Genomic DNA, 126861 nt, shown 5'->3' on the forward strand with positions numbered 1-126861 from the left:
GTCATCTTGCTTTCACTTTAGTCTCCTATGGTTTTCAACAATGGTTTTATCCTCTTGTTCTTCTGGATAGTCTTCCATGAGCACGTACACCACTTTCGCAATTGTGAAAAATATGGGTACCTTGTGTTGCCATCATTTGAAATTGGTGTCATCAAACTGAGACAACTTAAGTAGCTCTAGGTTTTCAACCTTTACAATCATCATTTTGTAGAATTATCGCTTAAAAGTTGTTGGAAAAAATTACTTAACTTAGTGGGTCAGTCAACTGCGCTTAAACCAGGTACACTCGAATGCACGCTTATACATGCACTAATTTTCAACTTATAGTTGTCTCATTTAGGATCAAGTCCTTGATGCAATGGGTACTCGTATAACTATGCTCCTAGGATACAATCGAGCTTTCTTCTACTTGCAAAAATTCGATTCACGCCCTATAATATCGTATATTTTTTACACTTAGTTAAATTTGAGATTTTGCAAAATTTGGCTAAGTATAGAAGAAAAATCGTTTGATTCTCGATTTTAGGCTGATGCTTTAGAATTTGAGCTTGGCCCAGGTCTCATTGTCAAGGCCTAAACGAGCCAATCGAAATGTGAGAAAAAGATTTATTTTTTACCTTTAAATTCAAGCAAAATTTGGGTTGTTTTCTGGTGAATTTTGGAAGCAAAATTCAAGTTATATAGCGTTGGATGAGTCTCAAATTTTTGAGCATAATGATATTTTATTTTTCTTGGTTTGGGCTATGGTGGGCCCAAAATTCATATTTTTTTAAAAAATGAGCAGTTTGTCGGTTCGGGTCTGGATCTGAATCATACCGAATCTGATGGATTTGATCCAAATTAATATGGATTTACACTCTATCCAAGACCCATATTAATCTGGATTTGATACAGCTCAAGACCCATTTGGATTTTTTAGATGGATTTGGATCTTGTATTCAGATTTAGATCCAAATCCATACCCAAAGGTTTTTCCAACTTTAAATTCATTAGAAACCTTTAAATTGGAGTTAATTAAGGTTAAAAAGTCTCCCTAGTTAATTTGGCTATTTTTGGAAACTTTTAAATAATTCTAATTATTTAATACTAAATAATTAATTAATTTTAGTTTATTCTGAACTTTTTGGGGGGTTGATAAGGGATTCTTAAAAGAGTCCTTGTGCTTGCCTAAGAAGGCTAAAATAGGTTTTAGAAAGACTTTTTAAATAATTAGAAACTTTGAAAAGTCAACTTTAGAGTTTTAAAATTTTAGGAAAGTGAGAGTCCCATAAGGGGAGAGCTCTCTCTCTAGCCCATTTAGAAGGGGTTGGAGGAATAAGACCCTTTTTCTTTATAAATAGCCTCAAAAGTGAGAGAGAGAGAGAGTGTGTGAGAGAGAGAAGGAAAAAGGGAGAAAGAAAGAGAGAGAAAAAGAGGGAAGAAGAAGAACATTTTCTCCAATCATCCGACGTTTCCACCATTGATTTCTAGTTCTCTTTCAATTTACGGTTAAGGTATGAGTCTTTCTCTTGTTTCAAATGAGAAAAAGGGCATGTATATGATTTTCATGCGAGATTTTAGTAAAAAACTATGAGAAAAGAGTAAATCTGGATATTTACTCTAATATGAGTTTTATGTTTCTCTTTTCGGGGTTTATGTTGGAAAAATACATATATTGATGCTTGTATTTGTGGAACACTGATTCAGAACAGATTTTGCCATGTTTGCAACATGCTCAAATCTGGTTCAGTGTTAGTATAGGTTAAATCTTGAAACAGGATGCAAAAAAATAAGTATATGCATGTATCCATAAGAGTGAATTTGTTCTTATATGCATTCCTAATTGAAAATCTACATAAACATCATGATTGGTTTATGAATCTATGCAAATCTGAATATGCTTATATTATTGAGTGTGAATATGCATATGAATGCATACTTGAAATATGAAACTATACATGCATGTATAACTGAATGAAAATATGCATATTCATGCATACGTGAGATGTGAAAATTTGCTTATACATGGAGCTTGAAAATGAGTATGCATATGCATGCATATTTGGAAACAAATGTGTATGTTTTCGTATGTTTAGAAGTTTTTTTTATTGTGTGTTGGCTCGGTTGGCAGCCCAGTCGAGTGGGGCTCGACTGGGCAACAACCAGCCTTGCCAGGTTTAGCCAAACGGTTGGGCAAGTGCTAGTCTGGCAGCCCTTGACAGGTGTTGACTAACCCTACCTGGCCCAGCCAATCAGCAAGTGCTCTTTCTTTAAAAAAAATATGTTGTTCTTTTGGGTTGCGGTTTGGTTGGTAGACCAGCCAAACTCGGCTCACCAGACCTGGCAGCACCATAACAGGCCTGCCAAGCCCAGTTGAACCAGTTTAGCTGGCCTGTTGAGCCGCAGGGGCCCAACCAAGTGGGCTCGGCTAGGAAAGTGTTTAAAAAGATTTTTTTTATAGAGTGTGAAGAGAGAGGGGAGGGTTGGCTGTCAGACTAGCCGAACCCTGTTCGGTTGGCCTGACCAGCAAGGCCCTGTCAGGCCATCGAGCTCAGCCCAGCAGTCGACTGGGCAAACACTCCAAAAAAAAAGTTTTAAAAGAAGAGAGGGTTTTTTTATGCATGCTATGACTTATATGAAAAATATCTAGATTTCTTATGTGATTTGCATGTTCAGTTGATGCTCACGTGATATGCTTATTTGAATCTGAAGAAAAAATCATATTCAGTTTGGCAGGAAAATTTATAGATTTGTGCTTATGAAATAGACTTGGTTGTACGTGTGCAAAAGAATAATTTTCTTCACATTCTTGGACTTGTTAAGTTATGCATAATCAAAGTATTATGGCAAAGTTGTTCTATGTGCATGTGCATACTTGAATTGATGTGTTGCATGTAAGTAATTGCATGGGTGTTTGCACGTTCTAAGTGAAGTGATTCATGAATGGAAGCATGCATTAGTCATGAATACATGAATTGAATAAAAGTATGCATTTGGCATGAGTGTTTTAATGTGTTAATTGGATTACACTTAGTTTTATGCATGCAAGTGAATGACATTGCACACATGTCTAGGTTGTTTATGACATGCATGTTCATGGTATTAATGCATAGTTATTTCTTATGCGTGTAAAGACCTGAAATTATCATGTCTTGCATGTAATGAGTGTTCACATGTTTAATCGTACGATTCATGAATAAAAGCATGTATTGGTTCACATGTCTAATTGAATTGGTTCATGAATGGAAGCGTGCATTGTAATAATGAATACATGTATATGAATATTATTATTTTATGCACATCTCTAAATTGGCATTCATGATTGTGCATCAAAAGGCATGTGATATGAACAAAATGTATTGACATGTTAAGATTTTTGCATATGAATGCATAGATGATCAAGATGGATCATCATGGGTTGTGGGATTCCTTGAGCTGGTGTGCTCCTTGCTTTACTTGTTTATGTATTGCAAAAGTTATATTTGATATTGTGGTTTTAATTGCAATGTTCTATTGTTGATATGGGTGGTAAACCGTAAAGAGTTGCGCATGCTGATTTGTGAGCTTATGTTTGCATGTTGATTTGCAAATTTATAGAATTGATATTAACAACAAGATAAGAAAGATAACAATGTAATTAACATTCTCTTGACATTCCTTCTACGAAAAGATAATCTTGGGCTTAGCGGTTTAGGAACTGTGAGGATACTAAAACTCTATGTGTGTTGTTGTTGCCCTTAAACTCGATATTGAGGTTCTTCTCCTGGCCACAGTTTTAGGGAGAGTTTGTCACTTTGCCTAGGGGTGGTGTGTAGACACAACTGTTGTTTTGGTATACCAAAGAAAGTGGCGCCAGTGGATGCTGATTTCTACGGTGTCCTCGACATTGGATGTTAATTTTCATAGTGTCTCCGACATTAGATGCTGATTTCTAATGTTTCAATGGATGATGTTAATTCCTGATATTGGTCAAGGGCTAAGTTTAGAACCTAGTAATAAAATCCAAATTGTGTTCTAAGCTACCCGAGGAACCTAACTTAACCTCAGAAATTTTACCCATTTAGAGTATCTGCGGGCAACTGTAATTAAAAAGATGAACTTAAATTATGTGCATTTAATAGGAACATGTATATGAAAAGAAAACTCTGATAAAAAATAATAATTTATTCATGCATTGCACTTAAATCATGCATATTCCTGATATACATTAGATCATGCATATTTACTTGTTTTTTTAATTTTGATATATTAGTGAATGCATGATGTTTGTTTCCTAATACATATAACATGTCTTTATTGCTTAAATTATGATCCTTGATTTTTATTAAATTGTCCCTTATGCTTAATAATTGTGCCCTATTGCATGAATAATTAATTGAGTTATAAATTTTTCATAATTGCATCCCTCTAAAATATTGCATGAATCGTATTTATGTTCTTTTTACTTGTTTATTTCATTAGAGAGATTCATGCACAAAATTCTTTGGATTCTGACACCCTACTTTTTGTATTTTTCACAGCCTCAGATACCTAGTGGGGTAACTTGTCTCTAAGAGGAGCTACGAGGGGACTACACGACTGCCTGACAGATTCTTTTGGACAGTGTGACTCTTCTTTTTGCTTTATTTATATTTTATTTGCTTATGCTTCAGACTCTATACATTTGAATGAATAATGATTGGTTTGGTTTGGTATAAAAAAACGAGTATAAGATCTCTTGTGGTGGTGGTTGTATTTAACTATAAGGCCCCGGGTCTTTGGGAATGTTTCCACGCTTGTTTAAAAAAAAATTTGCCACTTTTTTCACGGGTATGAGTTGGGGTCGTTACACGCCCGATACTAGGTGAGACTGATAACTTTGACACAAACCACCTTGAATAAACTCTTATGTTGAATAGGATAATTTAAACTCGAGTTGGATATGAATCGTGGGTTCAGATATAGGTATGGATTCAAACTATAAGCAAATCTGGATCTAAACAACTAGATATGGGTCTATTCAACAATCAAATCTAGATCCGAGAGAGGAATTCAAAGAATATTTGGATCTGAATCTTGGTTAGAGATTCAAACTGCAATTTGATTTGAATCATGAATAGCAACTAGATATAGATTTGAACTACTATCGAATATGGATCTAAAAAAGGATTCAAAATTAAAACTCTAAAACAAAAGGGAAGTGAGAGCAGAGCTCGTGTGAGAGGAGAACTTGAGAGAGATAGGAGAAGAAAGAGCTAAGAATGGGACAAGAGAAATGGGAGAGGGTTGGACTTTATATAGGCCCCAGTCTCAGACCACCCATTAAGACCATAATAGGTCTTTAAGAAGCCCAAATGCTTATAAGAGCACCAAATATGGTCCAAAATGACCCTAGCTAGGTCAAGACCAACCTTGACAGTTAATCAAAACAAGGATAAGGGTGACTGCGAGACTATTTTGAATCTTAATTGCCCATGCAAAATCGTTGGGCATGTTCAAACTGACCCTAATAAGAAATAGAAAGATCTCCATAGGATTCAATGCTAAGTCAAGGTCCATAAATATATACTTGGGGATTAAATTTGTCCCAAGTACTAAAATAAAAGTCCAAGATAGACCAAATCAGTCCAAGTCTAAAGTCAAGATAAAGATCTAAGGTACAAGAATAAAGTGATGCACAAGCCCATGATCTAATGCCCTTGAGGGCCTTGCCATTTAAGGCACCATACCTCTATATAAGGACAAAAGGTTTTTCAAAATCCTTCAATGTGAGACTAAACTTTTGTAGAGAACCCTATACCCAGAAACTTAGGAAAATAAAAAAGATAAAGAAAAACTTAGGGATAGTTTTGAGCCAAAATTCAATAGAAAATGTTAGATATCAACTATGGTGGCTAGACCTAAGCAAGCAAATAGTTCACCACTATATGACATCATAATTCAAAGTCGTAGTAGACTCTCTCTTTGTTGACACACATATGGTCTTAAATTTTTATGTTTCTTAACTAATTTTCATTGGAATGGATAAATTTCTGATCCTTTTTTAACCAATATATAATTTCTTCCAACTCATGTTCATGTTTTTCTTTTTTCAGTTTGCCTATGTTGTTTTTCACAATTTGTTCTATTAAATTTTTTTTTGACTCTTTATATGATATTGATTTTCTTTTTGCTTGAGAGCCAATGACAGTAATCTAGGTTATTGAAAATATGTTAAATAATACTCTCACCTTCTTGATGTTGTTGTTCCATTGGATATTCATTTGTATTGTGTTTTATTATAGAAAAATATTTTAAATTTGTTTACAGATGCTATGGCCATCTTTAAAAAGGCAAACGAATGTTAATTTAAGTGGGTAGAAATCAATCAAATTATTAAGAAAATGTTAGCAATTGTTCTTCTTTTCTTGTTTGGAAATTGTTATTGAATGTATTTGCATATGTTGAAAAGTAGATACAGAGTTTTTGTTGGCAAAATATCAACTCAGGTAAATAGATTAAACAATAAAAATTATAAGAATAAAAGAGGCCATTTTTTATGCACTATTATTGTAGCTTCATTACTATCGACCATTCATCTCAACATTTCTCAATGAACACCACATGTGCCCACCATGCAATGATGCTGCATTTAATGAGAAGTCACTACATGGATGAGGGTCAATAGTGGCGATTGTTGTCACCGCTATTGCTCTCTTTGTCATTGTTATAGACCTATAATGGTGACAAAAAGTGACCCCCTAGTTTTGACCATTGTTAAATAATAATAACGACAATTATAGGTTGTCGTTAAAGGATATATCCTAATAGCGACAACTTAGCCTATAATGGTGATGACTGTATATTGGTAACTAGCCCATAATAGCAACTTCACAGTCGTTGTTATAGGAGATAATGATGAGAATAAGGTCACTGTTATACCCTATAACAGTAACGTTGAAGCCACCATTATAGGCTTTAACGAGTTTAAGACCTATAACGGCAACACAGTAATGTCTTCGTTATAGGCCTTAAACCTGCAAAAATAGAATTTTATATTAGTTTTAATTTTTTTTTCTTACAAAATTTATATATGAAACATACATTCAAAATTATATTCAACAAAATTCAATAACAATAAAAATAGAACCACTCAAACAATAGCAATCACACAGTCAAATAAAAGTATATGATAGCTTATAATATTCATTAATAAAAACAGAAGTTCAAGTTGCCTAATCATTGACATGATTGGTTGAAATCTCTCTCATCACTAGCCCAATGGAATCACTCAATAGTGAATTAATCAAACAATCAGCTTCATGTGCCAACGAACTTATCTTACTCTCTGCTTCCCTGCCATAAAAAAATAAAACAAGTTAGTACCTATGACAACTATTAATAACATAATGCTCAAAATCATAAATATTCAAGTAAATGTGAGGCTTCGATGTTTTACCATCTCAAAGATGAAATTTTGTGGTACTAAAGAAAAAGAAAAGGATACCAAAATATTATCCACTTGCTATACATTAATAAGAATTTAAGATATATCAACAAAACACTTGATAGAGGCTTACCTTGTAGTTGAAGTTGAACATGCCTTGAGAGAAATGTGGCCACAAAAAATAAATAAGTAAATAAGAGTATTTAAAAAACTAGTTTTATTCTTAAACTAGTTAACATTATTTCACACTTAATTATTTCTCGAGAAGACAAGCAACTTAACATGATGGTAAATATAAATATGAAAGCATATATGATTTAGCATATTTTATTTATCACGAATCCATTACTATATATATATATAATTGTAGATTTTAGACCTTCCTTTGCTTGAAAGGTCACCCTTCCATGTATATAGAAAGAGAGAGATGATGAGGGTCATCCTCACCACCATTAGAGATGGTCATCTCTCTTAACGAGGAAGTGGTGGGTTCATATATTTTTCGAGAAGACAAGCAACTTAACATGATGGTAAATACAAATATAAAAGCACACTTGATTTAGCATATTTTATTTAGCACAGAAGCATTACTATATATATAGTTGTAGATTTTGGACCTTCTTTTGCTTGAAAGGTCTCTCTTCTCTATATATGTATATATATAGAGAGAGATGATGAAGAAATGGGACATACCGAAACCGTGCAGAGATCTAGGATGAGGGTTCGGTCTGAGCGACACCACTATATTCAGACTATTTTCCTAAGTATGTGGGTATAAGGTTCCCTACAAAAGTTTAGTCTCATATTGAAAGTTGTAGGAACTTTCTTTGTCCTTATATAGGAGGGTAGTGCCCTAGAGGGCATGACCCTCAAATGCATTAGATTTTGGTCTTGAACAAACTTTGGATCTTGGATCACAATTAATATAAATATTTATATTTATATTTGGATTGGGATTTGGTTTTTCAGATTCGAATTTGGACCCGCTCAGTTTGGTCTGGTCTTTGACTTTCTTTTTAATACTTGGGATGATTTTAATCCTCAAGTATATTTTTTGACCTTTAACCAACCATTAAATGGACTTTGACTTCGCCTTAAAACCTTTTTGGATTTTTTTTAATCTTATCCAGATCCATTTTGGACCTTGCTCAACATTTTTGCATGAGCATTAAGAGTCCAAACGATCCATAGCGGCCCAGCCATATTGACCACTAACTTCTGATCCTATCTTAGATGGTCTTGTACTTGATAGGGTCATTTCAGACCTTGTTCCTATCTTTTTGGTTCATTTTGGGTGATCCTCCTTGGCTAGTCATTTGGACCTTTATGGATGGCCATTTGTCCAGCCCAAGCTCATTATGGCTAGCCATTTGAGTTACCTTAATGGCCATTATGATGGTTGGTGGGTTGGGGACTATATAAACCCAACACCCCTCCTCATTTCTCATCCCTCACTGCTCTCTCCTCTCTATCTCAAGCTCTGCTCTCCTTTCTCTCTTGAGTTGAGAAGCTTTCTCTCTCTCCTTGTTTGGATCTAGAATCGGTTTCAAATCCAATCTTAAGATCCATATTTTGTTATAGTTTAGATCCCTATCTAGGATCCAGATTTGATTATAGTTTGAATCCATATTCATTATAGTTTGGATCCCTATCTAGGATTCATATTCGTTTATTGACTAGACCCACATCTATTTATAGTTTGGATTCCTATCTAGGATCAAGATTCATTTGTTGATCAAACCCATATCCAATTATAGTTTGAATCTAGACTGAGTTACTGTTAGAATCTAGATCCAAACCCAATATTCATATCCAATTTAACCCTAGTCACGAAGTTGTTCATGGTGGTATCTGTCGAGGTTGTTGGGCTCACCCAATGTAGGTCATGGTCTGATCATTCGACAGAAGGCAAAAGCTTGGTTGTATTCTGGGAGCGTAGTTGCATGAATACCCATTGCACTAAGGACTTAATCCTAAGTAGAGCAACAATTGCTTGAAAGACAACGTGTTTACGCGTGCCTCCGAGCTCACTGGTTCAATCTAATTTGCCTGACCCACTAAGTAAGGTAAATTTTTTCAATAATTTTTAAGCAATAGTTCTACAAATGGCAACTCTAAAGGTTAAAAACCAGGACCTGCCCAAGTTGTCCTAGTTCGATGGCACCAATTTCAAATGATGGCAACACAATGTGCTCATCTTTTTCATGATTGCAAAAGTAGTGTATGTGCTCACGGAGGACTATCGAGAAGAACGAGAGGATAAAACCACAGCTGAAAATCGATGGAGACTAAAGTAGAAACGTGATACATTTGTGTGTCATGAACATATATTGAATGCACTCTCCGACGCCCTGTTCGACTTCTACTCAAAAATCAGCACTGCAAAGAAGTTGTGGGAAGCTCTTAAAAGCAAGTATAAAATGGAGTATGCAAAATATCATAAGTTTTTTGTTATTAAGCGTATAAATTTCAAATTCTTCGATGATAAGCCATTGCTACCTCAAGTCCATGAGATACAGATCTTGGCTAATCAAATCAAGTATGAGGGTATGAACCTTGATGAATAATTTCAGGTGGCTGCAATCATTGAAAGATTGCCCCCATCTTGGAAAGATTATCAAAATAGATTAAAAAATAAGAATAAGGAGTTTACCTTAAAAGAACTTCTTCAACATCTTAAAATCAAAGAGAAAGCTCGACCTCAAGATAAGAAAGATAATATAAAAAAGTTTGAGCTAAGGTAAATATGGTTGAACATAAACCAAGGTTCAAACTCGGACTTAAGAACAAGAACAAAAAATCTAAATTCGATGCTAAAAAGAGAAAGATTATTTTCTGCTATACTTGTGAAAAAATGTCACTATGCGAGAGAATGCCGACACAAGAAGAAATTTCATGACAATAAAGCTAGTAAACCTGATGATGACCTAATGTTTGTACTTAGTGAGATATTTATTATTAATTCGGATAAAGGGTAATATGTGAATTCTGGATCAACGATTCATTCATGCAATGATAGAAGTATATTCAAAACATATGAAACCGTGGGGGAAGACCATATTATATATATGGGAGATAAACATGAAGCTAATGTTCATGAAAAAAGGAGTGTAGAACTTCACTTCACCTCCAAAAAATGTCTAACCTTTCAAAATGTGTATCATATACCTACCGTCACAATAAATCTTGTATTTGTCTATCTGCTTACAACTCATAGTTTCAAAGTTGTAATAGAATCCAACATTATTATACTATCGAAAAACTATAAATTTATAACCTGTGAAGGTGATTCATTGCTTAGTTCATGTCATATCTTAAATAGAGTTTCATATTCTAAGTCAAACACTACACCTTATGAACTTTGAAAATAAAGAAAACCAAATTTAAATTATTTAAAAGTTTATGGTTATATTGCTTATGTAAAACTTAATCAAAATTGACCAAACTAGATAAAAAAACAAGAACATATGTCTTCATTGGATATTCTCAAAATAGTAAGGCATATAGATTTATGGATATTAAAACCAAAGTAATTTTAAAATCTAATCAAGATGAATTTAGAGAATATTTAACTTTAAAATCATTTGAAGCTTCAAAAGTTATTAAAAATAATACAAGGAAAAAAATTAATGAGCCTAAAAGTTTTGAAATTCAAAAAAGTAAAAGATCAAGAAAACCAAAAGACTTTAGTCCTTATTTTTATCTCTACATGATAGACAGAAACCCAATTTCTTTTTTGGAAGCTATGATATCTCCTAATGCTTCTTCTTGAAAGGAAGCTATAGAGAGTGAATTATATTATATCATGGAAAATAAAACTTAGATTTTGATTGATTTACCCCTTGTTTTTAAACCTTTGGGATGCAAATAAATTTTTAAAAGAAAACTTCAAACTGATAGCTTTATTAAAAAAATTAAAGCTAGACTAGTAGTTTAAGGTTTAAAAAAAAAAGCTGGACTTGATTATTTTGACACCTATGCTCATGTAAGTATGATTGCATCTATTAAAACTATGGTTGCTTTGGCATCAATTTATATTTTTTAAATTCATCAAATATATGTCAAAACTGCTTTTTTGAATGGTGTTTTAAATTTTTTTTATATAAAACAACCTAAAGGTTATATCACACCAAGTCAAGAAAATGAAAGTTTGCAAATTGTTAAGGTCATTGTATGATTTAAAACAATCATCAAAACAATGGTATGAGAAATTTGATGAAGTAATCATTTCATATGATTTTAGAATTCATGACTTTGATAAATACATATATAGTAAAGTAGAAGATAGTAATGTTATAATTATTTGTCTCTATGTGGATGATATACTGATCATGAGTAATAATGTATAATGCATAAATAATATCAAAAGTTTTCTTTCATCTAAATTTAACATGAAAGACATGCGATTAACTGATGTTATACTTGGTATTAAACTGATTAGACATGAAAGTGGTTATGCATTAACTCAATCCCACTATATTGAAAAATATAATCATTATGATTGTAAGCTCATTGCTACTATAATTGATCCTAGTGTTAAGCTATCAATTGATACTAAAAGAAGCATATCTTAATTGGAGTATGCAAGTATTATTGGCAGTATCATATATGTTATGAATATAACTAAACACGACATAACTTTCAACATGAGCAAGTTGAGTTGATATACGAGTAATCCATGACAAGAGTATTGGGATGCAATATATCGAGTCCTAAAGTACTTGAGAGAAACTCTAAAATATAAAATATTTTATAAAAGCGAAGCTATTGTATGTGAAGGGTACAATGTTGCAAATTGAAATCCTGATTTCAATAAATTATTATCCACAGGTGGATGGATATTTGCCCTTGGATCTAGAGCAATTGCTTAAGGATTCAACAACAAATTGTGATAACACATTCTACAATGGAAGCAAAGTTGATAGCACTAGCACCGACTAGTATAGAAGGTGAGTGACTAAATAATCTCTTAATTAATATACCATTATAAGATAAGCTAGTACCTTGGATAGCTATATGCTGCGATAGTCAAGCATCTATATACAAAGAGAAAAATAATATTTATACTTAAAAATATAGACATATCGGTCTAAAGAACAATTATCTGAATAGTTTACTCAAGCAAGGAGTAATCTCAATTGAATATGTAAAATCTTGTCAAAACGTAGCGGATCTGTTGACAAAGAGACTTTCTCGAGATATCATATTTAAGACATCGAGGAAAATGTTGTTAAAGTCTATAAAAGTAATCATCATTGATGGAAACCCAACCACATGATAATGGGTTAAACCATGTCAAGTGGTTCAATGAGAAGAAAAAATCTCTGAGTGATTGGATCAAACACTTAATAATTTTTTGATTCTTGATGTTAGGTGCTTGAAACCTGTGTACGGAGATTAAGTTTGAATTAAACTCTTAATATGATCCATAGGCCTTATGGTTGGGGTGCTTCAAACAGGTTTACATACACCCTTTATGGACTTACCTATCTGAGTGTGAAGGTGGGGGTCACATTCTATGAGATTTGAACTATGTCTCTTGAGCACTCGTGAAACTCAGATGTACTACAAGACCCTTAATGTGAAGCGTCTATATATTGGTAGACACACTATTACCACCTAAAGTGAAAGTGTGTGTTACAGTGTTTGGAAGGCCAATTAGGATTCTTAATTCAAAGCTAACACTATTGAGGTTTCAAATTGACTAAGACTAAATAGCATTAACGTGGAGATTCAAACCCAAAATGTGCCTTCACCTATACACTGAATCTTTGCTAACAACCTCTTGAGTCCTCTTCTTATAATTTTGATCCACGTAGAGGATTGTTGGATTTTTGGCACAAAACTGCCTAAGTATAACCTCCATCTTTTCATTTTTTTGTAAGTATGTAGGTATAGGGTTCCCTACAAAAGTTCAATCCCATATTGAAAGTTTTGAGAAATTTTTTTGTCCTTATATAGGAGGGTAGTGCCTTAGAGGGCATAACCCTTAACAACATTATATTTTGGGCTTGAACAAACATTGGATCTTGGATCACAAACAATATTTATATTTGAATTTGGGTTTGTGGTTTCAGATAAAACTCATACTCGAACCGAGACCCGGTTTGGTTTGGTCTTGTCTTTGACTTTAATACTTGGGACAATTTTAATCCTCAAGTATATGTTTTGACCTTTGACCAACCATTAAATGGACTTTGAATTTGCTTTCAAACCTTCTTGGATTTTTTTTATCTTATTTAGATCTGTTTTGGATATTGCTCAAGGTTTTTGCATGAGCATTAAGAGTCCAAATGGTCCATAACCGCCTAGCCATGTCGACCGTTGACTTCTAATCCTATCTTGGATGGTCTTGTACCTAATAGGTTCATTTTAAACCCTGTTTCTGTCTTTTTGGTCCATTTTGGGTGCCCCTCCCTTGTTAGCTATTTGGGTCTTTTTAGCTAGCCGTTTGGCCAACCCAAACCCATTATGACTAGCCGTTTAGGCTCCCTTATTGGCCATTATGATGGTTGGTGGGCTGAGGCCTATATAAACTGAGTTCTCCCTTCTAATTTCTCACCCCTCATTGCTCTCTCCTCTCTATATCGAGTTGATAAAATTTCTCTTTCTCTCTCTAATTTTGGTGCCTCTCTCTCTCTCCTAGGTTAGACCCAAATTCAGGCAGAGATCCATATCTGGTTTAGCTCAGATCTAGCCTCAGTTCAAATGTAGATCTAGTTGTGGTTCAGCTCTAGAATTGGTTTCAGATCCAATCCTAAGATCCATATCTAATTATAGTTTGGATCCCTATTAAGGATCAAGATTCTATTATAGTTTGGATCCCTATTTAGGATCTAGATTCGTTATAGTTTGGATCTCTATTCAGGATCTAGATCTGTTATAATTTAGATCCCTATGTAGGATCTAGATTTGTTTGTTGACCAAACCCATATCTAGTTGTAATTTGGATCCTAACACAGTTACTTTTAGAATCCAATCCAAACTCAAGATCCATATCTGATTCAACCCTAGTCAAAAGGTTGTTCAAGGTGGTCTGTGTCGAGGTTATTGGGCTCACCTAGTGCAGGGCATGGTCCAATCATTTACGAGAAGACGAAAGCTCAGTTGTATCCTAAAAGCATAGTTGTATGAATATCTATTACATCAAGGACTTGATCTTAAGTGGGGCTACAATCGCTTGAAAGACAACACGTTTATGCATGCCTCCGAGTTCACTGGTTCAATCTCAGGTGCCTAACCCACTAAGGTAAAATTTTTCAACAGGTTTTTGAGCATACTTAGATAAATTGTAGCATTGCTTCGATACGTAACCATGCTTTTCACAAAACTAACTGACTACACGACCTCTGCCACTTTCAGACGATTTCTCCTTGAACATTGGTGGCAGTGGTTTTGATCCATCCACAAAACCCATCATATCAAATAAAACTAATACGAGAATGAATTATGGTTCCCATAATAAATAATTATTTGAACACAACTTGACAAGGAGAAGATGATGAATATTACCTATTGAGGGAGACATAGGCAATGAATCCGAGCTTTGCATGTTGGATGATGAACGGGAAGACGACATAGTTGATGACAACAAATCCAATTATGGCTGAGAAGATGCAAAACACATAGAGCACACACAATTTACATGGTTTGGTTCACAAAGAACCTACACCCACAAGAAACCTATGTATAGATATAGATGAATTGATCACGAGAGAAGTAATGCCCAAAGAGATTACACTTTCATATGTGAATTACAATTGCCTTGTTTAGTAATATTTTCATCAATCCTCATCTTACTAAAATCATGTCCTCGAGCTGGTCGACCTCTTTGCTTAAGACCCAAGTTTACCAATTTCTTTCCTTTGAGAATGATCCCCAATGACGTTGCCTTACTTACATAGCTTCCTTGAGTTGGTTAAATTCCTTGCCAATATCCCTTTCCTTGAAAGCTATGACCATGGATTTATCATCTTGATTAGGAGACTAGGGTGGACTAACACCATTAGGAAACTGAACAACTGTTGGGCGCACAAGATCATGGGAGCTCTAACATTCACATTACATGCAACATAAGCGTGCATTGACTCGTTTTGGTAATTCTTGAGATGTGTGCAGTGTCTTATCTGGAGAAATGCCAAGATAGACGGCCAGCAGTAGGAGAGCTGCACCACATAAGAAATGACCTCAGATCATAAAAGTATGTAAAATATATAAAATGTTATATATATAAAATGTTATATATATATATATATATAACCTGAACACGCTCGTAAAATCTCAATCATTTGAGGACCAAATTACGTTATTTTCAAAATATACTGACCGTTTGAAATGACAAACAATCCCGCTATTTGCCGTATTTGGTGATTAATTGCTACACACATGCTCCCGGCGCTAAACTGGGAAGACCAATCATTAGCACTCGGAACGCGTCCAAACAAACACACACACACACACGTACAGAGAAGCATCTGTGCTCCAACTATTCTATCAGCATTTGTGGGCGTGCTGGCCCGCACGTGACTCCCGCCCAACTGCTTTTGCTATTTATCCACCGCGGATAATTTACTCCCATTTTTTTTTTCATAAGCTGCATCTCCGTATGAAAAGACAAGAACTTTATTCTATGACAAAAATAAAAAATATTTTAGAACATTTAAAACGGCGCGTTGGCTCCTCTGGAATCGATTTTCGTTTTCCTCTCTTTGTTCTCGCTGAATCCGTCCCTTTTGAGACTTCCTCTCTTTCTCTCTGTGGAAATTTTTCCGTCATGCCGACGGCTTCTAGGGCAGGTCGGCCGGAGGGAGGATCGGGGGGGAAGGCCCTCCGGCAGCGGCGCCGCCGCTCTCCGGCGGCCTCCTCCCCCTACCGCCGCCCCGATCCGCACGCTTCCACCCCGGAGCCGCGGAACCCTAACTGGTTCTTCGCGCTGCTCGCTCCGGCGTCGAGGCTCATCGCTAGCAGCGCCGGGAGGTTGATCTCTTCGGTGCTCGGGAGGGGGGATTCTCCGTCATCTTCGTCGTCGTCGGCGTCGGGTGGAGATAGTGAACCGGAACTTGGTTAGTTGTGCTCTTCCCTTTTAATTTTTCTGATTTTTTTGGGTGGTTTGTGTGTAGTTGGACTCAATATTGGGTTTCGGTGTTTTTGTTTGGGCTTTGTGGATGAGTGTCTTGTGTTTGTTTAAAAAATAGTCTGGTTTTGATTGTGGAACGATGATTTGGGGATTCTAGCTGTAGTTTTTAGGGTTTTTTATAGTTTGGTGTAGTCAGTTATTTTTTTTCTCTGTCTGCTAGACCAATGAGATGCGAACTCAAACCATAGACGTCCGTTTTTCTTCGTTACGCTTATTTGGGCTGGCGTCGGCAGGAATTTTAGTTTGTATCGTAAATTAGTTGTTGCTCGCTTCCTTCGCATTTTTGGCGTACTGATCTCTTTTAGTACCTGTAGTGACCATTCGGGTTTTGGTTTTCTTTTGCCCACGATGCTTACTATCTGATTATTGAAGACCTTGCTGAACGACGCAATTCAACTTTTGCTTATTCAGTGTAATGCTTATAAGAGAGCAGTATTGGAAATGAGAAGATCATGGTGTATAGTGAGGAACATCTAGGGCCATTGATGGAAGTGGATATTGTAGGTTATTCTCTTGGAACGGGAAACCAACGCCATTGCTTTACCCTTTCCTGCTGACATTTTCTTGCAAAAATCCATGAGGTCAAAACATTGGGAAGAGAATTATTTTCACCTGTTGTATGCTCTACTTGGAAGTGAGAAGGTGTATAGAATTGCTTGGTTACTAGAACAAATTTGCTCCTGAGCAAGAATTTTCTTTCTCTATCGTTTTTCTTTTAATTTATTTATTTGTTTTTTTGCAAAACGTATTTGGCATCTTTGAATTCTACTGTTAGTCTGTTAAGGAAAAAGTCTTCTCAAGTACTTCTCTGTAAAATTTTGATATTACTTATATAATTGCAAATGTTTTTCGGGCATTGTTCCACAATTTTGATGTAAAATTTACTGGTTATATTTGTTTTGAAGTAGTTTTCTTTCGGTTTTTGTTTCAAGGTTCCTCCGTATCTATAATCAGTGGCATCAATTTCTACAATCTTAAAAGCATCTTGATCTACAATATTAAGGCAAGTTTAAGTTTTAACCTTTTTCTTTGTTCTCATCACTGCTTTGTTATGCTCGTTAGACCAAGGGTTCCCAAATTAGCAATAAATTAAAAAATTCCTAACTTCATTCTAAAACATATCAATATCTTAACTGAAGTTTAATCAGAAGAATTCAAAGATCAAAATTATATTAAAAAATGTGATATTATGTCCAGATTTTCGCAAATTCAAATAAAAGATGATAGGCACAAGACTGTGTTTACTAACTCCTTTTGGAATTCATGAATGGAAAGTAATGTCATTCCGGCTAAAGAACCTCTCTATGAATTTCAAAAAGTTATGAATGATATATTGCTTTCATGAACTGTAACTATATTAAACAAACTTTTTCTAGTTAACTACTTTTCTCTTAGCTTGATATCCAGAACAAAACAATTAAAATTAGGCTTGGTCAACCATAACATGTAGTATCCATATAAGAGATGTTCCAATTTAGAGGATCTATCGACCTGTGTATGGTGTTTAAGAATCACAGTCAATACCTCAGTGTGGACCACAATAATCCTTTGTTCAGAGCCTTGAGGCTATTTGCAATCTGTCTTCTCACCAATAGAGATGGTTCTAGCCCATTGGTTAGTGAGTTTAGTGCATGGATCACAGACTAATGGACCAAGTCGGGCATCAGACTACTTTGATTGGAATTATCCATTTGGTTAGTTTGATTGATTCTATATACCCAACTTTGATGGCAGCTATATCTTGATTTATTTTGAGAAACCAATGACGACTGAACAATAGGAAATTCAATGTTTTACTATGTGGCTCCCACATTTCCTAGGCATGCTCACTGAACCTAGAATGAATGGTTCATGGTAGGTTAAGATCCATAATTTCTCTCCAAGTCTTCCTTTATGTCCAGATGTGCCAAATCACTCATGCTATGACCTTCTGCATCCCAAGTCTCCCCATTCTGCCATATGGCTCATGTTCTTCATGTAGCTAAGTGACTATGAAATCACATTGATACTTTCACTCCACATATTACGCATAGCATAGGCAACATCTCTATTTTTCCCTCGAGGAATCTTTAAGGTCTATTTGTTTCACACTAAGGATCAATGCCCTTTCCCTTTCATGGGGCCCACATTGTTGCCAGTGTGGAGGTGGGATGAGAATGAGTTTTAACACGAGGGGAGGCGTGATCCAAATGTTGGCAAAAGGAGGCAGTGAGAAATGGTGGGACCCGCATTGAAGGTTGTAAAATATGTATAGTAACTCATATTAAAAATGTTAAAAATAAGTATTGCACATCATAAAAATTGTAAAGATTTTTAAAAACTAAAAAAAGTATAAATAATTTAAAATAATAAGAAAAATTCTAAAAAATTCACTTGTATCGTCGTGTGGGTGATTCCTGACTAAGTCTGAACTGATCGTGGTTCAACCAGGATTGGGGTTGGTCTAGCAAGGAGGCAAGCTGAGACTCATGATTGGGGTGGATCGATGGCCTACTAAGAAGGCGAGTTGAGTCAATTTGTTCGATGCCCAAGTCGACTCGCTGGGTTTGTATTTGGACTTTATGCCCACTCCCCTCTTCAAATTAAAACCCCCAAAAAGGGCATATATACCTTTGCCACCTAGGTGAGTGCTGACTAAACATTGGATGGTCGGCCTAGTCGGTGCACCTAGTCTGGACCAATGACTAGGTGCATGGGACTATGCAGGCCCTGCCCCTACGTTGCTTAGGTGCCTAGTTGGTTAGCAATGAGCATCTTAAATAACCAAGGTACAAAATAATGATGCAAATTTGAGATGGCAATGTTTAAGTTTCATGATACGATGTAGCACACCAAGAAATAATATGTAATTGCTGTATAATATTGCATGCATGCCTATGAGATGGAGGAGTTGCAAGTTGCAGGTGTACTATTAAAATTGGCTATTTTTGGAATTACTTCAGGTAGCCTTGAAATAATTATGTGTATAATATTTTTACACAAGGTTGTAAGTATTGTATCGTAACCGGTATCAGTCGGGCCCAAAATAAGATATGTATCATATCGTATCGTAAAAAATTGTAAATTTAAAAAAAAAATAAAAATTCTAAAAAAATCAGAAAAAGCACACAAAAAATGATGAAATGCACAAAAGATGATATAAGAAATTATAATTAGTTGGGTTTTGTATACATAAAAAAATATTAAATAAACACATAAATATGACAAATAAACTTTAACGCACATGAGGTCATTGAGCCCTTTGTGCTTCAATCTATTTCTTCGTTTTGTATGTATTTGCTCAAAGACTCTCTAATTTATTTTGCATCCACTTGCACTACATGTTTGACTTAGAACATGAGTGACAAAAGCTCTCAAGTTTGGAACATCACTTCCAAACCTGGTGCACCACATGTCTGAAAAAAATAAGAAATAAATAACACAACAATTGATATGATACAAAATATCACAACTAAATAATAATATAAAATTAAAATTGAAATAAATAAAATAAATTACTTGGACGCATCGTGGTACAGTTTTACACTGCTGCAGGTCTCCCCATATCATACAATGCGTTGTCATAAATTTTCATTTCCTTATGAATCCGATCTTAAATGCTATAATCAAGGTTCAACCTTTCAATGCAATCCAAAAGACCCTTGTTGACTTCCCTATCCATTTTAAATATAAGGAAATATCTAAATGCATGATTTAAATAATATGTTACAATATGAAGAAGTTGATGAAGTTGGCAAGTCAACTATGATCAATGATGTTGCATATAGGCAAGTACAATTTTTTTCCCATTCAAATTATCTCTAATAACCTCTTTTGCCTTATCCATGGCCTCATAGATATAACCTATAGTTGGTATGTCTTCGCTGTCAACAAATCAAAACACCTTCATCAAAGGTATAATTATTCTCAATAATTTAATGCATGAATCCTAGAATTCACTTCCAAATACAATATCTATAATTTCTCTTGTCTTTCTTTTTTCCGAATAAAGATATGCATTCCATTCATCTGATAAAAACATTTTTTTAGTGGACTTCTATTATTTACTAGACTTTACAATGTCAAAAAACTAGTAGCAAATCTAGTAATTGCACTACGAATCAACTCAACACCATTATGATACTTTCTCATGAGGCTCAAAACCCTTGCATGATTATAAATAAATTTAATAATTTCTTGGCAGTATTCAATTGTATGTTGTATCTTATCCATACTGCCGATGTCCTCAAGCATGAGGTCTATGCAATGGGCAACACATGAGGTCCCAAAGAATAACCTATAATTTTCTGTCAATTCTTTACATGCTACCCTATAATTTGATGCATTATCAGTAATGAATTGAACAATGTTTTGAGGTTGAACCTCTTCCACAACTTGATAAAAGCAATATAACTATTATATTGGGCGTATCAGAGAGATCAATTGACTTCAAAAACATAGTTCTTTTGGGGCAATAGATAAAGAAATTAATTAAGGTCCTTGACTTTCTATCTGTTCGCCTATCTGCCATGATGCTACACTTAGTTTCTCTCTATGATTGTCTCATCTCATTACAATATGCCTTAACTTCATTCATATTAGTATCTAAATTTTTTCCTCTCAAAACATTATATGAAGGCATTTTATATCTAGGCCCAATACTGGTTATGCAATTTGCCATGACTTGAAAATGAAAAGAATTTACTGCATTAAGAGGAATGCAAACACCAAAAACCCATCTTCCAATCGTGACATTCGCCTGCACGACCAAATGTTGAGGAATCATAGCAGTACGAATGTTAGGTTGCACCCAACGGTAGTTCTAGGAGGGAAAAAGCTCATAATAGAGCCTCTGGCTTTATCTCCTCTCAAAGAATTCTCTCTTACTCTTTTTTTTGTGCCTGCAATACTACTACTACTAGTGCCAGACACACCTTTCTCCTTCTCAGCAGACCTTCTTATTTTTGATGCTATGCTAGGATTTGTAGGATCAGAAGTAGGGAGCTTATATTCGCCCTCCCAGGGCTCCGCATACCTTATTTATGCCTCATATTTTTTTCTTGTCTTTTTTCTCTCAAACTAGTTAGTAATTGTTGACATTGCCATTTCACGACATCCGACAAATTCCTTCACATGCAGGGGGCAACATTCTGACGTGTCCCGGCTAAATAATGCTTCAACCGAGAGATACCACCTGAAAAAACATTATGACAATAGTCGCACTCTAATTTTAATAAGTTTTTACTCATTACTCGAGTGCCTCATTGCCATCCAGGATCATCTGATGTCATCTTCTCCAAAAATAAAAACTCAATAAAAATAAAAAAATAGATTTTTTTTATCTTAACCCACTTTTTGAGTGAAAAAATAGTGGAAATGTAATCTTGATGAAATCGCAAAAGCCCTCTCTCTTGCCCACAGATCGACTCTCATGTTTCCTAGGATGCGTCGATACCTCTCTAATGTCCTCTACACAAAGGAGTCAGCACTCAAGAGGTCTAAAACCCAAAACCGTGAAATTACTTTTTGGCTCTTTTTAAAATGCGCCGACGCTGTATCGTACAACACACCCTATATCGTACGATACTGCACTATACATGCCTGTATTGTACAGATACAATACACTTGTATCGCAATACGAGTCTGTATCATATCGGTTTTCTAAGAAGTAACGATATGTATCATAACGTATTTTTGTGTACTTAAATGGTAACTTTTCTTATCTTTATACTAAAGATTGAACCATCTAACACTTTGCAATGTTTTTTCAGAAGATGATGAGGATATTATTGCAACAGTGCCTCAAGAATCCAAGCAGGTAACATGAATATCCCCATGGATTTTCGGACTCGTATATTCCTTATTGTTCAATTGAACTAGTAGTGAAAGATGTGAAAAATGTGTATGGTGTTGTCACATGGTGGTTTCAGATTGGTTGTTCATTTCTAGTGACACTTGGAGAAAGCTCCTGTATTGTGAAATTACAATAATTGTACCTCGCAATTAATTTCTCTATTTCTGAAAAAATGTGATTAACATATCAGTAGGCATCCAAATTTCAAATACTAGAATTACATCCAAATTAGTTGATCATGTGTGCACATGGTGGGGACACTTTCTAATGTGTGAAATGGAATTCAGAACAACTTTGTAGTTATTGACTCTACCATTTAAAAAGTTACAGAATCCAGCGATGTCAGAAATAAATGAGAATCCTGGAACAATATTGGAGCCAGTTAAACAAAAGAGTGAAGCAAAACTTGCTATTGAGAAGTTACTTCGGCAAGAAACTTTTTCCAGGTAACTTCATCATATAAATCATATGTTTACGTTGTTTTTATGTTTGTGTCATTTGCCATATTTGAATCTCCAAGTCTGATATGCATCCTCATTCAGGATTTTTCCATGTCTCTTAATTATCAACTTCCTTTGAGTTCGCTTGCTATGTTCTTTGCTTGTGACCCTTCTGAATGAAATCTGTTGCTGGAGTTACGTCATGCATCCTTATTGCCTTTTGAGGGGACTGTTTTGTATGTCAGGTTGTTTTGTTAAGGGTTGAGATGACCATGGAACTTTTCAGGCATTTTCTAAAATGCTTAAAGCTAATCATTGTTTTCATTTCCTCCTTTTTAACCATCTTTAAAATTGCAAAGTTCTAGAGATTTGTACTTATATGCTCTCTGCTGAGCAAATTGCTTAGGTTACATTGTGAAGGCTCACAAAACCCACAGTTAAAGTATGAATAGTTGGTCATTTGACTGTGTGAGAAGTGCCTTTCTTTGCTGCAATTCTTAGTTTATTAGTAAAGAAAAGTTTTGGAAAATCATGTGTCAGAATAAAAATGTCATCTTATGATTGAATCATCAATCTGGAATTCTTTTCATGCTTCTTTTGGATAAGTTGAAAATGTTGTTCACACTGTACTTTTAGATGTAACGTGTAATGAAACAACAAGTGCACTACAACAGTGCCTCAAAGAGGCTACAAATGTGCACACACAAATACAAATACCACTTATGGGCCAAATACACCAAAGCCACAAGAGGCCAAATACATAAACCTCTCAAAAGAGAGAAAGAACACCAAGTATAAAAATAAATATTATTTCAAATATGCTTAAGAAAGCATTAGACAAAGAGGAGACTAACAACCCCTTTTATACACGAGGGTTCATTGGTGGTCACAACCGTTGGAGAGCCCCAACAGCTCTATGGTCATATTGACCATAGAACCCCTAGCTATTTGGGGAATTCACAAATATAAAAAAATAAAAAGAAACCCCAAAATTGTCGATCCCTATTATCCCTATTACATGTATAAAATAACCAAAATACCCCGGTCAAATACCCGAATTACAAGACCCAATATATATACATATATATATATATATATATATATATATAGAGAGAGAGAGAGAGAGAGAGAGAGAATACATTTTAACACCCCCCTCAAACTTCTGGTGTGTTCACTGAAAATTTGTCAAGAAGAAAATGAAATCGAGGTGACAAAAGCGCCTTGGTGAATAAGTCACGTTGATACTCAGAAGTGACATATGGTAGGGTGATGGTCTGCCTCAAGAATTCTTCACGCACATAGTGGCAATCTATTTTTATATGTTTGGTTCTTTCATGAAATGTATATTTGCCAACTATGTATATTGCACTTTGATTATCACAACAGAGTCTGGAGGGTGTCTCAAAGATGAACGCTCATGTCATCAAGTAATTTTCGCAACCAAATGATATCTGATGTTGTAGTGGTCATTGCACGGTACTCAACCTCAGTAGATGATAATGATACTTTCTGTTGTTTCTTGCACATCCACGACACCATCAACACTCATGTGAACTGTGGTGGGAGAATGTTGGAATTGACTAGTAGTATGATCTGCATGCACAATATTAGCCGTAGCAATAGTTAAATAAGTCAGGACGCCAATCATTTGACGATACAGAGTAGGATCATCCAGAGGTGTCCCATCATCAATCTTCATCTTGGCATTAATAACTTCAGGTGTGTCCACCATTTTTTCATAAGTAATGCCTGAACTGTCATTGATATCACTAGGAAACTTGGTTTGACATAACAAATATCCCCTGGGAGAGTAAGCAACCTCAATTCCTAGAGAAAATGTAAGAAATCCAAGATCAGTCATTTCAAAATATTTTTTAAGAATACATTTAATATACTTTATGTTCTGTTTGTTTTCACCTGTAATGATCATATCATCAAAATAAAGGAGAAAAATAACAATCTTTACATCATATTTCTTAGTAAACATGGCAGTATCAGCGTAATAAGATTTTAAACCAAGCTTCAATACAACGTAACTGAAGCAGTCATACCAGGTTTTTGGTGCCTATTTCAAACCATAAAGAGCCTTTCTCAATCGAGGCACCTTACCAGAAGGGACTTCATATCCATGAGGTGAATGCATATAAACTTCTACTTTTAACTCTCTATTTAAAAATGCATTTTTTACATCCATTTGGTAGATAGGCCAAATTTTAACAGCCGAAACAACAATAAGGATTTTAATTGAAATCATCGTATCTACTGGTGCGAATGTCTTATCATAGTCTATCTTGTATTCTTGTGCATACCCTTTGGCAATTAACCTGACCTTGTTTCTTTCTACGGTCCCATCAATCTTAATTTTGACTTTATACTAGGGTTACCAGAAGCGCTATAGGACCAAAGGAAGTGTACTTCCTCGAAGCGCATTAAGCGCGGAACATGGCGCTTCCGAAATGTGTTGAGAAGCGCTAAAAAAAATTGGGAAGCACACTTTTCATTTAGGGGAAGCACGCTTTCCCATTAATGGGAAGCATATTTTCTCTTTTTTTTTTCCATCTTGTTTTTTTTCTTTTTTCTCTTTTTCGCTTCTCCCTCGCTTCCTAGGTCGCTACCGGTTCACTTCTCTTCTCGCTTTCGAGACGATTCTTGGTTCACTTCTATCGTCCTGTGCTTCCCGCTTTCTAAAATTGTGGAAGTGCCTTGCTTCCCGCTTTTGCTTCCCGAATTGCTTCGTGCTCTCGCTTCCTCGACTGACAACTTTGCTTTATACACCCATCTACAACCTATAATTTTCATACCTTTACGCAAGTCAGATATTTCCCAAGTCATAGATTTTTTAAGTGCCTATAATTCTTCATTCATAGCTTTTATCCATTCGATATATTCCTTTGCTTGTTTATATATGGCAAGTTCAAAATTGGACAGAATTTTAGCTAGACAAACCCTATATTGTAGTGAAAAAGATTCATATAAAACAAATCTATCAGGAGGTCTAGAAATCCTATATGATCTGTCTCCTTCAGACTGTTAATTTTCTAAGGTGGAGTATCTTTCTAAAGCATTTGGTTGACTACCATTTTCACATCTTCTATATTGAATTTTGCTAGGTCCTTCAGTTTCAACATTTTCACCATCCTGATTTGATTGAGACTCTTCATTTCTATCATTCTCAAGGAGAGAATCATCCCCACTTTTATGTAATAATTCAAGTAAAACAAAATACTTGGTCTTTCTTAGGCACACTTTGAAAAAAACTTTTATTTTCCAGAAAATAAACATTCCTGGATATATATAGTTTGTCCTTCTCAAAATCAAAACATCTAAACCCTTTTTGAGTCTCCCCATATAAAAAAACACATAATATGACTTTAGGAGAGAGTGTCATTTTTGTTAGAGAGAACAAAGCACTTACATCCAAAAGGTCTTAGTCTAAGATAGTCAGGAGAGATTTTAAAAGGTTTCTCATAAGAAGAAATGTTTTGAAGCTTAGATGATGAAAGTTTGATGCGATATATAACCGTCAAATAGGCTTTAGCCTAAAAATGTTTTGGAACATCTCTTAGAATTAGAAGAGTTCTAGTAGTTTCAATTATGTGCCTATGTTTTCTCTCAACTAATCCGTTTTGTTGAGGAGTATATGCACATGATCTTTGGTGAATAATTCTATTATTTTCAAAATAAGTTTTGAAATCATTTGACTTAAATTTTCTAGAGTCAGAGCAGAAGTTAAAAAATTTGGTTTTAAATTGATTTTTGATAAGGTTATGATATTTTTTAAAGTTCTTAAAAGCCTCATTTTTGTGCCTAAGGAAGTATATCCATGAGAATCTTGTATAATCATCAACAAATATCACATAATATGAAAAACTACATTTAGATAAAATGGGAGAAGGTCCCCATACATCCGAGTGCACTAATTCAAATGGTTTAGTAGAGAAGAAGATTCTTTTCGAAAAGAAAAAAACCTTCATTTTGCCAAAAACACAATCCTCACAATAGAATTTTTTATTACAAAATTTGTTCAAATTGAATACATGAGATAATTTTGATAAACTAGGATGTCCCAATCTTTGATGCCATAAAGCTAAGTTTACATTTTGAACATTATAACAAATATTGCTTTTTTGAAGAAGAAGACAATCCATGTAGTAAATGTTTCATTCTTTATGTCCTTCCCCAATCTACTTTCCAGAATGGAGATCCTGCACAAAACACTTTTTGGATGAGAAAGAGATACTACACCCATGGTTGGTAATTTGTGAAACAGAAAAAATATTTAAATTTAGTTTTGGGATAAGTCAACTTTTGAAATAAAGAATTTTGAAGTACTTTAAGAATTTTAAATGCTTTTTATGCTAAGAGCGGATCCATCAGCGGTAAAAACATTACTTTGTGTTGAATTAGTGCAACACTCGAAAAGTAAAGAGGAATGTGGAGTCATATGAAATGAGGCTTCAAAATCCGAAAAAAAAGAAACCTTACCGGGAGGTAGAGACCGCGATACCGGAAAGAGAGGAAGATGAGTTCTTGATTAGTGGATGAATGGCTTCCATGATTTAAGAGAACATAGTTCCAATAGATTTTGAATCTTCATTGGTCCCACTTCTTTCTTGGTGAGACACTCTCACATATGTCACCTTTTTGTCTTCTCTTCCTTTGAATTTGGGACAATACCAGATTCTTCACAATTATGAGAAGTCAATATAGTTTTTTTCTTCTTGTCACTATATCTAGACTTCCCATAGTAAGGTTTTGAAAAATGTGGTGGTTTATAAACATTTGTATTGACACTCGGTCTTGAGACGACCAACACATTATCCTTTATTTCCTTAGAATTAGACATAGATCTTAATATTGTCTCTTCCATACCTACTTGAGACAAGACTTCATGTAAAGGAAGAGGTTTTTTCCTGTAAATAATATTGACCCAAATTTATGTAAAATCCAATCTAAGACCTCTAAAGAATTAAAACAATTGTTCCTCATGTTTGCATTTCTTTCATTCTTGAGCATCATTAGGAGTTTCCCATATAGGCTAAAGTTTTGCTAATAGATCCCAAATCCTTTTGAGGGTACTATAGTATTCCCTCACGGTTTTGTCACCTTGTTTGCAATTATGTATTTTATCCTTGAGATCCCACTTATGAGCCATATCTTTTTTGGGTATATATTTGTTTAACATATTTTCAAGCCTCATCGGCTCTTTCAAATTCAAGTATGTCGGAATATAGTTCCTAAAGCATACTACCCATGAAGGAGAGTACTTTGGCATGACCTACTTCTCACTCTTTATAGGTTTTTTTGTATTGGATCATAGCATTTTTTCTATCAATTCCCTTAAGACTCTTCCTTGGATTCACCATTTTCTCCAATAACTATTTTTATGAGAATGGGTTGTGGTTCTAATGCGGAACCATCAACAAATTGCCGCGTTTCTTTTCCCAAAAGTATTCTCTTATAACCCACATATTGTAGTTTTTTCTATCAAATTTGATGGGAACAACCATTACAATTTCTCTATCGGCTATAGTAGAGAAGAAAAAGAGAAAGTGGTAAGAGTGAGAATGAGATAGATAAGAAGAGGTGGTACTCCATGTAACGCCCCGAAATTTCAAACTTATAAACCTTTCTAAAAAGTTTAAAAGACTGAAAAATTCTTTTCTTATCAGAGTTTTGTTTAGCAAATCAACGAAAACGATTTTTATTTTTTGCAAGATGAAAGACAAGTTGACAACCTTGGGCGCGTTAGCGTAAAAATCCATATTTCCAACACATATAACTTGCAAACATTTTAATAAGCCATTTGTAGAGATAACTTTAAGTTGTACAGAATTAGGATTTCCTGAGGAAAACCCTTGCTAAAAACCAAAAGTCCAGGACGTGAGCTGCTAGCAGATACAGTGGGATTTCGAACCGTCTCGCAATCGTGTCATCGCCTGTATCGCAACCTATTCGTCACTTGTACCATGAAATAGGTCAGTTTCACGAAAAACTAGTAGGTGCATAAATAAGACGATATAGAACAGAATTAAGTGTGCATTTAATTCTATCATGCTTAGTAGCTTATACAAGTAAAAAACTATATAAGCAGTTCATCAACATAAGTAAAATGCTACAATTAGCACAAGCATCAATTAAAAAAAAACAGTACACAACAAACAAGAAGTGAACAAGATAACTTTTGTTTTTATACTTAGCTGGTCTGCAGGTACGTGCAAGACACGAATTGTAGAAACAACTGAGACTAGTTCGGGGGTCTATTATGCCATGTATTTTCAAATACCCCGAATAGCTAGTTGAGTTTGCTTCTAAGGGGACGGTCGGTGATCGAAAGAGGGTTTCCAAAAGGCATACGTAGACAACGAATGCATTCTACTTCTGCAGAAGTCTGTGGGATCTACCACTTAGGATAATCCAGAGTTACCAGTCGGGGAAGCGGGAGCGGGAAGTGAGGCACTTTAAAAAATTTAGGAAGCGGAAAGCGTGGGATGACTTAGAAGAAAATTATGAACCGTCTCGGAAGCGAACCAGAAGCGAAAAAAAAATGAAAAAATGGGGAACTATGTCTCATGGGTGCGGGTGCGACACGGGTGCAACGCGATTTTAAAATTTTTGGACACGGGACTCTGCTATATATATATATATATTTAAAAAAAAATGCAAAGACACAACACTGTCACAGTCTGTGACTGTGCAGCCCCCCCCCCTTCCCCCAAGAATTTTTTTAAATTCTGTAGCCCATAAAATTTGAAAAAAAAAATCCAAAAAATGGACCAAAATGACCCTGGGTGCGTTGACCGACCCAGGGTCGAGTTGACCGAGTCCAAGCCGCACCTGTGTCGGTGCGTGTCGACGCGGGTGCGTCGACCTTGGAGCCGAGTTCGTGTGACATAGATGGGAAAGCGTGGGGAAGCACACTTCCCATTTTTGGGAAGCACGCTTCTCCAAAAAAAGTGTGCTTTTCTGCATGTTTCGGAAGCGCAACGTTTCGCGCTTCCGAAACACACTTCGGGGAAGCACACTTCCCCATGCGCCTAGGCGCTTCCGGTAACTCTGGGATAATCTCTAGTAGTCCCGTCCCCTAACTTCGATAACTAAGGATACCGAGTCATTGCCCGATGGGTGGTTGTTAACAACCCGTCCATCCGAGTTTTTGTACCATCCCATCCTCTCTTTTGACAGGAAACAACTGGTCGAATGAGTGCTTCAGGTTTTATTTAACTGAAGACTCATTCTGCATGCTCTGGTCTTTTCGACCCAACTCGAGCATCTTGCCTGTGAAGGCGAGTTATCAATATTTATGTGATTACAACATTGTGCCATTAGCACGATTCGAGGTCACATGATCGTCTTATCCGATCTTCGTAGTACTGACATGACCTGCATGCATGTCTACGAGTACGCTATGACGAAAGGGGTATAGGTTTCAGAAAAGGAAACCCCAACACTAAATTTCACAAAGATGTAATGTAATGCAAAAACTCCTTTGATATGTTTTATCTTTCGAAACCGAAGTACAACATTTGTGCTATTTGCACGCTATGAGATTGCCACTCATCTCTCATCCGTTTATCATAGTATCCGTATGCAGCGCATGACTCGATACTAGTTTCGATAAACAGGATGCAGGCTTCTCAAAAGAATCCCGCCCAAACACATGTTCGTACCCATAAACCAAGGTTATCCGAGTCGTATCGGATACACAAACAAAGGTAGTAAAAACCTCTCTCCCAAATATGTCAATTCGGGAGACTGGGTTGCAAACTTGCAACAACAAAGACTTTCAAAACCAACACATCAAGACTACGCATTTGGAACACGGATTCGCTCTAGGAATCCCTTTTTTTAAAATCGAAATACATGTGTCATTTTAAAACAAACGCGCGAAATAGATTATGCTCCAGTCTTAAACTTACACATGTGTAAGTTAGCAAGGAAATATGAGCCTGTGCACAAGGCAGTGCGACAACAAGATGCTAACAATCCTTAAAGTGCGAAGACACGCATTGGGTGCGAGAATTCGTAAGCGGTGTGCGAAGTACGAAACCGTACCTCAGCCAAATAAACGGGACAACAGTAAATGCATAAGCAAAGTAAATGCACAAGTAATGCATGAGGTACGAAACCGTACTTCAGCTAAACAAATGCATAAGTGCACTAAAGCGCGACGACGAAAGTAAATGACAGAAAACAATGCTTGATACGTGAAATCGCGTATCAAGCTAAATAAATATGTAAAGGAAATCAACCTGTACACTAAAGCGCGGTGGCGAAAAGTAAATGACAGAAAGTAATAAGGACAAGGATCGTAAAACTGCATCCTTGAGTTTAAAAGCGTACTACTATAATATATATATATATATATATGTTTAATTATTTTAATTTGCATTTTAAGTGTTTTAACTTAGTTCAGTTCGCCTAAAGTTCATTGCACAACTTTCCCTTACCTTGGGGAGTCTCGGGATTGCGCTTGCCTTCGTGTGTAAGTAACGAAGGGCTCGGGCCGCGGGGCGCGAGTGGGATCCATCGTGCGAGCTGCAAAAGAGCAAAGCATGAATATATGAACAAAGCTCGAAGAAAAAATACAAGGGCGAGGGTGGGCTCGACTGTTAAGCCGAGGTCGGTCCTACCTACAATAGCCCAAAGGTGAGGGGTGGGCTCGGCTAATAGGCCAAACCTGACCTCGGGCCCTAACAAGAGCAGGGAGGGGCTCGACCCCTCCCTTTGCGTAAAAGGGAAAACAGGGAGGGGGCAGGGGCTCGTCCCTTGCCTGCCGGTAAATAGCCAGGCGGTAGGGGCAAAGCCCCTGCCGACCTGCCAAAAAGTATGAGGCAAGGGTCAAAGGCTCCTGCCGATTGTTTCGTCACAGGCGGCAGGGAGGGGCTCGCCCCCTCCACTGCAAAAAAGAAGAGGGAGACAACGAGGTGGGGGCATGGGCTTTGTCCTTGCCTGTCGGAAATGCAAGGGTGGCAGGGGTTTTCCCCTTGCCGGCCAAGAATGCAAAGGGCGGCAGGGGCTTTGCCCTTGCTAGCCGTGAAAACCCAGGCAACAGGTGCAGGTAGAAGTAGCAGGTGGCAGGGGCAAAACCCTTGCCGTCCTGTCGAAAAAGAAGAAGACGAAGACGATGAAGTAGAAGAAGAAGAAAATAGAAGAGGATGAAGACAACAAAGGAAAGAGAGGGGAGTCAGGGGTTACTTGAAAAAGGAGTCGCCAGACGGGGGGTTGTCGGCGTCGGCCGTCCCTCCGGTGAACTGAGGAAGACAGAAGGGGACAAGAGAGAGAGAGCGAGTGAGGGAGGGCATGCTAGGGGTCATCGGCGTCGGGTGTCCCTCCGGCGAACTGAGGAGGACAGAAGAAGAGAGAGACCAGGGACTAAGAGGTGGGGTCAATGTCAGGGAGAGAGAGAAGTGTGTGTGTGTGGGGGGGGGGGGGGGTTGTCGAGAGAGACTGTGTCAGGGAGGGAGGGTTTCCTCTTTTGTGAAAGAGGAAACCCTCCTCGTATGTCTATTTAAAGGCATACAGGGGGTGGGGGTGGTGTGACCTGGGTATGGATCCGGGTCGGATCTGGATCCAACCGAGTCCATTTTTTTGATTGATTTTTTTTACATGGGGCTTTACACTCCAAGTTGATGTAGATATGTTGTAGGATTCTTTGCATGTTTCGAGCTTCCAACACCCTCCTTCAATACACCTTTTCTTTGAGTCCACATGCCTTCAAGAACTTTGGGCTTTGATACCATGTAATGAAACAACAAATGCACTACAACAATGCCTAAAGGCGGCTATAAATTTGCATACACAAATACAAATGCCACTTATGGGCCAAATACACCAAAGCCACAAGAGGCCAAATACATAAACCTCTCAAAAGAAAGGAAGAACACCAAGTATAAAAATAAATATTATTTCAAAAACCATTAGACAAAGAGGAGGCCAACAACCCCTTTTATACACAATAGGGTTCATGGGGGAGCTCCCAATATAGACATTGGGAGCCCTCGAACGGTCACATTTGTGACTGTTGGAGAGCCCCAACAACTCTATGGTCATATTGACGTGAATAACAATCACAAGGAAACACCACCAAGGGACTACTGGAGATCACAAACACATAAAGACCACTATTGGGTCAAATACAATCTCACAAACGGAATCACACAAAAACTCAATCTCATAAGAACACAATGAAAAATGAATAATTTCTATAACACCATAATTATGCTTATAAAAAGCATAACCTTACATCCACACATACGATAGAGGAAGGCAGTCAACAATCATTTTGACTAAAATAAAAAAATAGAAAAATAGATAAAAACCAAAAAAAGACTATACAGTTCCTATTGGATTATATTTATTACAAGACATGAAACGACCAAAATGTCCTTGATATTCATATATTATATAAATATACATATATTAGATATATACAAGGTATTTTAACACTCTCTCAAACTTATGGTGAGATCACTGAAAGTTTGTTAAGAAGATACAAAAACGTGGTAGAGAAAGAGCTTTGGTGAAGAAGTCTGCAATATGAAACTCGGGCTCTATGTCACATGGGTGCGGGTTCGACACGGGTGCGGCGCAATTTTAAAAAGTTTGGACACGGGGACTCAGCTATATATATATATTATTTATTTATTTAAAAAAAGTGTGTGACTGTGCACAGCACAACACAGTCACTGTGACTGTGCACAACACAGTCACCGTGCATAGTGCACAACATAATCACCGTGCACAGTGCACAGCACAGTCATCGTGCACAGCACAACAGTGACTGCACAACACAACACAGTCACTGTGACTATGCACAGTCATTGTGACTGTTACTGTGATTGTGCACTGTGCACAATAGTCTCTTTATATATATATATATATATATATATATTTAAAAAAATATATAAAAAATCAAATTTTAAAGTTTTTTCACCCTAAAATAGACAAATATAGACTCGGTCAACATTGACCGAGTCCAAAATGAGGACGGACTCGGCCTCGATTCGTTGACCGAGTCCAGGCCGTGTCCTAAGCCGCACCCGTGTCCGTACCCGTGTTGGGGCGTGTCGACTCGGGTGCGGCACCTCCCTAGCCAAGTCCGTGTGACATAGCTCGGACTTAACATATGGTAAAGTAATCATCTCGACTAAATGGTGCACTCAAGTAAGTGGAAACCGATTAAGAATCAAATGCAACTATTGTCAAAATAGTTTTTTGAGTGGTATCTCTTGGTTGAAGCATCATTTAGTCGGGACACATCATAATGCGCAATAATGCACATCAAGAAAATTGTTAGATGTCGTAAAATGGCAATGCCAACAATTATTTGATGATCTGAGAGGAAAAGGACAAGAAAGAGAGATGAATGAGGCATAAATGAGACATGCATAGCCTTCAGAGGATGTGTATTACGAAGATGATCTTCCTACTTCTGATCCTACAACCCATAGCATATGATCAAAAGTAGGAAGTTCTATAGCGAAGGGAAAAGGTGTGGCTGGTGCCAATAGTAGTGTTGCGAGCACAAAAAGAAGATAAAGAACAGAAAGAATAGGAGGATGAGGGAGTTCATCGAGAGGAGAACCAGGAGGTAGAGCTAAAGGCTCTATTAGGAGCTTTTTCTCTTTTTGGATGTCGAAGAAGGAGAAGAAGAAGAAGAAGAAGAAGATAGTGAAGATGATTATGATTATTAATGTATCATGTTTTATTAAAAAAAACTTGTTCTTATGAGATGTTTTTGTTTATGTAATATGAAAGTATGACTCTTGTGGTATGTAATAGAGATAAATGCTTCATATGTGATTTTATGTATGTAGTTTGTGCAATTCATCATTATTTCCTGTGATATGATTTTTTTTTTTAATTTTTACTAAAATTTTCTGATTTTTCTTTATTTTTTGGGATTTTTTTATTAAAAATTTATGATACGTTTACGATACGGTGTTACTATTGGGTCGACTGATACGGGTAACGATACGCTACTTACAACCTTGGGTACGATACAGCTACGATACACAATCGTATTGGGTTACGAGTGCGTATCATATCAATATTCTTTATAGTAATGATAGTATCATACAATACGTATAATTAAAAAATTAATTATTTAAATATATGCAATTTACTTGCAGTTTTTTTACATAAAACTAATTCTTGGGTAATGGAAACACCTATCAACCAATCTCCTTCTTTGCATCTAATGAAGGGAGAAAAAGCTTTTTTATTTGATCAACTGGATTCAACTTCACAAGCCATGCTCATGCATAGCTTGAGCTCAATGGAGCCAAGTTTGAACTAGTTCAAGCTTAACTCCAGCCCGAGCCCGAGCCGAGCTCGAATAAACCAGACTTGGGCTTTGGGTTGGCTTGACAATCCTAGACATAATTATGACACTCAAACAGACTAAGAACTGTGAGAAGAAAAAAGTGCCATTTCCCACAATGTTATGACAAAAAAACCTTATGTGCAAAATTTACCAAAGCATTGAAAGAAGTTTACAAACATGCAAATCAATTGGCATTTGCATGTCGATCCATAACCTCAGTATTTTAAAGCACACATCACTTGCCTTTTTAAATCAAAGCCCAACTCTCATTTGAAGGGAGGCTGAATTAATGATGGTGACAACTGACAAAGTAATTCAAGAACCTCGCCATAATCCCAAATTATATTTTTCAAACTCTAAAACGAAAACCGGATTAGATATCAGGAATGAGTGTTATGTTAATATATATATAGGGTCTTGTAATTTGGGTATTTGACCAGGGGTATTTTAGTCATGTTGTACATGTAATAGGGATAATAGGGATCGGCAGTTTTGGGGTTTCTTTTTATTTTTTTATATTTATAAACTCCCCAAATAGCTAGGGGCTCTCCAACGGTCACAAATGTGACCGTTGGGGAGCTCCCATCGTCTATATTGGGAGCTCCCCAATGAACCCTCTCGTGTATAAAAGGGGCTGTTGGCCTCCTCTTTGTCTAATGTTGTCTTAAGCATATTTGAAATAATATTTATTTTTATACTTGGTGTGTTAAAATACCTTGTATATATCTGATATACATATATTTATACAATATACATATATTTATGCAATATACATATATCAGGGGTATTTTTGGTCATTTATGTCTTGTAATAAATATAGTCCAATAAGGACTGTATAGTCTTTTTTTTGGTTTTTATCTATTTTTATGTTTTTTTTGTATTTTAGTCAAAGTGACTATTGGGAGGCAGTCCAACTAGTCATTGGACTGCTCCCATTGTATTTGTGGCTCTATAAACATAGCCACACTACCTCGTAAGGTTATGCTTTTTATAAGCATAATTGTGGTGCTATAGAAAATATTCAGTTTCCATTGTATTCTTGTGAGATTTGAGTTCTTGTGCGATTCCGTTTGTGAGATTGTATTTGACCCAATAGTGGTCTTTGTGTGTTTGTGATCTATTGTAGTCCCTTGGTGGTGTTTCATTGTGATTGTTATTCACTTCATTTCGTGGTATTAGAGCCTTTGGTTCTTGTAGTGGTGAAAATCATCTTGAGTGTGCTCTCTTTGTGGTGGTGGTCTTCATGCTTGGTTCTTCAACCTCAAGCTTATCTCATACATGGGTGAAAGAGAATCTGCTTTTGTTATCTCCTACAAGCTCAACGAAAGCAACTACTTGATGTGGGCTACCGCATTGGAAAACCATATCAAGGAAAAAAAGGTTTAGGGTTTTGTTAATTGCAAGATATTTAATATTTTGCATTATTCTTGTGAGATAGTTGATGTTTGATGCTGTCTTATGCAACCCATAGTGACAAATGCTTGATATGTGATTTTCTGGTTGTATTTTATGCAATTTATCATTGTTTCATGTGTTATATTTTTTTAGAATTTTTGCTAGTTTTTTCTGATTTTTCATGTTTTTTTTGGAATTTTTTAAAATTATTTATTAAAAAATTATGATTTTTTATGATACGATACATATCTTATTTTGGGTGCGACCCATATGATACTTCCAACCTTGCTTTAAACAGTTTGTTGAGCTCTTGAAGAGAACATGTGCTGGCTTGTGCTTGACTCATAATTAAATGAGATATCAATCAGTCTGAGCTTGGATTGTTCATTAGCTAAGGTAGTTTTAGCTCTTACGGAGCAGCCTGAGCCTCTTACAGGAGGCTTGGGTTATTTCAACCCTTAATCATGTGTTTGTATGTTTTCTTTATGTATCCGATTCTTAATGTCTTGAATTTATATTTGGAAATTTGTTTTACTCTTGCTAACAAAAAAAGAGAAAAGCTGCTCAATTGGTGCGACATGCTTGTAATATTATTTCTCTGATGATCATTAGTTATGTTCTATTACTCTTAACATGATGTTTGATATTTTCTCACCAGGGATGAGTACATTAATCTGACTCAGATATTGCAATCACGAGTTGTTGATGACCTCCCTCCTAGAGAAAGCAGTGAAGCCTTGGAAAAAGATTCATATGATAAACCTAGCAGTGGAGATGCTGCTGTTGTGGAAGCACGCCAATTGGTTGAATCAAATAAAAAATCTGCAAAAGATTGGGGAAGCAGATTTGGTCTTTCTCCGGGCCTTGATGGTCTTACCACAAGTACACCTGACCTATGCATCACAGCTGTTATGGAAGCAAAGAAGTGGAGAAAGGAGAGGAAGCTGAAATTGAGTTCAAGCCCTCAAATGGACCCTGGACCTTGTACTCTGAACACATTCGTTCTGCCAAATGTTAGCATCTCTGAGCCATTTTCTACCTTTATGATTTGTTGTTTGACATGCTTGATTGAGTGATGTCCTGTTATATACTTATGACATAAATCCAACTAAAACAAACAGAGTATTGGCAGTGTACGATTAGCATCTTGTTAAGCATATTTGATGAAATGACTGCATTTAACTGATCCTAAATAAAGCCACCTTTTCTTGTAAGAGCTATCTGTTAAATTGTACATATACATATGTGTATATAGTATGGTATATATGCATATATGAATATATATATATATATGTGTGTGTATATATATATATTTATATCTATGTCACACAGACTCTTCTAACAGGGCATCACACCCGCACCCAGGCGGGTGGGTGCGACACTTGGACACAACTTCCTTTGTATTAGGTGGTCAACCACACTGAGGTCCATTTCTATCCAAAAGTAGATTTAGTTAACCCTAATTAAGTTCATTTTTATCTATATTATATATATAAATATATAAATGTACACAATATATATTATATATATCCTCCCTGCACACCCGCACCCAAGTTTTTTTAAAGTGCCGCACCCACACCTATGTGACAGATTTATATACATATCATATGTATATATATATATACATATTATATATATATATATATAATATAGTTGGGACCAAGTCAAACTTGTTGACTTGCTTCCAACAGCTAGAATTCTAGCCATAGGGAGGTCTTTCTCTCCCTTTTTGTGCTCTCTCTCTCCTTTAGCCCACTCTTCTCTCCCTATTGTGTATAAATAGAGGTGTTCTCCCTTTTGTAAAGTAGGCTTTTGCACACTTGATTTATGGAATAATATGTATATATATATTATATTGTGTTCATTCTTGTGAGTGTCCCCTTCGTGGGATCTGTGAGTGTGTTCCTTAGAGAACACTTTGTGATTATCCACTCAAGTTAGTGGACTTTTGGTTCATGATTAAAGATTCCTTGCGTCTTTACATGATATCTGAGCTTGGCTCTGTTTTATTCTCATTCAAGTGTTCTTGGTGGAGGCATTGGTGGAGTGTTCGTGAGATCGTGATCGTGCATCATTGGAAGATTCAAGTGCTTGTGTGGTATCAATGGAGTGCTCATGTTCTCTATTTTGTTTTCCCTCTCCTCTCCTCTCCTCTTCTCTTTATTCTTCTCTCTACCTATCTCTTGTAAAATGGATGACAATGAAAATGTCACCATTAAACTCTGAAATTCAATGATTTAACTATGTAACATGGTCTTTTATTATGAAGCACCTTAGTTTGGAAAAAGGGTTGTTGGGACTAGTAGATAAATCCGATCTGAAACCCAAGTTAGTCCTCACCAAGGTAGAAGGCTAGAAAGAGATATCTCTAATGGAGAATGAGAAGACCAAAACTATAACCACTTATGAGAAGTGAAAGAAATGAAGGATGAGACATGCCAAGATTATGTCTTGGCTCATTAGTAGTGTGAATGTTCAAAAGTGTTCTAGCCTTGCTAAATTTGAACATGCTAACACGGCTTGGGATTATCTTAAGAGAATATATTCTCTTAAGGATATTGCACATGTGCAATGTACAAGATAGAGTTCGAAACATGACCCAAGGAGATAGAAGTATTAAAGAATACTATAAAGATCTATCAGTATTAGAGAATACTATAAAGATCTATCCGAACTTTGGAAAGAATTGGCTATTCTTGAGCCAAAATGGCATTATCCCAAAGATATAGAACTCCGCCAAAGACAAATGAATACAACACGTTTTTAACAATTTATAAACGGCCTTAGACCGAAATTTGAATCTACCAAATCAATTCTTCTCCATAGAGGAAAAGTTCTCTCTATTGAAGATACTATATAAGAGTTGAGTATGGAGGAAAATAGATTAAAAAAGCATATACTAAAGGCGAAGACTCAGTCTAGGCTGTCTCTAGACGGAGAAATTACATATGTGCATATAAACCACGTTATTATAGAAGACAAGGAAATGACTATGATAGAAGAAAAACTATTTGCCATTATTGTCATGAACCAATATATTCCTTTTGTAATACCCAATAAGGTTAATTTTGTCTTTTCACTCTCTTTTATGCATATTCATCTTTTTGAATATGTTTGTAATTTATTTTTTCTTTTCGTTTCTTTTTTGCTTTTTCTTTTTTATTTCTTTCTTTTTCATTCTTGAGGGGCCCCACAAATAGATGTTGGGACCCCTCCAATGGTTAGATTCGTAACCGTTGGAGGGGCTCCAACGTCTACTTTAGAGCCCCTCCATTGCTCCTTGTGGATTATATATAGGGGTGAACCCCCTTTGTATTGAATATGCTTTCTAGCAAAGCTCCTATTCACTTCAATAAAGATTCTTCTTATTTTTTATGCCTTTGAGCATTTGTGTTCTCATTTATGCGTTGTGCCTTTGTGCACACTTGTTTCAAATTCTCTTTTTGTCTGTCACACGGACTCGGCTAGGGGGTCGACGCATGCGTGTCGACACGCCCTGACACGGGTGCAACTTCGGACACGGGGCATACACGGTCAACGAAGAGTCGAACTCGGTCAACGCACCGGGGCCGAATCCGTTCATGTTTTGGACTCGGTCAATATTGACAGAGACTATATTTGTCTATTTTTAGGGTGAAAAAACTAAAAAAAAAAGATTTTTTTTTATATATTTTTTTAAAAATATATATAAAGAGACTGTGTTGTGTGCATAGTCACAGTGCAGACTGTGCTGTGTGCACTTTTTAAAATATATATATATATATATATATATATATATATATATATATATATATATATATATATATATATATATATATATATATATATATATATATATATATATATATATATATATATAGCCGAGTCCCCGTGTCCAAAAATTTTGAAATTGCGCCGCACCCCCACCCGCACACATTATATATTGAAGATTTAGTGCCTTTGTGCACATTGTCTCTTTGAAGACATTTTCACATGATCTCAAAGAAGGTTAATGAAAGTATAGCTCGTGTTTCTCCGTATTCCGGTGGTTGCCTCGAAAAGCGTGCACTTTCTCAATCTTTCTTTTTTGGCATGGTGAGCTTTTGCAATCCACTTCTAGCTTAAAAGACCCCTTGTGGTAAGAGCCTCTATTCTTGAAGTTTTCTTTCTCTCTCATATACTTCTCCATGACGGAAAATGATTCTCACTTTTCTCTTGGCTTTAAGCTCAATGAGTCAAACTATCATGTTTGGGTCAGAAATATGGAAGCACACATTAAAGGGCAGGGACTTTGGGATATCTTCAAGGTTCAATACCGGAATCAGAGCCAAAGATTACGATGGTTGAAAAAGGGGAAATAAAAATTCTTGATGGAGAAGAAAGAACAAAAGTACTTGAGGAATATAGCAAAAAACATGAAGAGAGTGGGAGATGAAAAACTACAAAATCCTATCATGGATTTTTTCTTCGGTTGAGACAAGGATCAATGCAAATATTTTAAAATTCAAAAAAGTGTCTCAAGTGTGGGAATATCTCGAGAGGATGTATACTCAAGAGACTTATCCCACAAGTATTATCTTCAAAAGAGAGCTCTGACTCTCCAACAAGGCGAAATGATTATTAGAGAGTATTTCGCCGAATTATCTTTCATTTGGGCTGAACTTGCTATTATCGAACCTAAGTGGAGTGGAGAAGCCATTGAGCTTCGCCATAAACAATTGGAGGAAGATCAATTCTTTAATTTCTTAAATGGGCTTAGGCCCGAATTTGAACAAATAAGGTCTTCTCTCCTATCTTCTTTACTTCTCCTCCTCTTGAAGATGTTCTTACCAAATTAAGTGGAGGAGACTCGTTTGGGAATGAGTAAATCAAACCCAAGTGTTCTTGCCATACCTTCAAACAAAGATGAAAATGAAGGTGCTTATGCCGCCTTTAGACCCGGAAGCAATGTAAAGTCATATAAGCTTTTCCTCTCTTCAAAGATCAAAATCAAAGAGGAGGACAAAGTAAAAGATGGAATCAAGGGAGGGAGTATGGAAAAATCATGTCACTTTTGTAAAGAACCGAGACACATTAAACTGGTTTATCTCAAGTGAAAGAAGAAAGTAGCTATGTCTACTACATTTCAACTACAAAGAAGAGAGAATCCATCTACTTCTAATAATGGGGCATTATACTTAAGTCAAATCATGGAGGCTTTTCAACCCTTACTCAAAGGATCCATCTCTGGTGCTGCTATGTCTTCTCCTCCTGGTAAGATCTCTTGACTCTTAGATTCGGGTGTCTCTTTCCATATGACTCCAAATTTTTGTAAACTTTTCAAATATTTAAAAAATATTTTTCTATTGTTTGTTTCAACCGCTAATGATGCTTCTCTTGAAATTAAAAGAATTAAAAATTTTGAAAAACAAGATTTTTTATTCCAAAAGTTAGATTTATACCAAAATTAAATTTAAACTTGCTTTCGGTTTCTCAACTCTCAGACCATGGATGTGATGTTAAGTTCTCATCAAATAAATGTTGGGTACATGATCGCTGGTCCGAGAAGTTGATTCGAGAAGGCTCTAGAAAAGGAGATCTCTACTATATAGAGTTTCTACAAATTCCAAAACATTCTTTTTATAATATTGCCCAACATAAAGATATAAATGTTTGGCATAAAAGACTTGGACATCCCCATGTCGTCAAGCTTTCTTATTTGCATTTTGTTAAGGATCTCTGTAAAAGTAATTTCACTTGTAATGATAGCATTCTTGAAAAAATGAGAAGCTTGCTTTTTTAACAAAGATCTATGTTTACAAACAAACCCTTTGAACTTGTGTACTCGGATGTACGGGGACCGGCACCCGTGATATCTAAGGGAGGATTCGCTTACTATGTTATTTTTGTTGATGATTATTCAAGATTTTGTTGGATATACTTCCTTAAACATAAGCATGAAGTTTTTGCAACATTTAAGATATATCATATGCTGATTACAAATCAATTTAATGGTAATTTAAAAATCTTTAGAACCGATTCCAGAGGAGAGTATCTTTCAAGTGATTTTAAAAATTATCTTGACAACCATGGAATAGTTCATCAAAGATCTTGTCTAAAAACACTGCAACAAAATGGTCTAGCCGAAAGAAAACATAGACATATTATTGAAACAACTAGAACCTTACTCATTTCTCAAAACATTCCTAAAAGATTTTGGGCCGATGCATTTCTTACATTCATTTATCTTATAAATCGTCTTTCTTAAAAAATCTAAACAAAACATCATCTTTTGAAATTCTATATCAAAAGGAACCCAATTATAATAGATTAAGAATTTTTGGATGAAAATGTTTTATCCTTACTAACAAAAATGACAAACTTTCACCAAAAGTCATTCATTGTGCATTTCTTGGATATTTCGAAACTCAAAAAGGATTTAGATGTTATGATGTTAAGAACGACAAACTATGTCTCTAGGAATGTGACTTTCTTAGAAAATGTTAGTAGTTTTGAGAAAGATTAATCCCATAAAGAGAAAATGGATTATTCTTTCTTGTTTGAATTACTATCTAGCGATGATGAACTCAATGACTTTAGTGAAAAAAGAAATATAGTTGAAAACGACCATCCTTCTTATCAACCTATTGATCCACTTATAGAGGAAAGAACATCTAATGATCCCGTTACTTATACACATAGAGACAAAAATAACTTTAAAAGTGCAATTGAAAAGTAAAGTGAATCTTCCTCATTAAATAACTCTCGTAGAACCGCAAGAATTAGGAAAAATCCTTCTAGATTTATTTTCTATGAATCTTTCTCGCCTAAATATCGATCATGCCTTAGTGTTATTCATTCTTATATAGAACCTAAAAAGTTTGAACAAGCCAATAAAATGATAGGGTGGAGGGAGGCAATGGATAATGAACTTAGAGCCCTTAGGAAAGCCAAAACTTGAGAATTCCAAGATTTGCCTAAGGGAAAGAAAACTATAGGATGTAGGTGGGTTTTCAAAGTTGAAACCAAGAGTGACGGGTCTCTTGAAAGATATAAAGCCCGTCTTGTTGCCAAGGGGTATAGTCAAGAATATGGTATTGACTATAATGAAACCTTTGTCCCGGTTGCATGTATGGTTACTGTTAGGTGCCTAATTACAATTGCATCTATTAAAAAATGAAACATATATCAAATGGATGTTAAAAATGCTTTCTTAAATGGAGATTTACATGAAGAAGTTTATATGAATGCTCCTCTGGATATGAATGTACCTAAAGGTAAGGTTCTTCATCAGCAAAATGCTCTCTATGGTTTGAAGCAAGCTCCCAAGGCTTGGTATGATCGATTTACCAGTGTAATGATAGAAAATGGTTTTATTTTATGCTACACTGACACTGCTCTATTTGTCAATAATTCTAATACATGTATTGTAATTCTGTTATTATATGTTGATGATATATTAATCAAAGGAGATTATGCAATAGAGATCAAAAACAGAGTTACCGGAAACACCTAGGTAAATGGGGAAGCACACTTCTCCAAAGTGCGTTTCGGAAGCGCGAAACATCGCGCTTCCAAAAGGCGCTGGGAAGCATGCTTCCCCCTCTCTTCCCCCATTTTTTTTTCATTTTTTTTGTATTTTTGTTTTTTTTTTCTCTTTTGTCGCTTCCCCCTCACTTCCCAGGTCGCTTCCAGTTCGCTTTCTAGGTCACTTCTGAGACACTTCCTGATTCGCTCCTAAGTCGTCTCATGCTTCTCGCTTCCTAAAATTTTGAAAGTGCCTCGCTTCCCGCTTTCGCTTCTCGTATCGCTTCCTACTTCCGCTTCCTCGACTGACAACCATGATAAAAAACATCAAATCTACTCTAACCAAAAAATTTGAAACGTCAGACTTGGGTTTTCTGACATATTTCTTGGGCATTGAAGTTGCCTATTCTCACAGGGGTATTTTTTGTTTCAAACTAAACTTACTTGTGAGATCATTGACAGGTCAGGCATTTCAGATGACAAAACTTGTGATACTCCTGAAGTAGTAGGAACAAAAATGATGAAGCTCCTATTCACTTCAATAAAGATTCTTGAACAAAAATGATGAAGCTCCTATTCACTACAATAAAAAACAAAAAAATAAAGAAAAAAAAGACCTTACAATCCCTAATGGATTGTACTAAATTACATATTATTAAATAACCAAAATACCCTTGATATACGTATATTATATAAATATACGTATATCAGTTAGGTATAAATATATACACAATATTTTAACAGAATCCACACCAAAGAAGGATGAACAAAGGAAGAGTTTTTTTTTCACTTGGTCAACTATAGAAGACACTTCAACAATTACTCAAATCTTCATCCACATCGCGTGACGTGATTGTCTCATATTCTCCTCTAGTTATGTCTTCTTGGATCCTTGATTCGGGAGCCTCCTTTTATATAACACCTCATGAGAATGGTCTATCTGATTTATACATTAACTCAAAAGCTACCTATGTTTCCACTGTCGATAAAACATCTTTGCAAATTAAAAGTATTGAAACCTAGATTCTTTTCAAAAAATTTGTGTACCAAAAGTTAGGGTTGTTAGACAACTAAATTTAAATTTCTTTTTCGTTTCTAAAATTTTCGATCATGAATGTGAAATCTCTTTTTCATCTAAGGGTTGCTCCGTGCAGGATCTCCGATCCGGGAAGCAGATTGGGCAATGCCATAGGAGGGGAGATCTCTGCTTCATAAATTATCTAAATCTTCTTCCATTTTTTTTGTAATTATGTCCTAGGTAAGGATATTAAAACTTGGCATAAAATACTTGGACATCCAAGCTATTCAAAGATGTATCTTCTTCCTTTTGGAGAAAAATTTTGTAATGAAAAAGATTTAATTTGCAAAAGTTATATCTTTGGAAAGATGAAATCCATCCCTTTTTCTAATAGAACTTTTGTCTCTAAGAGACCTTTGAACTAGTGCATTAGGATGCTTGGAGACCTTCTCCCGTCATATCAAAAGGTGGATATTTACATAATGTTACCTTTATTGATGATTTCACTCGATATGTGTGGATCTATTCCTTAACTTCAAATATGACGCATTCTCTTTCTTTAAAAAATTTTATATGATTGTCAAAAATCAAGTGTTTTGTACTCTTACATAAAAGAGATAAATTATCTTCAAAAGCCATTGAATGTGTATTCATGGGTTATGGAGAAAACCAAAAAAGATATAGATTTTGACTCTAAGAGTAACAAACTTGATGTTTTTAAAGATATAAGCTTTTTGGAAAATGAAAATGGTTTTGAGAGAACCTTAGTTGTCAAAAGTTGCGCCTAGGCTGCCTAGGCGTAGGGCCACCGCCTAGGCTTATGGGTCTGGCGGTAGGGCCCTATTTTTTTACGTAGGTTGTCCATGCCTAAGCCGCAAGGACTTGTTGCCATTTTTTTTTTAATTTTTTTTCTCTTTTCTTTCTTTTTCTTTTTCCTCTAAGCCTCAAGGACATGTTGCCATGTTTTTTAATTTTTTTTTCTCTTTTCTTTATTTTTTCTTTTTCTTTTTCCTCCTGCCCCAAAAGCTTTCTTTTTTTATTCTCTCATTTTCTTCTTTTTGTTTTTTTTTACCTTGTTTTTTTCTTTCTCATCCTTTCACCCCTCCGCTTAGTTGTCAAAGGCAGGGCCTAGGCGCAACCTAGGCGGCCTAACCGAGGTAGTCTCTCGGTCTGATGCGCAGTTGCACACACATATATGTTTTCTATGTAATTGTATATAATTATGTATATTAACATATCATAAACATATATTATAAATTTACAATATTATGTATTTATATTTATATAGAGGTACATATCTATGTACTTAATTCATATATAATCTTTAAGCGTATGAGTTATCTATTTGATTGTTTTTATGTAATATAATTGCTTTATAATGTCTATTACTTAGTGTTGATTGATTTTATGTTGTATACATGTTTGTTATTAATTTTAGTAGTTTGTTTACATATTTTGTATATTTTTTTATTGTTTTTATTTGGGGTACCACCTAGGCCTCACCCAGTCTTTTGAGGGGCTCACCGCCTAGGCTCCGCCTAGCGCATTTGACAAACTAAGGAGAGAACCAAAGAAAACAAATAGATTATGTTTTTCTATTTGACCTCTTGCCACAAGAAGAGTTGACTTCTTGTGATGATTCTTTGAATAATAACGGTAATGATACCTTAAATGGTAATGAAAATGGTGATAATAATGTGCATTCAAATGATAGAATGTGGAATCAACGGTAAGAAATGATGATATTATTGATAAACCCATACAAATATATACCCGTCGGAAGCAAAGGAATCCTCTAAATGCTTTAGAAAAATATTTGCAAAATTCCTCTTTATAAAAAACCCCTCTTAGAAGATCCAATCGTGTCTCCAACCCACCAAGTAGGTTTGTATCTTATGACACATTGACACCAAATTATAGAGCATGTCTAATAGCTTTACATTCCTATCATAAACTATCACATTATAATTAAGCCAAAAATCTTCCACAATGGGTTGACGCAATGAATTTAGAACTTAAAGCCCTTGAAAAGGCTAAAACATGGGAAATGACTTCATTAACTATAGGGAAGAAATCTATAGGATGTAGATGGTTTTTAAGGTTAAAATTAAAAGTGATGGGACTTTAGAAAGATATAAAGCTAGGTTAGTGGCCAAAGGATACTCTCAAGAATATGAAATTGACTATGAAGAAACTTTTGCCCCAGTACCTAGAATGACTAATGTTAGGACACTTGTAGCCGTTGATCTATTAAAAAATGATCAATATACCAACTATATGTTAAAAATTCTTTTCTAAATGGTGAATTAAATAAGGCGGTTTATACGGATCTTTTATCGGGGTTTTGTATTGAAAAAGGTAAAATCCTTAAACTTAAAAAAGCTTTGTATGGTCTAAAACAAGCTCCAAAAGCTTTTGACATGATAAATTTAGCAATGTAATGACTCATCTTTGTTTTTATTTTTGCTATACTGCCACTGCTCTTTTTGTCAAAAGTACAAGTTCTAAAGTTGTTATTCTTCTACTTTATGTAGACAATATGATTATCACCGAAAGTAACAAGAAGGGAATTAGTGATATTAAAAATAAATAAAAATTTTGATGTCTGATTTAGGTTTTTTAAGATATTTCTTAGGTATTGAAGTTGCATACTCTCTCAGAAGGTATATTCTTTCTCAAATGAAATTTGTTGTTGATATTCGTATTAAGTTTGACATTATAGATGATAAGAAGATAGAAACCTCAGAAGTGATTAATGCTAAATTAAGGCCGGAAGATGAGACTCTGCTTGAAGATATTTATCTATCACTCAGCTAGACATGGCTCATGCCATTCACTCGGTCAACCAGTTTCAGATATATATATATATATATATATATTTACATTGTAAGTATATATATTATATATATATATAATATAGTTGAGACCAAGTCAAACTTGTTGACTTGCTCCCAATGGCTAGAATTCTAGCCGTTGGGAGGCCCTCTCTCTTTTCTCTCTCTCTCTCTCTCTTTTAGCTCATTCTTCTCTCCCTATTGTGTATAAATAGGGATGTTCTCCCTTTTATAAAGTAGGCTTTTGCACACTTGATTTATGGAATAGAATATATATATTTTATATTGTGTTCATTCTTGTGAGTGTCCCCTTCGTGGGATTTGTGAGTGTGTTCCTTAGAGAACACTTTTATGATTATCCACTCAAGTTAGTGGACTTTTGGTTCATGATTAAAGATTCCTTGCATCTTTACACTAGCTTGCTTTTATTTTTATATCAAGGTTTCTACTGTGGTAGTTGCTCCACCAAATTTGACTTGCATTCTTTTCTAATTCCTTTGCATTTGGCTAGTGTATTGGATGGGAGGAACATGAAACACAAATTTTCTTTCACAAAATGCTATAGGGATCATGGACAATAGCCAGATACTGCTTCCTGCTTCCTGCATTATTAGATGATTTGACAGTCAGAACTGGAGATATTAGTTAGGTTTGTTTCTGGGAAGAAGCCCAGTTTATCATGTTGAAATTTATTCTTTTCATCATAGCAATACTGAGTGGGAACTTTAGAAACCTTGCATTCTTTCATCCCATACCATGTCAACTTTTCATTGATGCCTCTTGAGCAGTCACTTAAAGGAGCAAACATCAGGTGTAACTTTTGGTTATTGTTTCCCATAAGGGTGTCTTTCCTGTCTGCATTACATTTAGGCAGTGGCTTCTCACCTCCACTAGTTCATGCTTTTCTTTACCAATGGCAACATGTTAGAAAATATTGGGGGTGCATTTGTACTGTTTCAGTTGCTTCAATTTGCTGAAGTTAATTGGAATTTTATTGCAGCAAAGTTTTTTTTTAACTTGATTTGGCGAACAAATAAGATGCCTAATGAGTGGAGGAAGAGTACTTTGGTGCCTTTATATAAGAATAAGGGTGATATACAAGATTGCACAAACTATCGTGGTATAAAACTCATGAGTCATACTATGAAACTTTGGGAGAGGGTGATTGAGTCTAGGTTGAGGAAGGTTGTCATGATATCGGAGAATCAATTTGGTTTTATGCCTGGAAGATCAACTATGGAAGCTATACATCTTCTTAGACAACTTATTGAAAGATATAGAGAGAGGAACAAAGATTTGCATATGGTTTTTTTTTATTTAGAGAAGGCATACGATAGAGTACCTAGGGACGTTCTCTGGTGGACAATGATGAAGAAAGGTGTTTCTCTCAAGTACATTAGTATAATTAAAGATATGTATGAAGGAGTAGTAACCAATGTCCGCACTTGTGGAGGGGTGACAACCAATTTTCCGATAACGGTTGGGTTACATCAAGGATCTGCTTTAAGCCCTTTCCTATTTGCGATAGTGATGGATGAGCTTACGAGATCAATTCAAGAAAATGTACCGTGGTGTATGTTGTTTGCTGATGATATTGTTTTGATTGATGAGTCTAGAGCTGGGGTTAATGCTAAGTTAGAATTATGGAGACAGACATTGGAAGCTAGAGGTTTTAAGTTGAGTAAGAGTAAGACTGAATATATGGAATGTCGGTTTAGTAAGCAACGAAGTAGTGATGGGAGTGTAGTGAAGCTTGGTGAGCAAGATATACCGGTGAATGATTATTTCAAATATTTGGGATCCATCATTCAAAAGTATGGAGAAATTGATGGAGATGTAAATCATAGGATAAAGGTTGGGTGGATGAAATGGAAAAGTGCTACTGGAGTGCTGTGCGATCGTAGAATGCCATTGCGGTTGAAGGGAAAGTTTTATAGGACGACTATTAGACCCGCTTTACTATATGGTACGGAATGTTGGGCTGCCAAGAGACATCATATTCAAAAAATGAGTGTAGCTGAGATGCGGATGCTTAGATGGATGTGTGGAAATACAATAAAAGATAAGATTCGGAACGAAGAGATACGTAAGAAGGTAGGTGTTGCACCCATTGAAAATAAGATGCGAGAGAATCGTTTACGGTGGTTTGGACATATTCGGCGAAGGCCTAATGATGCTCCAGTTAGAAGGTTGGAGAAATGGGAAAATATATTAGTTAAAAGAGGTCGGGGTAGGCCTAGGAAGACTTGGATGGAGATGATAGGAAAGGATATGAATGCTTTGAACCTCACCGAGGACATGGCGTTGGATAGAAATGATTGGAGGAAAAGGATTCATGTGGAAGACCCAAAATGAATTTCTTTTTTGGTTCATATCGCTGACCCCAATTGTTTTGGGATGAAGGCGTAGTTGTTGTTGTTGTTGTTTGTTGTTGTTGTAAAGTTTTTTTTTCCCTGTCTAGTATAGGCAGAAGATGGCGTTTTTTGCTTTATATCTTCTCTGTTTGATCTGCACGCATGTGTGTAGTTTACACATGTATGCATATGCTCAGATTCATATTTGAGAGCATCCACTGTTCAATGTTGGAAACTTGCATATTGACAAGAAATCTGTTGTTTTAATTCCATCTCTGGCTAAATTTTGCTAACCTTCTGTACTCACTGATGTAGGATGCCTTTTAGATCCTTACATTGTTGCGTCTTTGCAGAACTTTGAACAAAGTGATGTTGGATCACCAGTGGACATAGCAAAGTCTTACATGCAGCGCCGACAGACATGGGAATCACCTCTGGTTGGCTATAGCAGCCTTGGCACACCACCATCCATTCGGTCACTTATTTTAAGGGATGCAACCTTCGATGCTGTTGCCAGTCAATCTGCACCCTCTTACAAGGTTCATGTTACATGTTTAATCTTGACTGGTATTTTATTTGAATGGTTGTCTCCTGGTGCTTTGTGTTATTCGTAAATTCTTGAAAGTTTGTTCATAGCATGGACTACTTGTTAACTTGTATGGTCATTACATATGTTTGTATATATAAACAATACATATATATATATATATATATTCTTTTTCTTTTCTTTTTCTCTTTTTGTATTTGTAATGGGTTATGCTTATTAGGGGCATTTTTGTCCTTTTTTTTTTATTGTTATAGGTCCTACCCATTAGGGGCATTTTTGTACTTTTTTTGTATTTTTGCTTTTATTTCTAGCTGTTAGGCTCCCAACTAGTCAAAGTTGTCAAACTAGCCATTGGACTAGCCCTCTTGCTCTTTCTCTTCTCTATAAATATGAGATTCCTCCCATATATTATGCATGCTTTTCTTAAGCATTTCAAGTGAATAAACCTTATATTTTTTATACTTTGTGCTTGCCCATTAGTGGCTATTGTGAGTGTGTTTATTTGCCTATTGTGGCATTGTATTTATACACCTCTTTGTTTTGCACTCTTTTGTATTGTGGTAATACCTATTGTATTTCATTACATGGTATCAAAACCATAGGCTCTTGTGATCCTATTGTACTCAATCAAGGCTCATGATTGCGATTAGAGGAGGAAGTGATCTTCTTCACGTAGATTTGGCTTTCATATTCAAATATGGTCGAAAATGATGATGGTGTTCTCATTCAATTCAACGACTCAAATTATCTTATGTGGGCCACCGCCATATAGTATCACCTTAAAGGGAAGAAGCTTGGAGGGTATGTAAGTGGTACCATTTATGAACCACAACTCGTACTCAAAATATCAAATTAAAACGCTTGATGTCAATGGATGAGAGAAAGCCCTTAAAGAATATCAAATCAAGTTGGAGGATTGAGAAGCCGAAAATGCCCAAATATTACCTTGGTTCTTAAATAGCATGAAACTCAAGATCACCACAAACATCGTCAAATTAAAGAAGGCGTGTCTTGCTTGGGTTTTTCTCAAAAGTATGTTCATGCCAACAATACTATCTTCAATACAAGATTCAAACCACGAAATAGGGAGACAAGAGTGTTGTTAATATATATATATATATATATATATATATATATATATATATATATATATATATATATATATATATATATATATGTCACACGGACTCGGCTCCAAGGTCGACGCACACGCGTCGACACGCACCGACACGGGTGCGGCTCGGACTCGATCAACCCGACCTTGGGGTGCGGTCAATGCACCCAGGGTCATTTTGGTCCATTTTTTTAAAAAAAATTCTGGGCTACAGAATAAAAAAAAATTCTTTGGGGGGGGGGAACTGTGGTTGCATATATATATATATATATATATATATATATATATATATATATATATATATATATATATATATATATATATATATATATATATATATATATATATATATATATATATATATATATATATATATATATATATAGCCGAGTCCCCGTGTCCAAAAATTTTAAAATCGCGCCGCACCCGTGTCGCACCCGCACCCATGTGACATATATATATATATATATTCAGTTTTGTAATAGCTAATGCCCATTAGGGACAATTTGGTCTTTTTATATATGTAATAATAATTGTGATTATAAAACAAATATTTTTGTATTTAATTTTTTTTTCTGTTTTATTGTAAATACAAAGTCTTGGGCTCTATGGTCAATTGGCCATAAAGACGTTAGGGCTCCCCAACACTTACAAATGTGACCGTTGGGAGCTCCCAATGTTTCTATATGGGAGCTCCCAATGGCCTCTCTCTCCTTTTTGGATATGTATAAATAGGGGTGGTTCTCCCTTATTCCTTTAATGCTTTTTGCTAAAGCATTTACTCAATAAAAAAATATATTTTTATCTTCTTGTGTCGCCCTTCGTTGGCTATTGTATTGTCCCGTAGTGGACTTGTGCTTGTAATCTTGTAAGCCCTTAGTGGCATTGGTTTTATATTTTTTGCTATTTCATTACATGGTATCAGAGCCATAGTGCTCTTGGTCTTGTAGAAAGTGGCCATCAAGTGTTTGTGACCGTGCGAAAGCATCTTAAGTGTTTGTGGTGACTCAAGTGGACATATTCTTTCACATTCTTTGTTTTCTCTCTCCCTCTATCTCTTCTGTCACTCAAAATGGACCATGAACAAAAGATTGATCGATCTTTCATTGGTTTTATATTTTCCGCTATTTCATTACATGGTATCAGAGCCATAGTGCTCTTGGTCTTGTGGAAAGTGGCCATCAAGTATTTGTGACCTTGGAAAAGCATAATCAAGTGTTCATGGTGCTTGTGGTGACTCAAGTGAACATATTCTTTGTTCTTTCTCTCCCTCTATTTCTTCTGTCACTCAAAATGGAGTATGAACAAAAGATTGATTTATCCTTCAAGCTAAATGACTCCAACTACATGGTGTGGGCATCTTCAATGAAAAATAACCTCAAAGAAAAAAACTTTGGGGATATGTGATGGGCACTATCCCGAAGCCGCAACTCAAACTTACCAAAAGAGAAAGAGACCAAGACAAATCCTTAGAAGGTGATACACGTATGAAAGCTATTCAAGACCATCAAACTAAGGTAGAGGATTGGAAAAACAATCATGCCAAGATTCTTGCATGGTTTTTTAACAACGTTGAGCTCAAGATATGTGCCAACATTGCTAAATTTCGTAAAGCCAATGAGGCTTGGTTCTTTATGAGGGCATGTATACCCAAAAAGACCTTGGAAGACAATTTTTCTTACAAGAAAAAATACGAACCATCAAAAAAGGTGAAATGAGTGTTCATGATTATTTTTGTTCTCTATCTCCATTATGGGATGAATTGACTCTTCTTGAACCCAAGTAGGTTGCTAGTGAAGATGTGGAGCTAAAAAGAGAGCAAATAGAAAATGAACACTTTGGAAAGATGAATAAAATCCATGTAGTAGAGGTTTCACTTCTTATAACCTTCCCCAATCAACTTCCCTGACTGGCGATCCTTCACCAACATTTTTTTAATAAGAAAACCTCATACCTATAATCCGGGATTTGAGAGACGGATAAAAGATTTAAATTAAGTTTTGGAACTCTAATTTTAGGTACTTGAATTTTTTTAAATGTTTGAAAATGTTCCAATACTTTTGGTTTCAAGATTACTTCCATCGGTCACAGAAACACACGAGTTATAAAAGGATTTTGTGCATTCGGATAAGAGAGGCTCTAAAGGGATCATGTGTAAAGAGGCATCAAAGTAAAAAATTGAAGAAAGCATACCTGGAAGAGAGGAAGTAGATACGGCGGCACCGAAAGTGGATTTGGAGTTCTTAAGGAATTGTTGAAATGCTTATATATACATAGATATTTTAACATAATCACCATCATGTAATGATGATATTATTGATAAACCAATATAAGTGTAAACCCGACTTGAGCAAAAAAATCTTCTAAGTGCTTTAAAAAAATGTACACATGATTCATCTATAGAAGAAACCCCACTTAGGTGATTCAATCGTGTCTCTATCCCACCTAGTAGGTTTGTATCATATGATACCTTGACACCGAATTATAGAGCATGTTTAATAGCCTTATATTTCTACTATGAACCGTCATACTATGATGAAGCTAAAAATCTTCCATATTGGGTTGAAGCAATGAATGTAGAATTAGATGCTCTAAAAAAAGCTAAAATTTGGGAAGTAACTTCATTACCCTTAGGAAAGAAAGTTATAGGATGTAGATGGATTTTTAAGGTTAAATCAAGAGTGATGGGACCCTAAAAAAATATAAAGCTAGGTTAGTCGCCAAAGGATATTCTCAGGAATATGAAATTGACTATGAGAAAACCTTTGCACCAGTAGCTAGGATGACTAATGTTAGAAACCTCATAGTAGTTGCATCCATTAAAAAATAACCCATATATCAACTTGATGTTAAAAATGTTTTTCTTAATGAAGAATTAAACGAGGAGGTCTATATGGACCCTCTGTTGGGATTTATCATTGAAAATGATAAAATTCTCAGACTTAGGAAGGCCTTGTATGGTCTTAAACATGCTCCAAAGGCCTGGTATGATAGATTTAGTAGTGTTATGTCTCTTTTGGGTTTTGATTTCTGCTATACTGACTCTCTTTTTGCTAAAAGTACAGGTTCTAAAGTAGTCATACTTTCACTTTATATATATATATATGTGTGTGTGTGTGTGTGTGTGTGTGTGATAATCACCGAGAGTGACACGCACGGAATTAGTGATATTAAAAATGTTTTAAAAGAAAATTTTAACATGTCTAACCTAGGTTTTTTGATATATTTCTTAGGCATTGAAGTTGCTTACTATCGCATAGAGTATATTTTGTTTCAAATGAAGCTTGTTGCTGATATTTGCACTAAGCCTGATATCTCAAATGACAAGAGAGTAGAAACCCCTAAAGTGATCAATGTTAAGTTAGGACTTGAAGATGAGACTCTACTTGAAGATCCTACACCTTATCGTCAACTGATCTGGTCACTCACTTGTCAATCAGTAGACCTGATATAGCGCATGTAATTCACGCTTTCAGTCAGTTTAAGCATGCACATGAGTGTTGTGTTAAGAATTATCAAATATATCAAAAACACCATAACAAAGGGAGTTTTTTTATCCTTATCTTTTTCTCTAGATTTGCTTGCTTATATTGATGTTGATTGGGGAGGAAATCCCAATGATAGAATCTCAACCAAGTTTTTGTGTTTTTTTTTTGGAGATTTTCTAATATCGTGGAGGCGCATGAAGCAACAAAAAGTATCATTATCTTCAGTTGAAGCTGAATATCGTGTAGTGGTTACAACAACAAAGGAGCTTGTGTGGCTAAAAAATCTTCTAAGAGATATGGGTGTAATCATCTCCAAACCTTTGAAGATGTGTTGCGACAATAAGAGTGCAATCTATATTACAAGCAACCACACCTTCTATGAGCGAACAAAACACATTGAGATGGATTGTCTTTATATGTGTGGTGAGTACCTGAGAGGAACTATTATGTTGCCATATATCACATCCGAGTATCAACTTGCAGATTTCTTCACCAAAGTTCTTCCTGCACCTCAATTTATTTTTCTCCTTAACAAACTTTTGGTTATTTCACTGTAAGTTTGAGGAGGGGTATATATATATATATTCAGTTTTGTAACAACTAATGCTCATTAAGAGCATTTTGGTTTTTTCATATATATAATGATAATTGTTTTTATAAAACAATTATTTTTGTATTTAATTTATTTTTTCTATTTTATTGTAAATACAAAAGCCATTTGGGGGCTCTATGGTCAATTGACCATAAAGACGTTGGGGCTCCCCAACAGTCACAACCGTTGGGAGCTCCTCTACGTGGGAGCTCCCAATGGCCTCTGTGTCCTTTTTGGATATGTATAGATAGGGTTGGTTCCCCTCTATTCCTTTAATGCTTTTTGCTAAAGCATTTACTCAATAAAATATATATTTGTATCTTCTTGTGTTGCCCTTTGTTGGATATTGTATCGTCCTATTAGTGGACTTGTGCTTGTGCACTTTGTGATTGTAATCTTGTAAGCCCTTAGTGGCATTGGTTTTATATTTTTCGCTACTTCATTAAAAGTGTGAGGGATTATTATGGAGCTCTCTCTCCTTTATGGGCTGAGTTAGCATTACTTGAACCTAAGTGGGAAGGTCCGACCATTGAAATAAGGCAAAAGCAATTAGAAAAAGAACATCTATTCACCTTGCTTTTTGGGTTGAGACTCGAGTTTGAACAAGTGAGGTGCTCAATATTGTATATGATCATTTCTACTTCTCTTTATGAAGCTCTAGTCGAGGTGTACTTAGCGGAAACTTAGTTTGGAATGTCCAAAGGAGGAAAGGAAGTTCTTGTTGTGTCGAGACCTGACAAAAATATTAGAACTTACGAACTTCCTCACTTTGGAAGAATGGTGGAGGGAGAAGAATTATGTGCCACTTTTACAATGAATCGAGGCGTATCAAATCAGAATGTCCCAAGCTAAAAAAGAAGGCAGCTATCATTGAAGATTCATCCAAAAAGGGAGATGAGAACACAAAAAAGGGAGAACTTAAGGATATGTCCATCAACCAACTTGCGGAGGATATTCAACGATTCTTCAGGTCGTCTTCAATATCTACTTTCCAAACCATGGTATCCACATCTTCTCTCCTCGATATGTACTCTTGGATACTTGTTTCTAATGCTTCCTTTCATATGACTTCCATGGAGTCTCTTTTATCCGAATGCACTAAAAACCCTTATAACTCTTGTGTTTTTACTGCGGATGGTACTACTTTGGAAATTAAAAGCCTAGGGACTTTTAAAAATGTTTCAAAAGGATTTCAAGTTCCAAAAGTTAGAGTTGTTCCAAAACTCAACCTAAACTTGTTTTCCGTTTCTCAAATTTCCAATCATGGGTATGAGGTCTCTTTCTCATCTAAAAATTATTGGGTGCAAGATCGCCAGTCAGGGAAGTTGATTGGAGGTCATAGGAGGGGGGTCTCTACTACATGATTTTTTTTCGCATTCCCAAAGAATCTTTTTTTAATTTTGTAAAGGAAAAAGGTATGGATTTATTGCACAAAATATTAGGTCATCCAAATATATCTAAATTGTCTTTTTTTTTCTTTTTGAAAGATTCCTGTATTGACAAAGAATTTGTTTGTGATGATTGTATTCTTGAGAAAGTGAAATCCATTCCTTTTGGTTCTAGAACCTTTGTCTCCCATAAACCTTTTGAACTTGTACATTCGGATGTATGGAGACTCCCTTCCGTTATATTAAAAGAATACTTTTCTTATTATGTAATATTTATTAATGACTATACTTGGTATACTTGGAGCTACTTCCTTAGGCTTAAATCCGAAATGTTTACTTGTTTTAAAGAATTTCATAAGCATGTGAAAAATCAATTTGAAACCAACATTGTTATTTTTCGATCGGACTCGGGAGGAGAATATTTATCCAATGATTTTAAATTTTATTTGAAAGAAAATGGAATCACCCATCAAAAATCTTGTTTAAAAACTCTATAACAAAATGGTTTGGCCGAAAGAAAGCATCAACATATCATTGAAACCACAAGAACTTATTTTTAAATGTTTCAAAGAAATTTTCAGCCAAAAGTGCACTTACCGTAGTTATCTTATAACTAGGATGCCCTCATCTTCTTTGTGAATCATTTCTCTAATTGAAAAACTTTATAAAATCACTCATGATTTAAGTAGATTAAAAGTTTTTATATGCAAATGTTTTGTTCTTGAAGGAAAGGATAAGCTCTCTACTAAGGCCATTGAATGTGTGTTTCTTGGATACATAGAAAATAAAAAGGATATCGATGCTATGATTTAAAAAATGATAAATTATATGTTTCGAGAAATGCGACTTTCCTTGAAGGTGAAAACGGTTTTAATATGGATAAGCATAAGGATGACACCAGGAATTCTTTCTTTGTTTGATTTATTGCCCAAAAATGATAAAATATCATATTGATTATGACTTAGAGATTGAGCATATTGATAACTCTAGTGATTCCTTGAATAATGATGTGCCTATTCAACAATATTCTCGAAAGATGATTGAAAATCCTTCATGTACACTTGATAGATTTACTTAAAACCAAACTCTAGAAGAACCGAATGTTAGGAGATCTAATCAGATTTCTAGGTCTCTCAATAGATTTGTCTCATATATGAGTCCTTTGCACCAAAGTATAGAGCTTGTCTTATTTTCATTCATTCATTCTTTCTATGAACCTTCATCTTACAATGAAGCCAAAGACCTTCCCAAATGGGTAGATGCCACGAACCTAGAACTAAGGGTACTAGGAAAGGCCAAAACTTGGGAGATTCAATCATTACCTATAGGAAAACAGACTATACGATGTAGATGGGGTTTTAAGGTTAAGACTAAAGGAGATGAATCTTTAGAAAGATATAAGACTAGATTAGTAGCTAAAGATTACTCTCAAGAGTTTGGTATTGACTATGATATTGATATTGTTATTCTTTTGTTGTATGTAGATGATATGATCATTATTGAAAATGACAAAAAGGTAGTAGAAGAAATAAAAATTATTTTTAAAAATCATTTTGATATGTTTGACTTTGGTTATTTGAGGTATTTTTAGGTATAAAAGTAACTTACTTACCCAAAGACTTTATCCTATATCAAATGAAGCTTGCTGCAGATATTATTGCTAAATAAGGGATTTTAGATGAAAAGAAAGTTGATATGATGGAAGTTGTCAATGCAAAATTGAGGCTAGAAGATAGAGTTTTTCTTGAAGATCCAATGCCATATCGACAATTGAGCGGGTCTCTAACATACTTGTCCATTACAAGGCCGGACATAGAGCATGTTCATTCAGCAAGCCAGTTTTAACATGCACAAACAACAATGTATATGAGTGTAGTTTTAAGGATAATCAGATATATCAAAAATTTTGTAACTAAAGTGATTTTCTTATTATTCTCTTTTTCTTTGGAATTAATTTCTTATACTGATGTAGACTGGGGAAGAAATCCTAATGATAGAGTCTCAACAACTGGATTTTATGTGTTTTAGGAGATTCTAATTTCTTGGAGGTGCAAGAAGCAACAAAAGGCTTTGTTATCTTCTACGGAAGCTGAACATTGTGTCATGACAACAAACAATTATGAAAATTATTTGGTTAAGAAGCCTTTTCTAAGATATGAGAGTCGTCACCTCCAATCCTTCGAAGATTTGTTGTGACAACAAAAGTGTTATATGCATTGCCAACAACCATACCTTCCATGAACAAACAAAGCATATAGAGATGGACTACCACTATATTAAAGAAGATTTGAGAGGAACAATTGAGTTGCCATTATGTGACTTCCAAGTGTCACTTGGCATATTTTTTCACTAAGGCCTTACCTTCACCTTGTTTTATTTCTCTTTTTAACAAACTTTCGGTTATTACACCATAGGTTTGAGGGAAAGTATTAACTTATATGGTCATTACATATGATTGTATATATATACAACAACAACAACAACTACGCCTTCATCCCAAAACAATTGGGGTCGGCGATATGAACCAAAAAAGAAAATCATTCTGGGTCTTCCACATGAATCCTTCTCCTCCAATCATTTCTATCCAATGCCATGTCCTCGGTGAGGTTCAAAGCATTCATATCCTTTCCTATCATCTCCATCCATGTCTTCCTAGGCATACCCCGACCTCTTTTAACTAATATATTTTCTCGTTTCTCCATCCTTCTAACTGGAGCATCATTAGGCCTTCGCCGAATATGTCCAAACCACCGTAAACGATTCTCTCTCATCTTATTTTTCATGGGTGCAACGCCTACCTTCTTACGTATCTCCTTGTTCTGAATCTTATCTTTTATTGTATTTCCACACATCCATCTCAACATACGCATCTCAGCTACACTCATTTTTTGAATATGATGTCTCTTGGCAGCCCAACATTCTGTACCATATAGTAAAGCGGGCCTAATAGTTGCCCTATAAAACTTTCCCTTCAACCGCAATGGCATTCTACGATCGCACAACACTCCAGTTGCACTTTTCCATTTCATCCACCCAACCTTTATCTTATGATTTACATCTCTATCAATTTCTCCATACTTTTGAATGATAGATCCCAAATATTTGAAACAACCATCCACCGGTATTGCTTGCTCACCAAGCTTCACTACACTCTCATCACTACTTCGTTGCTTATTAAACCGACATTCCATATATTTGTCTTACTCTTACTCAACTTAAAACCTCTTGCTTTCAATGTATGTCTCCATAATTCTAACTTAGCATTAACCCAAAACAATATCATCAGCAAACAACATACACCACGACACATTTTCTTGAATTGATCTCGTAAGCTCATCCATCACTATAGCAAATAGGAAAGGGCTTAAAGCATATCCTTGATGTAACCCAACCGTTGTAGGAAAATTGGTTGTCACCCCTCCACAAGTGCGGACATTGGTTACTACTCCTTCATACAGATCTTTAATTATACTAATGTACTTGAGAGAAACACCTTTCTTCATCATGATTGTATATATATTCTATTTTTTTCTTTTTTCTTTTTTCTTTTTTGTATTTGTAATAGGTTATGCCCATTAGGGGATTTTTTTTACTTTTTTTGTATTTTTTTCTTTTCGTTCTAGCTGTTGGGACTAGCCCTCTTGCTCTTTCTCTTCTCTGTAAATATGAGATTCTCCCATATATTATGTATGCTTTTCTTAAACATTTCAAGCGAATAAAACTTATATTTTTTATACTTTGTGCTTGCCCATTAGTGGCTATTGTAATTGTGTTCTTGTGCTCTTTGTATTTTCCCTTTTGTGGCTATTGTATCTGTGTACATCTTTCTTTGTTTTGCACTCTTTTGTGTTGTGCACATACCTATTATATTTCATTACACTACTAACTTCTTTCCTTTCATTACATGTCTTGTTATTTGTTGTGATCTGGCATTTCTCTTTCAGTCTTCTAGTTTCTGGCTATCCATTTCTGCATATCATATTTCTTTTTATTTTTATTTTTCAAAAAAGTATGCTGAGGTTAGGCAGACCCCTACCTGTATCTTTATCAAAAGAAGCTATACAAAATGTAAGGTGCCAATGTGGTGTCTTATCCTTCCACTGGCATTCCTTTACAATCAAAGCAAGGTGAGCTAATTGGCATGCCAATTCATTGCCGAATTTCAGCACCCTGAGCACTATACAACAGGAGAATCTATACAAAATACACAGAACAGAATCTGGGACACGGCCTCTGCTTCTTTTTATTTAGTTGATTGCATGTGCATTAGAGTTCAGGCTGTGACCATATTTCTCATAGGATCCATTTCTGTGGACCATGTTTCTTTTTCTTTAGTAGTTAGCGTGTGCATTAGATTTCATCCTGTGATGTACTTGTCTCACAAGCTGTAGGGAGAATACTTTTGTTGCTTTGTTCCAATGTCAGTTTTTCTTATATTGGTCTTGTGGAGGTCTCTTAGACTGTGACTGTCAAGAAGATTGTTACTCAGTTTAGGAAAAAATTTATGTACTGACCTATTGTATCCTACTTCTCACAGAATTTATATTATCAGAAGGAAATATCATTGGTATACTGTATACGGAAACCTTTACTAAAGCATATGCTTTGAAATTAGGTATCTGCCGACAGTGACTTGTCAGTCATCCAAGGAAGGTTCTCTCGGCTTTTTCTTAGCTGTTTAAGATTTAAACCAATATTGTCAAAATCAGTCTGATTCGGCTGATTCAGATCGAATAAGGCAAAGGACGATTCACAAGGGGCCAATTCAAGGTCTATTCAGTTCATTTTTTAATTATTTTTTAAGATGGTTAAATTGTTTTTAACATTTTTAATGATGTGTCATCTGATGGTAAAAAAGTGCCAATTCGTTCGATTTGATTCAATTTAATTCATTTTTTTAAGAAACCAATTCACCTAGTGAATCGATTTTAACAACATTGCTTTAAACTGTCTCTCCCTCGGGATCTTTGGAAATAACATTTGGGGCCCAACTATGGTGGTTAATGCTGTTTAGTAACTAGCTACTATTAAAGTTAAGGTCTTTCTTTTGGCTTAGAATATAAGAAGCATTCTCATATTATATTTTATGTGGTGTTTTTTTGTGGCTTAGAAATAAGCATGTTATTTAGTCACCAATACTAGTGATATTTTGAGAATATCATATTTGTTAAAGGTCTATGTAACATAGGTGGTGGTGGTGTGGGGGGGGGGGGGTGTACAGGTTGTAGTTCAGATATGAAAAATAGTATGACATGGGGACTTTTAAAAGTATGGAAACAGGCATGCAGATATATATATATATATATATATATATATATATATATATATATATATATATATATATATATAGAGAGAGAGAGAGAGAGAGAGAGAGAGAGAGAGAGTTTTCAGAAGGATGTGCATGTCCTGAGTGCACTTTTGAAAGATGCTATTTTCTGGCAATCTGAACTGTACAGATGTGTCTGGCATGGTCCATTTTCTAGTCATCAACCCTTGCTTCGGATTTTTTCGATGAAAAATACAATCTCTTAAGGTTTTGAACTAAAAAAATGCTGGATTGATTTTTCAACCCTGCTTACTCGTCAAAATCAGATGATCCAAAAGCTGATGTTGATTCAAGCTTGCCAGACTAGGAAGCGAAAGCGGGAAACAATCCAGGAAGCGGAAGCGAGAAGCGAGAAGCGATGCATTTTAAAATGTATAAGAAACTGGAAGCGAGGAATAAAACAAGGAATATAAGAATTGAATGAGAATCGAAATGGAATGCAAATAAAAACTAAAATAAAAGTGATTATTCTTAAATTTTATGATTTTTTAATATAAGAATTAAATTTTTAACACAATCTAAAAATGATGACTGCCAATTTAGAGAAAGTATATGGAAGTGAGTGAGAATCATGAGAGGAAACACAAAAAACATGAAAAGTAGAGTGAGAGAACATTTAAGAAGGATATATGAAGCATGTGGAAAACATAGGAGAAGCGTGGGAGAATTGAGATTCTCATCAAGTTTCAAAAGCGAGGAGTATCTTGCTTCCGAAGCAAGTTTCCGGGAAGCAGGCTTCCCACTTACTTAAGAAGCTTCCGATAACTCTGTGTTGATTCAATCGTGTAGAACACATCTGCATGGTCAAAATTTGAAAAAAATGAAAAAAGTGGTAAAAATGGGTGTGCAGCACACTGAAGTTGGATAAATATGTGTTCACCTACCCCTTTCTATATGTATGTATGTATGTATTTTCGGTACTAATGAAGGTAAAGATCTATTAAGTAGAAATCACCTTCTTTTCATATTTTTTAGATTTTTTTTTGTAGATCGAACCCCATGGATTTGATGTACAAGGTTTGTTTAGTAGAAATGGGTTTTGAATCATGTGATTGTGACATGCAAGCAGGTTTTTCAAGGGCTTAAAAAATTAATGGCCCACAATGTACCAAAAATTTATGACTCAAGTAATCATATTTTATATTGAAAAAATATGATCCAAGATTGGATCTGTAGCAGATAAACCATGTTGAACACATCTACGTGATCATATTGAATCAATACAACATGCACTTATGATTTCCAACTGAATAGTGTGTGTTGTTAAAATAGCATGTATATATATGGTCATATATAAGTCTATAATTTATTTTGAGAGTCGGGAGCATTTTGGTCTTTCTCCGTGTAATAGGCACTGCTCATTAGGAACAACTTTTTTCATTTTTTTTATTTTAGCTTTTTATTATTTTTTGTCCTTTTTTATTTGAGCATGGGCTCTATTGTCATTTGATCATAGAATTGTTGGGGGCTTCTCAACAATCATAAATGTGATCGTATTTATGACCGTTGGGAGCTCCCAACGATTTTATTGGGAGCTCCCCAATGGCCTTGTATTATAAATAGGGGTGTTTGTCCCCTTTCATTGTAATGCTTGTGCTTAAGCATTTTAGCAATAAAGATATTATTTTCTATATTTTTGTGCTCTTGTTTGTTGTTATTGTTGGCCTTTGTATTGTCCCTTAGTGGACTTGTGCACGTGCAATTTGTGTTTATAATCTTGTAAGCCTTTAGAGGCTCTACATATTTCATTACATGGTATAAGAGCCGAAGGACCTTGAAGCAAGTTGTTCATGGTAATCAAGTGACTGTGTGCTCAACAAGCTTGTGGTGGACGTGTGTTTGTCACCCTCTTTTTTATCTATCTATTTCACTCCCTCTCTCTCGTTTCACATCTTCATTATGGAAAAAGACCGACCTTTCCTTCAAGCTAAGTGGTTCTAACTATATGATGTAGGTCACTGCCATGAAAAATAACCTCAAGGGAAACAAACTCTGGGGTTATGTAATGGAAACGATTCTCGAACCGCAATTAAAGCTTACCAAGCTTACAAAAGATTTAGAAAAAACTCTTGAATGAGATGATCTTACCAAAGTCATTCTTGATTATCAAAACAAGGTAGAAGATTGAGAAAGTAACCATGCAAAATTTTTTGCATGGTTTATGAATAATGTTGACATTAAAATATATGCCATCATTGCAAAATTCCGTAAAGCTAATGAGTATTGGTTCTTTATGAAAGATATGTATATACAAAAAGAACTTGCAAGACAATATTTCTTACAAGAAAATATTAGAACTACCAAGCAAGGGGACATGAGTTTTTGAGATTTTTTTAGTGCCCTATCCCCTCTATGGGATGAGTTGTCACTTTTGGAGCCTAAGTGGCTTGCCATCAAAGATGTGGAACTTAAGCGTAAACAAATAGAAAAAGAGCAATTTTTTCAATTTTTGTATAATCTTCGCCCCGAATATAAACAAGTTAGATCTTTCCTTCTCCATAGATCTGTACCTATTTCCCTAGAAGATGCGGTTGCCAAAATATGCCAAAGAAAAAACTCGTCTTGGTATGATTAAAGGGGGAGATAAAGTATTGGCGGCATCTAGGCCCAGCAAAAACGTGAGAACTTACAAGCCTCCACACTTTGAGAGGCATGGTTCATGGAACAACAACTATGGAGGATAAAGGAAGATCATTTGTCACTTTTGCAATGAGCCGGGTCATATTAAACCGTTATGTCCAATGCTTAAAAACAAAATGGTTTCTGTTGAAGCTTTTGAATGCTCCTTTTTAAAAGAGAGAATGCATTTAAGAAAGAGAGATAAAGAAAAACTATTAATAGTAATTGTATTTAATGCATTTATAATGGAAAACTTGCTTTCCCATACAACATGCTTAAAGGCTAAGACACTTACATGGAAGATATATCAAAGTGGAACAAAGAGTGGAACACCTCTATTGCTTATAAAAAGGGAGGGGTGTCTCATATGAGACGTTTCATCGTGGTTTGGTTTTGGGCTCAGGTTGGTGTTTGAGCCCGATCCATTGTGCCCAACATGTTTTATAATATATATATATATATATATATATATTATGTATTATAAAAATAAATATTATAATATATAAATATTCTTTTAATTAAAATATCATAGGTATAAAAGCCCAACTCTGGCTGACCTTCGTGCCCAAGCCCGACCCAATAACTTATTAGGTCGGGTTCAGCTAGACTTTTATCGGACAGGATTTCCCAACAGCCCGCAGGCTACCCGGCCTGGTTTCCACCCCTAAGTTTGGTTTCGAGTGTGAGTTGGGTCCAACTTGATCCATCCCAAACTTCACCCAAAAAGTACCCATACCCATGTTGACAGGGACGAAATGGGTACTTGAGGTACATGAGCGTAAGACCAAAACAATTGGAAAGGTAATGGTATTTTTTGAAATATTGCTATATTGAAAATATTGTGTACCTTGTGATTTTTTTTTAATTTTTAATCTTTTATTATTATTTATTTTAAAAAAAGTATCTGATCTTTTCCTCCCAAGAAAAATCGCTTGTTTTTCAATTATCCTGTAAATAACCTTGCCAAGATATTTCTGAGTCCGATATTGGTGACTATGATATGCTATGATTTTACCTATTCATTGTTTCAGATCTATCTTATTATCTGGACTGATTTATCTTATATGCATCTTAAGTATTCCTTACTTTACAATAAACTGCTTTGTTCAACATTTGAAAACATGTTAGCTTGTAAGTTCCTTGAAACAAAATGTTTCCTCAGCTTTTAGTGGTCTATTTATGCCTTGATGAGATGAAGGCATGGACAGAGGGCGGTGCTATAGGAGATTATGTCTTATAAAGTGATAGCATTTTGAATATTTAGACTTCAACTTCTACTCTGTTACTTGTCATGCTTGTGGTAATCAATAGCATTAAATGATAATATGTTTTAAGGTCAAGTGGTATGTACATTAACATATCTTTCAGGTGGCCTATATTAACTGCGTATTATCATGATCTTCATTGTTGTTTTCTCTAATGTTGCAAATCCTACTTTGGATGTTGAAAGTATTCATGAAATAAAATAAACTCTAAAATGCAAAAAATGATGAATTTTTCTTCTTGTTACACTGATAATTTCTGTATGCGATGTTCTATTTGGTTGCAGGGACAAAAGAGGAATTCTCTTGCGACTGAAGTTTTGGGGTCTCTTGATGAGACTCGAAGAATCCAGCAAAAGTTAGTGGAAGATACTGTAGAATTGCCTTCAGATGTGATGAAAATCAACTCATCTTCAATTGAATTGGAAAATATCAATCAACCAACATCTTTAGATGCTGATGAGAAATTGACAGAGGTTGACAATTCAACAGAAATGTTGGTTGAAAGGCCTACATCTGATGCATGTGATATTCAAGATAGATCAACTAAAAATAGAGGACTTTCAGATGGTCATGTGCCCGGTGAAAAACCTGTTGGAGAGAAACTTGTAGCTGAGGATTATTCTCATGAACAGGCACTCAGCATGGTTGCTGTTTCAGAGCCCGAACTAATTGTTAAGGTAGAAGTATATGAGCACTGTGGTTAGATAATGAGTTGCTTCTGGAAATATTGCTTTCGGGACCAGTTGATTGAGAGAATCTAAAAACCTAATATCTATGCTATGCACATGGCAAAGTTAAGATCAGGATTAAACTAAAAGAAAAAAGATAAGAACGTAGAGTCAACCTCTGTTCTTCTTTCTCGGTGAAATGGCATATATTCTTTGCAGAATGAATACAGGATTAAGCCCGTGTTATATAACATGAGTGCTTAAAATTTTCTAGTGGTAAATGTATATGCACATTTTACACACTATCAAACATATATTGTGTGCTATTCTTTTTACATTTTCTTCATTCTTTCCTTGATTATCTTAATGAAGTTCTCTACTTGAAGTCTGAGAGGCAGACCCTCAGATGCATGTGAGCATGCAGACATACAAGCACAGCTGCACTATTTTATCCTTTAGGAGAAGACCGTGGCATGCCTGCTGTACACAACTTTCTGCCTACCCTTACCCATACACATTTCCATGTATCATTGAGCTTAGATGGCTAGGATTCAATTAATATTGTCAATATATTCAATTATGTATTTCTTTTGCAATGAAAAACCATGATAAATTTTCAAGAAACAGGAGCATATAGCGAAAAGCTCCCATATGTTTGATCCCCATCAATTGCTTCCATCTTTTTATTAATTTAGTAGTACTGGAATTATATCCATGGAACAACTGCTGAAAATTTTTCAGTTTTTCTATGTCCTCTCTTCCTAAGTCTTTAATATTTAGTAAATGAGAGAGGTCTTGTTATGGGGAACACTGCATTATAATCTCCTTTCTAATGGAAAAATTTTTGGACCTATACTTACCATAGCTATGTAATACATTAATTGCATTATGTCATTTTAAATTTAAATGGTGATGTCTTCTAAATTGCTCCTTTTTTTGCTCCATTCTTTTTTCACAATGACAATGTGAGTTGTTTTTTCTCCTTCATTCGTGTTCCCATGCCTCAATAAAACTGAGAACATTAATAGGTATGTTTCCTATATCAGAAGAAATGAAGCTTATACGTGTGCCATTTTTTGTTTATGTAAGGACTCTGAAGAGAGCAAACAGCCTACTGGCAGTCAGTCAATTTCTGATGAATTTATCTCAAAAGACTCCATGCTATTTCAACATGCTAGCAATAATCTTAATCAAGATGGCCAAGGTATGTGCTATGAATTTTTTGTTGAGTTTGAATCAGTTTGCTATTTTTTTTCTAATGTTTTAAAGTGAGATAAATACTATGTCACATGGGTGCGGGTGCGGGTGCGACACGGGTGCGGCGCCAGGGCCGTACCTGTGTTTTATGGGGCCTGAGGCGGAGGGAAAAAATGGGCCCCCTATTAATAGCAGGAGTTTTGGGGCAGGGCCTCGAAATTTTTTGAGCCCCTATTAAAAATGGGCTCCCTAAAAATAGGCCCCCTATTAATAGTAGGAGTTTGGGGCAGCACCTCGGAATTTTTTGAGCCCCCTATTAATAGTAGGAGTTCGAGGGCAGCGCCTCCAATTTTTTTGGGGCCCCTAAATTTTTTTTGTTGTTTTTGGTCCCCATTAAAAATGGAATCCCTATTAAAAATGGGCCCCTAAATTTTTTTTTGGCCCAGGGGCCTGAGGCCCAAGTCTCATTGGCCTCTTGACAGGTCCGGCTCTGTGCGGCGCAATTTCAAAAATTTTGGACACGGGGACTCGGCTATATATATATATATATATATTTAAAAAGTAAACAACAACTCATATGTATAAGATTCACTGATTATATATAAAAGTAAACAGCAACAGTAAACAAATGGGCCTTCAAAATCTTATATATGTGATTATCCCAACAAAAAATGCCCACTACGTAAAGATTAATACCTGCCTATCAAAATAAAATCCTGAACACATGCCTGATCACACCCAATGCAGTTGCACAGACTGAGCAATGCAGTTGCACAGACTGTGTGACTGTGCAACTGCATTGCACAGTCTGGCTATATTTTTTTTTAAATATATAAAAAAATATATTTTTTAGTTTTTTGTCCTAAAAATGGACCAAAATAGACTCAGTCAAAGTTGACCGAGTCTATAAAGTGGACGGACTCGGACTCGGTGTGTTGACCAGAGTCCGGCCCGTGTCGGGGCGTGTCGACGCGGGTGCGTTGCCTCCCCAGCCGAGTCTGTGTGACACAGGATAAATATAACATGCAAAACCCTTACTGCCATTGATCTGATTCCCTAGGGAAATCGACCTGAGAAAATTTTAGGAATTATGAGATTCTTGGGATCCTTAGGACATTGTTCAATGGAACTATTAAATAACGCCACCGGTGTCAGTGTGATCTTAGTTCATGATTCATTTAATAGTCCAAGACAAAATTCTGCACTACTTGAGGCCAGGATTGATTATTTCACATATCATAAGCTCATAACCATCAATTCAGAGGCATTGATGAAAATGACTGACCAAAAATTAAAAGGATTTGAGCAACACCCTAAGTGGATATTTACACAAATCCTCTCAGTAAAATCTGATAGCCAACATTCTAAACACATTACAGTTTCATTTTGCACAAGTTTTAGATTACCTTTCTGGTGGTGAAAAAACAATAACTGACATAGGAGAACAAGGAAGAGTAAAACCAGAACTCAGAGTATTAATGGAAAACACACACATAGAAGTCTTAGCCCTTAAACAGTGCATGTTATTCAGGAAAATTGTTCACATGCTGCAACTGTTGATTGTACCAACCTAGGGGCTTTCCAAATTATGCCAAATTGCCAATTGATTAAATTTTCACAATGTGATACCACCAATCTTCTTTAGCTTTCTAGCATCACCTTTGTTGTACCCCTGCACTGGTGTGAAAGGATAAACATGACAACATGCACATATTTCTCAGATTGCTGGATTTAGATGGCAGATCAGGTGCAATCACATTGGCACTTTAGTGTGCCGCTGCGCCTGATACACCCTCCATCTTCTGTTGGGCCCCACAGCTGACAGGCTGTATCCCAGAGGTGGAGGGTGGACAGTTGCAGTGACACACTCAAAGTGTGCAATGTGATTGCACCTGATCTGCCCTCCTGGATTTAGGGGAACTCTTTGAACTATCTTTTCTTCAGGTTAAGCAAGTTAGCAGGTAGACACTCACCCTTGTAAAGCATGTTTTGGAAGTAATAGAGGGTATGTGTGTGGTGGCATGGAGGCAAATTACTGCATGGCCTTGTCACGTCATTTTAGATGATCCGTGATGGAGAAACTGCTTTATTGAAGAATCATTTTGCTGGGTACCTCTTCTTTTGATGTACCTTTATATAATAATGGGACTAACAGTTTGTCTAGTCACTAATGGCAAAGATTATGGTGATTAAGTGTAAAATGTATATGAATAGCAGGCTCGCTTTCTCTTTTGTGTGAGGTGTTGGACACATGGAAACACATTGTTGGAAACTAAGGACCTTGTTTCTCATCTACTAATATCTTGAAAAATCTTGGCTAGAGCTCCTGACTGTTAAAAATTCAAAAGTTGCAGCAAGTTCGGTTGGTGTTTGTTTCTCATTTCTACTTGATCAGTTAATGTAATTTTTGCAAGTTTGTTGTTGATTTGATTTTACTGCCAGTTTGCTTGTCTCAATGTAGAATTACTCCAGTGTGCACCAGTTTTATTTTCATTGAGAATGCATGATGACATTCTGTATTGAGCACCTACCAAATAAGATCTCTGTTGGTTTGTTCTTAACTATCATATCTATAGATCATTCAAATCTTACGTCTGTGGCTTCCTCTCCACGAATGAGTGCCTTGTTTGCATTATTTAGGTACCATGTAAGACTCTGGATATATAGGGTATTTTTACTTCTCCACACCTTAGTTTCTCTCATACATTATTTGGTGAAACTTATATGACGTGAGAAATATCCAGACATGAGAAAAAAGGGAGGAAGCTCTGAGCCAGTGGTGGATAGTGCAAGCAAAATTGCGGATAATGGATTTAAGTCTTCACCACTTGTGTAATTTCTAACTGCTCAGTATCCATTATTTCACCGATCTCTCATGCTGTGGAGTTCATCAATCTTTCCTGTTCTTTTTGCTCAGCTCTGCAGGAGTGGATGAGGAAGCAACCTGTAGAGGACCTGATTTGGGGTGTTTGGGTCCGGCCAGCAGTAGTAATGGTGTATCCGCTAGTGGAGATGCAGTTCAGGCTTGTGGACTGCTAACCCAGTCTATTGTTGAGGTGCCAGTGGATCGAGCTGGTCTGCTTATGGACGAGCAGCCAAACCACAGAACTGGGAAGATGGAAGAGAAATCACGTGCCAAGAAGAAATTAGGTCAGGGAACTTACCCTTCTAAGAAAACAAGCACTGGTGTTGCAGGTCGAGGACGAGGAAGGAAAGCTAGCACGTACAAAGGTGGGCAAGGACGCAGAATTGGGCAGGAAGCACGGCAATGACAGGATCCATTTTGTCAAGCACCTGTTGTACCAATAGCTGTACATTATTCTGGGAATTCCAGCAGGTTTTTCTAGCTGATTTCTCTTTTGTAATCCTATATAGAACATTTTCATGGCATAGCCTGTTTGTTTTATCATTATCAGATTAAATTAGATCAGAAATAGTGAAATTTGAGGGTGCTTGCTATTGTGTGGGTTTTCTTCTGAAATTTGTAATTTTATCAACTTAGAAACCACGGCTAGTTACCAGATCTGCTTGGATCTATTGGACTTTTGTTGTGAAAAAGGATACTAGTTGATCTCTTCAAGTCAACATTCTGTGACCATTTGTCTGTCAATGAGTAGAATGACTGCTATTATGTGTTTTTGGGAATGATTTAATTAGTCCAAACTTAGTCTGGATCCGAGCTGTTTTAGAATTATTGGAACAAGTCTGATCCCGTAAGATTCTTTATGCGCGGAAAGTGCCAACCCGAGTCGAAGGGCGTATGTAGTTACACAATAAATTGCTATGGACAGATGGTTTAATCACAACCTCTAGCCTTTCAATCCAGTTTCCTTTTTAGAAACTTGTAATATTTTTTTTTTAATAAACTCTAGAACTGGCCCTTGGTTCCCTTTTAATAATTCTAAAAGAGGACTGGATTAGGACTTGTTCAATGAAGAAGTGCCTCTTTGACTTAAGGGTTGCATCTCATACATTTATAGTTATCTCTTGGGATAGTGACCTTTTTCAATGGTTACCTTATGGTCATATATTCTCAACATTTTTTACTTTATAAATTGCAAGTTGTGCTACCAAGCTTGCTCATTTGTGGGTTTTGCATTGGTACACGTATCTTATTTGTATGTTAGTCATGCATTTTGCGTTTTTTTCATTCATACCTTATAAGACTAATATTATTTGTATGCTAGTCATGTATTTTGTGATTTTTTCATATGTTCTTCATAAGACTTTATTAGAGTTTTCTCCAACTAATGCCTTAAAGGTCATTTGTTTTCAAGGTTTCTTAATTTACTTTCATATCACATGAAAGTAAATAATCTATTGTTTTTCATTTTCATGTCATGCACCAAGCAAAGGGTTAATTATCTATTTATGAGATATAATTCGCATGCAATAAAATTATTTATGATATTAGTTGTTATACTAATCATCATCATATACTTTTTATGGATATGTGAAATTGTATACTCATTTTAAACTTATCATTTCATGCATAAAATAAGTTTTTCATAATATCTTGAGAATAACTATCCTCAAGATATATGAGTTTTCATGTTAACATGCATATCAATGATTGAGACTTATTTATATACACTGAAATTTTCATGACATCCTGAGTTTTTTTTTTTGCTCGTATTTCATTATCATGATTCAAGTCATCTCTATCTCACATATATCGAACTTTTAATCATCATTTTATCAATAACCCTTAGTACAAATAATGCATCAAAATCTTAATAGAGTAAGCAAGTATATACTCTTATGTAAAGTACCACTATAGTGAATTTTCAGCACGTTTTTGCTCATGCATTACATATCAATAACATTGTCTTATCTTATATAATCAATTTTTCATTATACTTTATATACAAATTTGGTCAAATAGGCCTTATGAATCTTTCATGACTTGAAGACATCTTGGATCATCATTGCACATAGTATATACTAAGTCAGTATAGTACACCCTGACTTACAGATAACAATTATATCACATTAGTTAAAACATTCACCACTTGCATGGATTCATGATTAATACACATACCATTTTATTGGTAAACTAAACTCTCACTATTCATGTAACATCCCGGATTTTCAGAATAAAAACTTATCAAAATTTTAGATTTTTTTTAATGCAGCAGATAGACGATGGTTGGTTATTAGTTTAGAAAACGTTGGGCGGGGCACAATTATGTCTTTAACAACATACTCAAACTTTAAGCAAACCAAAACATTTTATAAATCTTTATTACAAAATGGTATTGCTTAGTAAAGCAATACTATAATAAACAGAGTTTATGAGCATGCATAAGTAAGTTTGGTGAAACTTTGGATCTCGATGTCGCTCTGCTTTGTACCTCGCACAACAGGTCAATTACTTGGATTTTCAAAAAACAAGGTCAATACCATTCCAGTCTTGTAGGAAAGCATTCTAGTTTCAAACAAGTGTAATATATTAAAACACAATTGGTCACTCGAGGGCCATAGTTTGAAAACATTCATTTCAGATCGTAGCTCAAGTTTTTATGACTTAGCATAGTATCGTTCGCAGGTATCCATGTACCAAAGCATGAGCTCTTGGAGTTCATCTTAACCATGTGAACACAAGTTGGGTCATTCACTCATTCGGTCCAACAGTGTACCGAGACAAGTACCTTACATAAGGTGATGCATAAATAACAGTAACATACATTTGTCCATTTATTTATTCGTCAATAAACCTACAAATAATGCATTGTTTTGATATTTAGTAGTTCACATCCTGGTACATAGGGGAACCTACCTTGGCATCAGATGAAACATCTAAGTATCTTTATACTATGTATTTTTGTGCCCAGATGCCTGAATGACCCTGTCCAAAGTGGGGTGGCACTCTTACCAGAAGAACCCAACATAATTCAGTCAGTCTGAAGCGTAAGCCTTTGCTCGTGTGGGTGAGGACCATCATTACATTTGTTTATATGCATGTAGGCATCGCTCTTGACGCCTTTGACCTTCATGAGTGCTTCACCCATTCGGGTAGATAACTACTCTGGCACAATGGTGCTTACAAGTACTTCACCTAATTTAGGCAAAACCTACTCTGGCACAACGACGCTTACGAGTACTTTGCCTGCTCGAGGCAGATTAACTATTGTGGCACTATGGCTCTTATGAGTATCATGCTTATTTGAAGCAAATTAGACTGAGTCATCTAGAGCATGGTTTCAAACAACATGCCTTCATATGAAGGCATAATCATGTCATCTTTTCTTGAGCATCCTTTGCTCGTGCGAGAACTTTGCCAATTGAGGCAAAAAAATTGGCATCGTAACAACTTAACAAAACAAAAATCTCTTACGTTTGTTAGAGAGATGCACATTGTTGTGCTTACATTGCATCTTTTGTGGTTTATCAAAAACCTTAGTCTTAATTTGGCCTTGGGCTAGTGACTTAAGTGATTACGTGAAAAACCTAAAGCCCTTCAGTGTTTTGCGCAAATCTGAAACCCTTCACTTAGGGATTTCTTCGTCAAACATCATTTTGCACGGGATAAGAATATTTGAAGTGCTTGAACACTTGGAATCAGTTACCATATGTATATTCTATTCATATATGCTACTATTGCGCAATTATATTTTCTAAGAAGAGCAGGTACGCTAAATGCATATGTGCCAAATAAATATGTATAGTATATACTATATCTATGCATTACATAAAAGCATGGCGATGCAAAAAAAATGTGTACACACCCAAATAAGTGTGAATGTAATCGTATATAGGGATGGCAATGGGCCTGAGCAGGACTGGGGGACAAGGTCTCCACCTCCAACCCGTCTCAAAATTTTGCCCTGCATCCCCGCACAGGTTTTGATTTTAACTTCTATTCCCAGTTTCATGTCCTCCATCCCTAATCCAAACGAGGCAAGGCGAGGTGGGTCCATGTTTCTTTGGTCCTTCCGTTGCTGCCACCTTCTCCCTTAGAGGAAGGAGAAGAGAGAAAGGGGAGCTCGCACAGCTCATTAGAGGAGAGATAAGAGATTCGAGAAAGGGTTTTATGTTAGGGTTAGAAATATATGTATATATATAATTTTATAATATGCATAAGGGTATAATCATATTTTTCTTAACGAGGAGAGAAAGGGGAGCTCGCGCGGCTCATTAGAGGAGAGATAAGAGATTCGAGAAAGGGTTTTATGTTAGGGTTAGAAATATATATGTATATAATTTTATAATATGCATAAGGGTATAATCATATTTTTCTTAACGAGGATCGGGGACCGAACGAAGTAGGGGAAAAAGTAAGTCTATCCCCGCACGGGTTTTGATTTTATCTTCCATTTTCGGTCCATTCCCCATTTCATGTCCTCCATCTCTAGTCCAAATGGGGTGGGGCCCCATTTCTCCCTGGTCCATTGTCATCCCTAATCGTAGAATAAGCATTGTAGTATACGGGAAATGCATATATGCCCAAACAAATGCATAAATGCATGGCCTGGGTGCAGAATAGCATGCCTACCTAAATAAATTGTAGAACGAAAGTACATACTATATGTATCAGATAAGTGAGAACGTAGTCGTAAGGACATGACAGTGGACACTGATGCAAGCATCAACCAAGGGCTGAGACCCGATTTTTGCGTACGATGTCGAGCATAGCAATATGTAGGTCGATGCAAGTGGCATCAACACTATGCCATCTGAGAGCATGTTTGCTATACACATAGAGGCTAGACAAGGGCACGACTGAGCATACTTGTTCACACATGAAGTTAGAAAGGCGTATGGGGGGTAACCACACCGTATAAGAAGCATGAATTTTAACACATTAATATTGATGCCTTCAACGTATGATCCTACCTTGTTATTTGTAGATGAGACTAAGCTTGAACGTAAGGCCGATCTTGGGTCATAGCCAGCACGTACTTTTATCCGGTATGGTCATGACAAGGTCGGTTTACATAAATGTAAGTAGGAAAGAGAAAAAAGTATGGTGGAGGTGGCACCGACTCGCGACGTACACCCTCACGCACTTGGCTCACGAAAAGAGTGAGAAAGAGAGATAAATCGACAAAGATCAAGTTAGACCTAGCTTAGCTCAAGGTAGGTTTGACCAACTAGGTTTGAGCCTAGTTTGGGTTAGAGAAAATTCGGACCTAAGTTTGGTTCAGTCCAACAAGGTTCAAAAGGTAGTCGAGGTCAACCCTTCTTGGCTAGGTTTGAGCTCACCCCAAGTGAGCTTCATCAAGATCAAGTGGTGTCAACCCAAGTAGGCTAGGCCAAGGTCAATTAGGTTCAGTCTAGGTCAAGTGGACTCGGTTAATGCCAAGTAGGTTCGAGCTCACCCCAAGTAGGCTCGGTCAAGGTCAAATGATGTTGACCCAAGCAAGAAACCAAGAATAAAAGGAACAAGCAAGGAAGAGGGAGAGAGTGCAACCCTTGGAAAAGCAAATTCTGATTTTCAAAGGGGGTTCACTTCTATTTATAGACTTTCATTGCGACATAAGATTTTAGCATGATTTTGGCCTAACCAACTCATGCCCAAAATAGCATTGTACTTTATCATATAGAGTAGAACCACATTAGTAAGAAAATGATGCCCCTCTAGCTCTACATTCAGATTCTTTACATATTTTTTATTTTTATAATAATGCAATGACCTAACAGGTTAGACACTTCGAACACATGATCCTGTGGCTCCATTGGGATATGGAGTTGATCGACAAAATTGTAGGAGATAAAGGTATGGGTGGCTCCATAATCAAATAAAACAAATGTAGCATGGTCATTGATAAATATGGTACCTTCGATCAAATCGTCATTGGCGAGTTGTTCGATCGTTGGTTTCAACTCCATATCCCACTGTTGGTTTCAACTCTATCTGCTTTGGTGGTTGTGGCCGATGGGACGAAGGATGTTGTTGCAGTTGTTGGGAGGGTTGTGTTGCCTGGTATTTCTTCACTGATCGTCCATGGCCTTCTTGCGACACTCTTTCATAAAGTGGCCATGTTACCATAATACAGGTAACCACCTGTATTGTGCAGACATGCTTCTCCGGGGTGATATGTACTACACTTCGAGCAACTAAAGTTGGACTGCTGGCGGGGTTGAGAGGCTCTTTTCATCTGCAGTGACCACTTGGTCAATGAAGCGAAGTTATTTCCCCGAAACTCCTTATGGGAAGATGGTTGTGATACCGGCCCACCTTAGAATGACCTCTTATTGTTCCGCTTATTCTCAGCTGATTTTTTTCCTATGATTCCCTTGGATTGTTCTCAGTCCTCACTCAGCTTGGCAGTTGTTGTCACGATAACTTGGAATGTCTGTGGCATACTCATTAGTACATGAGTCTGCAATCCCTTATTCAACCCCCGAACATACTTGTTTGCCCTCTCCTTGTCAGTTTCGAATAACATACGACAGTATTGTTCTAGATTTTGAAACTTGGTAGTGTAGATGATTATTCTCATACTGCCTTGTCCCAACTCCAAAAAATTTATCTTCTTTTCATTTCTGTAGTGCAGAGGGAAGTAGTTATCGAGAAAGGCCTTCCGAAAATCCTCCCATGGGATGACCTCTTTTCCTTAAAACTGGATTTGTTTGTTGGTGTCCCACCACTTCTGTGCATTATACTTAAGACGATAGGTTACAAAACCTATTTTCTTTTTCTCGCGCATCGCTAATACTTGGAATGCATGTTCTGTCTCTTCAATCCAACTCTCCATAAGCTCTTGATCGACTTTTCTAGCGAACACTGGCAGATCTAGTTTAAAGAATCTTTCATACATGATTCATCTCATGTTCTCATTGCGATGTGGGACTTGTGTTTGCCTTGTCTCTCATATGGTCTTAGCCATGTTGTTGAGGGTTTCTAAGAGAAACCTCTGGGTACCTGAATTCTTGCTCGGTATGGTCCTCTTTCTTGTGGGAACCATCCTTTTATTTCAAAAGTACAACCAACACGGTTTATTCTTTTGATTGTACATATCAAACAAGGTCACATTCATATATTTGATTTGCAAAAGCACACACACATTGTCGTATTTACAAAGTCTCGCACTATTGGTGGACATAAGTGGCAAAAAACATCACACATGAGTCTACTTACTCAAAAAAATGACCAGTTTAAGAACTGGGTTTCTTTTTCAAACTAAACAACCTCAAAAAGGTCAGTCTATTCCCAAAGTGCCTAGGCTTGGGCAAAGGAAGATGAGTTGGAGTCGGTACATTTAGAGTATATTCAGATGATGTCTACGTATGAGTCGGTGAGGCTGGGGTGTACACTAGCAAAGCTTGTTCATACTGAGACGGTGATGGATGGTAACTCTGTGAGTTTGAGATATCAATCAGTGACTAAAATGAGTTGTAACTTGGTGAATTTTATGGCCCATATAGGCCATTGGGAGGTAGCTTGGCGAGTCGCAAACCAAAGTAGTAAAGGCATGTTCGTCTTCTCTCAAACTCGATATTTTTACCGAAGCTAATAAGGCACAACTCCCTCAATTGGAGTTTTGGGTTTCACTGATGCACGAGGCCATGGTCTTGAGACCATACATTGCTCGTTGACCCATGTCATGGGTGTGTTTCTTTTGACATTTGTTCTCAAAATGCCTTTCTTCCCTACAGAACTAGCATTCTTCGAATTTGAGCGGACAAAGTCACTCTGAATGCATAATTTGACATTGATAGCAATAGCCACTCGAGTCGTGAGATGTTATTTATATTTGAAAATATTTTTCAAAGTTAGAGTCTTGAAATAAGTACTTATAGTGCGATGTCGTGAGCATAGCGGTTCTTAAACCAGGCTTCTCAAACTTATGCTCTCATACCAATTCTATAACGCCTCCGATTTCAACTTGTCAAAATTTTAGACTTAACAATTATTTATCCAACAACATACTCAAACTTTAAGCAAACCAAAACATTTTATTTACAAGGCTTTATTACAAAATGCTACTGCTTAGTAAAGCAGTACTATAATAAACAGAGTATATGAGCAAACATAAGTAACATTTTGGTGAAACCCTGGATCTCGATGTCGCTCTACTTTGTAACTCGCACAGCAGGTCAACTACCTAAATTTTCCCAAAAATGGAGTCAATATCATTTTGGTCTGCTAGGAAAGCATTTTAGTTCCAAACAAGTATAATATAAAACAAAATTGGCCACTCAAGGGCTGTGGTTTGAAAACATCCATTTCTGATCATAGCTCAAGTCTCCACGACTTAGCGTAATATCATTCACAGGTACCCCATATACCGAAGCATGAGCTCCTTGAGCTCATCTTAACCATCTGAAGACAAGTTGGTTCTTTAACCCATTTAGTCCAATAGTATACTGAGACAAGTACCTTACATAAAGCGATTCATGAATAGCACTAATGTACATCTATTCATTCATTCGTTCGTCAGTAAACCTACAATTAATGCATTGTTTTGATAATTACTAGTTCACACCCTAGTATGTGGGGGAACCTACCTCGGCATCAAATGAAACATTTTGGTATCTTTTATGCTATGTATTTTTGTGCTCAGATGCCTAAATGACCCTATCCAAAGCGGGGCAACACTCTTGCTGGGAGAACCCAATGCTAAGGTTATTTCAGATGCATCTTGTTACTGCAGTAGTTGGGTCTATCACCTAGGACTAATGGATAACTTGACCTCCTAACCTCTAAGTGATGGGAGACCGTTAAACACTTTGGTCCAAAATAATATATGTCACTCGAGTGGTACCACCATCATTTCCATGATAAGCATAAGTCTTGAATGGGTTCGACGATATAATCCTGATTATAGGAATGACAAGTGTCTTTTAGCAAACTAATGCATCACGTACGAAGAGAAATATAAACCCAACCCAATTCAGTCAGTCTGAAGCATAAGTCTTTGCTTGTGTGAGTGGCGACCATCATTATGTTTTTGTATATGCATGCAAACATCTCCCTTGGCGCCTTCAGCCTTCACGAGCGCTTCACCCATTTGGGTGGATAACTTACCGCGTACAGCGGCACTTATGAGTACCTCTCCCAAAATGGCAGATCATAAAAGCATGCATATGATACGGTCATCTTTGATCAACTACTCAAGCCTTATTAGCTTTATGAGCATAAGCTTGAAGAGGTGCAACTACTCTAGCACAATGATGCTTATGAGTACTTTGCCTAATTTAGGCAAAACCTACTCTGGCACAACAACGCTTACAAGTACTTTGCCTGCTCGAGGCAGATCAACTACTCTGGCACTACGGTGCTTACAAGTATCATGCTTGTTTGAGCCACATTAGACCAAGTCATCCAGGACGAGGTCCCACATAATATATGTTCCTATGAAAGCATAATATTGTTATCTTTGCTTGATTATCCTTAGCTTATGCTAGCACTTCACTGAATGAGGCAGAAAATTTGGCATCCTAATGCCTTAATGAAATAAAAATCTTTTACGTTTATTGAAGAGATGCATATTGCCATGCTTATGTTGCATCTTTTGTAGTTTATCGAAAACCTTGGCCTTAATTAGGCCTCAGGCTGGTAACTTAAGTGATTACGTAAAAAACCTGATGCCCTTCAGTGTTTTGCATAAATCTGATTCATCAAGCATCTTTTTGCATGGGATAGGGGTATTTGAAGGGCTTAATCACTTAGAATCAGTCACTATACGTATATCCTATACATATACGCTACTATTGCACAATTATATTTACTAAACATAGCAAGTACGCTAAATGCATTTGTGCCAAATAAATACGTATAATATATATTATGTCTATGCATATAAAGTCCAAGTATTACGTAAAAACATGATGATGCACAAAAAAGTGTACATGCCCAAATAGATGTGCACGTAATCATAGAATAAGCATGATAGTGTATGAGAAATGCGTACATGCCCAAACAAATGCATAAACAAATGGCTTGAGTGCGTAATAGCATGCATGTCTAAATAAATTACATAAGAAAAGTACATAGTATATGTATTAAATAAGTAGGGATGTAGTCGCAAGGACACACTCGCAAGGACACACGAGTGGACACCGGTGAAAGCACTCACAGTGGCCTACATGGCGTGAACCAAGGCTGAAATAGGATTTTTGCTTATGATGTCGAGCGTAGCAAGGGCGTAACAACATGCAGGTCGATGCAGGTGGCATCAACACTCTGACATCTAAGAACATGTTTGCTTCACACAAGAGGGATAGACAAGGGTGCAGGTGAGCGTATGTGTGAACACGTGAAGTTAGAAAGGCATACGGGGGGTAACCACACCGTAAACGAAGCATAATTTTTAACACATTAATATTGATGTCTTTGGTGTACGATCCTACCTTATTATTTGTAGATGAGGCTAAGCTTGAACGTAAGGCCGCTCAAGTTGTGACTGGCATGTACTCTCATTCGGTACGATCATGATAAGGCTGGTTCACGTAAAAGTAAGTAGGAAAGATAAGAAAGAGTGGTGGATGTGGCGCTGACTCGTGGAGTACACCCTCATGCATTTGACTCACAAAAAGAGCGAGAAAGAAAGAGATAAATCGTCATAGAGCAGGTCAGACCTAGCTTAGCTAAAGGTAGGTTCGACCAACTAGGTTTGAGACAAGTTTGGGTTAAGGAAAATCCAAACCAAGGTTTGGTTCAGTCCAACAAGGTTCAAAAGGTAGTTGAGGTCAACCCTTCTTGGTGTGGTTCGAGCTCACCCCAAGTGGGCGTGGTCAAGGTCAAATAGATTTGATCAAGGTCAAGTGGTGTCAACCCAAGTAGGCTCGAGCTCACCCTAAAGTGGGTTGGTTAAGGTCAAGTAAGTTCGGTCTAGGTCAAGTAGGTTCGAGTTCACCCCAAGTGAGCTCGGTTAAGGTCAAGTGGCGTTAACTCAAACAAGAAAGCAAGAAGGAAATGAAGAATTAAGGAAGAGGGAAAGAGAGCAACCTTGAAAAAGAAAATTCTGATTTTCAAAGAGGGTTCACTTCTATTTATAGACTTTCAAATGGATTATGGGTCCGGATATGTGTCAGATCTGATCCAAATCTATACCCGAAAGCATTAATGGCCTTTAAGGTGATGTGACAAGAAGCTTATCATATCATAAAACTTAAAAAATTAGTAACTAAATAACATTTATGTCCCCACAAGATATGTTGTGGGACCCAAAAATATTTACTGGGGATCGCATGGTTCAGAGGCCCACTGATATTTGTCACAGGATTCATCTCATTGAGACTAAGCGGATTGGTTTGTACAAAACCTCTCATTTTTCTTAACGGATTCAGTATGGTTCTCCAAACGGTTTTGGTAAAAATCACTGAGGAGGTTCGTGTATATATCCTAAGCATAGCTGGCTCATAAATTTTTTTTATTTTGCATCCTTAAATTAAAATGATGAATATATGTAAAATATATTTAACTCAAAATATTACAAAAAATTCATGGATCTTACAACCCATGTGCACCATTCAAACATAAAAGAAAATCAATATTGTGTGCATTTCCAAACATGTATCTTTTATTTATCACATATTTACAAAATATGTTCTAATCAAGCCTATCACTTCTTGATAACCTTGGATTGATATATATATATATATATATATATATATATATATATATATATATATATATATATATATATATATATGTGTGTGTGTGTGTGTGTGTGTGTGTGTGTGTGTGTGTAGATTCAAATCATCATAAACTGAAATATCTAATTTATATTGCACACTATGCATTAACCTTGTGATATTTTGTTAGCTTTTCATACAACAAACTATTTAAAGAGCTTAATACATGATGATTGTTTATCATTATTTCCAAACAAATATTCACATGAAAAAACAAAACAAAAATTTTGCTTCCACCTTTTCCATGCATATTAATTTATTAATGTAAAACTTTTCATGTCAAACATATGTATTATTTCTTAGGACAAAACCAATTTAATATGAATTAGAACCAAACTCGATGAAAGATTCTTTTTCTATCTTATCACATTGATTATGTCAAAGGCTATAAATTCATTTTATGTCTCTTGACATACAAAATATCACATGAATATTTAAAATATTAGCTTAGATCCATACATAAAGTTAAGAACAAGTTTATTGTGTTCAATTCATATCCAAATCCAGCTTGAGATATTCTCACCAAACCAAACAAGATAGACATTAAGTTTATTTCAAAGACATTATATATCATACAAAATTTGACTATTGTCTAAATTCATATGATTACCATCTAAATCAAATAATATAATATTATATTTGAACATAGAACATATTCAGTTGGTTATGCATTCAATCATGGGTCATGTAGGATTTTGACTTTAGTCTAAATCCTACTTATTAGTATATTCATTCCAATGGATTAATATGGGTCATAAAATTCACTTGAGATGTTATCATCAAGTTAAAATTTAATCTTCATGCAAGGTTAGATAACTCAAGCAAAACCATGGGTTATATAGGATTTGACTATAGTCTAAATTCATTACATATGTGGATCCAAAAATATCCAACACCCAACTATTCAAACCCATCACATAATTTTATAACAAATCACGGATCATTCATAAAGTGTAACCCTAAAAATGTTTTGAATCTCAATGTTATTATGGATTTTACTTATTCATATCAACTTGAGATATTATTATCCAGACATTCAAAATAGACTTGATACAAACACATAATTAAACAATTCTATAAATCTGAACTGATTATGTATCATGTTCATTTGTATGCTTAATTATGGGTTATCATGATTCAACTATAGTCTAAATAATAATTCACACATGAATATGCTCAAAACAAAACCTGGATCACCAATATAGTATATCCAACAAAGCATGCAATGTCATAAAGCAATCCTAAATCTCATAATGTCAATATGGATCCTAATTTGACGTGATATTCTTTTGATCCAATATATCACTTAGACCAAAGTTATCCCAAACACATAGGTACATAAAACATTCCTTACTTCCATTATGCTTTTTTTGATCCATCTTCAAACTTACTCATGTGGGTAAGTATCTTGACTCGATCCTAATATATATATTGCATGAGTTTGAGCCAAATTTTTAGTTTCTAAATTACATGGACAAACACATGAGATCTAATTCATTCAGCCAAGATTAATTATCATTGACTTGAGTCAACCATTATAATTAATTTTCATGATTAATTATCATTGATTTGAACCAACCATAATAATCAAGACTAATTATCATTTATTTAAACCAACTAATATATATGATTAATAAGGATTGACCTGATATAACTAGTTCAATCAAAGAAGATATAATCCTCAGTGATTGGATTCTATCTGGTTCAATCTTGACAAAAACTGGTTCAAATAAATTAAACTGTCTCAACTAGGTCTATTCAAATCCAATCTGATTTGACTGAATATAATCTAGTTCATACAACATCGAGCAATCTATTAAGGCCCATTTAGATTGAATCATCAAACGGGTCTAACAGTCTTGTCATGATTCTGATTCAATCACAATAAGCATGATTTGGGCTCATTCAAACTGACTAAGCATACAATCCATCACATTTGAACCAATATACTGAATCCAAGCTGATTAAGTATGAGATACATGACTCGAATAAGATCTTCTAATTCTGATCACATATCTATAAATCCAATTTGGTGTAAATAGATCCAAACAAGGTTCACTATATCTTATATGTTCTAACCTTGAACTAACTTTGCCAAAATTGGATTAATCATGTTCAAAACTAAGTTACCCAGTTTCACACAACCTCATCTAAATGGATCTAATGCAATTCATCATATCTGATTAGGCCAGATCATCATGACATAATCTGAAATAGTTTCTCATGATGGATCCGATATGGTTACTAATATAACTCATTGGATCTGATTATGTTCATTTTTTTATCAATATATACACAATGCAATCCAAAATGCATGATTTGATTCGAAATGACAATCAATCCAACCTCAATAAGGTGATTCAATTTTAATGGATAATTACCTAAGTTGTTCATAGAACCAACTCAATTTCACATATGTTATATTCATAGTACAACGCATCAATCCATTCATCTTGTTTTTGGTTAAGATACTTATATGAAAGTTTTTTTTTTAATGCCATTGAACTAATCTATGTTTCATCACATACAATACAATATAGATATGATTATAATGGATCTCACTAACTATTTTGGGTCTAGTTAATCACATATATGAACCCAAATTTGATCAAATACATATTCACAACCAATTATATTCCAATTCGATATTGATTACATTACTAAAATTGCAATTATTTTGTTTTTTATTTGCCTAAATATAGAGAAATATTAGGATTAATTTAAAATAATTTGGTCTACTAATAATTCTCAATATAGTTTCACAAATATCTAAATAGATATCTTATGTTTATGTTTTAGTCTTAAGCATGCAATAGAAATTATTAGAATAATACAAATCTCATGCAAATTTTTTTATCAAGAATTTCACTACAGGGAGTATTCTGCAAACCAGGGTCCTCTTTCTGTAATTTCCAAAAAGTAGAAAATGGTTATGTGTAATAAATATTAAAACATAAATACATCACACTATTTTTATAATTTTTTGAGTTAAACAGAAAGATTTGACTACCTTTCTGTAATTTCAAAAAAAATACAAAACACTATTTTTGAAAATTCGTCAAACAATAACCTTGCTTCTGACAATTTTCAAAATTAGAACCTCTGAAAAAATTTCTTAGAAACAAAACCTTGTTTCTAAAAATCAAGAAACATGAAATAACATAAACTATATAGACTAAAATTATAATATAATCATAAACAATATTAAATAACACTTTAAAAGAGAAAAACAGAAGGGGCAGGGTTCTTAACCCTTCTTCTCAAATGAAAAACCTTAAACCCCTTCTCTCTACCACCCCTCTCTCATTCTTCTGGTCGGTCGCCCATCTCCCACGATCAAGCTTTACCGCCGATGATTCTTTCTGGTCGGCGACCATGTTACGGGGATGTTGTTCCCCCATAGTTGAGGAAGATGGTGGTAACTTTTTTGGTCATTGAGGTTTTCTTGTTTCAAGGAAATCAACAGAGATTTCTCTCTGGCTATCTTGCTAGATGATGGGCATTGTCGGGGGGTTTGATCACCCTCGACTCACTAACAGTAACAACGTGTCTGTTGGTAGCGATTAGCACCTAATATTGCGACTGATTTGTTTTTAATGTTTTCCTCTAAGAATGTGATTTTTCACATCTTAGATTGATCTTCCTTCGACTATCTGAACCCAAGGTTTGAAAAATTTTTCGACAACCCTAGAAGTGAACCCTCTGTCATCAATTTTTGTTGACCAGAGGAGTGAATCCTTTCAGTCATTTAGCCTCATCTCTTTCAATTTTCTGTAAATAATTTTTGTTTGTTTGTTTGACTCAAAAGAGAATGTGGCAAATATAGTCAAACAACATTACCGCTACCGACCTGAGAGAATGTCGGTCATCGAGAAAAAGGAAATAGTATTTTATGAGTATTTTTTTTTTTCATAAATCAAAATTGGGTTTTCACAGTGGTAATCCCTGGTCCACCATTTGCCAAAACAAAAAATTAACTAACCTTTTTCATTAAATTTCATTTTTTCTATTTTGTTTTTTCAATGATAAACAAGGCTCCAACTGAGGGCTCACAATCACCGACATGGATGGATTTGTTGCATTTTGATACCACTATAAGATTATTTACACACGGAAGGTGCAAACCAAGTCAAAGGGTGTACACAGTTACACGATAAATTGTCGCAGATAGATGGTTTAATCACAGTCTCTAGCCTTTCAATCTAGTTTCTTTCTTTTCAAAAACTTGTAATTTTTATTTATTTTTCATTAATTCTAGAATCGGACCCTAGAGCCCTTTTAATAATCTTGAAAGGGAGCTGTATTGGGACATGTTCAATAGAGAAGTGCTTCTCTAACTAAAGGGTTGCATCCATTAGATTTATAGTTATTTCTTGGTAGACATGTAACCATTGAAGGTGACCCTTCCCAATGGTTACCTTATGGGCACATATTCTCAACAGACCTACATTTGGATAATTAAGGTTGTGTGTGTGAATTGTGGAAAGTTTTCAGTTATTACATTTAATTGATTGTACTTTTCATCTTCGCTTCTAAGACACTTTGGTCCCTAAAACCAGACAATTGATTATTTCTTAGTCAAATAACATGATTAAATGGTTTCAATTTTTATTTTTGGATGCAAAAATGTGGGGTGATTTAATAAGGATGAAAAATGAATTGTATATCTTAAGTGGTTATTTTATTTTATTTTATTTTATTTTTTGAGTGTCTTAAGTCATTATTTAATGTGCATTAAGAAAGAAGCAAGTCTCTTGAAGGTAATAATGAAAAGTTAATCATACTTTTTAAATAGCTGAGTGGTTTGTAATTTACTCAAAGCCTTTTTATTACATATATCACTTGGATCCATCGCCATATGTGTACGTGTGATTTATAGGTTGAGCGTAAAAAACACATTTTGATCAGATCATTTTGAATCCCCACTGCACATCTCACAACTGGGTGCCATTCATAATGGTCCCTAAGTGAGATTGCAGTTGGTGTTCAATATGACGTGATTAATATTTCATTGCATGACATGTCTCTCTCTCTCTCTCAATCTATCTCTGGCTCGTGCCCCAATTTTGAGGTATTGCCTTGTTTGTTATCTATGCAAAACACCAGGAATTGAATTACATTCGACGCCTGACATGTGAATGGATCTTTATTGTATCAATACCATGTGGTGTTGGTATATATTGGAATCTCTTGGCATGTTTGTTTCTTAATTTTCAAACCCATGGACCGCACATGAATACTCAGACCATGCGCAACTAGGCACCACATGCTTCCATGGTTGCTTCTTCTAGACTCTGTTTGGGAGCCAAAGATGGGAGTGAAGATGGTATTTAATGCAGGTGTAATTAATACCACCTACCTCTATAGGTGTTTGGGAATCCCATTTTGAGAGATGAAGCTGGTGTTGGGAGTACAGATGGGCCAATATTGGTTGTTCCAGTTTAGAGGAATTAAGATCTGCAACATGAATCGAGTTGAAGACATAAGCACATAGAATTTTTGTTGTATTGTAAACGTAAATATAAGCATGCAAAGTTGTCCAATAGATACCTTGTCATATTCCTCAAAAGGATATGATAATTTGTGACTCTTCAAGAAAGAACAAGCCTCATCTCGCATCATTGTTGCTTTGATCATTTGTTATGAACATTAAATAATGAGCAGTTAGTTTCTATTAGTCGATAGCAAAACATGATGATTATCACTTTATGTACTCATCGGAAAATAAGGAATAAGGTAAATAGTCTTTGACAATTCCATTTCATCTATCATATCTTGTTTGTGGTATTGTTGAAGTCCTTCTATAAATCTATATAAATATTACATAAACTCATAGAATGTAATACATTCATGGTAGATTAATATGAGTTTATATGCAAACCTAACAAATAAATAAACAAACAAAACTGACACTTATGTCATTGCTCAATATATTTTTTATATACAAATCATGCTTATTCGGTTCTTCTGGTTGTTGCTCATCTTCATGGTTCTTACCAACCCGTTTTCATGATAAATTAGAAATGAATATAACGCGTACATGTTAGCACCACTGACTTTACACACATAACTTGTTTCATTATATATCTTACTGCAATTTGATCATTACTTGGAGATGGGGGGCTTTGGTTATCTTTCTACTGTCACTTTTTATTTTATGTATATACATCACAAACTACATAATATATGCATAGAATTCATAAGACATTAAAGTAAATCATTAAAAAGCTCTAAATAAATATATAAAAGTGATTCATTCAACAACTCTTAACAAATACACATTTTGCAACATGAGATACTCAAACATATTGATATTCATGCTTTCACCTATTGTGACCAACTTCACTACATATACTACACTTGTATGACATAACATCCTTGTGTTTTGTTATTCATCTCTTCACCTTAGGTCGCTTTAGTTTATGAGTCACTTTTGATAGATAGACATGAATAAGAGTCGATGAACGGTTGAGTGAGTCATTATCCACCATCGAAAGAAATGAATATGTATTATATGCAACTCGCTATGATTCAACTCTGAGAAACTTGTCACAGTAATCCTTTAGTGGTTTTTTATCATACAAAATTCATGTGATCGCATGTTCACATAGAATCCCACAAATCTGTCAATCTTCACAAGAGCATAACTTCTTCTCTAGATCAAATACTATAATTATGAGATCAATTGTGGGCTTTGTACCAACATCGATGATAATGCACTACCTACACATGTAATTGTTATGTATTTCTCTTAAGTGCCTCTATATTTTCTTTTACCTCAAACACCACAATGCCTGACATTTTTTGCCTGATATTCTTTCTTTTATCAAAAAGTTTTATTAGCATGAGACAAATTATCTTAATAAGAGGCACTAGGGGCATGTCATGTACGGAGAGAATTTATGAATTGAAGTTCTCTGCTATATTAGATGTTAAGCACCTATATTTTCTTGTTGAAAAGTGATGCCTAGCTCAATGTTTCATATTCATGTTAATGGCCATATAATGGTATGCAACTTCATTTTACTCCTCGACTTTCAAAAGAAAATAATTGCATTTTTGTCTCATGGTTGCTTGAATTGCACTCCATAAAAGTGCACTAAGTGGTGAACCAATCTTTTTAGCAAAGTTCTTTATCAAGTGTTTCATGCAATATTCAACATGACATCTAGGTCATGTGGGAGGAGACAACATACTTTAGCCCTACATGACTATCTCAGATAACTGTCAATACTCATTACTATCTAAACTCATCAAAGCATATGAATTCTTTCTTTAGATGCTTCAAAAACCATGCATATAAATTCTTTGACTCATCTACAACTACAATTGTTGCTAGAAATATCTCACCACAATGATTAATACTATTGGTCAAAAAATAATATACTCATGTATTTTTCTTTTATGAATCTGCCATCTATCATAAGAATTAGATGACATCATTTTGAAAACTCATCAATGCATGGATGAAATGATAAGAACAAGTACTTAAATTGATCTTTTTTATCAGTCTGAATATACCCTAGCGCTCTAAGGCTAGCTTTCATCAAATGATCCAAGTATACAGGAAGCATCCTGAATGACTCTTTGAATGAGCCATATAGCTCCTCCATTATCCATTCTCATCTACACAATGTTTGTTTGTAAGTAACATCTACATTTTTCTCATGATTGATGTCATTTATGATTTCTTTTGGAGTTATCTATAGATTATCATGCAGGCATTTGTAAATAATACCTTAAATCTACTTGAAAGACACTTTTTCATTAGAAGGTTGTCCAATGATCAACCACGTGTATGCTCACTTTCATACTTCTTTACTTGAAAGAAATTTTTTTCGTACATTTATGCAATAGATGTTTCAGGGGTAATCAACCATCGTCAATAAGTTCTTTTTCATGCATATGACGGTGACTTTGTTATTGTAGCTCTTTACAAATTTTGCTTTATAGTTATTCTTGATAACGTTATTTCCAAAATTCATAATAATATTGAAGATCATTAAACCTTAGACCGAATGCAATTTTTTAATCATTTCAGCTTATTGTTAGTCACTGAAAAGATTATCAATCATTAAGTTTTTCGTTACGCAACTCGTCAACAACTAAGATGCCTCCATTTTAATGATTTTTAATTATTCTTCATTGTATGAGAATTCATTGAGCGAGAACCTATTCAACCATGTCTCATTGGTGTAAAAATATAAAACAGTTCTACTACCCAACAAATGCTCATATATCTTATATAACATACTAAGGGTTCGAGTTTTCAATTGTCATTTGTATATTATTTTCATCCGCCAATATTTGTATCATGTCATCAATGTCTTGGTCAGGCTCGGCCGACATAGTATATTCATCATCATGAATATCAGTGGATTCTTTATAGTCAACATGATCATTGCTACCACTAATTGACTACTTGATTACACAAACTAAATCAAAATTTGTTGTATATATCACTTCTTTTGCTTTCATGCATGGACATTTATGCATTTTTAACTTTTAAGATTAATCAGAAAAATAGCATCTTCATCATTACACCTATATCTCAAGCATACATTACAAAGTTCAACAACTTATACCTGGTTATGTCATATTCTCTAGAAGGTTGCATGTCATCCAAATTACTGCGAAGAAGATCAGTAGCATTGATTTGCTCATATAGTTTCACATATTTTACAGTGATATTCTGATTATGTACAACATCAATTGTTTATATAAGTTCTTAATTGGCTATACATTAAATATTTATATCCTTAATTGGCTTAGGTAATGCATGAGATTTACGTGCTTGAGCTCAATGTTTAGGACATTAATATCGTCCACTGTTTGGGACAATTGGATGTTCACCAAAGGATTGAGCTCAATAGACGATGCCTTAAATAGATGCACATTCTTCACAAGATTCTCATCATTTCATTCATTAACAACTTCTTGTATATCACTTTCAACTGTATCTTGTTTAATTTTGAGAGCAACTAAGTAAATGCCGTTGCTAAATAACATTGACTCTACATTATCATCATTCAAAACACCTATCAATATATCTTTGCTACTTACTTTAGGATAATTATTAGAGGCTCAATAACTCTTTTTCATATTCGATTTTATAAGATATCAAAGTCATAAATTCTTTAGAGCTACTATTTTTGGAGATCAATATAAATCTTCAAGTAGGGTAATCAATGTTATGGTAGTGTATTTTAACCCTTTAAGAGGTCATCCTTAACTGCCTACACCAACCACACAATATATCATTCATGTAATGAAAATAGCATGTGAAAAACAGTCATCTATATACCCTTGATACATTCAATTAGCAAAACTACTTACAACAACTATTCTGAAAGCCACATACCCATAATAACCCCATAAACCCTATTCAATGCTTGTGTACAGTCAACACCAAACCTGTCACACTAATTGAATGCTTGTGTACAATCAACCCTATCCCCATTACACCAAGACACCACTGAATATTAAAAAAGGATAAGCAAACAAACATAAATTATCAACACCAACATATATATAAATAACCATAAATTCAGTGCTAAATATTCAATAAAACACACACAACAACAACCAAACACACATACTGCAACGCTATTAAATGCTTATATCTACAAAAAAGAAAAAAATCAGAATAAAATAAAACAATATATATAGTTTGTATGAAACTCACATTTCAACCTAACCGGAGATGTCAATGAGAAGGATACTACAACCTTGTCGGAACGAAGCAAAAAGATTTAACGAAAATCATAATAAGAGAAAAGAGAAAAGGGTTAGGGGTTCTAGAAGGAAAAGGGTTAGGGTTTTTTCCAAAAAAAAATAAAAACAAAACAAAACAAAAATGATTTTATATATAATTTAAAAGCATGCAAATGTATGAAAATTCGCATACTAAAAATTTATGCGTGTCAGTACATATTTGCTGATCTCATTTAAGAGAATTTAGTATAGGGAGATTTGCAAGCACTCTTTACAAAGGTTGTACATTGTTTATAAAAGTAGCACCATATTTGTGATTTTCGTATAAAATTGTGAAGGTAGAAGACATTTACAAAAATTATATGTGAATATTGTGACACATTTGCAGACATCTTTGAAGATCATTTACTTAGAGAATATTTGCATGGTAGCTCACGAATGTCATATTATATATATGCAAAGGTAGTACCTTATTTGCATAGATCGACTAGATTGTGAAGGTCAAGGACATTCACAAACATTAATATTTGAATGTCGTCACACATTTGTAAACTTCCTTGAGGATCAATTACTTAAAGGAGATTCACATGTTTACTCATGAATGTCATCTATATATGTGAATTTTGTATGGTATTTACAAAGGTACGCAGGAGGACGTTTGCATATTTGGTTATGTGAACTTCATGAGATCCGCAAAATCATCTTGTGAATGTACTTTTTAGTGAGAGGTTGTGAGATTGGTACAACGTACCTATAGATCGTATAAACCTCATAAAGTTCTCTCGTGCGAAGGGTAAAAAGGTTTTAAAAAAGTTGGGCATTTATGAATTTAGACGTGGAACCGTTTTTAAAAATTATAGAGCATTTTGAGAAATTTGTGTCATTTTTTCTTAGAGTACATCATTCGCCCAAAAGTAAATTGATCATGTTTGTAATATTTTGTAGGTAAATTGGCCATCTTGCCATGTTTTCTAGTTTGTGCTATACATGGTTGGTATTGCATAAAAAATTAATGTCATGTACGTCATTGCCCCAAAAAAAACTATTATTGTCATTCTTCAAAAGATGAACAATTATATAAACTCAAAAAGGCTATTATTGTCTATATCAACTCAAAAAAGCTATTATTGTCATTCTTGAAAAATATGACTAATTATATCAACTCAAATGGTCATGCTAAGGGTATTCTTATGTAAAAATCAGGTAAACGACTTTGTCGCTAGTTTTAAAACACTCCCAAAGGTGACCATGAAAATGGAAGTGTTGTAGTTCTATAGACTCTGGTCACCAAGTGATGCCAAAAGTAACTACCCTTGACATCCAAAGGAGTTATCTGAATTTTGTTAGAAAGGGATGTGGCAATGGACGCAGCACAAAAGGACATGCTGGTCAGAACCATCTCAAAACATAAAATTATGGCATTGTATGTTTCTATGCTACGTGGAGGCCGCTCAAGCATGGAAGACAAAAACGATGCTCGATATAATGCATCAATGTGGATAGAGCTCACCTACTATTACAAAAAAGTGGGGCAAGCTCCAAACTGACTTCATACAGGGAATTTGTTCTTTCATTGATGCTTTAGGAGAAGCAACTTCTCAGAGTTGTGGATCTTGCATTCTCAAATCTGAAAATGAAATTTCTTAGTATTGGAAAACTCTTCTACAAATTTTTATTCTCCTTATAAAACTTGCTTCTATGTTGAGAATTTTTTTTTGTTAAAAATAAATGTTTTAACTATTTTTTCTTATGCTGCGTTCTGCTTGTTTTGTTATTTAATACTCTGTCAAATTTTTTCTTATGCTCCCTTCCTACTCTGTCAGATATGATTTTTGTTATTTATTAGAAGAAGAAAAAATCGAGATGCTTTAGAAAGAATACCCTGAAATTGTCCACTAGAGCTCCACTCGTCTGGTGGGGGCGATTCGTGAATGCCACCAGGCTGAAGTAATGTCACAAATTAATTTGAAACCCATGGTTGTGCATCCTTTGCAATGGGATCAAAGCTGGGTGTAGTCCCATGTGGACAAGGGGGGGGCTGGGGTTCTTACACCAGTAAACTTGAGTGAGTGAGGTGGTTTTTCAACAGTTAAAAAAAGAACTACTAAGAAGCTGTGCATGTGGGAGCAGATGATTTGTGGCTTGAATTCAGGGTACAACACTGTTAAACAAATGATTGTGTTGTGCTTATCATTGCTAGTAGGAACAACAACGAGAGGGGCCAATTTTAAAAACACCATCTCAACCTACTAATGTGAGCGGTTAAGGAAATGTTTGGCATCATGTGGAACATGACCACGTTCGTGAATGTGACCCTAGTGCCCTCATAACAATACAGACATGGTCACCTTTTTTGCCAGTATGGCATTCATAGTTTCAAAACACCAGAATGTCCCAAGGCTGCATGGGGGTGTATATATATATATATAATCATTAGAATATGAGAACTGAACTAAAAATATAAGCATTTTCAGCGCTTTTTTTGCAAATCCAACCATGTGGATGTGCTTGGCATGGTGAATTTGCTAAGAATCAACCATTGGATCGTCGATGAAAAAAAATGAATTTTGAGTTCTTGAATATTTATAAAGATTGTGAGCCAATTGATTTTAAAGCCTTAAAAAAATCTCATTTATTCATCAAAATCGGATGATTAAAGAGTAGGTTATTTATCAAACCAAACATGCAGATCACATCTGTACGGTTAGATTCAAGAAAAAAGAACAAAAAAATCATAAAATTTGTGGTTTACACATTTATCATATTTTCAATTCTCATATTATATATATATATATATATATATATATATATATATATATATATATATATATATATATATATATATATCATTTTTACATTGTAGGAGAATAAAGTAGCAATAATAGTGACAATTTTGGTTTGGTCCGGACATTTAACATATATAACATCCCAATTCACCCCATTTTCTATATCAAACAGTGCATCAAACCGCACCTTAGAATAGCATTTGAGCTCATGAATATTGGTAACTTTTCCTGTTACTGAAGAAATGTGTGTGAAATATTTGTTACAGTCGACTATACTTACAATCTACTAAAAAGCACCATGGGTTTAACTTTTTTTTTTTTGTTACTTTTTAATTTGTTTGAAATCTAGCCTTATAAATGTGGTTTACATGGGTTGTCAGTGAAAAACCAGTTTTCATCATGAGAATGTGTCATACGAGTAGGTTTTCTAAGACGTGACACATGTGTAGGTTTTAAAAAAATATACTGACAATGTATCAAAATTTCATAACTCGGAAAAACATGTTTTTAAGCTGAAATATATGGCACCCATCCAAGATGCAATGCGATGTTGAGTGCATCACTTGCATCTATGGGGTCAGATCGACTTGACAAAGTGTGCACTTACGATAGTATGGTACAATAGACTGTACCTTATGTTGGTGCGTGCGTGTGCGTGTGCGTGTGCGTGTAAGCCTTTTTTTTATAGCCTTGGTTTGGAAGAAAGAAATTAATGAAGGCGGTGAAGGGTAATTGTTCAGGAAAACTTTCATAGCCTTGGTTTTGCAGAAAGAAATTAATGAAGGCGGTGACAGGGGTCAGAGTAATTTTTCAAAAAAAGAAAAAGAAAAAGAAGCATAGGAATGGTCCGCATGGAAGAGCGCTTCATGTGGGGGGTGAAGATGGGTGCATGTGTTTATGTTGGACTTGCAAATTTGTTCTTCATTTAAAAAATAGTTTCCTTGGTCAGAAACCTTGAGAAGGAGTTTCTGGTTTTGTTTGTACGTGAGATGTGCTGGACATGAGGAATACTATATTCCCTATTTACAGTAAAAGACGACAGCATTTTTTTATTTGTTAGGCTTTTATTTGTCCATCGGAGAACAGAAGAGACAAAAATAACATGGGGCGGGAGGGACACCAGACATCGAATTTGGTGGTTTAGAGTCTATAGACCACTTTATTCAAGCATTGCCTTTGTTCCAGCCGCCATGTTTTCACCTTTATTTTCTTGATGTAGATGGATACCTCTAGCCTTTGTCACGGGCTTAGAGGCAAAGGCCCCACACGCGACGTTACATGGCGGTCAGGAACAGCCTTAATTAATCACTATCACAAAATAATTTAGTATGCTGTAAGTTTGCATAACAATGCCCTTGCCCTTGTACTTTTAAATAAATTAAACTTTTTAATAAGCAATGACTAACAGAAGCAACAACAGTGGGTTTTACCATCTAAGCAGGAGCTAATTTTGCTCGAATTTCAAACCCACCTGAAATGGCCTGACACACTGTACAGGTTTAACTTTCCTCGTTATTGAAAAACACAGAGCATGCAAATATACTGTTTCTGCGCCAGTTACACAGAAGAAGACCATTCCCATGATAAATGCAATGTTAATAATGAAATAGCTCAAACTGCCAGAGATTCTAGTAGGGTGTGAGTAAATCCAGAGGCTAAGGCTTCAAACAAATTCGAGTTGAGCATGAAGTTTTGCTTAAATTCGAGTACTCTTGAAGCATTTGAGCCAACCAGTACTCACCATGTGTTCTGCCACGTGTGCCACAGACACATGGGGCCCATCCCATATGGCTAGATGCGGCAAAGCACATGACAGGTGATGGTTGGCCCAAAACTTCAGGGATTCTTGAATTTTAGTTCTTGATAGGTCCCCAATCACCATAGCAATTTAGTCTGACCATGATTGAGCTTATTCTATGGCTTGCCTCCAGGCAAAAATTGAAATTGAATAGCTAATAAAAATACCATACCATGTATGGTCCTGTTGTCTGGGGATGCTGGAGCAGGGAAGACTAAAAATGGTCCTAACCTTCTGCCTTTTTGCACAAGAGGTCATTTTTTATGCAGCTCTACTGTTGATGACCATCCATCTCTACAATTCTCGAGATAGACACCACACCCATCTCGAGAAATGCCAAGATGGTCGGCTGTCATGCAGGTCGCTGCATATTGTGTTCACTTTATATAAATGGCAGCTTTTAGGCTTGGACCTGCTTCTCCATGCTACTGAGCCTAGACACTTTATCATTGTGCCAAGCAATTGCTCTCTGCTTGAACAAGTAATTAATTGTTGCCAACTTAGAGGGGTGGATTGTTAATGGAGACTGTATTTGGCCTGGGTTCTAGGCAGTCCTGGATCCAATTTTTCTTGGTCATGGATTAGACAAACAAGGTCTGCTCCGAAAATTGTTCACATCTGGATTGAACAACTTGGACCTCATCCAATCTAAAATTCCATCCAGCATTGTTGCTCAAGCTTTCCGTATTTTAAATAAACATGCTAAAGTGGCCTTTTAGTGGAGCCAGATCCAAAAGATTGGGCTATGAATTCCTTGCATCATAGAGGACTTATGCTACTTATCCATCCAATTTCAGATATGAGTCTAAATGCAAAGGATCCGGTTGGGTCAGGGTCCATGGTCAATGACAATCGCTAAATTCATTCCCCTGACAATGCAGTCAATTTTGGACAAAAAATGCTTCATCATCATCATTTATTACTATTATTGTTTATTACTGCTATTAATTGGCAACACCACCAAGGAAGATTCTACTGTCCTAAATTAGGCTTTGCTGAGGTTTCCCTGGCCACAAGCATACGGACCATCCCCCTTCTCCTCTGAAAACTGCAAACTTTTCTGAGTCCATTTTTTTATACAATTAGAAAAAGACAACCAGAGTTGAAGGCTTTTAGCAGCCATAGTAACTCATGCACACACTTTCATATGGTAAAAACAAAATTGTGGCGTCCCAAGAATAAAATACTACCATTTTGCCAAAACTATCCTTTCCAACATAATTTTTTTTCAAAACAACACTCTTCTCAGCAGCCCATGACTTATCACAAGGAGACTGACTATTAACAAATTGCCAAAGTCACAGCAACTTATCCTCTTTTTATGTAGTGATGAATATACATTATACAGGCTGCTAGAATATGAGAACTACTGTGTGAGCTGCACATTTTAAACACCTTTTTTGCTAATATAGGATCATGCAAATGTGTGTAACATGGTAAATTTGCTAAGAAATTACTGTTGGATCATGTAGTTTCGATGAAAAAGAATGATTTTTTATTACTTTAATATTTATGAAAATTCTAAGCCACTGATTTTCGAGCCTTAAAAGGTTCTGCTCATGCATAGTAACCAGATGATTCAGTTCCTATAAAACCAAACATGTAGATTACATCCGCATGGTCAGTGGTGTAGCTAGGATTCATGTGAGGTGGGGGGGGCAAACAGGGGTGTAGCAAAAAAAAAAAATTTGTGTGATAGTAGGGGGTTCGGGGGCAGTGGCCCCGAATTTTTTTTTTTGAGATAAAATAAAAAATGGCTACAATTATTAATAAAAAACTACTTCATATCATATGGATGAATCAAACTATTTGCTGCAGTCAGGGCTGGGCTGGGCTACAAAAATGGATAAAAATCTATTTCATATGGAATCAGGACTGGGCTTTTAAAAAAAAAAATTTAACTGTTTCGGGAGGCACAGCCCAGTCCTGCCCCTGCCCCCCCCCCCCCAGCTACGCCTTTGCGCATGGTTATATTCAAAAGAGAATAACAAAAACCCATGAAAATCTTAGTTCACATGGTAGTTCTCATATTCTAGCAGCCCTACATCATTCCAAGCTTTCCAAACTCCTGAAAAGGAATGCTACATCAAAACTTTATAATATAAGAAATGACCAATGCATACTCTGAAAAAACATGTCATTTTGGGATTTGAAGTTTATCAACATTATTTCTGGGACAAACCCATATTAGATATCATCTACCTTCAGATCAAGGGTTATCTTGCAAGGCATTTCTGTCATTTTGAGCATAAGGGCAGTTATGGCAGTTTCAAAGTGGCAATTCTGAATGTTATTAACAAAGGTATGACCAATTTGGTAACTGTGTCCAAAAGAGAATCCAACTCCTCGCCTACAAAAAAAAGGTTCGGTCCCTCCCTCCACTCTTGCTCAAAGTCTCTCTGCTCCAACAGAGTACAGAAACAGAGTTATCTCTACAAACAGAGTTTGATCCATGTCTAAATTACAGAGGTTCAAAGGTGTGAGGCAGAGGCACTGGGGCTCCTGGGTCTCTGAAATCAGGCACCCTCTGCTGTAATACCTCCAACTCCTCTGAAAAAGAAGCACAAGTTTGCATGCATTTGAATTACTAAGTTCTTTCCATTTTTTTCCATTTTCAGGAAGACCAGAATCTGGCTTGGAACATTTGAGACGGCAGAGGATGCGGCGAGAGCTTACGACGAGGCGGCTCGGTTGATGTCGGGGCCGCGTGCCCGAACCAACTTCCCGTTTGATCCAAATTCTTCAAATTCAAGCACGTTCACGGAGAGCATAACAGCAAAGTTGCAGAAGTGCTATCACGCGAGCATGCAACGACAGAAGCCCAGCGGTGATCGCCGAGAAGAGGTCATTGATCAGAGGATCGACGATAATGAGGGCATCAGGAAGAAAGAAATGGATGAGCATTATGAGAGTTTGGATGAGGAGCACATTGAACAGATGATTGAAGAACTTCTCTACTATGGATCAATGGAGATTTCTTCTTCTTCCTCTTCTTCTTCGGTTTCAGAGTAATAGTCATGCTTTGGGTTTCTAGTGTGCATTATGGATTGGTGGTAGTCATCCTTGCTATTACATATAGATATGTACAAGAAAAATAAAGATACAGGTGGGTTATAGCTTATAGTCTTTTTGTTATGCTTCTTGTGCTGTTTCAAACCGAACTCATGTCAACTGAGCACTGAGCAGTGACTTAGTGGAGATGGGTATCAGAGTTTGTGAAGGTTCGTCCTCTTTGTGGACTCTATATGAGTTAGTCCCATCAAATTAAAGAAATTAAAAGATGTTATCATTGTCCTCCTTCTTCCTCTGCTCATCAATACGATGGTTTATGAGTATGTGGACTTACTGTGCTCGTTATGGCACTGAAGATATATGAGAGAGAGAGAGAGAGTTGGTTTCCATCGAGCGTTACCCTCAGCCTGATTTCAGTTACTGATTTCATTAATGCCAGTTAATGTGGAACATGGTAGTTTCAAGTTATGAAGAATGGACCCAATCTCTGCCATGTAGGGTCCTGTAATGTGTGATATTTCCTAAAATGAACACGCAAAAGAGAAGATTTGTAGAAAGATGAGCACCGACTCGGACTAGTCCCATCTTTTTTTGGGTAATCACTAGTCCCCATGTTCGATTATGATGAAAACAAGTATTTTCCATGATAAGATTTTAGTACATTTTTCACTCAACCCATATCCTTCTAAAAAGGTTTGCTTTATAACAAATTTAAGAGTGTGACAAAAAACCTTCTTGTTTATACCTGTTCTTATCCTAATTTTTGGGGAAAAGCCTAGGATTCTTCCTCCCATAATTTTTTCAATTTACTTTTAATTTGTTTCTTTTTATTACCAACTTTGAAAGTATCAAAACATAAAAAAAAAAAAACCTTAAATTTTGAAACCTTTGCCTTAGTTTTTTTTTTTTTGGCCTAGTATGCCCAAAACGTACATCTTATAAGATGTCTAAATGCGGTATCAGCACTATCATACGCATATTACCTTAGTCGGATCCACTAATTCCACTATTTTGTATCGCAATCCAGGATTGAGGAACCATAACTAGTCAACGTGGCTATATGCCCATGGAAATTGAACTTGCTTTTCCCCTCTTTTGAATTTGTACACATCGTCTGTAGCACCAAACTTCTAGAAATGGAATAACAAAAACCCCAATAAGTTACTCAAACAAGCACAGTTCCAGGCCCTGGATTTGTGTTCTTAGTTTGAAATTTTGAATCATACGTATTCAATGCCTATAAGTCAAAAAAAAGGGGAAAATGAAAAACCAACTACATGATTTGCTAATACTCTTTCGTTCCTAACACTTACAGGACTAAGCTCATTGGCCTCCAAGTATGAGATGGAACCGTGGCCAGCAGGGTGGTTGCAAGGGTGCTGAGATGAAGATACTGGATCAAACCCCACCGGTGCTCGGGTGTGTTCGTAGGTGGGTCACATAAGGCACAGTGGCCGTACAGCCCACTCTCGGGTTTTTCTCAATTCTGCTAGGGTTCTTCATCATAAAAAAGGAAAAGGAAAAGAAAAAGGAAAAAGTGTGAGATGGAACCAACTCGTGCGGGTGCACACACGTGTTCATGCAAGGACACACTCATGAATTCCAATGCAAGAATGTGCAATGAAAAACTTTTGGCATCCCATCCTTCCGAGAGGGTGTTGTGTGTTCTCCCCGGAACACAAATTCGCGTGTTCCGGTGTGTACGGAGGAATATTTTTGGGACCCACAATAATTCATATGTCAAGGTTGCCCACGATGACTTTATAATAAAATAACATATAAAAAGGTAAATATGCTTTTGACGGAAATGTTTTCCCGTAAGATAGAAAGGTGTTGGACGAAAATGTCCTCCCGCTCCCCGTAAATATATTTGCACGTTCCGCCTTTGTTTTTAACTTGTGTTACAACACATGGCTACCTTCTCATTCCTGCCTTGTGTTAGAAAACTTTTTCGGGTTCATTCCTACCTCGTGAAGATAACTATAAATCGAACGACTAGTTAGATCATTGGTAGGCGTCATAGGGGAATTTTTCGGCCATCTCTTTTTACAATCTTCTTTTCTTCTTCGTTTTCATTAGGCAGTATGGAAAAAAGCAATGATGCACAAACATTCCAACAAGTGCCATTAAAGGGTGGTGAGTACCTTTCCATGTCATCGTGGTGAGTACCTTTCTTGGAGACGATGTGCCTGCAGCTGCAAATAGAATCGCTTTGCATCTTGAAATGAACTCACGATGAATGATACAGATGCTTTGGTGATCTCTTCTCTAAAAATGAGAGTCTCATAAAGATAGATATGTGTTTGATGGAAATGTCCTCCCATAAATAGCTTTCCACATTCTCGCACCTGGATTGCATTAGAAGCACATCACTATTTTGGACGTGGGTTTCATACTTGTGATGATATCTGTTTTCTTTCTTGATGATGGTCATGTATTATATCTAAGCCAAACCATTGGTCATGATGTATTGTATCTAAATTCTAATATTTTTTGTATATGAATGTGGTTTTAAATCATGTGGATTTGTAGTTACAAAATTACGACGAGAACGATATGTGTTTGTGAACAAAGTCGATTTGTATCATTAAAGTAAAACCCAAAATCCTAAAACCTAAACTCCAATCGCCCGTAAAAGCGATTAGAAAATATCGTTGACATAGACATAGCCCGTAAAAGCAAATCGCGATAGCACATGGTCTTTATACGTTATTTTGTAAATCGTGATGGTACGTGTCATTCACTTAGATAAAGCTCATTGTCTAAAAGACATACATCATTGTCTAAATCGCAATGGTATAACGATTTACACAATGACGTCTATGTCGACCACATCTGGATAAAAATCACAGTGCATGAGTACAAATCGCATTTGTGCAAATCGTTTCAACCATTTATCAAAATTTATGCAAAGTGATTCATTACTAGTAGATTGCTTTTACGTTTCATAATTCATCGTTTCAGACGTTTATTAACTCAACTGTGTAAATCGTGATAGGAACAACTCGTAAAAGCAAATCAGTGGTATTTTCATTATACACAACGCTAAACGATTGTTTGATTTTTATTTACGAACGTCGATCATTACAACGATTTGTTTAGTGACAACAGTTAAGTCTATTTGCCTTTGTTACGAAAATATTGTCATAGTGTAATGCAATTCGATAATCAAACATCATACAAATCGATATGGAAATTCTTGTTGATAGTTTATAAATTGATATACAGAATCAGCATATAACTCAATATTTAGAATCATAACAATAACATATAAATCGATATTAAGAATCGAAACAGTAACTTAAATCGATATCAAGAATCAGCACAAAAATCGATATTAAGATTCAGAACAATATCTTAAATCGATTTGGAAATTCGTTTTGATATCTTAAAAATCGATATTTAGAATCAAAACAATATCTTAAATCGATATTAAGAATCAAAACATTTTCTTAAATAGATATGGCAAATCCTATTGATATCTTAAAAATCGTTGTAATGTTTAGTCAATTTGCCTTTGTTACGAAAATATTGTCATAGTATAACGCAAATCGATAATCAAATATCATACAAATCGATATGGAAATTTCTGTTTATAGCTTATAAATCGATATACCGAATCATCTTCATAATCGAGGGTTTAGGTATAGGGTTTAGTTTATAGGTTTTAGGGTTAGGGTTTAGGGTTTAGTAATATATTAAGGGTTTATGGTTTAGCATTATGGTTTAGTAAGATATTAAGGGTTTAGGGTTAGGGTTTAGGGTTAGGGTTAGGGTTTAGTAAGATATTAAGGGTTTAGGGTTTAGGGTTATATTAAGGGTTTATAATTTAGCATTACGGTTTAGTAAGATATTAAGGGTTTAAGGTTAGAGTTTAGTAAGATATTAAGGGTTTAGGGTTTAGGATTAGGGTTTAAGATTAGGGTTTAAGATTAGGATTTTAGTTTTTAGGTTTTAGGGTTAGGGTTAGGGTTTAGGGTTTAGGTTTTAGGTTTTAGGGTTAGGGTTAGGGTTTAGGGTTTAGGTTTTAGGTTTTAGGGTTAGGGTTAGGGTTTAGGGTTTAGGTTTTAGGTTTTAGGGTTAGGGTTTAGGCATTAAGGGTTTTATGGTTCCTGCTTTAAACATACAAATCAGTGCTTTAAACGTATAAATCAATACAGAAATTGCACCCTTCATAAGTGCATATAATTGTAATGTTTGAACTTCAACATTAAACATCGTTGTACGATTTAGCAAACTTGATTACAAATCTTGGTAACTTTATAAATCATAAACCTCTACTAGATTAAATGTATAAATCGTTGATGCTTTAAATGTGTAAATCATAAATCATAAATCATAAATCGCGATTTTCCTTTGTTACAAAATTATATGTCATTCATTTATAAAAGAAACGTTATTTCACATCCCGCTCATTGTCAAAAATCGATATGTCTTGTGAGACCTGGATTCCGGTTGTGATGTTTGCGATTTAAGCAATGACGTCTATGTAAGCAACAATGATTTGCCTTTGTATAGAAAATATTAGAATAGTATAACGCAAATCGCGGTTGTAGTAACATACTATCGATTTGCAAGATATTGTTTTGTTTGTTAATATCGATTTGTAAGCTATTATGCTGAATTTTTGTATTGATTTGTAATATATTATGCGATATGTATATTGATTTGCAACATGTTATGTGTTTGCTAGCGTCGATTTGTATGATATTTGTATTATGATATTGAAACGTGTGTGTGCGACATTTACATTGTTGCACGATTGTGGTGGCGATGTGCGTATTCAAATCCATGTTCATTTAGCGATTAAAATTGAAATCGTTTTGCAGTGTTGTAGATGTCATTAAATTGTTGTCTTTTGAATCGCTATTGTCAACACACATATACGATAAGTTGTTTCTTTCATTGGCACGGTAAATAACAACTTGATGCATAGTATAGTGTGATGCAAGTGACGATCATGACAAATAACATGAAGAATGATGTGCATATAGATTTAATTTTGCATGGTCGGCAGGAAGAAATTCTTTTGTCTCATAAGTGCGCGTAGTTTTCATTCTCCTCCTCCTTCTTTCTTTGCTTTTTCTTCTCTTCGTCACCCTTTTTCTTCTTCTTCATCTTTAGTTCTTCCTCATCTTTCTTTGTTTGCTTTTCATCTTCAATATCTGATAGATCAGGCTCCGCATAATAAATATCCAACAATTTGTTCCTGTCTTTTTCATTCTCAATGTTCTTTACATAACCCTCATATATATCGGATTGGCGGATGATTTCTCTAAGAGTCATCTCCTCAAACGACGAAGGTTTTCTTGTCTTAAATTTAACCGCATCATTGTATGTTACAACCGCTTTCCCAAGTATATATTATTACAAATTATCACATTCGTTACATAATCACCAACATTACAAGTCATCGTAATATTTGGCTTCATAAATAAATATCGTAGTACGATTTAGCAAAATTAAGTACAAATCGAGGTAACTTCATAATTACACATTGCTACTGCATCAAACGTATAAATCGTTGCTGCTTCAAACGTATAAATCATTGTACAAATCTCATCCTTCATAAGTACATATCGTTGTAACATTTTGGCTTCCTAAGTAAACATCGTAGTACGATTTAGCAAACTTAAGTACAAATCGTGGTAACTTCATAAATCATAAATGCACATGACTACTACTTTAAACATATAAATCATTGTTGTATCGAACGTATAAAGCGCTTCTTCAAAAGTATAAATCGTTGTAAAAATTGAACCCTTCATAAGTACATGTCGTTGTAAATCATAAATCGATACTGCATTAAATGTATAAATTATTGATGCTTTAAATGTATAAATCATGAATCATAAATCGTAAATCGCTACTGCTTCAAACGTATAAATCGTTGTTGCATCGAACAAATCGCTACTGTATTAAATGTATAACTCTTTGTTAATTTCAAACTTATAAATTGTTGTAGAAATTTAGCCTTCATAAGTATATATCGTTGTCTTTCATGACTCTTGTTTCAGTATGAAAATAGGTGTTATTTAGCATGTATAGTACAACCACTTGTAAGATTTAGCATTCGGATTTATAAATCAATTTGTTTACATAACGAAAACATATACAAAACTCACCTTCTAGGACATAAGTTTTACTAATCCGACAGTGGAGGAGAAACACCTAGAAGGTAGATGCAACCGATGGTGGCAACGGTGCTCCGACTACGCTCTAGCGGCAGTAGACGATGGCAAAAGGTGCTCTGATGGCAGCAAACGATGGCAAATGGTGCTCCGACGATAATAGATGACGGCAAAGGCTACATCATCAAAGGGAGCTCCTGTTACAGTAGATGGTGTATCGTCAAAGGGTGATCCGAAATGTTTAGGGCAACATATTACGAGGAGCGCCTGTTAAAGCAAAGGAGTTTACTCCTTAGGGCGAAAACACTGATGATTTGAACCCTTTCTGGCGGGAGGACATTTTTGTCCTTTACTCAAAACGTCATTTTATAGCACCAATGACGGGAAAGGGTACTTAAGTATTTGCAAACTTTGGTGGGAGGACATGTTTGTCATTTACTTGAAACGTCATTTTATAACACCAATGACGAGAAAGGGTACTTAAGTATTTGCAAACTTTGGTGGGAGGACATTTTTGTTCTTTATGCGAAACATCGTTTCATAGCACTAATGGCAGGAAAGGGTACTTAAGTCTTTGCAAACGCATTGGACTTCGATGCTAAGTGATGCAGACACACACGAGAAAATGAGTCCCACGTGCTTACATACGTGACGCTCATTCAGACCCAAGAACACGCACTTGCGTGTTCGGGGGGGGAGAGAGAAAACATATAACCTGCTTAGTATCCTTCCCATAGAGCTATAAAATTAGTGTATATGCTTGGCAACTAGTGAAAAGCCTCTTAACAGTTAGCAATCGGCCATAGACAAGGAAAGTACATGCACATTCTCTTATTTCGAACTATGGACTAGGGTAACTCACGTGCTGCGAACATGTGACACCAATGACTCGGACATTTACTGGTCGATACTTCAGCGATTGTTGGCAGAAGGAAAAAATCAAAGAGACATGTCATTTTGTACAAGTAGCGTCACAGAGATGGATAGTCAGAGAGAGAGAGAGAGAGAGAGAGAGGCAGTGTAAAGAGAGAGAGCGAAATAGCACAACATGGGAGCTTATAGTCGAAAAGATGAAAGTTTTGCAACAGAGTAATAACTAAGAAAAAATATGAACAAACTAAAGAGATTAATATATTTACATTAAAACATTTATGACAAAAAATACAAAGAGCAAAGATTGCATTGATCTCGGTACCATTTCGTCGATTGTTCGTTATCGCGACCGACAATGCTATCTTGTTTGTTACATTAAAGTTTGCTGCATAGGCAAACTATAAATTAGAGAATGATCCAAAGAGTAAAGGCAGACCCGATTGAAGCCATTTCATCAATTGGTCGACTGACTGCAATCTTGTAAGGAACAAAGTGACCATGAGTCCCACCCTGCTGACCCAACCAGAGGCCCGTTAGTGCCCAACAAGTGAACCTTAACCAAAGGCCTACCAAAAACCAATCGGACTCTTGTAGGGTTCGGGATGGGTCTGGTTTTGGTCTCATCGGGCTGAGACCTAAATGGGTTGGGTCAGGTCATGCCCTATAAGACCGATTGGCTGATTGAGATCATATTTTGATACCACCTAAGGGTGGTCCTTTCACTAATGGGGCTGGCCCAAGCCCGGCTCTTATTAAGCTTCGGATGTCATAGGTAGCCCAAACCCGACCCGTCTCAGGTACACATCTATGGAACTTTACATTCAGATAAATGAAAAAGTAGCATAAACTTTTCAGGTCAGCTCAAAGAATGGTTTCTCGACCAGCTGCGAGTTTGAAAAATAAGTCTTGAATTAGTTGCTGCCATTTTGGCCGAGCTGAGTCCAACCACATCAGACCGCAGCTCAAAGGGCTACTCTCGTCGATTCTTGCAGTCTGTGTATAGGGATGATGTAAACCATTTGGGATCGATTCGAATGTAGCCAATACCAAAACTGACTAATATTTGATTAAAAAACAAATTAACACCGAATTCAAAAAATGCATGCAGTTGGATTCATTGATGAGATCCTGAATCCCAATCGCATTACTAATCAAATTCAGTTTTCTCAACCAAATCCAACTAACCAGAATGGAAATTGGGTTGGGTATTGGATATATCCGACCTATTGACATCTGACGAAATCCCAAACGACCACCATAGAAGAATGTAAATCTAAAATGGAAATACAGCAACAGCTATAATACCAAGGTTTCTCCAGCTGCAAAACATAGAATTTAAGAAGAAAAAACATCTATACAGCACACAAAACAAAATAACAGGAAAGTGACATTTATAAAAAATACAGAAAACTCTAAGAAAACATGTCAGCAGCTGAGATAGCTTCCATCCAACTGAATCTTGGGCATAAAAACAGTGATTCCTAATGACTTTTAGTCTACCTTAGAAACTTTTATGGCCACCAAAATTCAACAATAACAACTGCTAAAGCTAGAAGGCCGAACCTTGTTTCGGTCTATCAAATCAGACCGAGTCGGTCTAACCGAACCAGGTTGGGTTTGACAGAGTCTCAATTTTTTAGTTTGCGTCTCGGTCGACCGAAACCGATCGAGTCAGGTCTGCCAAAGACTCAATTTTCTAGTTTGGGTCTAAATTGAATTGGACCATACTAGGTTTGGGTCCAGTTCGATCCAATTGATCAAGACCGATCCAGGTTGAACCAGATTCATACAAAATTGGGTCTGCATCTAGATGGATCAGTTCTGGATGCAAATCAAAACTGAATTTGGATTATGTTTGTAACTGGATGGATCAGTCCTAGATCCAAATTATAACAGGATCTGGATGTAATCTATAACTAAATGAATCAGTTTTAGATTCAAATCAGAATTGAATTTAGATCCTATTTGTAACTCGATGGATCAATTCTGGATCCATATCAGAATTGGGTCTGGATCCAACCTAATAGTTATGGATCCATATCAGAACTAGTTCTGAACTAGATCAGTTTTCGTTCTTGATTGGGACAAAACTAAACCAGTCTTGTTTGGGTCCAATCCAGTTACACCAAACTGGATATGAATCTACATCATTTAGTAAGCAGATCCAAGATGAATTTTAGAGAAGCCAGATGGGTCTGAACCCAAACCTAGTTGGGTCTGGACTAGGTTCAGTAAACCTAATGTTCTGAACTTATACCGAACTCGGTTTGAGCAAGGTCGATTAAGTTCAAATCGTAGAGGTAAAATGACCATATTATCTTTGTGTATAAACAGATATCCAATTAAATAAAATAAGCATAACTTTGCACCCCAAACTCATAATTGAGTGAGGTTTGGTGTGTTGGATTTGTATCACAAAGAGAGATATAATTATTCTATGGGTCTGACCAAAATCAAGGTCTGACAGACCACCTTGAGCTGGGTATTTTACTAATTTTGATAATATATAGATAATATTTGTTTATGAATATAAACATACTTGTGTGATGATCAGACTCTATTATTAGAGTCATGTGAGATTCAACTATGATTAGAGTGCAAAGTTTACATTCGAGGTAAGAAAAATTATAAGCATTTTAGTTAATCAAACATTGTATGTTGACGCATTTATAAATTAGACCATATGAAATCATATTTGCATGAGATCATAATCGAATTCTAATGAGTTTACAACTTAGCTGCAAGGCAGAAGGAGTATTAGCAGGCCTATGGAGTTTGATGCAAGATTTCATTGAGTAAAGACCTTTTGGAGTTGAAGACGATAAGATCAGTATCGTAAGTATGGTTGTGATGACAAAGATCATGGAGCAGATCATAGAAAAGCAAAAGGATGATCCCAAGTTCACTCGGATGTTAGCTATATGCCAAGACAACAAGTTAACTATACACTCTCAGGATGATGGAAGCATCTAGTATGGGTGAAAGTTATGGGTACCCAAGGACCCTCAGATCAGAGAAGAAGTGCTTGGTGATGTACATAAGAGCAAGTTTACCATACGCCCTGGTAGTACTAAAATGTTTAAAGACTTGCAAAGGAGTTACTAGTAAAGCGAAATGAAGCAAAGTATAGCAGAATATGTTTCAAAATGCTTAACTTGTCAGTAGGTGAAAATAGAACATCAAGGCCTGCAAGATTATTATAGCAGATAGAGATACCTCAGTGAAAATAGGAAGGAATCACGATAGACTTTGTGGTTGGTTTACTCAGAACCTATAGGGATAAGGACGTGATTAGAGTGATAGTGGATCGACTCACCAAGTCGGATCATTTTCTTTCAATTAGGATCAACAAATCTTTGGAGAGTTTGGCAGACTTATACGTGCAACAGATCATACGACTACATGGAGTACTTCTATCGATCATCTTTGATCGAAACCCATGTTTTACATCAAAGTTCTGGGGACAGATGCAGAAGGCTTTGAGGACTCAGTTGAAGTTCAGTACAACCTTTCATCCTCAAACAGATGGTCAATTGGAAAGGATGATTCAAACTCAAGAGGATATGCTTAGAGCATGTACTTTGGATTATAAGGGTGAGTAGGATAAATATGTTGTGTTGGTAGAGTGTGCCTAAAACAATAACTACCATGCAAGTATTGGCATGGCACCCTACGAGGCCCTGTATGGATGACCGTGCAAATCACTAATATATTGGGATGAAGTTGGCGTGCAAACTTTAGATATACTAGTGGTGATAGAGAACTACACTGAGCAAGTGCGCAAGATTCATGATAGACTACAGACAACTCAGAGTATACATAAGAGTTATTCAGACCGATGATGTTGAGAGATCACATTTGAGGTTGGAGATTTTATTTTGTGTGTGTTTCTCCTACCAAGAGTGTGTTCAAATTTGGCAAGAAAGGAAAACTCAGTACCAAATTTGTAGGACCATTCAAGGTTCTGGAAAAAATAAGTGCAGCGGTATATAAAGTGGAGTTACCACTCCAGTATGTGAATATCCATGACGTGTTCCATGTGTTAATGTTAATGAAGTATGTACCTGATCCATCACACAAAATTTTAGTATGAGGGTATTAAGGTACGAGAAGATTTGACCACGAAAGAACACCCAATTAAGATCATGGAATGTAAGAAAAAAGTACTAAGGTAGAAGATTGTTCCCTTAGTGAAGGTGTGCTGGCAACACCATGGAATTAAGGAGTATATGCGAAAGCCTGAGGCCAGCATAAAGGAGAAATACCCTTACCTATTCGAGTAAGTGCTAAATTTTGGTAGATGAAATTTCTTTAAGTGGGGTAGAATGTAACACCTATAATTTTGATGTAGTTTAACTTTTTAATTCAAGCAAAATTCAAATTAAATTCAGGTTAAATTCATATAAAATTCAAGAGTTTAAGCTGAACTAAGAATCTAATTAGATTTGTTATGAGCTATGGATCTCATTGGAGATCCGATTTGCCAATTTTGGAATTTGGTTGGTTAAAAAATACAATTTTTAAAATTGATCGGCCTCTATTTTGGGTTTTCCAACTTGGATAAAGTTCTAAATTTGTCTGTTTAAAATTTGGTCGGGTTATGTTTTCGACTCAAACCAAGTTTCTAGTGAGTCACAGGAGGTCATGCCCAGCCTAGTGCGGTGTCAGGTGTTGTTACGGTGGCTACAACGGTTCAGGGGTGACTAAGGGTTTTGTGGATCCTGGATGAGTCATATTCATATCCAAACCTAAGTTCTAAATCCAATATTGATTTGGATTTCATATATAGATATGGATCTTTAATTTAAGTTTTGGATTGAATTTTTATTTGGTTCCTAAATCCAACCAAACTAGGTTTGGATACCGATCAAAATTTGTGGATCCAGATAACTTGGATTTGGACCCAATTGAGGCACCACCTAGGTAGCATCCACTTTATTTTTTCTAGCGACCTCATGAAGAGGATCTCTAATTAATAAATTATTAACTAGCATAGAGGGTTCTAGAGAGGGTGGGACCCCCCCCCCTTAGAGGACCCCATAATTAGTTAGTTAGTTTAGAAGAGTTTTATTTTAAAAGGACTTTTAAGAGTCCTTAGGGAGTTTGAAGTATTTTAGAAGAAGAAGATGTTTAGATTTAGAAGTCTCTTAGGAGAGACTTCTAGGTGGGATGTATCACCTAGTGGGGCCCACCTAAAAGGTTATTGAGATAGAGTTCTATCTCATGTGGCTTTTAGAAAGGCCAATAGGAGGGGATGCCCCCCACCCCGCTGTTATGGTTTTTTAAGTCCCTCTCTCCTAATTCTTCTATACTTCTTCTATTTTCTTCTTCTTATTTCATCTTTTTCTTCCTTCTTCCTTCTTCTTGGAGGTTTTTCACCAGACATTGAAGCTACACCAAGGTTTGAAGATGGTAGACAAAGGCTATAGTTCATTTGAGAACCCAATTAAGGTAGGTATATCAATCATGTAGAGATAGATCTATCCAAACACTTGAGATATGTGTATGGATGGTTTTCAGATCTAAACCAATGGGGATCAGACCTAGAAATACCATTCTAATATTGGTTCAATTTAGAAAAGATGCTTTTGGTGGATCTATGTCACCATACAATCAAAGAGAAAAAAAGTTTTCAAAATGGGATTGTTTTTTGTTTCCAATATGAAAAATGAATTGTGAAGGTTTGTTTTCTTGTTATTTGTTAGATCTTATTTGTTCAAGCATGATTAGATATTGATGAAATATAAGTTCTAAAATTTTTTTATATGCTTGAATTCATGTTCTTGTATGCAAAATCATTTTTGAAGAAGGGTTTGGCAAAAAAAATTTAGGGTTTTAATGTTTTATAATAAAGAAAGGTTAATATGCTCATGCATGGTAGTTTAGTTCATGTTTATCATGATTAATCAACATATTATTACATAAATAAATCATGATTTGATGTTGTTTAAGGTTTTTTGTGATTCTTGAATAGATAAAATTTTATTTGAGATATTTGATAGTATTGTGATTCTTAGATAATGGATGTTAATGTTTTAGCAAGTTTAGCATAAATAAGATTAAAGATGTGTTGTATGATGTTGTAAATATGTTTAGAGCATTGAAAATCATAATTAAATGGACTATAACATGATTCTTAATCTTATTTAATGGATCTTTCATGAGTTTGAAATCTTGGATATTCTATCTTTATTTTTTGTTCTCACTAGTTTAAAAAAAATGATATCTTTATAAAAACAAAGTCAATAAATTAAAAAAAAAATACTAGAGTGTTCTAAACATCCAGGGCTTGAATCTATAATTTTGCTTTGTTTTGTTTCAGTCATTTTTTAGCTCAAAATATCACTTTCTATAGAGCATAGGTTTTCTGCCTTGTGAGCTAGACTGTTCCGACCAAAGATTTTAAAAGTTCTAAAAACCTAATCAAAATAAATCATGAAAAATCTGGGCGAACGATAACACGTATAAGAAGATCCAATAAAAAGGTTTTTGTCAAAAGATATTTTTGTTAATCTTGAAAAAATTCTCAATCCAGGATAAATTTATGTAATTGACAGAATCTATCTTATATTTTTCTTGAATAGGGTTCAATCCAAGTATTTTCATGATTTTATTACAATTGTTTTAGTGATTCTCTTTCTTGGACTGTGTTTTTGAAAAGTTGGGGCAATCCCAGTTAAATTTTGAGAGTGATATTCAGTTCTTGTGGTTTTTTATGGGTTTTCCAAAATTGGGTTAACAGGGATCTGAGTTGCACAGTATGACATGTGTTGGTGCCTAGTGCTCTACTTTATACAACATATTTATTGATGCTTAAATTAGAATTTGGTCTAATATGCATGTTATTTGAATACCTTCTATGTTATTCTTGATTGATAATCATTCATATGATAAGTATGTTAATGAACATTATGTATCAAAAGGCATGATCAGTGAAAAATAATTGGTTACAAATGTTATTTTGCTTGTTGAAGCATGATAATGATTTCATGTGTGTGCAGCCTTTATGTATGCATATGGGTATATGATATAGTAATAAAGATGTGTCATATGAGCATGTATGTGGCTTAGGAGTGAGCTTAGGTTCAGTAGAACCTATGGGTGCCTGTATTGCACCAAGGAAAGAAAAAATTATCCATGCACATAATCACATAATTGACTCATGGAGGTCGTGCTCAAGGTCACCCAGTGATGGGGTGTGAACTGCAAGTTGTTTGAATGGGTTAGAATGGCCTTGTGTTATAGAATCTTTGGTGTGGAGATTGGGCTTGTGAGCCCGAGTGTGTGTGCTATGAGCACATGGAATTAATTGTTGAGCTTAATAATTAAATGATACTATGACATATTCAAACCCATGACCACTTTAGAGAAAATGGTGGTACACATGATCGGTTGACCGTTGTTGCTTTTGAAGAGTGTGGCATCTCCTTTGGTCCCCAATCTCTAGTTGTAAGGGGTCAGACTACCTCGTATCCTAGGTGGTATGTCCTGAATCTCTGTAGAGTAAGAATTGATTTCGTGCTAGACCACTGAGAGATTATCTCAGTCGCAGACCGCTACAGTGGAAACACCATAAGAGTTCACAAATTCTTCTAATCAATGAGGCTTATAAAATACATGACATAACATACACCTCATTGGATTGGTTAAATCGAAGTTAGGAACCTAAGAGTGTAGATTTAGGGTAGGAAAAGAGAAACAAAATATCAAGAATGAAATCATTGCATTATTTCAATTTGTGCATGAATTATTATTACATTGGCATGATGTATTGTAGTATATTTATTCTGAAAATATAAATGCAAGTATGATTGATTGTGAAATTATAAATTATGCTTATTTTGACATGTTGTATTGTATGGTTTAGGTGTTTATCTAAAAAGATGTCAATGCTTATCTTTTGTGATTGGGTTATATTGTGTTCATGTATTTTGGTGTAACCTACTATGGTTGTGGTCTAATGCCTCTACTTTTAATATTTTAGGTAATGAGTAAGTTAGAAGGTGATGACAAGAGGCTCGAGGTGGCGCCAAGAGAGTCACACTTCTTTAGGCTGTTGAGAGGATTTGATATATTTTAGTATTTTATTAAGTCTTATAAAGTTTGATAATTTATTAAACTAGTACTGATTTATTTTAATGCAAACAATAGTTTTATTCAGTTATTCTAGTCTTACATGTGTGTGTTGTAAATTGTAATCTGCCCAATGCTTGAACTATACTTAAAAAGAGCTTTCGATATTTTCTTGAAAATCGTATAAAGGGATTTAAAAAAAAATCTAAAATTTTAGTTTAAAAAATAGGGGTGTTATAGTCTTGGTATCAGAGCCTAAGTTAATAAATTTGTGACTCTTGGCTCGTTATGCAGTCGGTCATTATTCGCCCTTGCCTCCTACAGCTAGGCTCGGTCTGAACTAAGCCCGGCCCGTACAAGTTTGAGCAGGACCGAGCCTAGCCCGGTCCTCTGTTTCAGAGGATCGAGCCTAGGCTCGGTCCCATTGCAGCCAAACCGAGCCTAGCCTGGTCCACAGTCTCAAGGGGGACCAAGCACAATCACTATCTCATCCAGGGAAGGGGATCAGCTCGGCTTGGCAGCCGAGCCCACCCTCCTTCCCTTATTTTTCTTTTTCTCCTCTTTTGATCAGAATCGAGCCCTAGCTCAGTTGGGGCCTAACCGACCGAGTTAAGCTCGGTCCTTACCGAGCCCAACTCAGCCCCCTTTTCACTCATAGCCAGTCAGGCTCAGCTGAGCTCAGCTCATCCCGATTCAGGACTTAGCTTAACTCACCCCGATTCGGGACCCAGCTCAGCCAGGCGGCCCAAACCAGGGTTGGGTTTGGCCCCTACGACACAATCGTGGCACCAACGCATGATTTTAAAAGAGGAATTTCCTTGTTCTTATTTCTACAATACGACAAATACTTTAGCGCACCCCATCGGCGCAACAAACTCTATGTGTGCATCAAGGCACAAGCCATTTATCACTTACACTCAAAATCATCAGCAAAGCTGACAATCTTTGAAGTAGGGAAAAGTTGCACACAAGATAATGGAAGGACAATCTTTAAAACATACATATAAGCATATATTTAATATATATATATATACACATACATACACACTTTTAACTCAAAGTCGTAGTTTTGCAATCCTTGTCCTTTTTTCTTATGTCATTTACTTTGTCGCCGCGCTATCATATGCACAGGCTACTGCTTACGCATTTATTTAGCTAAGATACGATTTCGTACCTCATACACTGTTTACGTAATTTATTTAACTCGATGTGTGGTTTTGCACATCGAGTCTTACTTTGTGTCGTTTACTTCACCACCGCGTTATTACGTGCACATACTACTGCTTATTTATTTAGCCAAGGTATGATTTTGTACCTTGTGCACTGCTTACATATTTATTTAGCTAAGGTACAATTTCATACCTCATGCACTGCTTACGCATTTATTTAGCTGAGGTATGATTTCGTATCTCGTGCACTACTTATGCATTTATTTAACCGAGGTGTGGTTTCGTATCTTGTGCACTGCTTACGCATTTATTTGGCATGATGTGTGGTTTTGCACATCGAGTCATGCTTTATACATTTCCGTTGTGCTCCAATGTGCACAGGCCTGTGTTATGTAACATATGGTTTTGCACATCAAAAGTTGCACACAAGACAATGGAAGGACAATCTTAAAACTTGTGTATAAGCATATATTTTAAATATATATATATATATATATGATTTTAACTTAAGGACGCAGTTTTGTGATCCTTGTCCTTTTCTCTTATGTTATTTACTTTGTCGTCGCACTGTCATGTGCACAGGTTACTGCTTATGCAATTATTTAACCAAGATACGGTTTCTTACCTCGTGCACTGCTTACATAATTTATTTAACTCTATGTGTAGTTTCACACATCGAGTCTTGCTTTGTGTCGTTTACTTCGCTATCACGCTATTACATGCACAGGCTATTGCTTACGTATTTATTTAGCCAATGTATAGTTTCGTACATCATGCACTACTTACACATTTATTTAGCCAAGGTATGATTTTGTACCTCATGTACTGCTTACACATTTATTTAGTTGAGAAGCTTACGTATTGATTTAGTTGTGGTATGGTTTCATACCTCATGCAATGCATACACATTTATTTAGATGAGGTACGATTTTGTATCTCATGCACTGCTTACGCATTTATTTAGCTCGATGTGTAGTTTTGCATATCGAGTAATGCTTTATACATTGCCACCGCGCTTTAATATGCACAAGCCTGCGTTATGTAATATATGTATTATGCGTACATATATACAACCTCGTAAGGTATGCGGTTTGCGTACTCTTCCTTACCCTATATCATGCTTGCTCTTTTTAAAAGATGTAGATTTCGCGCATGTCCGTCAAAGCTTAAAAGAAAAAGAGATTACTTGCGAGAATCCGATATTCAAATATGCATGGTTTTGAAAAGCAAAATCGAATATTTGAAGGTTGCCTAATTGCGACTAAGTTTTTCTCAAACCGGCACAGTGGAAAGAAGTATTTACAAACTTTTGTGCAATATCTGATATGATCCGGATATCCCCGGATGGGAGCATGAGAAGGCGAAAATTGCTAAGGTTGGGGTTTCTTCTAAGAGACCCATACCCCTTTTATTGTAAGCAGTATCATGAGACATGCACAGTATGTTGGTACAACGATAATTGGATGAAAGATTCATGGAAATCTTGCAACATGCAAATTGCACAATGATATAAATATGGTAATCACATAAATGGTGATAATCGCCTTTAGAGGCAAGATGCTCGAACTTGTTCAACGAATCATAGCACGTAGAATGGGTCATCAGTTAAAATAGAACCTGACACACTCATTCACCTCTTTGGTTGCATCAAGGGAGATGATGGGATGATACGAAAACTCCAATGGACAGGTTGTTAACAACTATGCTCCTCAAGTAGCAATTGACTCGGTGTCCCCGGTCATCGGAGTTAAGGGATGGGGCTATCGAATATTATCCTATGTGATAGATGCCATAAACTTCTACAAAAGTTGGATGCATCCCTTGCTACAAATGCCTTTGGGGAATCCTCTCTCGGTCATCGACCGTCCCCTTAGGAGCGGACTCAACTAATTGCCCGGTGCATCAAAATACAAAGAATAATAAACCCTCGGTCAAATCTCAATTGTTTCTACGTTTCTCCTGTGCCTCAGAACAATTAATATCAAAACAAAGTTATCTTATTCATTTTACTTAAGTTAAATTGCATATCATGTATGAAATAAAGCATGTGTTAGTTTTATTCTAAAATGTTATACTTATACACCTACCAGTTTTTCATGAAACTAACTTGTCTTATGGGTATAAGTGATGATTAGGTCTGAGCAATAGGTGATGGCGTGATTGTAAGATGGCATCAAGATCCCACTATTTCTTTTGGCATTCTGCATCCTGGATGCATCTCTTTGGTTTAAATTTTGTATAAGGGTTTCCTCGAGAAATTCCACTTTTGTATAAACTTGAAATTATCAAAACCTTCTTTTAATGTATATGGTTTTAAATGTTGTTACAAAGATGCAAATTTGTTGTAAAACGGAAGGTTCATAGTAATGCACCCAAGGTTCGTAGACTTGTCATTTCAAAAATCATTTTTCGTTGATCGGCTAAATCAAAAACTCTGAAAAATATGGATTTGCAGTCTCTTTCAAGTTCTTCTAAAATTTTACAAGTTCAAAATTTTGGAGCGTTACTACAAAATGGATCAGTGACTTGGGCAGAGTTCTATGAGGTATTCAATACGACATACTTTCCTAAGCATGCGAGGGATAAGAAGATGCAAGAGTTCCTCCACCTGAAGCAGACTTGTACTCTGGTAGAGTACATCACGCGGTTCCACCATTTGGAGTGATTTTGCTGCAATCTGTACACTGAGAATGATGATCAAACCATGAAGTTCAGCCAAGGTTTGAGACTAGCTCTGAGGACCAAGGTCTATACATGAGGACCGAGGTCACTGGATGAGGCCATTGAGGTGGTCACTCTGTTGAAGGACGACTAGGCAGAGGGATAGAAGTCCCAAGGGAGGCAGTCTGGGCAGCACTCTGGCGGTCAGAAGAAGTGATTTGGTGGGAAGAAATCTACATCACCTACCAAGAAGGGTAAATAGTAGCATCAGTGTAAGGACCAGGGTGCAATATGGCCTAAGTGTTGTTATCATCATCTTGGAAAACCGTGTCCTTTTGACACAGGTGTGTGCCTATAGTGTGGGCATATGTGTCACTTCGCGAAGGAGTGTCCCTAGTGGAGGAATAATTGTGAGAAACAGGCAGCGAGAGGCCAACCTCAGCAACAGTTGCAATAGCAGTGCCAGTATCAGGGGCAAAAGAAGGCTACTGGTCGAGTATACACTACTACAACAACCAAGTTGGAGCAAGATGTCGATGTCATCGAAGGTACCATTCTTATTGCCGATTTTAGTGCTAGAGTGTTGTTTGATACAAGCGCAATATATTCTTTTATTGCCACATGTTTTGCTTCTTTGTTGAATCGACCGTATACTACTCTGGGTTACAACTTCGAGACAGTTACACCTTCGAGCGGTAAGACTATCGCTTGTGAGCACCTATCATAGGTAGAGGTTTTGATTATAGAGCAGAATCTATTTGCCAACCTGATCATTCTGAATATGATCAGTTATGATGTGATTTTGGAGATGGATTGGCTGCACAAGCATTACGCTTGTATGGAGTGTCATAGGGGGCGACTCTATTTTGTTCGCCTAGACACCCGTCTTCGAATACAAAGCGGATAAATCGACAAAGAAGGTGAAATTGCTTTCAGCAATAAAAGGCCCAACATCTAGTCAGATGCAGTTGTTAGGCCTTCCTTGCTAACATATCTTTGGTTGAGTCGAACCCAACCTCGATAGAGGAGCTAGAAGTTGTGAGAGAGTTTGCAGATGTTTTTCTCAAGGAGCTACATGAATTACCCCCTAAACAAAAAATGGACTTTGCTATTGAGTTGGTGCCTGGAACAACCCCAATCTCAAAAGATCTATTCAAGATAGCGACAACTCAGCTCGAGGAACTCAAGAAGCAGTTGCAGGAATTGACATATAAAGGTTTCATTCGACCAAATGTGTCACCTCGAGAAGTACCAGTGTTATTTATCAAAAAGAAAGATGGTTCCATGCTGTTATGCATCGACTATGGGATGCTGAACCAAGTAACGATCAAGAACAAATACCCTTTGTCATAGATTGATGACTTGTTTGATCAACTTTAGAAGGCTAAGGTAGATCCTAACTTATAATTTGGGGAATCGAAGGATCACAAGGACAAAGTTTTTAACATGAATTGCTAATTGGTTGTAGGTATTTTCTAAGATTAACCTAAGATCAGGTTATCACCAGCTCATGATTAAGGATGACAACATCCCTAAGATGCCATTTAGGACCTGTTATGGGCATTACGAGTTCATGGTAATTCCCTTTGGACAAACAAATGCCCCAACAACATTCATGGACCTCATGAATAGAATATTCAGACTATACTTGGACATATTCATGATTGTTTTTATCAATCATATCCATATCTATTTTGAGAGTAAGGAAGAGCATGAGGAGCACCTCAGGATCATTTTGAGAATCCTTAGAGAACATCAACTATATGCAAAAAAATTTAAGTGTTAGTTTTGGCTCAATTAGATGATGTTTTTGGGCCATGTCATCTCTAAAGATGAAGTTTTGGTGGATCCTTCTACGATGAGTGATTTTTTCTATGAGTATTAGTATGAAATTTTTGAAATTCTTGAACCCTAATAGGCAAACTTCTAGTGTTCTAATAGGTGGAGGCAGTGTTGAAGTGAGAGCAACCCAAGAATATTGGTGACATTAGGAGTTTTCTTGAACTGACTGGATACTACAGACGCTTTATACATGATTTCTCATTGATTGCTCTATCGATAATGAAGTTTTTTCGTAAGAGAGTGAAGTTTGTATGGGATGCCAAGTGTGAGAGTTTTTTGGATTTAAAAGAGAAGCTTACGACTGCACCGGTGTTGACATCGTTGTCAAGGCAAGGTGACTTTGTCATGTACACAGATGCCTCAGGCACAAGTCTCGGGTGCGTTATGATGCAACATAGGAAAGGTATTACTTATGCATCTCATCATCTGAAAGTTCATGAGAGAAACTACTCTACTCATGATATAGAATTGTTGGCAATGGTCTTTGCTTTAAAGATTTGAAAGCATTATCTGTATGGTGAGGAATTTGAGGTTTACACATACCATAAGAACCTCAAGTACCTATATGTGTAGAAAGAGTTGAACATGAGACATATGAATTAACTTGAGTCCATAAAGGATTATAAGTTCACAATCGTTTACCACTAAAGGAAGGCGAACGTTGTACCATATGCTCTTAGCCACAAGGCAAGAGGAGTATTAGTAGACCTATAAAGTTTGACGCAAGATTTCATTGAGTGAAGACCTTTTGGAGTTGAGGACAATAAGATAAATATCGTTAATATGGCTGTGATGACGAAGATCATAGAAAAGTAGAATTTTGAATCCTCTTACACTATAGTAATTCTCTCAAACTTAGATATATTAATTGCTAGAATTTTGTATATGTTCAGATACTCATACACTGCATTTATAATCATGTAAGGGGTTCAAGTTTGGGTTACATCCCTGGGAGAAATCCCTTCACCCTCGAGAGACACATTTCTTTGCAATTCAAACATGTAACTGTATTTTAATGTGCATTATTATCTTATAAGTTAGTTTGATTAGTTTTGTATTTTAATTGTTATATGCTTGAACAGTTGCAATCATTGGGAGAGAGTGATCGTTGGGATGCCCTCCCAACAGTCATCTTATGACTACATGATCTTACATCTCTCACTTGGTCATAAAGGATATCCTGTGTTTCTATACTTATTCTCAAATGGAACCTTGCATACACATTTTCTGAGTGATATTTTATTCACTCACCATTTAGGCATACCTGAGTCCCATCTGACTCACATATCTAGTGAAAACATCCTCAGTGACTGCCTTGGTTAGCGGATTTGCTACCATGTCACTTGAAGGAATATAGTCCATTGCTATTTCATTTTTTATAAGCATATCATGAATATATTATTGTTTAACTTCAATATGCTTGCTTGTGGAGCTATCAACTCTCATTTGTATCAGTCTTATAGCAGCTTTATTGTCATAATAAAGTTAAATTGGATCTTTTAAAATATTTAATTTCAATTTGTTTAGGAAGCAATTTATCCACACACCAAAAGTTGTTGTCATGTTACAGGCAATATACTCAACTTCCTGGGTATGTTGTGCCATACACCCTTGTTTCTTGCATGACAATGCAATTGCCCCACCTCCTAACATAAATACATATTCAGAGGTGGACTTTGCTTCATCTCTATCACCAGCAAAGTCAGCATCTGAATAAACTACAAGCTTTAGACTATCTGACTGATCACATAGCTTGAGTTCCTTAGTTCCCTTTAGTTATCGAAAAATCATTTTTACTTCTTTCCAATGAGAGAGCCTAAGATTACTTTGATATCTACACACTAGACTTACAACAAAACTTAAATCAGGTCTAATGCAAAGCATTGCATATATCGGGCTTCCAATTGCTTGAGCATAAAAAACATTTAACTTTTTTTGTCCATCTTGTGGACAATCATTCTTACTTAGTTTTAGACCTTTTACTACAGGAGTACCCTTTGCCTTGATACTTTCCATTCTAAATTTCTTTAAAATGTGGTCAAGATATTTTTCTTGACTTAGACATAGTAATCTCGACTTTTTATTTCTTTGTATTTTAATTTCAAGGATATATAAAGCTTAACCCATATCTTTTACTTTAAATTGAGAACTTAACCATGATTTAGTCATATTTATCATGTATATGTTATTTCCTGTAATTAATATGTCATCAACATAGAAAAAGAATACAATAAACTTACTCCCACTATTCTTGGCATATACACAGTGGTCCAGACTATTTGCCTCATAACCCAACTTGGTTATAACATTATAAAAAATCAAATACCACAGTCTTGGTGACTGCTTAAGTCGATACAAGGATTATTCAACTTGTATATTTTATCCTCTTGACCTTATTTTTCAAAACCTTATGGTTGCTGCATGAAAATAATTTCATTTAGTTCACCATTTAAGAAGGTTATTTTTACATCCATTTAGTATAGGTCAAGATCAAAATAAGATACCAATGCCAAAATAATACGAATAGATGCCAGTTTGGTTATAGGAGAATAAGTTTCTCCATAATCAATCTCTTCTCGTTGAGAACAACCTTTTGCTACTAATCTTGCCTTGAATTTATCAATAGATCCATTTGCCTTTACTTTTTTTTTGAGAACCCACTTACTACCAAATGCCCTATATTGATTAGGCAATGTGGTTAGTTCTCAAACCCCATTATTTTCTATGGAGTCTAACTCATCTTTCATTACTTCCTTGCATAGTTCAGATTCATTAGAAGCTATTGCATCCTCAAAACTTAAGTTATCAAAAGTTTCATCCAAGTTCATAGAATAACATAATTCCTTACTCAAAGAATGTATAATAATCAATCAAATAAGACAAAGGAGTTCTTGTTTTTTTTTGTCCAATTATTGGTTATGAAATTTGCTTATTATTCATAAATAGATCATTATACTCTAACTCTTGAGTATGTACCCCATAATCATTTATGATATCCAGAAAGACACCATCATCTTCAGGATAAAAAATACTTTCTTTGGTTTTCAGGAATTCTACCTCCTTGCTCTCTATAAATCCTTTCTCAGGATTATATAGACAATATCCTTTTGATCCCTTTGGGTATCCCTTGAAGATGCATTTGATAGTCTTGCTATCTAACTTGTCTCTCATCTAACTAGGAATCAACACATGAGCAGGTGACCCCCACTTTCGCAAATGACTCAAGTCTAACTTCCTATCAGTCTATAACTCATGAGGTGTAAACTTTATATCCTTAGAAGAAACATTATTTAGAAGATACATGTCAGCGCATATTGCTTCTTCCCAAAAAAAATTATGAAGATTTGCATGTGCCAACATAGATCTTGCCATATCCATTAAGGTTCTATTCATTCTTTCTGCTACATCATTTTGTTGAGGTGTATAAGGCATAGTTGTATGGAAAATTATATTATTATCATTGCAAAATGTCTTAAACTCATCAGAGTTATATTCACCTCCTCTATCAAATATAATAACTTGAATTTTCCTTCCTAATAATCCTTCAATTTTATGTTTATATACCTTAAACTTTTCTAGAGCTTCAGATTTCTTAGAGATTAGGTATATGTATTCATACCTTGAGTAGTCATCTATGAATGTTATGAAATATGATTTCTTTTCATGTATTTCTATTGTTAAGGGAAAACCAGTAAGTCACATGCCCTATTACTCTTAGGAAATGATTGTCTAGTCATTTTACCTAATATGCATGGTTTACATCTTTCAAATTTTATACTTTTAAGAGAAGGTAATAATCTCATGCAAATTATCATTTTTATTTTATTAACATTTACATGTCCTAACCTTAAGTGTTATAAATATGCATCAACATTAAATACACAATCAATATAACCAGAAACATTCATTGTATTATTTATAGAAGGAGTTACATTTAAACGAAAGAGACAATGGTCAACATCATAGTGACCCTTGAACATCACTTTTTCATCTTTCTCAATAGTGACTTTGTCACTCCAAAAGCAGATTTTGAAACCCTTTTTAGCAAAGTCTCCTACTACTAAGAGATTCCTTATTATGAAAGATAAAAAAAGCACATTTGTGAGTAGAATACTAGTTCTTTCTATTTAGAGCATGTAGGTCCCTATCCCAACCACATCACTATAAGTGTTATTTCTCATATACACCTTGTGATCTTCAGACTTTAGCTCCTTAATCTCCACAAGTCCTTCCTTTGACTTAAACACATGTCTCGTCACCCCTAAATCAATCCACCATCTTAGGAGATCACCATCTGTGATCAATGATTCAGACAAAGTGCAAACTATTTCACATTCTTCAGTTACTTATTTTCTTGGATTTTCTTTCTTGATTCTATTTAAGCAAGTTTTCTTGAAATGCTCAACTTTTCAACAAGAAAAACATGCTCCCTTTGTAGCAGTCTTAGAGCTTGTTGTTTGCACTGGATGCTTCTTATTGAATTTTTTCTTCTTTTTTGAAGAATATGCTCTTAGGCTTGAACCTATGAGAGGTTGTTGGAAATGATTTCTAGGTATTCATGATTTCTTCCTTCCTATCTTTTAATATGTGCTCTTGCTCAAGAGCTAATTGCAGAGGAAGCTTCGTTAGATAACGACTTTTCTGGTTTAATCTCAAAGTAATTAACACCATCTTCCAAGTTAGAGGAAGGTTGTTTAGTATGGTGGAGATTCACATTCACTCAAGAATATCATTTTTAGCTATGGCGAAGTCCTTAGCCATTACCAACATTCGATTCACATGATCGACTACATTGTTCGACTCTTTCATCCTGCATGAGTTATATTATTCAAGAAGAAGTTGAATATGAATTTCTGAAGTCATATCATACTTCCTTTTTACTTCTTTCATCGTTTTCTTTACAGTGTCAAAGTCTTCAAATACTTTGATGAGGTCATTTTCCTTGAATGTTAGAAGAGTTGATCGTCCTCGATAAACTTATTATAAGCTTTCTTCTCTTCTTCACTAGATTTATCAGTTAGTGAAGATTTTACGTTATTCAATATATGTAAGGTCGTGTCATGTGTTAATAAATACTCCATTTTCCTCCTCCACATTCCAAAATTCATTCAATTGAGTTTTTCAATTTTGGACAACTCAACTATGACTATTCAATTTGCCATTATCCTAATTATAAACAAATATTAGGATTAATAAAACTATTTTAACTAATATTTATGAATGTAATTAGTTTTAATCCTTCTAAACTAGTTTAGCATACAACAAGATACTTCAATGTGCAAGAAATGCACAAAAAGTGCAAAATTTTTAAGCACCATTGTCAAAATAAGTACTAGGTGGTTTTTAGAAACTTTTCAGATTTTCACAAACAACTCTGATCGTTGTTTGTTCCATGAAAGAAAACCCTCTATTTTGACAAACAACGATTCCACAGTTTGTTCCTAGAGAATATATATATTATTGACCTCTTTGGATCAATGATTCTACTTTTTGTTTATTTTGCTTTTGGATTTTGATTTTTCCAGTGATGAACAAGACTTTCGCTGGGTGCTCGAGTCATTGACATGGATGGATCTGAAGTGACTCTGATACCAATATAGAAATCTATAAATAAGGAAGCGTAATTCATGCAGGCTGAAGTGTGCGCTGTTATGCTCGAAATCGCCAGAGAAGGTCCACACTTCTCAACCCTCTTATACTATAGTAATTCTCTCAAACTCGAATAATTTAATTGCTAAAATTCTGTATATGTTCACATACTCATACACTACATTTATAATCATATAAGGGGTTCAAGTTTGTGAC

The 126861-nt window shown here is 35.7% G+C and overlaps 2 protein-coding genes across 4 annotated transcripts; both read left to right on the plus strand.

The window, feature by feature from the left end:
* Nucleotides 1–16071: 16071 nt before the first annotated feature.
* LOC149835605 (protein KAKU4-like) lies at nucleotides 16072–72006 on the plus strand. Of its 3 annotated transcripts, none has more exons than XM_090008617.1 (9): nucleotides 16072–16446; nucleotides 22271–22317; nucleotides 22684–22799; nucleotides 37175–37529; nucleotides 50561–50746; nucleotides 66831–67223; nucleotides 68304–68418; nucleotides 71156–71243; nucleotides 71329–72006. In XM_090008617.1, the coding sequence occupies exons 1-9, from the start codon at nucleotides 16158–16160 to the stop codon at nucleotides 71681–71683; spliced, it is 1944 nt and encodes a 647-aa protein (XP_089864743.1). In that variant the 5' UTR covers nucleotides 16072–16157; the 3' UTR covers nucleotides 71684–72006. The 3 variants fall into 3 exon arrangements, with proteins under 3 accessions (XP_089864743.1, XP_089864744.1, XP_089864745.1); XM_090008618.1 differs by having other exon boundaries at nucleotides 22274–22317; XM_090008619.1 differs by lacking the exon at nucleotides 71156–71243 and having other exon boundaries at nucleotides 71329–71539.
* Nucleotides 72007–99710: 27704 nt separating this feature from the next.
* On the plus strand, nucleotides 99711–100307 carry LOC149835606 (ethylene-responsive transcription factor ERF003-like). The gene is made up of 2 exons (XM_090009624.1): nucleotides 99711–99827; nucleotides 99914–100307. The coding sequence occupies exons 1-2, from the start codon at nucleotides 99748–99750 to the stop codon at nucleotides 100305–100307; spliced, it is 474 nt and encodes a 157-aa protein (XP_089865750.1). The 5' UTR covers nucleotides 99711–99747.
* The last annotated feature ends 26554 nt before the right edge of the window (nucleotides 100308–126861 follow it).

This window comes from Nuphar pumila, chromosome 6, assembly GCF_984573655.1.
Source record: "Nuphar pumila chromosome 6, dmNupPumi1.hap1.1, whole genome shotgun sequence".
NCBI classification, from domain to species: Eukaryota; Viridiplantae; Streptophyta; class Magnoliopsida; order Nymphaeales; family Nymphaeaceae; genus Nuphar; species Nuphar pumila.

Bases quoted from the DNA above. Each gene is read 5' to 3' on its own strand.
- LOC149835606 (XM_090009624.1), top strand. From the start codon at position 99,748: ATGTCTAAATTACAGAGGTTCAAAGGTGTGAGGCAGAGGCACTGGGGC. The intron at 99,828-99,913 runs GTAATACCTCCA...TTCCATTTTCAG, and splicing joins GAAATCAGGCACCCTCTGCT to GAAGACCAGAATCTGGCTTG.
- LOC149835605 (XM_090008617.1), top strand. From the start codon at position 16,158: ATGCCGACGGCTTCTAGGGCAGGTCGGCCGGAGGGAGGATCGGGGGGG. The intron at 67,224-68,303 runs GTAGAAGTATAT...TGTTTATGTAAG, and splicing joins AGCCCGAACTAATTGTTAAG to GACTCTGAAGAGAGCAAACA. The intron at 68,419-71,155 runs GTATGTGCTATG...AGAAATATCCAG, and splicing joins TCTTAATCAAGATGGCCAAG to ACATGAGAAAAAAGGGAGGA.